Source organism: Schistocerca cancellata, chromosome 9 (genome assembly GCF_023864275.1).
Source record: "Schistocerca cancellata isolate TAMUIC-IGC-003103 chromosome 9, iqSchCanc2.1, whole genome shotgun sequence".
In the NCBI taxonomy this organism is placed as follows: domain Eukaryota; kingdom Metazoa; phylum Arthropoda; class Insecta; order Orthoptera; family Acrididae; genus Schistocerca; species Schistocerca cancellata.
The window spans coordinates 505,585,173-505,729,351 of record NC_064634.1 but is presented as its reverse complement, the minus strand read 5'-3'; the positions used below and the strand labels follow the sequence as shown (position 1 = coordinate 505,729,351).

The 144,179-nt window shown below is 43.9% G+C and overlaps 1 protein-coding gene and 1 pseudogene across 1 annotated transcript; one reads left to right on the top strand and one right to left on the bottom strand.

Annotated features, from left to right (window-relative positions):
- Positions 1-30,535: 30,535 nt before the first annotated feature.
- LOC126100774 (poly [ADP-ribose] polymerase tankyrase-1-like) lies at positions 30,536-119,336 on the bottom strand. The gene is made up of 4 exons (XM_049911394.1): positions 119,205-119,336; positions 60,331-60,907; positions 47,173-47,298; positions 30,536-31,394 (listed from the first exon to the last, which is right to left on the bottom strand). Exons 2-4 carry the CDS (start codon positions 60,894-60,896, stop codon positions 30,806-30,808), a joined length of 1,281 nt encoding a protein of 426 aa, XP_049767351.1. The 5' UTR covers positions 60,897-60,907; positions 119,205-119,336; the 3' UTR covers positions 30,536-30,805.
- On the top strand, positions 57,114-57,230 carry LOC126102469 (5S ribosomal RNA; annotated as a pseudogene).
- Positions 119,337-144,179: the final 24,843 nt, after the last annotated feature.

The following is a 144,179-nucleotide window of genomic DNA, read 5'->3' as shown; positions in this document are numbered from 1 at the left end:
TTTCGTTTAAAAAATTGTTTGTAGAATTTTCCTGTCATAACAACAAACTGATTACATCATATTTTGAAAACTATTAGGCACCGAAAATAGTTTTTTTCGTCGATTGCCAAGATATCAGCTTCGCAACAGATCTTTCCAAAGTTGCGCGTCGCACTGCGTTTTCTACATAAAATCTTCGCAAGATGGTTTTTTCTAACGCTCTGTCAGCATTTAGTTGGTAACTTGTTTTGTATTAGCTTGGTGCATAACTTGGTAGCATTTTTTGTATTGCATGTTGGTATTCCAGTTGCTACGCGTTTATTTGTTGATTGACATTTTTGTTTGTAGTTCAGTGTTGTTATTTGAGATTACATATTGAAATGTTGTAATTTGGAGTCAGTGGAGGTGTGGGCGCTAGAATTTGGAATGCCAAGTAGATAAATAGGAGCATTTCCCACATCTTCTTTTGTTTCCGTTCAGTAGAGGGGTGATAGCGGAGGAAGCCAGCAACATTTCGGTCGAGTATGGGGATAATGCCATTGGTCAGAGCACGGCAATAAAATAGTTTTCTCGTTTTAAAGAGGAATGTTTTGACATTAGTGGTCCTCCACGCCCAGGAAGACTTTTGTGTTCTGATGAAGATCGTTTAAACGCATTAATCCACGATTATCCACTAGCACATGTTATGAACTGTGATCATTCCAACATCGTGCGACATTTGCATGCAATGGGGAAGGGTCAGAAATCGGGTGTCTGGGTATCACTTGCTCCAAGGCAAAAACACAAAAAATCAGAGGGTGGCCATGTGAGTATCTCTGCTTGCTCGTCATCAAATTGTTCGTGTACAACACCGACCATTCCTATCTTGTGTCGATATTGCTCACGAGAAATGTTGTCTTTATGTCAGCATAAGGTAAAGGGAAAACGGTTGAGCACAAACGAAGCAGCAACTCGCCCTGCAAAGACTTTCTCTCATAGACAAAAGGTAAAGTTGTGCATCTGGTGGTGTATTACGAATTGCTTTCCGGATGAGTAACCATCACTATTGACATTCAATGTCAAAAATTAAGATGGCTTGCGGACGCAGTCCAAGAACAGCTACCAGAAGACTACGTGAACTGATGCAACTCCACGGTAACGCCTGCCCGCATTCTGCTAGAGTGACGAAAATCGCTATGTAGCAGTTGGGTGAGGAAGACATTCCGCACCCACATTACTCACCCTATCTCGTACCCCCATATTTTAACTTTTCCCGCTCACTATCCGACAACCTCCAACCCACTTCCATTCCGGTTGGAAACACGCTCCGCAGATGAGTCGAAGTGCTCTTTGCCTAAAAACGAAGTGATTTTTGCTGTCATGAAATCAAAAAGTTAGCCAGTGTTGGCAGACTGTTGTAAATAGTGGAGGAGAACACCCTACTGATGACAAAAGTCGTGGTTGTGTGTATCTGTTGTGTTTGTTAAACTTACGGAAAAACATTGTGAACTTATGCACCAATCAAATATTTAAGTCCTACATCTCCTACAAAATGTTCAAATGTGTGTGAAATCCAATGAGAACTGGTAAGGTCATCAGTCCCTAAGCTTACACACTACTTGACCTAAATTATCCTAAGGACGAACACACACACCCATGACTCGAACCTCAGCCGGGACCAGCCGCTCAGTCGATGATTGCTCGGCTAATCCCGCGCGCCTCCTACAAAATTCACCGTGGTATATACAGTACGTCCTCAGTGTCTCCCCTAGTACGAGTACGCCCATCACACATCGCAAGACTCGCGAAGCTACACGCTACACTGGATCTCCTGCTGAGACGGTTCACTGAGGTCTGGCAGACGAAACGAAGAAGTGGCAGCCGGCAGCGACAGCACAGGGCACCGCTGGTGCCGTGTAGGCCAGCCCGCCACCTGCCACAGCACGGCTGTTCTACATCAGACTGCAGTAACGTGGGAGCTGCCCTCTGATATCGCAACACACGTACGTCCTGTCTTTCTTTCCCTTCTTCTAGTTTGCCTCTCCCAAATGTTCGTCTCACTGTCGATTATGTGGGGAACCTCATCTATTCTTATCTCATCAGAACACTTAATTTTGGAACTACTGACGGCCTTGGGAGAGCCAGTCCTGACAAAACTCTACCATCTGGTGAGGAAGATGTATGAAACAGGCGAAATACCCTCAGACTTCAAGAAGAATGTAATAATTCCAATCCCAAAGAAAGCAGGAGTTGACAGATGTGAAAATTACCGAACAATCAGTTTAATAAGCCACAGCTGCAAAATACTAACACGAATTCTTTACAGACGAATGGAAAAACTAGTAGAAGCCGACCTCGGGGAAGATCAGTTTGGATTCCGTAGAAATACTGGAACACGTGAGGCAATACTGACCTTACGATTTATCTTAGAAGAAAGATTAAGGAAAGGCAAACCTACGTTTCTAGCATTTGTAGACTTAGAGAAAGCTTTTGACAACGTTGACTGGAGTACTCTCTTTCAAATTCTGAAGGTGGCAGGGGTAAACCACAGGGGGCGAAAGGCTATTTACAATTTGTACATAAACCAGATGGCAGTTATAAGAGTTGAGGGACATGAAAGGGAAGCAGTGGTTGGGAAGGGAGTAAGACAGGGTTGTAGCCTCTCCCCGATGTTATTCAATCTGTATATTGAGCAAGCAGTAAAGGAAACAAAAGAAAAACTCGGAATAAGTATTAAAATCCATGGAGAAGAAATAAAAACTTTGAGGTTGGCCGATGACATTCTAATTCTGTCAGAGACAGCAAAGGACGTGGAAGAGCAGTTGAACGGAATGGATGGTGTCTTGAAGGGAGGATATGAGATGAACATCAACAAAGGCAAAACGAGGATAATGGAATGTAGTCGAATTAAGTCGGGTGATGTTGAGGGTATTAGATTAGGAAATGAGACACTTAAAGTAGTAAAGGAGTTTTGCTATATGGGGAGCAAAATAACTGATGATGGTCGAAGTAGAGAGGATATAAAATGTAGACTGGCAATGGCAAGGAAAGCGTTTCTGAAGAAGAGAAATTTGTTAACATCGAGTATAGATTTAAGTGTCAGGAAGTCGTTTCTGAAAGTATTTGTATGGAGTGTAGCCATGTATGGAAGTGAATCATGGACGGTAAATAGTTTAGACAAGAAGAGAATAGAAGCTTTCGAAATGCGGTGCTACAGAAGAATGCTGAAGATTAGATGGGTAGTTCACATAACTAATGAGGAAGTATTGAATAGGATTGGGGAGAAGAGAAGATTGTGGCACAACGTGACCAGAAGAAGGGATCGGTTGGTAGGACATGTTCTCAGACATCAAGGGATCACCAATTTAGTATTGGAGGGCAGCGTGGAGGGTAAAAATCGTACGGGGAGACCAAGAGATGAATACACTAAGCAGATTCAGAAGGATGTAGGTTGCAGTAGGTACTGGGAGATGAAGAAGCTTCCACAGGATAGAGTAGCATGGAGAGCTGCATCAAACCAGTCTCAGGACTGAAGACCACAACAACAACTCTTTTTCTCGTCTCTTCCTGTTACTTATATGAATCATACGATCTTTAAAGACTGGTACTGAAACTTTATCGACTTAATTATTTCCTCATTTCATGACATACTTACTTCTTTTTTTGTTAGATGTTCATTGGCTTTAAAACTGCGCCTCATTCAGCCTTTTCGGTCTCATTTAGTAAGCGAAAAAGATTAGGACCAAGAAACCTTTTAAAAGAATAAATTTCACCGCGCGTGCAGGGCGTGGCTAATTAGCAATCGTACTCGTTTGTTTGCGACGCGAGGAAAATTCTTAGACGTGCATCAGATAGGTGACGGGTTGCCTCATAAAGACAATGGGCGCCTCCTGAAGTGTTTTGTTTACTGTCGTCATATCACACTTCTGAAGTGGTGACGTTCTCCAGAGAGCTCCTTAGTTGATAAGGAACCTCTGTTACGGACATATTGGGAATTTCTGAGTGTTTGGGATGGCGACACAGCACTTATTCTGAATAATATGCTCCCGGGTTTGTGCCAAATATAGCTCAGCTTTCGATACAGCTGGGTCATAAGATCATTATTCGAAGAGCGAAGATTTCTGCATCATGTCTACGCAGTTTCAGCAAATTAAAGATGGTAAGAAACTACTTAAAGTCGATCTTAGATAGAGAAGACTGTCAAATACTGCTATCTTGTTGATCGAGTTCGACACAGCTGCTAAATTTGACTTCGATGACACAACCAGTGAGTCTGCTAGAGCTCTCAGGCCTCTTGCAAATAGTCAGTCTTGCTACATGATTCTTGGTGTTGCCAATGATTACATTATTCTAGTAGGCGGCTTTCCCTTTCATTATTTCCTCCCTACTACTATTCTTCTCTCTGTTGCTCTCCTTACTACTGAATCCAAGCCACCCATTATAGCTAAATTTTTATCTCTTTTATGTATTGGAATAACTTCTTTATTTCGTCATATTTTCTGTCAATCGTTACTTCATCTGCGGATATGGTTGGCGTTTGAAGTCGTACTAACGTAGTACCTACTGACTTTGTGTCTCTCTTCGCTACGATAATGCTTTCATTACACTGCACCTAACAGTGTGTCGGCATTCCCAGTTTCTTATTCGTTGTACCTCCTGCCTTATCCCTATCCGATTTTGTTTTGATAACATTATTATGACATCATTAAAACTCCTGTTCTTCGCGCTGTCACATTACCCTATTTAAATTTTCTGGAACCTCTCCCAAATTAAAGGATCTACACTACTGGCCATTAAAACTGCTACACCACGAAGATGACGTGCTACGGACGCGAAATTTAACAGACAGGAAGAAGTTGCTGTGATATGCAAATGATTGGCTTTTCAGAGCATTCACACAAGGTTGGCGCCGGTGGCGACACGTACAACGTGCTGACATGAGGAAAGTTTCCAACCGATTTCTAATACACAAACAGCAGTTGACCGGCGTTGCTTGGTATAACGTTGTTGTGATGCCTCGTGTAAGGAGGAGAAATGCGCACCATCACGTTTCCGACTTTGATAAAGGTCGGATTGTAGCCTATCGCGATTGCGGTTTATCGTATCGCGACATTGCTGCTCGCGTTGGTCGACATCCAATGACTGTTAGCAGAATATGGAATCGGTGGGTTCAGGGGGGTAATACGGAACGCCGTGCTGGATCCCAATGGCCTCGTATCACTAGCAGTCGGCATGATAGGCATCTTATCCGCATGGCTGTAACGGATCGTGCAGCGACGTCTCGATCCCTGAGTCAACAGATAGGGACGTTTGCAAGACAACAACCATCTGCACGAACAGTTCGACGACGTTTGCAGCACCGTGGACTATCAGCTCGGAGACCATGGCTGCGGTTACACTTGACGCTGCATCACAGACAGGATCGCATGCGATGGTGTACTCGACGACGAACCTGGGTGCACGAATGGCAAAACGTCTTTTTTTCTCATGAATCCAGGTTCTGTGTACAGCATCATGACGGTCGCATCCGTGTTTGGCGACATCGCGGTGAACGCACATTGGAAGCGTGTATTCGTCATCGCCATACTGGCGTTTCACCAGGCGTGATCGTATGGGGTGCCATTTGTTACACGTCTTGGTCACCTCTTGTTCGTACTGACGGCACTTTGAACAGTGGACATTACATTTCAGATGTGTTCGACCCGTGGCTCTACCCTTCATTCGATGCCTGCGAAACCCTACATTTCAGCAGGATAATGCACGGCCGCATATTGCAGGTCCTGTACGGACCTTTCTGGATACAGAAAATGTTCGCCTGCTGCCCTGGCCAGCACATTCTCTAGATCTCTCCCCAATTGAAAACGTCTGGTCAATGGTGACCGAGCAACTGGCTCGTCACAATACGCCAGTCACTACTCGTGATGACTGTGGTATCGTGTTGAAGCTGCATGGGCAGCTGTACCTGTACACGCCATCCAAGCTCTGTTTGACTCAATGCCCATGCGTATCAAGGCCGTTATTACGGCCAGAGGTGGTTGTTCTGGTTACTGATGTCTCAGGATCTATGCACCCAAATTGCGTGAAAATGTAATCACACATCAGTTCAAGTATAATATATTTGTCCAATGAATACCCGTTTATCATCTGCATTTCTTCATGGTGAAGCAATTTTAATGGCCAGTAGTGTAACATCCAATGATCCAAATGGAGAGCTTCTTTACATCTGAAATATTTTCCAGCGAGGATGCCATCATCGTTCAACTGTATATTACGGCAGCATGTCCTTGCGAAAACAAGAACAAATACTGCGTGAGATGTTGAAGTGACTGGCACCCTGGGCTCACATTCTGGAGGTCGACGGTTACGTTCTGCATAAGGCCATCCCGATTTAGATTTTCCGTGATTTCCCTCAGTCGTTTCAGTCAACTACCGACGTGGTTTCTTCGAAAGACCACGGCTGATTTCCTCCCCCATCCCTGAAACACTCCGAGCTGGCGCTCCGCCTCTACTAACCTCGTTGTCGATGGAACTTTGAAGCATAACGTTCCTTCCTTCCTTCCCTCTTTCCTTCCTTTCGTTTTGAAAAAAAAAAAGAGTGTCACAACTGTAGCTTCCCTTTGCTTGTGGCCGTACGCAATACCAGCACAGGAAGATCGAGCAGAGTTCCAACGCCAGATCAGTAAACCATGCAGATAGTTTTCTCTCCAATTACCGGGAAGGCTGCTGCTACTTCAGGGATCAAGAGATAATCTGGCCTCTTCACGGGTATATCTGCGTTGGGGTTGCACATACAGAACAGTTATCAATATCGTTGCATCTGTATCGCAAATTTACGTAATATTTCTCAATAACTCTTCATTTCTATTAAAACTACCTCAATAATTACATAATTTTCTAAATGTAATTATAAAAAGTTGGAGAAAGTCAGTACCGCGGGGGACTTGGCAGGTCTGCCGAGGGAGCAGCATCACCTCATCACTTCGGTACGAGTCTGCTGCTGTGGTTCAGACAAAGGGACTTCCAGACGGGACTTACCGAAACGAGTGTGACATCTTCGCCCTACGAGGTTCTCACGACACTTTGCATCTCAAAAAAAAAAAAAAAAAAATTCAACCGTTTGTTCCAACGACTTGCAGGTGCGGGATCATCTGCAACTTGCTGAAGGTGTCGCGTTATGCCTCGGACGGTCGGCAGGCCTGGCATGGAAGAGCGAGTGCTGCAGCTTGTAGAAGGCGATGCTGAAACAAGTGTGCGAAAACCTGCGGTTTCTGGAGACGTAAGCTATTCTCTCGCGCAATCAGTTCTGCTACTCTTCCTGTATGACTTAACAGCGTGTGCAGGTTCTCATACTCCAAGCCCAGTGGGTTACGCCAGTGGGCAAATGGATTTCCAGTAGCTACCATTGAAGCAAGGATTCAGATTCGTCTCCTATCGATACGTTGGCAGGAATTGTGGGTGAAAGGCTTATATGGTAAACATAACGCGAGAAATTAACACATAGCGATTATCACCAACTTCTAGTCGACGAATTACATGTTTTTGATAACGTTACACTCTCAGATTGACAACCGTACTGCCATGTGTTACACAGACGTTTGATGATTGGGGTAGATTGTTTTGGATGTGCCAGTAGCAGCTTTCCCACCTATCCTTAATATCCTATGTTTCTGGCTACCGTTGAATACGTACGCGGCTTACACACCTGTCGACGGCAGGGACACGTTACAAAAGCCTGTTTCCGAAGCACGTGACCAAAGACGGAAGTAGACAGGTGTGTTCTCACGAGTTCGTCATTCTTTGACAAGGAAGGCTACGGGATATCGAAGAATGAGTAGTGACAGCATCCAACAGTTCTTGTAGTGTTTACAGAAAGATGGCTCCATAGGACAGAATCACTTGTACCTCGACATGTGTTTGTTTCCAGACATCTATACCTTTTCTTGGGGTTGAGGAGCGTCCCCTGCTCTAGCGGTATGGAACATCCTGCATACTCCTGGAGACTGAGGTCGGTTCGTCATGGAGGCGGCTCTGCACCTCTGTTTCCTGATCAACCCGCGAGGGAGGAATGGCTGTCTGTACACCTCGGTAGGCGGCCCATCCTGCCTCACGTCCTGTGGGACACGCGCGATGGAGGCAGCGGAGCAGTTCCACAGCTCTATACAGGCTCCGGGAATTTAACCAGGCTACGAGAGGACAACACCCCATTCTACCAAAGCTCCCCATTACAGTTATCTGAACCTGTCTTTGACATTTTCATTACAGCTCGGTGAGTGGCAGTGAGGGGGAGAGGTGATTCATCATTCTTCTGACTGATTTGTCGCAGCTCGACACGTCTTTCTCCCATGAGGAAACCTCACCATCTGAAAATTTGGCTTACACCTAACATCCTCAGTTGTTTGTTGGAAAAATTCCAGCTGACTTTGTCCTTTAATACACCGCCTGCTGTCTGCTTTTGACTAGCTGCCACATGACGTTAAATGTCCCAGACCGCTCCGTTCTCACGACAAGTAATCCGCAGTCTCATTTGAAAATCGCGGAAAAATCTGAAATTCACGTACGCTGTCGAGTTCTGAAGCTTTCGTTTAAAAAATACGTAGAATGTTCCTGTTGTAAAAACAAACTGATTATATCATATTCTGAAAACTATTTGACACCCAAAAAAGCCTTTTTTGTCCTTTGCAAAAATACCAGCTTCTCAACAGATCTTTCCAAATTTGTGCATCGCGTTGCGATTGCTACATAAAACCTTCGCTAGATGCTTTTTTCTAACGCTTTTTCAGCAATTTGCTGGTAACTTGCATTATATTAGCTTGCTACATAAGTTCGTAGAATTTTTTGTTTTGTATGTTTGTAGTGTGGTCGCTATGGGTTTATTTACTGATTGACGTTTTTATTTGTAGTTCAGTGTTGTTATTTTAGTTTACATATTGTAATTTTGTCATTTGGAGTCAGTTGAGGTGTGGACGTGAGAAAACGGAATGCCAAGTAGATTAATCCAGAATGATCCACTGGCATATGCGAGGAACTGCGATCATTCCAACATCGTGTGACATTTGCATGCAATGAGGAAGGTTCAAAAATTGTCTGGGTATCGATGGCATGCTCCAAGCCAAAATCACAAAAATCAGTGGATGGACATATGTGCATCTCTGCTTGCTCGTCATCAGATAATTCGTGAACGACACCGACCATTCGTATCCTGCATCGGTACTGGCGACGAGAAATGGTGTCTTTGTGCGAAGGAAAAGAAAGGAATGGTTGAGCAACACCCCGTGCAAAGACTTGCGCGCATGAAAAAGAGATAACCTTATGCATCGCCGGCCGCTGTAGCCGCGCGTTTCTAGCCGCTTCAGTCCGGAATAGCGCTGCTGCTACTGTCGCAGGTTCGAGTCCTGCCTCGGGCATGGGTGTGTTAAGTTGGTTAGGTTTAAGTAGTTCTAAGTTCTAGGTGACTGATGACCTAAGATGTTAAGTCTCATAATGCTTATAGCCATTTGTTATACATTGGTGGAACAGCTAGGTTTGGTGTACTACGAATTGCTTTCCGGTGGTGTAACCATCACTATTGACATTGACTGTCAACAACTGAGACGGCTTGCAGACGCAGTGCAAGAACAACGACCGGAAGACTGAGTGAAGTGATGCAGCTCCTCGATAACGCCTTCCCGCATTCTGCTAGAGTAGCAGTTGGGTTAGGAAGTCATTCCGCACCCACATTACTCACCCTATCTCGTGCCCCCATATTTTCACTTTTCCCGCTCACTATCTGCCAACCTCCAACCCACTTCCATTCCGGTTGGAAATACGCTCCGCAGATGAGTCGAAGAGTTCTTTGCCTAAAAACGAAGTGATTTTTGCTGTCAAAAAATCAGAAAATTAGCCAGCGTTGGCAGACTGTTGTAAACAGTGGAGGAGAACACACTATTGATGACAAAAGTCGTGGTTGTTTGTATCTGTTGTGTTTGTTAAACTTACGGAAAAACATTATGAACTTATGCACCAATCCAATATTTAAGTCCTACATCTCCTACAAAATGTTCAAATGTGTGTGAAATCCAACGGGAACTGCTAAGGTCATCAGTCCCTAAGCTTACGCACTACTTAACCTAAATTATCCTAAGGTCAATCACACACACCCATGCCCGAGGGAGGACTCGAACCTCAGCCGGGACCAGCCGCTCAGTCGATGATTGCTCGGCTAATCCCGCGCGCCTCCTACAAAATTCACCGTGGTATATACAGTACGTCCTCAGTGTCTCCCCTAGTACGAGTACGCCCATCACACATCGCAAGAGTCGCGAAGCTGAACGCTACACTGGACCTCCTGCTGAGACGGTTCACTGAGGTCTGGCAGACGAAACGAAGAAGTGGCAGCCGGCAGCGACAGCACAGGGCACCGCTGGTGTCGTGTAGGCCAGCCCGCCACCTGCCACAGCACGGCTGTTCTACATCAGACTGCAGTAACGTTGGAGCTGCCCTCTGATATCGTAACACACGTCCTGTCGTCCTTCCCTTCTCCTAGTTTGCCTCTCCCAAATGTTCGTCTCACTGTCGATTATGTGGGGAACCTCATCTTTTCTTACCTCATCAGAACACTTAATTTTCAACATCCCTGCATAACAGGACATCACAAATTCTACGATTCACTGATTTTCTGGTTTTCCTGCAATCCGTTATTATTTTCCATGCAGTGCTATGTACCAGATGTCGTACCCAGTTTTTATATTAAGTTTATCGTTAACCTAATTTCTACTCGTCTTCATTACGTTAGTCTTTCCTTGCTCTCTTATCCTTCCAAGAATCCTGTACATCACTATGTTCATTCGATACAGCAGCTACGGCTGCTGTTCCTCGCTACCACTAGAGAAAAAAAAATATCATTAGCGAATCTTGTAATCGATACCATTTTGCCCTGGAATTTAAACACACTGCTGATTCCCTATTTTATTTCCGTAATTGCTTCTTCGACATGTATGTTGAACATTTGGGCAGAAGGTCTACACACTTGGCTTACCCTCTTCGTTCTTGGTTTTCCATTTCTGCAGTCGAGAGACAAAGAAACTGGTACACCTGCCTATTAACGCGTAGGTCTCATGTGAGCACGACGTGGCATGGACTCGACTAATCCCTGAAGTAGTGCTGGAGGGAAATGACACCATGAATGCTGCGGGGCTGTCTATAAATTCGTAACAATACGAGAGGACGGGAATCTCCTCCGAACAGCACGTTGTAAGGCATCCCAGATATACCCAATAATGTTCATGTATGTGGAGTTTGGTGGTCAGCTGAAGTGTTTAAAACACACAACAGTATTCCTGGAGCCACTCTGTGGCAATTCTGGACTTCCGGAATATCGCATTACCCTGCTGGAATTGTCGAGTCCGTCGGAATGCACGATGGACATGAATGGATGCAGGTGATGCGACAAAATGCTTAGCTACGTCTCACCAATCACAATCGTATCTAGACGTATCAGGGGTCCCATATCACTCCAACTGCACACGCCCCACATCATTACAGAGTCTCCACCAGATTGAACATTCCCCAGCTAACATGCGGGGTCCATGGATTCATGAGGGTTGTCTCCATACCCGTACACGTCCATCCGCTCGATACAATTTGGAACGAGCTCGTCCGACCAAGCAACTTGTTTCCAGTCGTGGATAGTCCAATGTCGGTGTTCAGTGGTCCAGGCGATGCGTAAAGCTTTATGTCACGCAGTCATCAAGGCTGCACGAGCGGGCCTTCGGCTCCAAAAGCCCGTATCGATGACATTTCACTGAATGGTTCTCACCCTAAAACTTGATGGCCCATTACTGGAATCTGCAGCAGTTTGCGGAAGGGTTGCATTTCTGTTATGTTGAACGATTTTCTTCAGTCGTCGTTGGTCCCGTTCTTGCAGAACATTTTTTCCACCCGCAGCGATGTCGGAGGTTTGATGTTTAACCTGATTCCTAATATTCACGGTACTCTCCTGAAATCGTCGCCACGTGAAAATCTCCACTTCATCGCTACCTCGGAGGTGCCCTGTCGCATCGCTCGTACACCGACTATAACACCACGTTCAGACTCACTTAAATCTTGATAACCTGTCACTCTAGTAGCAGTAACCGATCAAAAACTGCGACAGACACTTGTTGCCTTATGCAGGCGTTGCCGATCGCAGCGCCGTATTCTGCCTGTTTACATGTAACTGTATTTGAATATGGATGCCTATACCAGTTTCTTTGCCGCTTCAATGTATTATTTCCTATTGGTTGTTCTACATACCGCATTCTATCCTCTTGAGCTAGGGATGACTGCTCTTCGTGTGAGAAGTGCACTATTTGCCAATGTTGAAAGCCTTTTCTGGATCGACTAATGGTAGGAATGGATGGTGCTTAGTCTTGCCTCCGCTACTATTTGCAACGTCGTAACTGCCTCTCTGCTAATTCAGATTTCCCCACCGCCTTATTACGTTCCTAACGGCGAGTTTCCGAATTCATGTGACGCCGGCTGCCAAGCCTCAAAAGCTTGCCACTGAAGTTGTAGTCGCTACACTTGATAGGTGCAAGTTAGAGTCACGTAGCAAAATACCAGCGAAGTCATTCTCTTATACCTTATACATCGACTCTCAGCAGTAGACCACGCCACCGTCTGACAATGTAGCTGATACTTTCTTACAAAACGTATATGTAGGTCGAGACAACCGCGTCCTATTACACTGTATTGTGAGACACACTTGATGGGACTTGGGTGTGGTGGGAAATTCAAGTCAGTGTCATTGCTGCCCCGCCTCAATCCTTCTCGTCCAGACGCACTCTCTGTCACTGCCTCACTCCACTACTACATCAGCCCCAACGGTCACTTCGGTCTAAGCGAGGCGATGGCAGCCTGTGGTGCCGTGGTCCGCTCAGGTGGCTTTGGCTATACCTGCTCTCCCTCCCTCCCTCCCTCCCTCCCTCCCTCGCTTCATCGAGGCTTCTGGCCGCGTCCGGGTCATTTCGAAACTTTGAGCTGTATTCTGCGCTGCTTATTACCTTACTATATCCTCGTGACCATTATGTAAATAATTCATTACGTTCCCCTCATGAAAATTTGGAAATTTATTATACTGTCATTAATTTATGCAAGCGTCCATTAAAAATCGACGTCTTGCACTTCATGTAGTCATTTAATATATTGTTTTCATTTGTTTTCTCTTACACTTTCTGGATGATTTATTTTGGTAATTAGCGGATAAGATCTCCTGTGACATGTGATCAGTGAGTAAGGCGTTTGTAGTTTCCTGTACGGCATTTACACTTTGATCATTTACAGCAAATTTGCATGTTTCACGGAATGCACATTGTAATCTACGAAATAATTTTCTGATTTCTCGACGGAAAAGTCTTAGGTTTAAAATACAACTGGTTTGTCAAACACTTGAGCATTTCTATAATGGTAGCTTGTCACGCCACAGCAAAAGTCCGTCTTGGAACAGGGTGAAGTTTGCATTTTTGGTTCAGAAATAATTTCACAAATCCTGGAGACACAATTATTCTCAGAATTCATCTTGGAATGTAGTAATGGTTTGGTTTCTTCCGTTGATATTGTGTCCATTGCCAGTGGGGCGAATACACAGTCCGTTCCACCATTCGTAGGGAGGGAGCGATACTGGTGCCATATAAGTTGATTTGTGATCTGATTGTGGACCTTGGACGAGATTTTGATCATGCCCTGAAATCGATGGGCGTTATCTTGCGACCTGAACATGGGTCATTCACGCCAAAGGCTTGTCGACGTTCAAGTGTTTTTTTTTTTTCTCGCTGTGGTTCGATTCGGGATATCGTCAGTGGAGCGATATGTTCTCACTATTGGGTTGGACTTTCGTTATCGCCAGTAGTGCGATGATGTTTGCCTTGTGGTGTTTCCATTGTGATTCGCCAGCCGTAGAGGTGTGTGTCACCAGCGAAGTATTGCGTTACATGGCGTGAGCACGTGGACTGCAAGTCACGCTAGTACGTTTCTAGATGAATAGGAAAGATGGCGAAATGGGGTTACACTAAAAAAGATAATTACAATCATTATGCTCTCTAATATAAATAAAACTTGAATTTTATATCTTTACAGTAGCTGTTATTTGATGATACCTGCCCTCCGATTTTTGAGGTATTTAAGTCAGTTACAGAGGGGAAAGGTGAATTCCTGCTAAAACGTGATCCATCGCGACAGCGCAGTAAGGAGTATACAGATCGTGGTGAGCGGTATTCGACACATACACTGCGCCAGATAGCCGCATCTGCGTCACCACCCAGTAAGTTGATATAAGGAAAGCATCAAAATGCTCATTAGTGTAAAGTAGAAATGGTATGTAGACTTAGTAATGTGTAGAATATAATTGGAAGTAGATTTTGCATGATGTGAGGCTGTGCCGGCTTTATCATTAGTTTATGCCATTTAGATAAGCAATTAATGATCAAAATCTATTAAAATCATAAAAGATCTTTAAACGATTGCAATTTCTTAGGGAACTTTAGTGTTACCCTTGAAACAGAAGAAAGCAGTGAGGCATGTTTCAGTTCGTTGCATTAATCATATTGTAAAATTTCAATTACAAACAGTTCATACTTTTGTAGCCCGCAGCTCGCGGTCTTGCGGTACCCGGCGGGGTCAGGGATTTTCCCTGCCTCGAGATGACCGGGTGTTGTGTTATCATCATGATTCATTGCCATTACGGTCGGAGGTAGGCAATGCCAAACCACCTCCACTAAGACCTTGCCTAGTCAGCGGAGCGGGTCTCCCGCATCGTCCCCTATGCTCCTCGGAGTATGGGACTTCATCTTCATCATACTTTTGTTACGATTTTTAATCTTTCTGCTTTTGCAATTAATCATTCTAAAAACACGGCACTCAAATACAGCGCTCAACCTGTACTAGCGACCAATTGGTGTGATGTCACCACATGGGCACACTAGCAGCTGATAGCATCGGGTGACAATTCTGCATCACCATCCCCACAACACCCCTACCCCTACCCCTACCCCAACCCACCTCCACCCAGGCGACAGGGCAGGCAGCCAGTTGATGTGACTATATTGGGGTGGCTCACAGGCGATGGACTCACGCAGTCCTGCCCATCCCTTTCACTCACAGCAACAGAGAGGTGAAGGAATTCCAGGCACTGCGATGCATCACCAGCGGAGCCTCACTTACAGCCTGCGGGCAGTAGAGGCCTGCCCCCTGATGTCGCGGAACCATTTGGGGCCACTGATGTTTGATGTCACAGTCTTTCGGGACCAGACCTGACTATAACACCGCTGCAGGGATGGTGAACCCCAAACCAAGCGCTAGAGTTGTCTGGACATTGGCCTCAACGCTGACAACGGCTGCTGGAGGACTTGTCAACTGCTGCATTATCTCTACTGTCAACTGTCCAGCTACCTACCTGATGATGTCAGACAGGAAACTGGTTCTGCCACAGGGGTAAGTAAAGGAGTAACCTCTTCTCTTAGTAGCACCAACTCACTTCCCATTAAGTGCCACATCCAAACCAATACACACATCATTGTAGTACTATGTTTATTTGTATGACTAATGTGAAGCTTATTTTTCAACTCCCTGAAAACTATTGAGAATAAAACAGTGGGAGACAAAAAATATGTACTTTCATTTTTATTTGTGTGTGACTTGCTGTATTTATTTTATTAGAGTAAATGTAATTTTTCTGTTCTTTCCCTACTGTGTTTATCGTGAGGGACATCACCATTTTCACATGTAATAAGATACAAGGTCACTCATCTAAAATTTAAGACTGACAAAAGATTAAGTAAGAAAATTACCCTAATATTCAAGCCACGTTTGAAATCGACTCATGTTTTATGTTGTCGTTCTCGTTTGTGTAAATTCTCACTATGTTTCACCTGTCTTAAATGTTGTTTATTTTCTGTTGACATCATTTACACTGTTGTGGTAAACGAACACAAAGACCCCTTACTACGAAATAAGGCCGAACGGAGTGGCCGAGCGGTTCTAGGCGCTACAGTCTAGAACCGCGCGACCGCTACGGTCGCAGGTTCGTATCCTGCTTCGGGCATGGATGTGTGTGGTGCCCTTAGGTTAGTTAGGTTTAAGTAGTTCTAAGTTCTAGGGGACTGATGACCTCAGCAGTTAAGTCTCATAGTGCTCAGAGCCATTTGAACAATATGAAATAAGAGTAATGAAATACGGTTAAGATATTACACACGTCACGTGAACATACACTCCACTTCCCTAGCTTTGATGAAGAATAGAATTTGTCATGTTATTTGTCCCTATGAAGGGTTGAATCACTGAGAATACTTCGGCAGGGGTGACAAAATCTCTGAGGCAGAGAATGCTCAGTGCTCAACGATATTGTATTGCAGTTAGTGAAACCAGACATCTCTGAGCTCAGCTTCAGTGTGAATTGGTTACTGAAATGGGTGCATTAACTTTTATCGTTCAGTCATGCTTAGACTCAAAGGAGTAAGTCAAAGATCTGAGGGTCCAAAGGTACAATTCTCACACCTAGCAAATCACGTAACTTTTGCAAGTATGCAGTAGTGTGCGTATGACACCAGGCTGAATGAGGTCAAGACAAGTGAAATACCCTGCTTAACCCACAGGAAAGGACAGGGCCAAAATAAGGGGCTGTCAGTTACACTCAAACATACGACTTTATTATTTGATCAAACATTACAAGAGCCCAAAAATAATTTTTTTAAACACACAGCTTTAATCGTTGGGACTTAATTACCGCATGAAAGCCTCCTTAAATTAAAATGGCTGAAGGCTAATAACATAAAACGCAAGCATAATCAGAAATTTAAAAAGCCTTATCTTAAAACAGTTCTTTAGTTAGGCTGAAGCAAACAAGTTAAATTCAAATTGGCTGAAGGCCGTAGACTTAAAAATTCTAAAAATTTGTAAAATGCCAAAGGGCTTACTTGTTCAAATGGCTCTGAGCACTATGGGACTTAACGTCTGAGGTCATCAGTCCCCTAGAACTTAGAACTACTTAAACCTAACCTAACCTAAGGACATCACACTCATCCATGCCTGAGGCAGGATTCGAACCTGCGTCCGTAGCAGTCACGCGGGGCTTACTTGAAACAGTGCTTTAAACTAGGCTGAGGCCTTAAGAGTAAAACAACTCTAATTTAAAACACAAAACCGGCTAGAAGCCATACAAGTACCAACAACGAGAACAAATTTAAAAAAATAAGGCAGTACAAGGGCGCCCAGGTGTTCGAGGGTCAGCCTGGAAATCAAACACTAACGCTCGCTTAGGTGAGACAGGCAGTCGGGCCAACCATTCACGATCCGACGACAACCCAACCGTCCGACAGTCAGCAGACCGACCGACAAGATAGCTTTCACTTTACCCAACAAGGGTACAACAGGGAGTTCGACGGAACAACGTAGAAGATATTGGCGACCACAACCAATCATACACGGAGCTGTCGAACTACACAACGTGCTGGACAGCAACAACACGATGAGGAAACTACAGGTCAAATAACCAAATACAGTGAATCTCCACCGGAGGGTGGCTAGAATTTTCCAACTTGAAAGCCACGTTGTTGCTCCTGGAGTATCCCAACAGCCGACAACGAACTCCAAGCGACACAATGTGAACGGCCTTGACTTGCTGGTAGGTTAAATCAAAACTCAACTTTCGTCTCCAGGCTCGGTGAGTCACGGATCTCGTAGCAATGGGAACAGCGCCACACTCTTCAACACTGCGTAGAGACCGCTAGCGAGCACCGGCCAAGCCAAGGCCCGCCTAGGATACCTCACTGCTCCACGCCAACCGACTGACTCCTCGCAGCCAGTACGCCGACAACATTTAAAATAACTTGTCAGTCAAAATCTTACAAACTATACACAGTTTCACAAGCAGTTGCACGAAGAACCCGACAATGCTAACGTCAGTGACTGTACAATAACAGGGACGAATCACGAGTCTGCACACACAGCCAACCCATAAGCGATCGCCGGCCAAACTTACGTCGTCCGGACAGACAACAAACCGACCACCAACCAAAGTCTTCCCCACTCCAATCATGTGTGTCGGTAACCGTCGGGCGAGTCATGGCAGTCTGAACCTCACTGCTGCCGCGCCCCGACTGAACTTGTGCCGTTTGCCAACTCAAACACTGTCAGGTCCGACCTAACACGCAACACACGACGAGCGGGAAGTAATAGCAGTGCAGCAAAGATAATACAGCAGGGCTTACATCGATGAGCGTTGCTGCTGCCACTCATGGGCAGGCAAAGCAGCAACTCAGTGACACCAGTATTTGAAATTAAACATAACAAGGTGACAGTACATAAAAAAAAACGCTAAATAATAGGTGGCACGAACACCAGCCACGCACGGCTCAGCAAGATTTGGTATTTTTCGTTTTTGTTGGCAAAGCTGTCACTGTCCGGCATGCTGTTCTCAAAAATCCAGTTAAAGTATCTTCTACTCCATGTCACACAAACCTCTTCACTGAAGTGCGACATGCCCCATGCAGAAATTATTGAGTGATGGGCTGGCAGTGAGATGTCGTACACCACTCTCTCACTTTAACAACATTGTCAGTCAGATTAATATTCATATTTTAGGGCACGATCTTGGTGTTCCCCAGCACTACATATAGTATGTGTGGTTAATTACTTTTTCTACTTGAGCATATTGTGAGGGGAAGGTTCTTGTAACCGCATGTATAACCAGGAGAGAGCTTTTAAGTGGGGGCCCTGATAATGGAGAAAGAAGAATTGAGGGCCGTAAATGTTGAGCACAGTGACCAACCTGTGTGAGTGATTCTGAGAAACTATGTTCAGTGGTTCTTACCTGCAGAGGGACTTTTGGCTGAAGCCCTCTCGTCATTCCACTCAGGGTCAGATAGAATGGCACTGGTTCACAAAACATTTTACCCGGTCCAGCACCAGTCTGTCACAGAAGATGGCCAGATGACAAAGTGGGTGGAGGAAGCCATTTAAGAGAGCTGCGAACTGAGCTTTTGTGAAAATGGTAGGAAGGTCACAAAACTCCATGCATGCAAAACTCTCAAGTTAGATGGGAAAAAAGTGGCTGGTTGAGAGGCAAAAAGATATATTTCATGGGCATTTCTGTCTGGGAAACTTAACAGCCTTCTTCCAGAAATTACAAACGGTTGGCAGGAAAGATTAGATCATCCCATAAGTGAGGGACTTTGACTACATCTAGGTAGATCTTTTTTGCCAAACCCTGGCAATTATTACAGTGAGAACAATGCCTCCCAAGTCTAAAACCTTTTCTCAGATGAGCGACATTTGGAGTCACTGATTGGCTGCTCTCTGGATATGGAAAGCAGAGTTTTCCTCTTCAAGCGTGGCAACCCCAGTAGAGTGTCTGCATTGGCTACCAGGCCAACAGAACACTCAAGAGGGGACCTTCAATGACTAGATGAGAGTTTGGTTTGTGGAATGTGGGGGCGGTTTATCTTTTGCCAATTCGGCTTCCACACCAAAGCCTGATGGAACATAGTGATTTTACAGGAAACTTCGTCTTCTCCACCAGGAGAGGACCATGGTGGGTGAGACTTGTGGCCTGTATCTTGTGGCAGAGTAAGAGCTAGAGGGAGTTTCCGACTGTGCCAAGATAGGAGCAGCATATCATCTTGCACCTATCGTGTGTCAACAGGGTGATCTTATTTGTTCCGAGTGGGCCATCTGGTGTTGGACAATTCCAGCATGCACCATTGTGCCTGTGGGTCAAATCAGTTTGGCAGGACCAGCAGATGCACCTAACAGTGAAATATGGCACGGTTTCAGGACTGATAGGGAATTTTCCAACGTTCTGATATTCAGAACGCAAGATCCCATGGTTTTGGATATTTTCATGGATGCATTAGGACATACAGCTGCTGCAGCAACTGATCCTCACCCACGGCACTGTTTCCTACTGTCGCCTCAACAAAGGTTAAAGGGTACAGAAATGCTGCACCGGCATGGATTTGTTATATATATACAGATACCTCTTCTCAGGTGAACAGTAGTTTGTGGTATAGTTGATTGTAGGTGATTCCATATGAACACAGTTGGGCCTTGCATCTATGGGAGCCAAGTCAGATTGCGTTGTAAAAGGGATTAATTCAGCGGAGAATTTGTACGGCTTACACTCAAATGTTTGTTTTGCCTATCGGTCACCATTCCGTAACTGATTTGTGTTTGTCAGCAGTTTTTGTAAAATTCATCAGCTAGTTCTCCAGAAAGTTGTAGTTTCTAAAGGTTTAATAAAGCTTGTAATTATTTTGTAAATTTAAATATACCACTGTTCTCATTCACACTCTTCTACTATTCACTGCTTTAAATTGCTGGTATACTCATACCACAACAGTAAAATAAAAATTCGGTATTATTAAAGTAATTGATTTGATTATTAATTTGACTTCATGCATAGGGCAACAAAAGTGCCATGAGTATATTCACCAATTCATATAGAAGACTTATGTGTCACATAGTTTGAAGGTTATTGACAAGATAAGACTTTTTTTACATTAAGATAATATTTAGCTTCACTCAGACATGTGTTTATGATTAAAGTGAGTGATGTCTTGCACCATAGCAGCGGCTGCTACACATCGTACAGCCCTGTTGCCCATCCCACCACCCAAGCCCAAGACTCCACATGTTAACATGACACGTCTGTCATGCGTCTCTCACACTTCAGGGCCTCTCCAGCACTCGCTACAGCTCTCATTCTCTCTCTTTCCCTCCCTCCCCCCCCCCCACGCCCCCTCCTGGTGATCTCCGTGGCCCACTTTCTGAAGTATCCCATGTGTGTGGAGGCGACATTTAAGCACTCGCCATACTGGTCGTTTCTCTACATGGGGGCGAACTTTGTAGCTGGCTCACTTCCTGTACTGCACTGCTGCCACAGGGCGTGTATTGCCTGACTGAATCGTGCAGCAGACTGCCGATTAATTTAATACTAGTATTTTCTATCGTAGAAGATCGACCAGTTGTGTTTATAATGTAAATTAACTTAGTCTGCATATGAATAAATTTCGATTAATCATATTTTTTAAAAAATCATAGTTCTTACCTGAACAATGCAGATTTTTATGTTTTACCTGAATGCTATGAGGAATTGAGTAAGGAAGGATGAACGTCTAGCATGAGAGAATGAAAGACATAAATGAAGGTTGGGTTGTGGCTGGCTCATGCTACGCTTTGAATTAAACCTTGATTGCTATTCTGTGTTTAGTCTCCCATAGTTATCACGATTATGTTATCCTCTTTCCGTGAGTGGCAGCAGCGGTGTGTATCGATACCCACACCTTGGACTGCCTTTGGCCTGATGCTTATAGTTTCCAGCTGCGCTGTGAGTGGTCAGTTGGTCAGTTGGCGTGGAGCAGCGAGGAGATCTGCACGTCGCGTGGCTTGGCCGGGCCCACTGGCGACCTCTACGCAGTGTCTGAGTGTGTGGTGCTGCTCCATTACTACGAGGTTCGTGGCTCACCAACCATAGACATGAAAGTTTAGTTTTGACTTAATGTGCCAGCAAGTCACGAATGTTCACATTGTGTCGTTTGGAATTCGTTGTCGGCTATTGGGATATTCCCACGAACAACAACGTGTTTTCAAGTTGGCAAATTTTAGCCACCCTCCGGTGGAGTTTAACTGTACTTGGTTATTTGAAGCGGAATCTTCTGTCTTGTTGCCATTAATGTTCCAGTTAGGTAGTTTAGTTTCCTCATCCCGTTGTCGCTGTCCAGCACGGTGTGTAGTTTGACAGCTCAATGTATAATTAGTTGTGAGCGCCAATACCTTCAACGTTGTTCCATTGAACTCTCTGGTGTGTGCTGGTCGGTTGAAGCGGAGGTTAGCGTGTCAGGGGGGCCGTTGACTGTGTGTCGGTTGGGTTGTCGTCGGATTGACAATTGTTAGGCCGACTGCCTCTCTCACCCAAGGGAGCGTTAGTGTTGGAATTCCACGTCGACCCTCGGAACTTCTGAGCGCCCTTGGATGTACTGCCTTTTCTTGTTTGTTCTTTTTTATCCTTTGTCGCTTCTAGTCGATTGTTAGATTAAGATTGTTTTGCCCTTAAGGCATCATATGGTTTGGGCCTTCAGCCGAATTTAAGAACTGTGTTATATTAAGCCTTTGGCATTTTTAACATTAATGTTATTGAGTCTTAAGTGTTGGATCTTCAGCCAAGTTTGAATTAAAGTTGTTTTGCTCTTAAAGTGTCAGACACTTTGGGCCTTCAGCCTAATTAAGGAACTGTTTAAAATTTTGCCTTTTAAATTTCTGATTTTGGTTGAGCTTTAAGGTTCCGAACAATACGTACATCAATGTCAATAACGCATTGCAAAAATGATCTTTGTGAATGATACAAGAGATCATCTCTAACTGTAGGGCGATAGTACGCAAATGGCGACCAGCTTTATTCCTAGTCTGTCTTACAGTGGACACATTTGATGTACTACGGAACAAATCAGCACAGCACCCAGTGTGTCCATTAAAAACAAACTGAATATGATAACGGATCCAGTGAGGAATCTAAAGCTGAGATGTTTGTAACGTTATAACAAATCAACACTTAGAGATAATTGAACTTTGTCTGGGAGCAAACATCTCTTCCAAAGAACAAAGTAAATTAAAGAAAATAAAATCAGTTATAACCAAACCATTATTTCACGATTACTTCTATGCAATAACGATCAAAAGACTATTGACAAATGATAAAAACTGCGAAGTATTCATTAAAATTTCAGATAATGAACCGTGTGGTTTGAGGCGCCGTTTCACGGGCTGCGCGGCCACTCCCGCCAGGGGTTCGAGTCCTCCCTCGGGTATGTGTTTGTGTGATGTTCTTAGTGCAAGTTACTTCAAGTTAGTTTAAGTAGTGAGTAAGTACAGGGGCCGATGACCTAAGCAGTGTGGTCCCTTAGGGATTCACACACATTTTTTTTCAGGTAATTAAGTCAAATTTCTTTTTTTAGTTTAGACTGCGATGTTTGTAGAAAACTTTCGCCACCTGACTATCTGAGTGATCAATATCGTTCACCAGTAGTTCAAATGGCTCTGAGCACTATGGGTCGCAGCATCTGAGGTCATCAGTCTCCTAGAACTTAGAACTACTTAAACCTAACTTAACTAAGGACATCACACACATCCATGCCCGAGGCAGCATTCGAACCTGCGACCGTAGCGGTCACGCGGTTCCAGACTGAAGCGCCTAGAACCGCTCGGCCACACCGGCCGGCAAACAATATCGTTCAGTTGTTAAACATGGAAAACTATTTACGTAATAATTAATGCAAGCGAGTCAGGCGGGAATGGCACAATAACACTGACTCGAGCTCAGGTTCAAAATCACAGTTAGCGACACGAAATAAATCTAATCCTGAAATAAGTAAAGCAAATTGCGCCAAGCACATGCACTTGGCTGCTAATTGTTTGGGACTCAGTTGCATAATAAATAGCTTCGCACAGCCTATCATAATGTTACTGTTAATATTTTTACCATTGTAATTTTTCTTAAATAAATTTTTTCTGTTAAGCAACTAGCTAGTAACTTTCATTAAGTAACTACTAATTAACTTTTGCATAACACTGTACATAGTTTGGTAGTGAGAGCAGAAATTATTTATTACACAAAGAAATTTAACATTATGATCTACAATTATCTATAAGAACTCACTAAAATCACTTTAAAAACCTGTAATAACATTTGGTGATTATTAAAAAGTAAATAGTTCACTGAACAACAAAGTCCATTATCTTTAAATATTAGTCTCAATTATTTTCTAAGTTTTGATAACTTTCACTCTCAGAAACACACTAAAATTCATGAGCTAATTTAATTTTGAAAATCTTTTTAGTACCAACATCGGCACTAGGTTTCAGTTTATAATGGCAGGATAGGGCCTTAATTGACAATTTTTGAGATTTGTGCACTTCTGGCACACTATTAACGATAAGTTGGTAATTAGTCACAAGATAAAATTTTATAGTTGGTCTGATCTTATTTCAGTGAGTGGCTGCTGGTGCTGCGAAAGGTAATCATCGTGGCAACAGATTCTTCTTGACGTCACTTTGCAATAAACAATATTAAGTGTTGTCATCCATTTCTAGATACGGGAACACTCAAAACTAAAATTAGTCTCACCCCTGAAAGTCACATTAGGCTATTTAGAGGTGAGACCGATGTCAACTTTGATAGTTCCCGTACCCAGCAACTAATGACAAAAGTTATATTTTTGATTTGAGAATTAGCGTGTTTTTCCAGGAATCTTCAATTGCGAGCCCAAAGTGTTCCTCTTTCATATTAATTCCTCTTGGTGACGTTTGCACTGTGCCTAGTTAACGCTGCAATTATGCCTGGCCATAACGTGCAGTTCTTCCAGTTTCTCGCGCTACATGCCGCTAGCAACCACTACGCCTGCGCGCTCCTGTCAGACTCCACTGCACAACAGCCAGCGCCAGACTCAACTGCACTGTGCACGACAATGTTCCCTACTTCAGATAAACTCTTTGACTGTCCAAGGTAGCAAATCGCCGTGACTAAACCAGCGTTTTTACTACATGATATTACAAATTGTTTTTTAGACATTGCGTGTAATTTCCATGAGAAAGTACATTCAAAAGAAAATATATACGAAATATTGGCAAAATATATTACAGAGGGCAATGACTCCATTACTCACAATTACAATTTTAATACTGCGAAGTTTTGTAATGTTAGACACTATGTTATTGTCTTTTTTTTTTTCAATAAAAAAAGTTCAGGTTAATGTGTTCATTTTTTTACCTCGATTAATTGTGAGCCACCATTCGAAAGAAATACAGTATCGTTCTAATGCTGGAGGTCACAATTTTTATTAACCGTAATGAACCCATACATTTTTCTGTTTTCATTTTCGATTTTGCAACTGTCTTTCGCAGCAGTTAAAGAACATCTGTCCTAATTCAATAGCAATTTCATGCATTACATCGATTTGGTTGTTCATTCAGTTTAATGCGAACAGCAGTCTAGATGTAAAAATACAAGGAGACGCAAATAAAAGTGGCGGGGGAACAGAGTCTCGGGGTACAAAGAAACAACAAAGAAAAGGAAATGCAGTACTAACATGACTTTAGCAGATGTTGAAAGTGACCATTCATCTCTTGGCGCTTCTGAGGCCTCGCCAGCAAGATGCTGAAGGCGGATGGAGGCTGGAGTTCTGGAATTGTTGCAGTCTCGTCCGAGATGTTCTTCTGCAGTTCATGAAGACAGTGAGGATTGTTGCGATACATCTACGACTTAAGGCCGCCCCCACACAAAGTAATCTCACACTGACAGATCACGTGACCTCCGTGGCCAGCTAAGGCCGCAATCAGACTGGTCTCTGCTAATAAGTCTACCAGGCGTGGAGGTTGTGCAGATGTGCTCCAAGCATCGGCCGACGGTATGGGCAGCTGCTCGACCAATAATTCAGTGCGCAGACACTGCACACCGAATACCAACCTTCGGATCATGCAACGTGTTTTCTGGACAATACGTGGATTCTTCCCTGCCCAGAACCTGAGAGTCGACGTAATCACTCAGGTAAAATCAGTCTCCATCAGGCATAAAGAACAGATCCATATCCCAGCCATTCTATGTGAACGACGACTCACAAAACTGGAGGCGCTCAGGAGCTTCTGCTGATTTTAATGCACGAAGAAACACTCGCTATGGATACATGTGCATGTCGAGGTGGAGTATACGTCAGCAGGATTGACTTGACATTTCGGCCTCTTACAACAGACGTCGGGTTGATTTTGTAGGACTGAAGCATTTTCTGGCGACCTGGCACGTTTAGAAATGTTTTTTTCACTTTGTCAGTACAGATCACGTGACCTCCGTGGCCAGCTAAGGCCGCAATCAGACTGGTCTCTGCTAATAAGTCTACCAGGCGTGGAGGTTGTGCAGATGTGCTCCAAGCATCGGCCGACGGTATGGGCAGCTGCTCGACCAATAATTCAGTGCGCAGACACTGCACACCGAATACCAACCTTCGGATCATGCAACGTGTTTTCTGGACGATACGTGGATTCTTCCCTGCCCAGAACCTGAGAGTCGACGTAATCACTCAGGTAAAATCAGTCTCCATCAGGCATAAAGAACAGATCCATATCCCAGCCATTCTATGTGAACGACGACTCACAAAACTGGAGTCCCATTTTAGGACTAAGCGTTGCTTTGCACATTCTGCTGGCACTTTGTCACCATTAAACTTCTCAGCACACAACTGACCACATCATTTCGACCTCGTTGTCCTGCAGTTTTCATAGTGCTGCACTGTGAGAACCATCATCCTCTTTTCAACGCTCCACTCACACTGACACAGCCCGCACTATGCTCTGAACAAGTGTGGATCACGAGACGGGCCTACACGAAGTGTGGATATCACAGGGTGTGGTTGTAAGTCTACATGCACGTCCTGTAGTACCAACTCGTCCGGGCCACTTTTGTTTGTCCCACCCTGTATAACTGTTCATAACGTGATGAACGACCATATGTGGTAGTCATTGTACCTCATCAATGGTAAAAAAAAGTGATGCACTCCACGTAAATCTGTGTCCGAAATTTAGGTCTCAGTACTGCTGTAATGAAATAATTAATTGATTTCTCTTGAATTCTTGATTCATGTGAAGTGCGTCCTCGATAAAGTGCCTTGAAAAAAAATTGTGTGTTAACGTGGGCAAATTAACTCTTCCCTTACGACAACACATTTTGTATGCCCTTGTATCGAGTATAGTACCCTCTGCTGTGAAACGTTTTCCATTACAAAATCCGCATTGTAAATTGATCAAACCACAATTGTTACTGGCAGAATTGTGTGGCATTCCCTTCAGTGGACATTTAAATGTATCATTCCATAAAACATCGTTTCAATGTCCACATTCCTATTACTTTCTCGACGCAAAAACTCCGTCTGTTTCGCTCTGCGTCTTTTGCTCTGACCAGTTAGTGTTTTTCTTCTAGGCATAGCCTAAAACAAATATGGTGTCCGTGTAATAAGGGAAGCTGCAAGTGATAGTCAAAATAATGAAATTAAAAATTAGGAACTTCAGATTTTCTGGTAATGGCGGCAAATGACCAGAGTGTTATTCTTGCAGAAAAATAAGCGAAATAACTACGCCAGTATACAACGTAATTTACAGACTTTGTTACAGCGATCTATTGATTTCCACTGTGATCATCATCATCATCATCATCATAATAATAATATTGGCAGCTGTCGAACTGTAGCTATCGGGTATGTGTGTGTTACTGCAGACGAACCGCGTAAATATGAAGGTCACTAGAATTAGATTTCACGATACATTGTTATTTTCGTAGGCCTTTTCTACCATAGCAGATGATCAGCACACAGGGCAGTAGTTGGTAGCACTTCATTTGTAGATCACGTATTGGAATTCAATGCATGATAGTGAAGTTATCACCTCAGTTGCGAATATGAGAGCATCTACTTCCCGAAACCACTCTTAACTACATACACACACGGGTTTTTCTTTGTGCACACCTATGGCAAAGTACCTTTCGAATTAAGTAAGTTTCATTTTCCTCCTTCCATAACTAATATTAAAAATCTATACTACAGTTTTCGTGTCCACTTATTAACATTGTGATGTATTTACCAGATGCTATCGAATAATAATTGCCCACCGTTCTATTTACAAGTTCATAACACCAGCGGTTTTTCAAAATAAGTAAATGGATGTAATTCTCTAAACTTTCACTTTTCTTAAAGTGAACTTTCCTGGCACCGTAATATACCGCTGTATATTTATAGCAGAAGTGTTGTAGCTATACTTATTGTCAGATGGTCTAAGGGACAGCTTGTACTAACCAGAATGCCTTAAGACAACACCTTAGCAGCATAGCTAATGTGAACATCAATTTTCAATGCACACGAATGTGCAAGAGTATGGCAGTGCCCTGAATGAGGAGTGTATCTGAGAGATTTATCTAGGAACTGTAAGTATTTTAAGGATTTATATGCATGTACACAATGCTGTTATCAGTTAGTGCATCAGATACACTACGTGAATAGAGCTTCATAAAAGAGCCCAGGCAGATAATATCTACACTTTCATCCTTCAAACACTGCTGTTCAAAATTTGTCTAGGTTCCCCATAGACCAAAATTGGACGCAAGTCTCAAATTGTCTTCACTTGATAGATAAATACTTCCATCTATATGGAAAATGACCATTCGTAACTGACACTTAATGCATTGTGGAAAGTCTTTTCGCGAGTTAGTTTCTTGAAGTGTTTCAATACCTCGTCATGAGATCATAGCTCTGTAAAAAGAAGAATTACAACATAAAACACTACAGACAGTTATATGCACAATGGTCAACCGTTAAACAAATACTTATTCCGTTTGACCAATAGAAAGCGTTCGGTTAATAAGTACCTGGTCATGCGAGGGCAGCAGCAATGTTCAGTGCCGCACTTTGACTCAGCTAGCAAGACATGGGCGCTGCATGCGGAAGACAGTTGCTCTCTAAACCACTAGGAAAATGCTCGGACATGTAGTTTCTTGAACAACACTGTGATCGAAGACTATTTAAACGGGAATAATCGTGAATGTCCGGTAAGGATCATTTTATTGGAAGTCGAAAACTGTGTTCTAGCTAGTCGTCAGACAAGTTCTTTCCTGATGCTAGATGGGTAAATCACTATGAAGTAAGGAACACAATTACACTGTCATTCTGTGAGAACAGCAGTGATAGTGGGACCGGCTTTAGTGCATTTTTTTAACCGTCAAGTAAATCCTTCGATATGGACAGTGGCTGTTTATCTTTGTCCTAAGATTCACTGAATTAAATAAACATTAACAGTTGTACAAAGAAATGTGCATTAGGAATGCTTACTGTTTAATATGACTTGCGGGCAGTATATCTAAGAAAAAGTAAGACATCTATTTTTTACTTCAGTTAGTGTCTCTAGACGTGAGATGTACAACAAACTTAAAGGAGACCAACAGTTAACATTGCGCAGTTCTTGGAGACGAATACTTCAATTAGTTATTGTACAGGTCTTCGTCGCTCTAAACCAGTTTGTGAAATCTGCAATAGTTTCACTTGGCACAGACCGCGACCCTGTCAATTACTTTTCTGTGATCAGATGCTGGAGTAACTGGTGTTTTGTTTTCACAAAAGGAAGCTTAAATCTCATAGGTTTAGTTTTTAAAAGGATGTGATGGAAAAATACCTCCAAATTTCTTTGTATTTGAAAACTCTTACAGCCTTTAAATACAGCAAATTTTATTACCACTGCACATCTTTATTCTTCACGTATGGAAATTTACTTTGCAACATAGTCACTCTGGAGAAGAACAGATTTCTGACATCGAGAAGGTAGTTTCTTGATACTGCCACTACAGAATGTTTGCTGACAAAGCCACAACCTGCACCTTTCCATTGATATCATTGTCAAAGTGAAGTCCTCAAAGGCGTTCCTTAAATTTTGGACACACATGGAAGCAGGATGGGGCCGAGTCGGAAATGTATGGAGGATGGTCAGAGACAGTGAAGTCGAGGTATTGGACAGTTGCAGGGATGCAGTGCTCTTGTGTGATATAGCATTGTTGAGCAGGAGAGGACGGTCCACGAGTGGACAGTTTTCTGAGAGTCTCTCAGTATCCTGAGATAGTTACGCTACACCAAGCCTTATCACATGCTACAGTTTAGTTGCGGCGAGCAGTAGCTTGTGTGAGCAGAGTGTAAAAGTCGGCTGAGTAGCGTGCATGACATGTAACACATCAATGAATCTAGAAAACAGAATAAAAATTTCTCGAGAATTAGTTTTCAGCTTGACGTCTTAGATATTTCTCATTGTCACTTTTGTTATGATTATATTTTCATACTTACAAGTAAGGGATGTGTTGATCCTACTGGATAATGTCCTCAGGAAAACACGAGTCACTCGAGATAACTACCGACCAAAAATCAATTTTAGAATCAGATGAACCAATGTAGTAACCAGTTTGTTCCGTTTTCTAATGTTTTGTTTTTAGAGATGAGGGAATGAACTGTGCAGCATTTGCAAACATTTTGTGTTCTACATATTTAAATACTGCATAGGAAATTGAGCCTACTTCGAATATATTGTTAATTCTTCAGTTAGAGTGTTTTATTGCAAAGAAAATTGTATATATTCGTAACAGTTTTTACAGAATGTGTCAGCAGTTAAGCCACGCCCTATCAGTGGTGCAAAGAAAGCGTTCTAGGATGAAGCACGTGGTATTTGCAAATAAACTGAGTATCTTTAATAACTGAGTGTCTTTAATCTGTTAACAGTTTCACCTGTATTGAGAACTGAACGTTGTGTTAGTTGCCAATAGCTCCTAATTCAACAGGTTTTTAATTTTTAACAGTCTTATTGTAAAACTTATTCTTAATTTCATTCAATTTACTAATTATTGGTTGTAGTAAAGCAATAATGTAACAGGTATATTGATGCAGTTGAGAAAATTTCTTCAACAGTGTATTTTTGAATTTGAGTCTACTATTTGTTCCTAGGTTCATGACCGTATTGAAACAATGTTTTCACATTTGAGAGAAGTTTAATCTTGCACTTTTTTATAATTTCAGAAAAATACAGCAAAAATCAAAGACGTGTTCCAAGATTTGAAATTAGAATAATATTACGTACTATACATCTTCTGAAGCGTTCACTAGAAGTGGCCAAAAAAGTCTGCCGAGGCACAACATTATCCTTGAGTGTGGGAGTACAGAAACAGTGAATAACTGCAAGTTTAGATTTATCACAGTCTATATTTTAATAATGAAGAAAACTCATGGAATGGAGTTCTTTTCGTTTTACTCCAAGGGTGTCTGTCAGACGGCTACCTTCACCTTAGCATGTCTATCAGCTGCTGGTGGTTGTTCTGCTTGGCGAGGTCCAGTGGGGTTTTTCCCTCGTTATTCCTGGCCCAGCGGTCGGCCCCAGCATCTAGCAGAGCCGAAGCCGCCTCTGCGTGTTCGCGCAGAGCCGCATTGTGCAGCGGCGTTCGTCCCCACTGATCCCTGGCGTTGTGGTAAGGAGTGTTCGCCAGCAGCAGACGCACCACAGCCACGTGGCCATGATATGCAGCCACAAGCAAGGGCGTGCTCTGCGTTTTGTTCCTGGCATCAGCCTCCGCCCCTGCCTCCAGCAGAAGCCGCACCACAGCCTCGTGGCCATTACATGCAGCCTTGTGCAGGGGCGTCTCCTGCCAGCCGCTGCTCCTGGCGTCCACGTCTGCTCCACCCTCCACCAGGCACTTCACTGCCTTCTCATGTCCCTTCTCTGCTGCCCAGTGCAGGGCGGTGTACCTGCGCTCGTCCTCATCCCTAGCTCCCACGTCCGCACCAGCTGCCAGCAGCGTCTGCAGCTCGGTGACTGCATCCTCCTTCGCTGCCTTAATCAGTCTGCTGTTCTTCTCCTTCTCAGGCAGGCTCCTGTGCAAGAAGGGCAAATTGTCTCATTTTTCGCCAAATACGTACTTCTGATTAAGAATACAGCCGAGGAACCTGATATTACACCAGTTCCAAAAAGCAGATCTGACCACTAACTAATCTGCAATTTTCACCACTGAAACAGATTGTAGTATAATAGTCCTCTACGTGCTGCAACCCCCTTTTTAATACACCCAAACGTGGCACTCAAACATAGTCATGTCCTCAGGTATTTAAATTTCCTGTCATAGCATTTCTTTTATTTGCAAATTTGTCAAAACATCCTCATCAACAGAGTCAGCTAATGCTTAACAGGGAACAATTTAATCGAAATACTTCAGTTACAGGAATAGCTGTAGATTACTTCTTTATCCATACACACAAACATATCTGTTGGCATATACACATGTACAAACTTACTTAGAAGAGTGTTTGTATGGTAACAAGCATATCCACAAGCAGTCTCATCCACTCCCATGTTCACATACATTCATGTACACACATACACAGAACCACACCACCAAACCTCCCCCTTACACACACTCACACATGTACAAAAACAAACATACTCTTAATTTCTTGTAGCTGTAATGTGTCTGAAGGCAACAGAAAATCCTGCAGTTTTTGGAAGTAAATTTATGATTGATGTGCTTGGTTGGATTACTATCTGTAGTAGAGGTCCTTAAAACTAGTCCTGACATTGCTCATGTATTTACTGATGAACACCTCATGTCCTTCGTGTGTGACAGCCTCATTACAATGATTTTAATTCACAATACCTACATTATGACTCTCTGAATTGCGTTCCATGTTGTCCGAGTTTCGAGTCCCCATCAGGCACGGTTTTGTGTGTTGTCATTGGCATAAGTTAGTTTCAGTTAGATTAAGTAGTGTTTCAACCTAGAGCCGATGACCTCAAGCATATAGGTCCCATAGGAACATACCACCTACCTGCGTTCTATGTCATCATGAATAAAATGTAGCATATTCTTTGTAGTCTAAAGCAACTGAGCAACAAATTCTTACTATTACACTTGCAAGTGAGATAGAATAGCTCACAAATGCAATATAAGATAAGCGGAGTGGACAGAATATGGGTAAATGTTGACGGAGAAGATTAAAGACCTTAAAGAGAGGGTCTGTATGTGGATTATGATATCCTAGTACATAATAGCGGGAGAGACAGCCCTAGAAAACACGCCCTTCTGGGCCTCTCCCAGTCTGTTGGGACAAAGAACATGAAACAGCCGCTAACAAGGGGAGAGAATCTATAGAAACCTACAAACGATAAGCCGCAGAGCAGAATTTTCTATACTTTAATCACATCGAAGCGAGAGTGCACCATCTATACAAAAATAAAAAAGGCCACATTTATGTAATAGCTTACCTACTCAATGCTCCATGACTATCATTTGGAATCTAGAGAGTAAGATGCATTAATACAGCAGTGGGATAACTACAGGCAATATCTAAAATCTTTTTTGAAAACATTTTATGCACCTTGACCCCAAGCGGATCAGATCAGGAAAAAGTGTAATGACGGTAAAGCGTCATACAGAACATCTTCTAAATGGGAATGTCTCCCTGTAGGAAAAGTCTCGAGCAGTAGTGTGCAGAAGGAATATGAGGCCAGGAACGAGTGACTGATTCATACAACCCATGATGGAGAAGGGATGAATTCGTTTATTGCACATACCAACCAAATCTAAGTCCCAGAAATGAAGACTGCTCAGATCTTACAAATACATAAAATGCCTCAGTGCTCTCCATTATAGACTTCCTTCATCCGTTCCTATGTCTCGTTAATACACGATAGCAAAATGATAGGGCAGAAAGGTAGATTAAGAATCGAAAAGCACTGTCCTTGGACAAACCAGTTTTAGAAAGTGTAATGGCCTAACTGAAACACTGGTATCATTACCACGAATATCCCAGTTGCGTTGCGTGACAATCAAGTATTTGATAGCAGTGTACACAGATACGACAACCGATTATAGTTCTATTATGCCGCTATTGATAAATGGGTTGAAGAATCACCACATCCCGCAGTCATTCATTCACAAGCTATAGCGATTGTGTTCCGATAGAACCCAGATTATACAAAACACTATGAAACAGTAGGACCAAGGAGAGAGAGCTAAAGATTATCAGAAGGCTCGATATTAGTTTAGTCTTTTTACATCAGACCAACATTCAGTGCTTCAATGAAGCGCAGGATGCAGATGGTTAATATATACTCGTATCAATAGTTTTCCTGTGTGTCAGCAGCAGATGCATAAACTGTTATAGTGTTCAATGAATGGCTGTGTGCGTATATTGAGACGTAGATTTAACGAAACAAGACTTCTAAGACTAGGGCTTCATATTCCTGGTCCCGAAGGTGCCAGGAAAATACCTCGCGCGGTGACAGAAGCTTGTTGAGAAGCACACTCAAGGATAATCATTAGCATATATACTGCACAAATAATACCTTACTGGGATTATGGATGCATCTGTTACAGTTCAGAATAGATTACAAAAACTGTGTGTTACCGTGAAGGTATCAGAGCATCTAAATCGACTCCAACTAACTCATGGCTAATGGAAGTAAATGTACTTCCGGCGCAGGTCTAATATTTCGTCACTGTTAAATTCTTCATCAGATTCCTCCTGGAACTTTTTTACATGTTAACTGAAAATTTGGTAACAGAGATGAAAGTGCTATGTAGGCATGTATTGAATAGAGAAGGAACTACTATCGTCAGAAGAATTTTACTTCGATGCTCCTCCTTCTGCAAATACGTGGCCACTTCGCAAAATTCAAGATGCTTTAGCACGCCATACTCTCACACCTTACTGAAGCTGAATATCAAGACGCACATTCGTTTCAGCCAAGATACACTGAGTGATAAGGTTTTAGCTAGCAAACTAGCATTTGGACGATCCTCATGACTGATCTGCGAGGATGGGTCGAAATAAACAGAGGGGGCAGAAAGTGCATTTGTAGATGGCAAGGCTAATCGCTGAGGCAAATTCAAGCTCCCTGAAGTTGGGTCCACACTCCCTGAAGAACTCAAAGCGATTTAAGACGGATTTAAATACGCAAGGGAAGTACAAGAAGAAAGAAATCAATTCTATCAGACTAACGTTCAGTAATGTTGCTGTTAAAATGCTACTACGCCAATGTACCGAAAATTATCTAGTATAACGAATTGTAGAAGCAACGCAGGTGATTTCCTGCATAAATAAGAAATTGGAAAATTTCCTATAGGATCAAACTATTGAGGTCATAGGTCCCTCGCCTTACACTTCTTAATGTAACACACACGAACTTAAACTAACTTTCTCTAAGGAAAAACACACACACACACACACACACACACACACACACACACACACACACACACACACACACACACACACACACACACCTATGCAGCGCAGTTAAGAAATAGGAGGACCATAATATTATGGCTCAAGATGTACAATAGAATAAAGATAAATGAAAAAGTAGGCAAGCTCGTCAGGAAAGCTCTTTACACCGCTGCATCGAAATACAATAAAGTGCCAGCTGACAATGTTCTTCACAGCATTAGAATTATAGTTAGTGCCAGATAAGAGTGAAAATCTACAACAGTTTGTGACATTGAAGAAAGTGGTAGCTAATCTCCCATCATGTACTAAGTACCAAAATGGTAGATGCAGTAGAAACTTTGCATTGAGGTGTCAAAAGATGTGGGATACCTCCTAATATTGTGTCCTTTTGCCCAGCACAGGGCAGCAGCTCGACGTGGCAAGGTCTCAACAGGTCGTTGAAAGGCTCCTGCACAAATATTGAACAATGCTGCCTCCACGGCCGTCAGTAACAGCAAAAAGTGTTGCCGGTATAGAATGTTGTGAACGAACTGGCATCTATGTCTCATAAATTATATATGGGACTCGTGTAGGATGCTCTAATACTCCAGAATGGGCCACAACTGTTCGTGATAGGTCAGAAGAACAGTGACATGGCACAATAGCATAAACACAAATTCCATCGTTTTCAGAGAACATGAAGTCCATGAATGGCTGCAGATGGTCTCCCAGTAGCCGGAAATAACCATTTCCCGCCAATGACCGGTTCAGTAGGATCAGAGACCCTAGTTCAGTCCATGTAAATACAGCTCACACCATTAAGTAGCCACCACCAGCTTGTACAGTGCCTTAATGACAATCTGTATCCATGGCTTCGTTGGGCCTGCACATCACTCTAATCCTACCATCACCTCTTACCAACTGATATCGGGACTCATCTGACCAGTTCCCGCATTTTCAGTCGTTTAGGGTCCAACCGATATGGTCGCAAGACCAGGAGAGGCATTGCAGGCGATGCCGCGCTGTTGCCAGAGCCACACACGTAGGTCGTCTGCTGTCATAGTGCATTAATGTCAAATTTCGCCGCAGTGTCGTAACAGATAGGTTCGTAGTACGTCCAACATTTCTGAAGTTATTTCAGGTAACGTTCCTTGTCTGTTAGCATTTACAACTCTAAGCAAACGCCTCTGCTCTCTAACTTTAAGAAAGGGCATCGGTCACAGTGTGGTCTCTGGTGAGAGATATCTGGCATTCTTCGCATTCTCTTGACACTATGGATGTCGAAATACTGGATTTCCGAAAACTAATGTCCTATTTGTCTAGCTCCAAAGACCCTTCCGCATTCAAAGTCTGTTAATTCGCCTCGTGCAACCATAATCACGTCGGAAACTTTTCCACATGAATCACCTGAGTACAAATAACAGCTTCACCAATGCACTGCCCTTTTATACCTTGTGTACGTGATAGTATTGGGACAAGTGGGGCATGAGGTCACTCTGCATTGTTGCTAGATGTATTCAAGATGGCAGCGATGATGTCATCCAAGATGTAGTCATGTAGACTTGCAACAGTGCATGATGTCATCCAAGATAGCAGCCATAACGTCATTCAAGACGCCGAGAAAGTGCCACGCCCCCCTTCCCCAAAAAAATTGCTGTAATTTCAAATTCCAACAGGATAATGCATGGCACCTCCATTATCTCTACTACGGAAAAAATCACTCTAAGATATACAACTTGGTCTACCTCAACTAATGTAAGTCATCCGACCACCACTTCCTCCTATGAACTGGCACCAAGTTTGAATTTTGGCGCTACACAAAGATCACTTGGGATTTCACTCTTAATCTGAGAACATGGCGTGAAAGAAAGTACACTTGTACTAACCTCAGTCGCCATCTCCTCCTAAGGATTCGTGGGATAGAAAGTCTTTATTATTTAAACTATTTCATGTAGGTGTGTTCGCCACTGGGTCAGGACCCAATTGACTTGGTACATTTCGTCGCCGCCGGAGGATGCTACCGTGATGTCAGGTGATGACGCAAGTACAGTTATGCATGATGGCGGCAAACTGTTCACCACGAGGTCTAGTACTCAGTACCACCAGCAGAAGACGCTGTCATCTGTTTCGTGACGTAAGCCAAGATAGCGGGGGTAAATGGCGGGAAAACGACTCTGGATACAAGTCTTTATTTTGCAGACAGTCTTTCCTACACAAGATCTATACTCCAACTGGCCTAGTGCACAATACTGCCACCAGAGGTTGCTATCATCCCTCATGTGACAATCCAAGATGGTGATCTGAAGAGGGGGGGGGGGGAATGGCGCGATGACAACTCAGAGTGCTGTCCTGCTGGGGAGAGTAAGGAAGGAGTGCACTCTATTTTGGAACGTTTTATTTACAAAGGTGCATTCGAGTTCTAAGGCCTCCGATTTTTTTCTAATTAACTACTCACCCAAAATCGATGAAACTGGCGTTACTTCTCGACGCAATCGCCCTGCAGACGTACACATTTTTCACAACGCTGACGGCATGATTCCATGGCAGCGGCGAAGGCTTCTTTAGGAGTCTGTTTCGACCACTGGAAAATCGCTGAGGCAATAGCAGCACGACTGGTGAATGTGCGGCCACGTAGTGTGTCTTTCATTGTTGGAAAAAGCCAAGTCACTAGGAGCCAGGTCAGGTGAGTAGGGAGCATGAGGGATCACTTCAAAGTTATCACGAAGAAACTGCTGCGTAACGTTAGCTCGATGTGCGGGTGCGTTGTCTTGGTGAAACAGCACACGGGCAGCCCTTCCCAGACGTTTTTGTTGCAGTGCAGGAAGGAATTTGTTCTTCAAAACATTTTCGTAGGATGCATCTGTTACCGTAGTGCCCTTTGGAATGCAACGGGTAAGGATTACGCCCTCGCTCTCCCAGATCATGGACACCATTTTTTCAGCACTGGCAGTTACCCGAAATTGTTTTGGTGGCGGTGAATCTGTGCACTTCCATTGAGCTGACTGGCGCTTTGTTTCTCGATTGAAAAATGGCATCCACGTCTCATCCATTGTCACAAGCGACGAAAAAAAATTCCCATTCATGCTGTCGTCGTGCGTCAACATTGCTTGGCAACATGTGTCACGGGCAGCCATGTGGTCGTCCATAAGCATTCGCGGCACCCACCTGGATGACACTTTTCGCATTTTCAGGTCGTCATGCAGGATTGTGTGCACAGAGCCCACAGAAATGCCACCTCTTGAGGCGATTTGTTCAACAGTCATTCGGCGATCCCAAAAAACAATTCTCTCCACTTTCTCGATCATGTCGTCAGACTGGCTTGTGCGAGCCTGAGGTGGTTTCGGGTTGTTGTCACACGATATTCTGCCTTCATTAAACTGTTGCACCCATGAACTCACTTTCGACACATCCATAACCCCATCACCACATGTCTCCTTCAACTGTCGATGAATTTCAATTGGTTTCACACCACGCAAATTCAGAAAACGAATGATTGCACGCTCTTCAAGTAAGGAAAACGTCGCCATTTGAAGTATTTAAAACAGTTCTCATTCTCGCCGCTGGCGGTAAAATTCCATCTGCCGTAGGGTGCTGCCATCTCTGGGACGTATTGACAATCAACGCGGCCTCATTTTAAAACAATGCGTATGTTTCTATCTCTTTCCGGTCTGGAGAAAAAAAATCGGAGGCCTTAGAACTTGAATGCACCTCGTACAGATGGAGTATATTTATCACACTTATATGAAATGCTGATTTGGTTGGGGTCAAAATACACAGTATGCAGATGCCCAAACAACTCCTAATTTTCCGAAATAATTTTAGTACACAATGGCAAACTGATCCTAAATAATGCAGTACACAGACGTGTAGACACGCTCAGTACTCGTAAACTGCCCAAATAACGCATAGTACAGCCTACAGACCTGTTCACAAAATAATGTAATCGGCACACTCAAGCACCCTCCGCACCCCCTGTCCAGTTTACTGTACAGACAGCCCCAACGAAGTGACTCGGGCGTCAGCCATCAAACCACACACAGCAGCCCTTGCACATGAGGCAGCGACATCCCTTTCATACTTTAGGCCTGAGAAATTCCTATCGAAATACATATTCACCTAGACGCCGAAGATGACACGATCGGACCGGCCAGCATTGCCTTTACGCTGGTGGTAGAATAGCACTGGCTGCTCTCCCCCTAGTGCTTGTAATGGACCATCTATGACGAGTTCAGCCATACGTACCTGCCCCAGCATGGCTCACACCACGTCTCCCGGCCGAATGTCGGGGTGTCCGCTCGCCATCTAACAATGTTCCCAGTGTTATTCTTATGTCGCATGGCTTTCTAAAAAAACATGAGAACAAACTCGACGTCTCAGGCATTGTATAGTGTCCCACGTAACCTTCGCTTTCTGGATGTCTCAGCTTGTATGCACGAAAATTCCTACTCTAACAGAACCTGTTTACGAATCTTCCCAAATTTCCACTTCATCACAAATGCCGCCCAAGACATACTAAGTACTAGTTCGCTATTCGGTCGTCTAGACGAGGACAAACTTAACTCCGATACATTCCTACACGCCAACAGGCCTCTGCATTCGGACGGCTGCTGTCGTTAATGGGAAATGAGAACCATTTCCACCACTGTCAATGCATACACAGAAACATTCCGGAAACCTGGTCACATATATCTTCTATCATTGTACTTAAAATAAAATGTTACGATCGCCGTCTCAATTGAACGGCATTCAATGATGAGCGAAGTATTGGAAATATACCCTGTTGACTGCTGTGGCTCTGGTAATATCTTTAACTTCCTTATGACTGTAAATACTCTTCCCTTTGCTATCACAGCATTCAAAGTCAAATCCATACCATCCCTACTATAGGGCATACTGAACGAAAATAAACGATGTGTGTGCCTGTCTCTTAGGTGGTTCTTGCGAGTCCTACCATTGTGTCATGGAAAGAGAGACGTAACCAATCAGATGTTAAAGAAAAAGCCTGATCCCAACAACTACTGCATGTTACTCTCACAAGCGCTCTTGGTTCTACAGGTTCACGCAGGTATCCACATTAAAAGCTATATGCGCTATACAAATCGTGGTAAGACATTACCTCTGAATGAGGTGGTTCTCTTTCTCCCGGACAAATACCGTGATGGTGATTGTAGGAATGTGTAAGCCTATAATGCAACCTCAGGATAAAATCAATGAACTTTGAGTATGTTAGAAATTATTTCCATCATTTCGTATGTCTTTCCATTCAAGCACATACATGCATAAGCTCACACCCATAAGTTAATCATATTTCAGGCACTCTCGTATCTCTAAAGGAGCCACCTTCATCAAACCTATCTGCTACAGTAAAATTACATTCTGGTTTTAGTCACACCCTAAACATCTTACAGCCACACTCATTTCTACAGCTTCTTGCACATGATTGCTCCAATTTAAGTCGGAAATGAGCAGAAGTTTGAGAAAGACATATGCAACACCTTCTGCACACCATGTAGAAAAAGAAAGACCTGAGTTACTGAAACAGGACCGTGTTTTGAGCATTCAGTGGAAATGCGTGCAATGTGCTACGTCCCCAAACTGGATACAAGTACTACAGATCCATGTCCATTCAAATCAATCAGCCAAACATGATGATATTATTCTCTATCCCCCAACAAAAAAAATTACGAACTATAAAAGCTCAGACGATTTAGAAATCGCCAAGTTGCTGATGCAGTTGCAATGATGCAGAATGCGGTATGCGTCCAGCGTGGAGAAATAGATTTCACAATACTTCCCCAGAATAGCGTAGCGTGCAGCCTTCCAAGCATTCCTAAGGGGCGTACCCAGTCCCTCACATCAAACCGCTACTGCTACTGCCTGACATGATCCTAATAAATATACAGGCACGGCAGAGACCACTTTCAAGTTTGATCACCTATACCCTAGACAAATGATTGAATGAGACACTCCCTCTGGTCTTGTTTAGTTGTTTCTAACAGTTTTCTAACACGATTTTGTACAACATCATACATTTAATTTTTTTCTGATATTTCGATACCTGTGTCAGGTTTTAAACTGACATTAACACGTACTGATCCACGGCCTGTCACACGAAACAAGACATCGCACTGTGTAAATTATTTTGCTACTCCAACTACCATAACACGCGACATATAGTGGATGATTTTAAATAAAAGACAGTTACAAGATAAGGAAACCAGAATAGTTTGGCTGCATTGTTGAGTGTCTCCAAACCTATGTCGGAAAGCTGTTGACAACCTCTGAATTTGAACTCATATGTCACAGTGATGGAATAGATGATGGATTTGCGTTCCATTTCGAGTGATTCCTGATTTTGCACTTGTGTACACGATCACTGTTTCGCTGCTACCAACCTCCAGAAGCTGTCACCCATCCACAAAACCCATTCCCAGCTCAAACAAGCTTTGTCAGTCGATCATTAAGTGGTAACCAACAGCACACCAATGCACAGATGGGATGGAAAGGACACCGCCGATGTACTGTAATATTAAGCAACACATTTGACAGCAGGAACAATTTTAGCAATTTTACTGTTAACTCCAACACCCGCCAATCATGTGACAGCATGTTTCCCCAATTTCAGTATCATAGCTAAACCACCCCTTCTCTACTTCCCGAGTATGATTGCGAACATGGATAGATGACTTCTCAGTACGCCCATTCACTGTTAATTCTCGAACACACAAATAATCAAAATATACCAGACTGCGCTCTACATATTTCTAAGACCTCGAGCATAGTACTTAATTTACGATCCATCTCTTTGAAAATGGAAGTCACAGAGCATTCTCGCTGTCTTAGGGTAAAGTTAGAGAGTGAAAGACCATCGTCACACTGTCATTCACCAGCCCACCATGCAGCACCGTTACCCAATTAATCTGCAACCGATCAGAGGAAGAAAACCTCTACACTCCATGTCTCGTGAATGAATTGTGCTTTCCGGGTCCTAACCCATCCAAGTGCACGAGATTTCTCGAGATGCGACCATGTCGTGGAGCTTAGCAGTCCTTATGTATTTATAGTAACAGATTTCGAAGGGCCGTGATGTAGTAGTAGATAGTTAAAAACAAGAAACGATTCATTTTTATAGTCGATTGAGTTCCAGACAGATGGATTTCGAGACATTTTTACGTAAATCATCCAAGCTCTCAACTAGGATCGGTACGTGCAAGGTATTGGTAAGAGAGAGAACATAAACACACGCACTCTTAAGGCTACAAAGTTCTGCACTTAAAACGGGCCTATGATAGATCAGTCGTATGGAATGTAGCGTTGATACTCGATTGTGAGAAATATATTTCAAGCGCATGACATACACCCTTCTTCCAGATTTCTCTACGATGAACTATCTTATCGAACCATAAAACGAAAAACGCATCAGGGATTCCATGCGACGGAGGGTAGATGCATGTATCCTCGCTAACGGGGGACATTTTGAACATTTCCTGTAACAAAGTGTTTGAAGTCACGCTGGTACGTTCTGTTGCTGTGTTTCCATTCCATGATTAATGTGATTTGAAGAGAAGTAATAAAATGAGCTCTAACATGGAAAGTAAGCGTTTCCAGACACATGTCCACATAACATATTTTCTTTCTTTGTGTGTGAGGAATGTTTCCTGAAAGTTTGGCCGGGAGTCATTCCAATCCCGGGAACGGAAAGACTTACCTTAGGGGGGGGGGGGGGGGGGGAAGGACAGGTATACACAGGCGCACACACACCCATAGCCATCCGCACATACAGTCACAAGCAGACATTTGTAAACGCAAAGAGTTTGGGCAGAGATGTCAGTCAAGGCCGAAGTCCAGAGGCAAAGATGTTGTTGAAATACAGGTGAGGTATGAGCGGCGGAAACTTGAAATTAGTGGAGGTTGAGGCCTGGCGGATAACAAGAAGAGAGGATATACTGAAGGGCAAGTTCCCATCTCCGGAGTTCTGACTGGTTGGTGTTAGTGGGAAGTATCCAGATAACCCTGACGGTGTAACACTGTGCCAAGATGTGCTGGCCGTGCACCAAGCCATGTTTAGCCACAGGGTGATCCTCATTACCAACAAACACTGTCTGCCTGTGTCCATTCATGCGAATGGACAGTTTGTTTCTGGTCATTCCACATAGAAAGCTTCACAGTGTAGGCAGGTCAGTTGGTAAATCACGTGGGTGCTTTCACACGTGGCTCTGCCTTTGATCGTGTGTCGTAAGAATAACACACAGGTGTTACGCTGGGAGAGGCGGCGTGAGCCATGCTGGGGCAGGTATGTATGGCTGAACACGTCACGCATGGTCCGTTACAATTGCTATGGGGTAGAGCAGCCTGTGTTATTCTATCATCAGTGGTAAAACAATGCTGGCCTGAGGTGTCTGGACTATGGGGACTGCTCCTGAGTTCAGTGATACCGGTATAACGGAGACTGCAGCTGTGTGAGAGCGATGGCTCACGCTGGCTTGCGTTCTGCGACGGCGTCGATCGCATTTGCGCGTGGCACAGTTTGGAGTGCCACCATAGGCATGTAGGTGAACATGTATTTCGATAGGTATTTCTCAAACAACAAGTATGAAATGGATGTTGCTGCTTCATGCTTAAGGGCAGCTGTGCGTGGTTTGACGGCTGACGGCAGGGTCACTTCGTTGGGGCTGCCTGTGCGCTCTACTGGACAGGGGGTGGCGGAGGGTGCTTGCATGCGGTAATTGCATTATTTTGTGAGCAGGTCTGTAGGCTGTGAAATGCGTTATTTGGGCAGTTTACGAGTACTGAGCATACCTACACATCCGTGTACTGCTTTATTTAGGAGCATTTTGCCACTGTGTACTGAAATTATTTGGGTAAATTAGGGAGTTGTTTGCGTGTCTGCAGTCTGTGTTTTGTGGTCCCAAGTAAAATCAGGATGAGTGCTTTGTGTCACTGTGATAAATATACTCCATCCCTAAATAAAATGTTCCAAAATAAATTGAGTACACTCCTTCCTCACTCTCCCCAGCAGCCACTTTCCCCCTCCAGAGCATCATCTTGGTTTATGTCACATGAGAGATGAAAGCACCCTCTTGTGGCAGTATGGCGGGACGGGGTGGTCGAGCGGTTCTAGGCGATACAGTATGGAAGCGCGCGACCGCTACGGTCGCAGGTTCGAATCCTGCCTCGGACATGGATGTGTGTGATGTCCTTAGAACTAATTAAACCTAACTAACCTAAGTTCTAGGAGACTTATGACCTCACACTTTAAGCCCCATAGTGCTCAGAGCCATTTGAACCATTTGTGGCAGTATGTGCACTAGTTCAGTTGGACTCTAAGTCTCGTGGTAAAAAGACTGTCTGCAAAATAAAGACTTGTGTCCGGAGTCGTTTTCCCGCCATTTACACTCACCATCTTGAGTAACATTACGAAAATTAACGACAGAGTCCTCTGCTGGTGGTACTCAGTACTAGCGGTCATGGTGAACACACTGTTTGCCGCCATCATGGATAATTGTACTTACATCATCACCTGACATAACGGTTGCATCCTCTGGCGGCGGCGAAATGTACTTAGTTGGGCTTTGGACTCAGTGGCCAACACACCTGCATGAAATTGTTTACATAATAAAGGCAAGTAATTTTTTCCCCACGAATCCCTAGGAGGAGGTGGCAACTGAGGTTCGTACAAGTGTACTTTCTCTCACGCCATTTTCTCAGATTAACAGCGAAATCCCAAGTGATTTTTGTTTACCGCCTAAATTCAAACTTGGCGCCAGTTCATCTGAGGAAGTAGCGGTCAGATGACTTAGGTTAGTAGAGGTAGACCAAGTGGCCTATCTTCACGCCATTTTCTTTGCTTAGTAGAGATAACGGAGGTGTGGCATTTATCCTGTTCGAATTTGAACTTACAGCCTTTTTTCTGGGTGAGGGGGGGGGGGGGGGGCGTGGCCCTATCCTACGCAAATTCAAACTTCCCGCCATTTTGGATGACGTCATGCACTGTTGCCAAGTGCACACAACGCCATCTTAGGTGACGTCTTCTCCGCATTACGTCTGGGAACAATGCAGATTGAGCAGTGCCCCTTGTCCCAACACTCGTGATACTACCGCCATCTGTTTATGTGCATGTCGCTATCCCATGACCTTTGTCACCTCACTTTATAGTAACATTGGCACTACTTTGTTTCAGTCATGGGACACTCCGCCAAATCTCTACTACCTGAACATGGTCAAATTATCTTCATGTGAATGCGGAAGTGAAGAAGGTGGTTATCACATTTTCCTCAGGTGCCACGAAAGGTATCAAGAATTTGAGAAACAATTACGGTATCTGAGGTTCTCTGTCTACAAACATTAAGATCCTTCTAGCAACAGAAGGCACAGAAATGTATAGCCCTCTACAGTTTTGTAACAGAGGGTCAAATAAGAATATAGGAAAAGAAATATAACATATTTAGTGTATTATAAGATAAGAAATTCTCTTTTCCTATATTCGATCATTGAGTTAAATCCAGTTTAATAAGATGTAACAGGTTAGTGTTGTTCGTTGTCGTCTGAGGATGGTTGCATGGTTCGCTCCTGAAAGCCATTAATAAATCCAAACGAATTGTATTCCATACGTGTGTCCTGATCTGAAATTGGAATACATGGACAGAATAAAACGTTCTGTTTGCGAAACACTACTGAGGAAATTGATAGAAGCGGATTTGAAGGTGCACCCAAGACGATTCTGTTGCATGTTCCAAGGCAAAAACATAAAACGCAGTGGCTGGCCATATGTGCACCTCTGCTTGCCCGTTATCCATTGGCTCGCGAACAACACTGACCATTCCTATCCTGTATCATTACTTGGGTGGTGTACTAGGACTGCTTGTCCGAGGTGTAACCGCCACTGTTGACATATATTGTCAGCAACTGAGACGTCTTGCAGACGCAGTCCGAGAGCAACGGCCAGGACGACTGTGTAAAGTGATACCGCTCCACGATGACGCTAGCCCGCTTTTTGCTAGACTGTCAAACGCACCTGATCTCGCGCACCCAGATTTTCACCTTCTGCGCTCTCTATGGAGAAATCTTGAAGGAACTTGTTTGCTGGATGAACATGCGCGCGGAATGTGGCTCAACGAGTTCTTAGAGTCATATCCACGCGATCGAAAGGTTGCTCCAGTGTTGACAGACTGTCGTACGTAGTGAAGGAGAACAGGTTAGTGATGACTAAAGCCTCTGTTGTGTTGTGTTTAATTAACATACGGAAAAAGGCTACGAAATTATTCACCAACACAATAGAAGAGAGAATGGAAGTTTGAGCCAAGCGTGGTCGTCTGTTGAGGAGAGCGATACACGCATTCCAAGCCCAGCAGGGCTTAAGCTTTCAGGGCTCAGTAGTCTCGGAAAAGTCACTTAAACCTACATACACAGAATCTAAGCACTCCATATCCTTATTCTGCTGCATTTTATTTTTGTTTCCTTTTTCCTGCTTACGATTCCTTCAACATGTCTGTTTCAGTATCACCAAAGAATTATTTTCTACATTTTTTATTGACATAAAACGGAAGTGTATAGGAGTTTCAACGCATCAGCACCTTCTGTCTCACCTATTTATGGTGTCACCGCCAGACGGCACACTTGCTAGGTGGTAGCCTTTAAATCGGCCGCGGTCCGTTAGTGTACGTCGGACCCGCGTGTCGCCACTATCAGGGATTGCAGACCGTGCGCAGCCACACGGCAGGTCTAGCGAGACTTCCTAGCACTCATCCCAGTTGTACAGCCGACTTTGCTAGCGATGGTTCACTGACAAATTTCGCTCTCATTTGCCGAGACGATAGTTAGCATAGCCTTCAGTTACTTCATTTGCTACGACCTAGCAAGGCGCCATTACCAGTTGCTATTGATGCTGTAAAACATGTACCATCAAGAGCGATGTTCAACAATTATGGATTGAAGTTAAGTATTCCAGCAACTACGTATGTTATTTGCTAGTCTCATTTCCTTGTCCTGTTCAAGACCTCAAGCCAGCCTGCGTGAGCTTAAACGCGTGCCTTTCGGCTTCCTTATAGTGGGTTGGCTGTCTTGCCAATCCACAACACTATTTGCTAAATGATTCATTATCAGAGAGCCATCATCACTGAGAGAAGAAATTGCATCCAATGCATCAGTATATTCAGTACCTATGAAAAAGGATTTTGTTTTATTGGATCGTTCCCTTATAACTGCAGTGAACGATATCTTGAGTCATGAACTAAATACAACTCAATCTGTGAACCCAGAGGGGGATGTAAGGGATCCCTTTCATCCAAGCCTACTCGCCACCAGAATTTATAAAAGGAATAAATTCTCTTGATAACTATAGCCTCTGTGCTACCAAATATGCACTACAGCGTTATTCAATTTCCTTGCACCCAACCCTTGGTTGATGCCCCTACAGTCGCAGTGTGTAGTGTGTAGTGGCGGAACTCACCGCAGGCGAGAGACGGCAGAGTCATCTGGCGGAGGAGCGGTGCGGCTGGCCGTGGGCGGCGCAGCAGTGGCAGGGGTGCGGCTGCGGTCTCCCTGCGGCCCAATGCCGTCTGCAGAGGCCGGCGCGCTACGACAGAGAGGCAGGGTGTGGGGGTTCGTCATCACACAAACTGAACACACACTGCCAATGACAATAGTAGGTCTGCTACGATGATTACCTTACCCTCGATCTAACCAGTATACACACTGCTTCTCCTGAGTTCCTCACACCTGTAGCTTAGCATAACAAACAACAAAAGATAGTACAAAGGAAACGTAGATAGGAAGACTTCGGTTTTGCTTGAGTAATATGAGAATAGAATACACAACAAGAATCACACGGAATTTGCAAAAGCAATAACCTTTGAATGTACTTATCGTCGTATTGTTTTAATCAGATGTTTGTGGTAGCTCGTGTGTTACGGACCAGGCTGTAGGAGGTTCACATGATAGTGAGGCGACAAGCACCCTCCGAACAGAGTGGTGAAGGCAACTGAGGTAAACAAAGTCGAGTATAATGACTTTTCTGGAGACGAGAAATCTACTCTGTAGGAATCAGCATGGGTTTCGAAAAAGACGGTCATGTGAAACCCAGCTCGCGCTATTCGTCCACGAGACTCACAGGGCCATAGACACGGGTTCACAGGTAGATGCCGTGTTTCTTGACTTCCGCAAGGCGTTCGATACAGTTCCCCACAGTCGTTTAATGAACAAAGTAAGAGCATATGGACTATCAGACCAATTGTGTGATTGGATTGAAGAGTTCCTAGATAACAGGACGCAGCATGTCATTCTCAATGGAGAGAAGTCTTCCGAAGTAAGAGTGATTTCAGGTGTGCCGCAGGGGAGTGTCATAGGACCGTTGCTATTCACAATATACATAAATGACCTGGTGGATGACATCGGAAGTTCACTGAGGCTTTTTGCAGATGCTTTTTTTTGTGGTTTTAGGGCGCAAAACTTCTATGGTCATTAGCGCCCAGCCCGTGACTTAAGACAGTAAAAAACCGAAATTGAAAACCAGCAGCAATGGGAACAAACTCATAAAATTGGACAAACTAAAAGTAGAAAGAATGCTTAAAAATCCACTACAGACAGGGGGTGAGTGTCCCCAAAAAAAAACTTCAAATGACTGACGTCATTTCACTGTCACTAATAAACTGCAGAACGCGGTCGGCTGAGCGCGTGTCATCTGCTAAAATCGACGATAGATCAGGCGATAGCTGTAGACGGGAGCGTAACGGATTAAAATAGGGGCATTCAATTAAAAGGTGTCTGACCGTCCACGGCTGAGAGCAGTGGGGACAGAGTGGAGGAGGATTACCACTTAAAAGATGTCTATGGCTAAAAAGACAGTGCCCTATCCGGAGTCTAGCTAAAATTACCTCCTCCCGACGACGCGTTCGGGAGGAAGAGGTCCAAGCGCAAGGAAGGGCTTTCACTTCCCGCAATTTATTACGGGGAAGTGTTGACCAATGCGCATGCCATAAATGAGCAACTTGGCGACATAAACCGCTCCGTAGATCGGTGAAGGGAAGCGACTGAATAGCTGGCCGAGGAAGAGAGACTGCAGCCTTGGCCGCCATATCGGCCGCCTCATTCCCACAGATACCAGCGTGTCCCGGGAGCCAGAGGAACGCCACCGAGACGCCCCCCAGGTGGAGCAAGCGCAGACAGTCCTGAATCCGGTGGACCAGAGGGTGCACAGGGTAAAGAGCTTGGAGACTGAGGAGAGAGCTGAGGGAATCGGAGCAGATAACGTACTGTATCCGCTGATGGCGGCGGATGTAGTGGACAGCGTGGAGAACAGCGTAAAGCTCCGCAGTATAAACCGAACACTGGTCGGGAAGTCGAAAGCGATTTGGGGTGTCGCCAACAATATAGGCACTCCCTACACCTAAGGATGTTTTCGAGCCGTCGGTGTAAATAAATGTGGCGTCCGTCATTTGTGCACATAGAGCAGCAAATGCCCGACGATAAACAAGTGTAGGGGTACCATCCTTGGGAAATCGACAAACGTCACGGAGCAGGCAGATCCGGGGACGGAGCCAAGGCGGTGCTGTACCCCAAGTTGTCAAGAAGGTTTTCGGAAAGCGGCAGGAAAGAGAATGGAGCAATTGACGGAAGCGGACTCCCGGGGGTAGTAGGGAGGAGGAGCGGCCTGCATACCCTACATCAAAGGAGGCGTCGAAAAAAAAAGGTCATGGGCTGGATTAGCAGGCATGGAAGACAGATGGCTAGCATAACGACTCAGGAGGACTGCTCGCCGATTGGACAGCGGAGGTTCAGCAGTCTCAGCATAAAGGCTTTCCAAAGGGCTAGTGTAAAAAGCTCCAGACACTAAACGTAATCCACGGTGGTGGATAGAGTCGAGACGCCGAAGAATAGACGGCCGAGCAGAGGAGTAGACTATGCTTCCGTAATCCAATTTTGAGCGCACTAAGGCGCGATAGAGGCGGAGAAGGACCACGCGGTCCGCTCCCCAGGAGGTACCATTCAGGACACGGAGGGTGTTAAGCGATCGCAGACAGCGAGCCGAAAGATAGGAAACGTGGGAGGACCAGCACAGTTTTCTGTCAAACATAAGACCCAAGAATTTAGCGACGTCTGAAAACGGAAGGTTGACAGGACCTAGATGTAAGGAGGGCGGAAGAAACTCCTTCCGTCGCCAAAAATTGACACAAACGGCCTTACTGGGTGAGAAACGGAAGCCGGTTTCGATGCTCCACGAGTGGAGGCGATCAAGACATCCTTGAAGACGTCGTTCAAGAAGGCTGGTCCGTTGAGAGCTGTAGTAGATCGCAAAATCGTCCACAAAGAGGGAGCCCGAGACATCAGGAAGGAGACAATCCATAATTGGATTTATGGCGATGGCAAACAGTACAACACTCAGCACGGATCCCTGGGGTACCCCGTTTTCTTGGGAGAAAGTACGGGAGAGAGTAGTGTTCACCCGCACCCTAAAAGTGCGCTCTGCCATAAATTCGCGAAGAAAAAGGGGCAGCCGGCCTCGAAAGCCCCAAGAGAACAGTGTGCGAAGGATGCCTGTCCTCCAACAGGTATCGTATGCTCTCTCCAGATCAAAAAATATTGCTACCGTTTGGCGTTTCCGGAGAAAATTGTTCATGATATAAGTGGAGAGAGCAACAAGATGGTCAACTGCAGAACGATGCTTCCGAAATCCGCATTGGGCTGGTGTTAAAAGACTGCGGGATTCCAGCCACCAAGCTAAACGGTAATTCATCATACGCTCCAAAACCTTACAGACACTACTCGTGAGAGAAATGGGGCGATAGCTAGAGGGGAGATGTTTGTCCTTTCCAGGTTTCGGAACGGGAACGACAATAGCTTCCCGCCACCGTTTAGGAAAGGTACTGTCGGTCCAAATTCGATTATAAAGGCGAAGGAGGTAACGCAGACTAGGGGTTGGTAAATGCAGCAACATTTGGACATGGATACCATCCGGTCCTGGGGCGGAGGAGCGAGAAGATGAGAGGGCATGTTGGAGTTCCCGCATGGAGAAAACAGTATTGTAGCTTTCGTGATTTTGGGAGGAGAAAGCAAGAGGTCGCACTTCCGCTGCACGTTTCTTCGGGAGAAACGCTGGCGGGTAATTTGAAGAGCTCGAAATCTCAGCAAAGTGCTGACCCAACGAGTTAGAAATTGCGACGGGGTCCACTAAGGTATCATGCGCGACAGTGAGCCCAGAAACCGGGGAGAAACTAGGCGCGCCTGAGAACCGTCGAAGCCGACTCCAAACTTCCGAGGAGGGAGTGAAGGTGTTAAATGAGCTAATAAAGAATTTCCAGCTTGCCTTCTTGCTATCGCGGATGACGCGACGGCATCGCGCACGGAGCTGCTTATAGCGGATACAGTTGGCCAAAGTAGGATGGTGACGGAAAATGCGAAGAGCACGTCGCCGCTCACGTATTGCGTCACGGCATGCCTCGTTCCACCAAGGAACTGGGGGGCGCCGGGGCAATTCGGAGGTGCGTGGTATTGAACGTTCCGCAGCTGTAAGAATAACGTCGGTAATGTGTGTGACCTCATCGTCGACGCTGGGATAGCGACGGTCATCGAATGTCGCGAGAGACGAAAAAAGTGTCCAATCGGCTTGGGCAAACTTCCAGCGTCGCGGGCGCATATATGGCAGTTGAGGCTGCAGTCTGAGGACACATGGAAAGTGGTCACTCGAGTGTGTATCATCAAGGGCGAACCATTCGAAGCGCCGAGCTAGCGGAACAGTACCGACCGCAAGGTCCAAATGAGATAAGGTTGTCGTGGAGGCAGACAAAAATGTGGGGACCCCAGTGTTGAGGCAAACTAGTTCCGCTTGGTGGAAGACGTCTAGCAATACGGAGCCACGTGGACAAGGGTGTGGAGATCCCCAAAGCGGGTGGTGGGCATTGAAGTCCCCAACCAGCAAATAGGGGGGTGGAAGCTGACCAAGAAGATGAAGGAGATCAGCTCGTGCCATTGGTGTGGACGATGGAATGTATACAGTACAAAGAGAGAACGTGTATCCGGAAAGTGAAAGACGGACGGCGACAGCTTGGAAGGAAGTGTTTAAGGGGATTGGGTGATAATGGAGAGTATCACGGAGAAGAATCATGAGTCCTCCATGGGCTGGAGAGCCTTCAACAGAGGGGAGATCATATCTGACAGACTGAAAATGAGGGAGAACAAAGCGGTCATGGGGACGCAGCTTTGTTTCCTGAAGACAGAAGATGACCGGCGAGTAGGAGCGTAAGAGGACCGACAATTCATCCCGATTGGCTCGAATGCCGTGGATATTCCAGTGGATAATGGACATGGGGTGGAAAGAGAATGGAGGAATGTGACCAAAGTTGCTGTCAACTCAAAGACTGCTCGGAGCTAGCAACCGACAGCATGGAATGGCATTCAGCCGAAGGCAGAAGATCCTGATCCATAGGTTGGTCAGGAGCAGTCCCTGCCACCAGCGATCGGCCGGTTGACCGGCCACCAGCAGTGCGCCTCGGCGACACAGAAGATGGCCGAGGGCGATTTCCGCCAGGTGGTGCTGTAGAGGGGGCACGCCTTGGCGGAGAAGGAGAGGAACTGGGTTTCTTTGTAGCCTTCTTGGAAGAATGTTGTTTAGATGAAGGAGGAACCGATGGTTGTGAAGTTGCGGTACGTAAAAACTCTTCACGAGTATGCTCTTTTTTCGAAGACTTGGCGTCCGACTTTTGGGCTCGAGATGTAGCAGAACCCGACGAAGGGTGAGCCATAGAGTGGGTAGGCGAAAGTGGTGAGGTTGAACGAGCGATCTTTGCGCTGGCCGATCTGACGACCGTGGTACTAAAGGTGAGGTCGCAAGTCTGCGTGGCCGCCTCCTTTGTTGGCCGAGGAGAAGCAAGGACAGTGCTGTATTTTCCTGTCTGAGGCACGGTGGGCTTGCGACTGGCGAATAATTTTCGAGCAGCAAAGGTCGACACCTTTTCCTTCACCCTTATTTCCTGGATGAGCTTCTCGTCCTTAAAAACGGGGCAATCTCGAGAGGAAGCAGCGTGGTCACCCATACAGTTGATGCAGCGAGGGGATGGAGGTGGACAAGCACCCTCATGGGCATCCTTGCCACACGTAACACATTTGGCTGGATTTTAACAGGACTGGCTGGTGTGATTGAACCGCTGACATCGATAGCAACGCGTAGTGTTTGGGACGTAAGGGCGAACGGAAATTATCTCATAGCCTGCTTTGATTTTCGATGGGAGTTGAACTGTGTCAAATGTCAAGAAGACAGTGCGGGTTGGAATGATGTTCGTGTCAACCCGTTTCATTACTCTATGAACTGCCGTTACGCCCTTGTCAGACAGATAGTGCTGAATTTCTTCGTCAGACAATCCATCGAGGGAGCGTGTATAAACGACTCCACGCGAGGAATTCAAGGTACGGTGCGGTTCCACCCGGACAGGGAAGGTGTGGAGCAGAGAAGTACGCAGCAATTTTTGTGCCTGGAGGGCACTGTGCGTTTCTAACAACAGGGTGCCATTCCGTAATCTGGAACAAGACTTTACAGGACCTGCTATTGCGTCGACTCCTTTCTGAATAATGAAAGGGTTGACCGTGGAGAAGTCGTGACCTTCATCAGACCGAGAAACAACAAGGAACTGTGACAACGATGGAAGAATCGTCTGTGGCTGAGACTCAGTATACTTACGTTTGTGAGCAGACTTAGTGGAAGGTGAGGAAACCATTGCGGAAGAATCCCCCATGATTACCGGCGTCTCCGATGGCGCGCTCCTCCCTTGTGGGGGCCCTCTCTGAGGGCACTCCCGCCTTAGGTGATTGTTCACACCTCAGGTCACACCTCCCGACAAACGGACGGAGGGACCAATCGGCATTTTCGGAAGGTATCAGCTCGGGTAATCACCCCTCCCTGGGCCTGGCCGTTACCAGGGGGTACGTACGTGTCCTACCTGTCTACCCGGGGCGGGGAATTACGCGTTACCCCGTCACCGGCTACGCACGAAGGGCGTGGGTCGGCCTTCAGACACGCACAGGGAGGAAGAAAGAGAAAGGGAAAGGAAGGAAGAGAGGTCTCAAACGCCGCAGCGGAGAAAAGAGAAAGAGAAGAGGTAAGGAAAAGAGAAGGACAAAGGAAGGAAGAAGACAGAAGGACAAAGGAAGGAAGAAGACAGAAGGACAAAGGAAGGAAGAAGACAGAAGGACAAAGGAAGGAAGAAGACAGAAGGACAAAGGAAGGAAGAAGACAGAAGGACAAAGGAAGGAAGAAGACAGAAGGACAAAGGAAGGAAGAAGACAGAAGGACAAAGGAAGGAAGAAGACATAAAAGCAAGGAAGGCAAGGAATGCAGTACATTTACGAGCGTCCGTCTCCGGACGTAGGCACAAACCATACTCCCAGATGGGGAGAAAGAGAAGGAAAGAGCCAGAGCCCGGAAAGGAAGGAAGGCCACATTAGCTCGGGGTCCCGTGCTCGCTACGCACGTATCCACAAAAGAGTTGTGGACCCCCTGGGGGGGCAGATGATGCTGTGGTGTATCGAGAGGTTGTAACAATGGAAAATTGTACTGAAATGCAGGAGGATCTGCAGCGAATTGACGCATGGTGCAGGGAATGGCAATTGAATCTCAATGTAGACAAGTGTAATGTGCTGCGAATACACAGAAAGATAGATCCTTTATCATTTAGCTACAAAATAGCAGGTCAGCAACTGGAAGCAGTTAATACCATAAATTATCTGGGAGTACGCATTAGGAGTGATTTAAAATGGAATCATCATATAAAGTTGATTGTCGGTAAAGCAGATGCCAGACTGAGATTCATTGGAAGAATCCTAAGGAAATGCAATCAGAAAACAAAGGAAGTAGGTTACAGTACGCTTGTTCGCCCACTGCTTGAACACTGCCTAGCAGTGTGGGATCCGTACCAGATAGGGTTGATACAAGACATAGAGAAGATCCAATGGAGAGCAGCGCGCTTCGTTACAGGATCATTTAGTAATCGCGAAAGCGTTACGGAGATGATGAACTCCAGTGGAAGACTCTGCAGGAGAGACGCTCAGTAGCTCGGTACGGGCTTTTGTCTAAGTTTCGAGAACATACCTTCACCGAGGAGTCAAGCAGTATATTGCTCCCTCCTACGTATATCTCGCGAAGACACCATGAGTATAAAATCAGAGAGATTAGAGCCCACACAGAGGCATACTGACAATCCTTTCCACGAACAATACGAGACTGGAATAGAAGGGAGAACCGATAGAGGTACTGAAGGTACCCTCCGCCACACACCGTCAGGTGGCTTGCGGAGTGTAGATGTAGATGTAGAAAGTGAACAGAATTTACCAAACCATTGTTTCCCATTCGTGTAATCAAAAAGTATCAAGTGCGCCTGCTTTTTCACTCAAGAATCGATGCATTTGATTCTGTGTTTTGTTTTGTAACAATTGATATTAATGTCACTCGTTACAACATCGTTGCAAATGTGTTGTACAAAACAAATGTTATGGCTAGACACTGACGTATCTGACAAATAAGCTACGTGTATGGTAAAAGCTACCTGTTTAAATTTCCTGTGGGGTCGACTGTGGTGCCTCACCAAACCATCGGAAAGTTTGATTTCGGTTGCCACCCTGGAATCCCACTATTAAGATGGGTCATTTCAGTTTGTGTTTCCATCGAACTACCGTAACTCTCGCAGTGACCACTACATGGCTACCAGCAGAATACAAACCACAACCACTGTAATAAGGTATAATGTCTATGACGTGATAGTGGTAGGTGCACGTGCCACATTTTTCATAATGTGTGTGTGTGTGTGTGTGTGTGTGTGTGTGTGTGTGTGTGTGTGTGTGTGTGTGTACGCGCGAGTGTATACCTGTCCTTTTTCCTTTTTTCCTCCTAAGGTACGTCTTTCCGCTCCTGGGATTGGAATGACTTCTTACCCTCTCCCTTAAAACCCACATCCTTCCCTCTTTCCTGATGAAGCAACCGTTTGTTGCTAAAGCTTGAATTTTGCGTGTATGTTTGTGTGTCTATCAACCTGCCAGCGCTTTCGTTTGCTAAATCACATCATCTTTGTCTTTAAATATATTTTTACCACGTGGAATTTTCCTTCCATTTATATATATGATGTTTGGTATCATATAACAGCTCTTTAAAAGAGCTTTCCAATGAAGTACATTTTATTGTTCTAGCTTAATTAGAACTAGAGTTAAAGAAAACAGTGTTGTGAGAGTCAAAAATTTGTCATTTTTTCAACATTTGAAAGTCCATTACTCGGTAAATTTTTATCAGAAAAATATGAAAAATTAATTTGTGGTACCATTTATGAATACTATAGGCATACTTAATTTCATTTAAATCCAAGAGGGTAAGGTAGAAAACGATGGTTTCATTTGTTGATTTGACGTGGAATGACCCTAACTATACGTATTTTTTGGCGTAGATTCGGTATATGCAATAAATATGGGGGATTCATATTTCAAAATGAAACTTGAGGCCACTCATGCAGGCGGCGTATACACATATAATGTTGTACCACACTATGTACACACACCAGTGTGTCTGAACTAACACATCGAAAACCTTCCCCATTTACACATCATGAAGCCCATTGGAGACATGCTAGTTTCATAACTACGAAGTTGTGTGGGAAATTTATATCATAAGCAAGTGGACAATGAAGATGCAGTTGTACATTACACCTGATGCAATAAAGAAGATTTTGGTTAGTAATTACAACACTGCTCCTATTTCAGTTATCAAGACTATTTCAAAACTTTACTTTGAATAACGCAGACAGAACTAGAGTTAAAGCTAATAAGTTAGTGTTACGATACTTTTTAAAGTGTTTAACAGGTGAGTTTGAGTCTGAAATATTTCTCATTCAATTGAGTTTTGTAAACCAGTCAGGCTGCTTAGGCGACATTATATCAAATACAAGAGTTATATCAAATACAAAAGTTTCAGTTTATTAAGCAGCTCATTAACTATGGTATAAATATTTATACCATTTGAGAATTACGTTGTCCTAGGTTTGTGCAGAGTATTTGTAATATGAGACAGTATGTAACAAGTAATATCTGCATCTGAACATTTCATCAGTGTTGAATTTGTTTGGATACAGTTCAGTATAACAACAGATGACATAGGGAAGATCGCAGTAGAACTAAACACAGAAGAATTCTTTGTGTGACATTTAGTAACACTAAGAAGTTCAAGCAACACGCGAACATTCGAGCAGAGATCTGTTGACTATTCCTGAAAGAAGCAACACAGTATTTTGATCAATAGAACCTCCTCCCAGTGTGTGTAGTAGACGGGAGTGTACTTAGCTACTGCATGTATCCTCAGGAAAAACTAAACAGAAACACGAGGGAAACGTGAATAAGGGATACGATGCTGCTGTTTTGGTCTTAGGCAACAGCCTTGCCGCAGTGGATACACCGGTTCCCGTGAGATCACTGAAGTTAAGCGCTGTCGGGCGTGGCCGGCACTTGGATGGGTGACCATCCAGCCGCCATGTGCTGTTGCCATTTTTCGGGGTGCACTCAGCCTCGTGATACCAATTGAGGAGCTACCCAACCGTATAGTAGCGGCTCTGGTCACAGAAAACGATCATAACGACCGGGAGAGCGGTGTGCTGACCACACACCCCTCCGATCTGCATTCTCTTGAGGATGACACGGCGGTCGAGTGGTCCCGATGGGCCACTTGTGGCCTGAAGACAGTACTTTTATTATTGTTTTGGTCTTAGGACTGGCTTACTGTAGCGTGAGGAGGGTCCGGAATATAGAGGGAGTAAGCCTTCCACCACATCTGCTTATGTAAACTTCTTTACTCGAGTAGTCTCTTCGTGCTTTGAATGGGAACCACGCACTTCTTAGGGCCTAGAGTACTGCCTAAAATTTATACCTAACTCAAGTACTTCGACTGGGGAAAGTAAGGGAACTGTGTTATGGAAACTATGGTTGTATTACATACATCTACCAAGGAAGCTAATGAGGAATAAGCAACATCCAACTTTGTAGTAGTGATGGAGTACTGGTTACACTGGCCATTATCTTTACTACATCTAACTTACTCTGTCGTAACATCAGAAATGATAACGTACTTGCTTCCCTGCTTGAGCCATGCTACAGCCTGCTACAGAGTAGCTAGTATAGGGGCAACATACTTGCTCCTCACCATCTTCCCTGTATGTAGCATGACACTATCTGTATGTACCCCCTTGCCCGCAGCATCAGAGACAAACAACAATGCAGAGTCTTTTGCATAAACAGGTTAACAGTAACCCTGTACAGGAGACAGAAAAAGGCCAGCACACTTCAGTGACCTGGCTGCAAACTGTAAACATCACTGTGTCTTCTAGTGTCTTGAACAACACATAGTTGTATTCACGACTACAATGGTTCCTGCTCTGCCCACAGTCAATGCACCTTTTATTTAGAGCATTGATACCGGAATCTAAATGCCTGGTTGTTCCATACATTGAATGTAATGGAACTGATGACTGCAGGTAATGGCAAAGCAGTTTGTAAAGCTATTAAATATTTGTCTATTCTTTGATTTTAATTACCTAGCTTACCTTTTATTAAACGAAGTTCAGTTATAGTATTAAATGAAGCTGATACATGAAGTTTAGGAAAACTTTAAGACATGTACCCTTGTAGACACGAAATTACAGCATCAAGAAGTGTGTCATAAACGAAAGCTTGACCTGAAAGATCATGTCAGTTCAGATTTCAGGCCAGTCCAATAAGAATGGCGCTAGTAGCGCCACTATAAGGATGAAAATCCGGTTTGCTTTAAATGCGTACTGTAACGATCGTCAGCGTTAGTTACCTTCAAGATTGGACAGAGCGAGTTGACTGGGACAAGGATGCCATCATCGAACTGCATCTGCAGTAACAACCTGAGCAGCAGTCGGCACCACAGTGACGCAACGAAATGTTAGAAATCGTTTACATCAAGGAACAGCTCTGAGCCAGGCACACTGTAGCGTGCATTCCACTGACCCCAAACCACCGTCATTTGAGATTTCAGTGGGGTGATGAAAGAGTTCATTAGAGAGAAGGGTGGAGGTCTGTCGCATTTTCTGATGGAAGCTGGTTCTGCCTCGGTGGCAGTGATGGGTGGAAGTTTGTTAGGAAGACGTCAATTGAGGCCCCGCAACCAACCTGTCTGCATGCTACGAGCATTGGACCTACGACCGGAGCTATGATCATGGGTGCAATTTGCTATGAGAGCAGGAGCACTGTCATCATTATCCCATGCACCCTGACTGCAAATGCGCGTCAGGGAATGGCAATTGAATCTCAATGTAGACAAGTGTAATGTGCTGCGAATACACAGAAAGATAGATCCTTTATCATTTAGCTACAAAATAGCAGGTCAGCAACTGGAAGCAGTTAATACCATAAATTATCTGGGAGTACGCATTAGGAGTGATTTAAAATGGAATGATCATATAATGTTGATCGCCGGTAAAGCAGATGCCAGACAGATTCATTGGAAGAATCTTAAGAAAATGCAATCCGAAAACAAAGGAAGTAGGTTACAGTACGCTTGTTCGCCCACTGCTTGAATACTGCTCAGCAGTGTGGGATCCGTACCAGATAGGGTTGATAGAAGATATAGAGAAGATCCAACTGAGAGCAGCGCGCTTCGTTACAGGATCATTTACTAATCGTGAAAGCAATACGGAGATGATAGATAAACTCCAGTGGAAGACTCTGCAGGAGAGACGCTCAGTAGCTCGGTACAGGCTTTTGTCAAAGTTTCGAGATCATACCTTCACCGAAGAGTCAAGCAGTATATTACTCCCTCCTACGTATATCTCGCGAAGAGACCATGAGGATAAAATCAGAGAGATTAGAGCCCACACAGAGGCATACCGACAATCCTTTCCACGAACAATACGAGACTGGAATAGAAGGGAGAACCGATAGAGGTACTCAAGGTACCCTCCGCCACACACCGTCAGGTGGCTTCCGGAGTATGGATGTAGATATAAATGTAGTCTGGTGAATCGACCTGTTGTGCTGCTATTCATGAACAGCGTTGCAGGAGATGTTGAACAAGATAAAGCTCGGCCAGTAACAGCCGTTGTAATACATCGTACTCTGCTGAGTGTCGACATGTTGCCTTGATATGCTCGATGGCCGTATCCACCTCCAGTCGGGCACTTATTGGTCATCATTAGATGCCAACTCCAGTGTGATCCACAAACAGCGCTATCTGTCCCTGTATTGACGAACCAAGTGCACCAGGCAACGTACTCCATCACACATATTGACATCTGGTAATTGTACAACACAATGCATTAACGTCAGCATGTTTGCATTTGACATTTTGGCGGTTACACTGCTTATTAATGGGCCAGCATGTCTCATTTTCAATGGAAAATCTGGCTCTTACATTAACCTGTCCTCTTAATCAGTTACGTGTGTTACGTAGACAACTGTGTTCCCAAAATTACATTGCTCTACATTAATTACTTTTTGATTTTGTGATTTTTCCTGTATGGTGTGTCTATGCTCTAAAATACTCTTATACTAAGTATAATTATTAGCTCGCAAACACAAAAATATATGGAAATGTGCAACACAGGTAGGTGGCTTGTAACATGCATACCTGGCTTCTGCTGGAAGATCCGCCAGCAGCTGACCCAGTGTGACCACATCTTCAGGCTGAGTGCGCACTGCGTCAGCCCAGCCCTGTGTGGTCATAACCTGGGTGACGTTGGCCTTGATGAAGTTAACGGCGGCCTCCCTGAGGCTGGTGCAGGAGTGCCTGATCGCCAGAACAGCTGAGGCCGCCGCAGTCTCGACGGACAGCTGAGTGGCCACGAGCTGCTCGCACCGAGCCTTCAGGGCCGACACGCCGTATTTATCAGCGGCTGCCAGCAGCTGGGGGGCCAGGCTGGGCAGCTGAGGGGCCTGGAGGGTGTAGAGGTAGGCGACCAGCTGGCGGAGCACCGGGCCCTCCACGTCCGGGACTGCGACCTCACCGGTGCTGGCTTCCAGCGTGTCGTGGCGAAACATGCCACCAAACACGGGACTTCTATCGGCCAACACGGCCCTGTGCACCACGAGACGGGTGCCGCCCGCCACCAGTGTGACAACTGCGCCGTCCCCTGCGTCCAGAAGGGCGCCCAGGTCCACGGCTGTGGTCTCCATAACCTCCTGGGTGGGTTCCATTGAGGATGACTCTGGAACATGGCGACACTCAGCAGGCATTTCTCCTCGCACATCAGTCTCTATTCTTGTACGAGCCACAGGCAGAACAGTGTCAAGCAAAAGTTGGTAAATGTTTTGATATCTGGACACTTAGCCTCCATGTCTTGAATAGGCCTCTCAACCCTCTGCCTTTCGAAAATCGCCCATATGGAGAACCGAATATAAACCAAAAATGCAGAGACAACAGTGCAGTGTGGAAGGTCTGGCCATAATCTGAATTAGTTTAGAATAACAAATGCAGTTAGTGTCTCGGATGCTAATATACATTTAAACAGAGCAGTCAATGTACAGCCACTGCAAAAAAGCAGCACTGATGTTCACGCCACAGACAAGTTTATCCAAATTTTGCAGATGGCGCACGTTAAGGCGATCCCAATATTTGTCAGGTAGCCACAGGTTTTTAAAATTCACTGATGTTTCACCCCATAGAGATAGCACAGCAGGTGATAAGGCACTACCATAGAACCTCAGGGGAAACAATGAGAAACAAGGCTGAGTTTCCATCGAACAGTCAAATGACAATATAAAGAACTGTTACACCTAACAAGAGCAGAAAAATGCGAGCTATATTTCAAGAACCAAATGGTAGCAGACATCTTGTGTTTCACATACAAACTTTCAACAAACACGGTTCCATTACCAACTGTATTATCGACTTTGAGACGATCTAGAGGTATGATGACGATGGACCAGAGGACATTAGGACTCTGTTGCCGGAAGACATGACAGTATCTTCGCTGTGAACTACTCCAGCAGCATGTGAATAATGATGTTTTGATTATATTTGGCCAGCAGCACATAGGCCTGGGCAGTAATAAAATTAAAAAAGAAAAGCTACGGAGGTTGAGGTAATTGTAACGTAAGTATTGCATCAGCTAGTGGACCAGATTTTACCGAATCTTACAGCGTCATCCGCTAATTACCTTTGCAAGTATGAGCATGCAGGATCTGCAAAACTTCATGTAAAACTACAGATAAGACAAAGATCCAAAACAACTTTGCCCTAAAAATATTGAGGAAGTTCACGTAACGTCCATTACTAGGGGTGGTTTTTTTTTTTGTGGTTTTAGGGCGCACAACTTCAGTGGTCATTAGCGCCCTGACTACTCTAAGAATGCACCGCGAGGCACAAGTTGACAACAACAACTAAAAGGGAAAACACGATAAAAGACAGACTGACAGGCATAGGATTAAAAAACAGCATCATCAAATGTCCTTACCGAGGTGTGTCAAATTGATAAAACGAAGAACACGAGCAGCTGCTCGTGGGTCATCCGCTAAAATGGCATCGAAAGTATTTGGCAGGTTAAGATCGAGGCGGAGTGTGTTAAGATCTGGACAGGACATTAAAATGTGTCTAACCGTCAGCAAGTGCCCACATGGGCAGAACGGCGCCGGCGCAGCCGTCAGCAGATGGCGATGGCTGAACCGGCAGTGTCCAATTCTTAACCGGGCTAAAACGACCTCCTCCCGCCGAGAAGGGCGTGAGGAGGACGTCCAAGCCACGGGAAGAGGTTTTAAGGCCCGAAGCTTTTTGGTTGTAAGGGCAGCCCTATCGGCATGCCACAGCGATAAAATGCGCCGACATATGACCCTGCTAAAATCGGACGAAGGGACAACAAGAAGCTGTCCGAGGCTGGAGGACCGCAGCCTTGGCCGCGGCATCTGCAGCTTCGTTCCCAGGGATACCGACATGGCCAGGAACCCACATAAAGCTAACCGGAGAACCGACGTCCACCAGCTGCTGAAGAGAGCGTTGGATCCGGTGTACGAAAGGGTGAACCGGGTACGGATCACTGAGGCTCTGGATGGCGCTCAGGGAATCTGAGCAGATGACATAAGCAGAATGTCGGTGGCGGCAGATGTAAAGAACAGCCTGGTAGAGGGCAAAGAGCTCAGCTGTGAAGACCGAACAATGGCCATGGAGCCGGTAGTTGAAACTTTGTGCCCCGACAATAAAGGAACACCCGACCCCGTCATTGGTCTTGGAGCCATCTGTATAAATGAAAGTCATGTGGATGATCTTCGAACGAAGTTCCAAAAAACGGGAGTGGTAGACCGAACCGGGGATGACCTCTTTTGGGAGCGAGCTGAGGGCAAGTTGAACGCGGACCTGAGCCTGGAGCCAAGGTGGCGTGCGGCTCTCGCCCACTCGAAAGGTTGCAGGGAGTGAAAAATTAAGGTGTTGAAGGAGGCGACGAAAGCGAACTCCAGGGGGTAGCAGGGCAGAGACATACAACCCGTATTGACGGTCAAGAGAGTCGTCAAAAAAGGAACGATAAGACGGATGGTCGGGCATTGACAGTAGCCGACAGGCATACCGATAAAGCAGTATATCGCGATGGTAGGTGAGTGGCAATTCGCCAGCGTCAGCATGAAGACTCTCTACGGGACTGGTATTAAATGCTCCGATCGCAAGTCGTAAACCCCGATGTTGTATGGAGTTGAGGCGGCGTAAGATGGATGGCCGTGCAGAGGAGTATACGAAGCTCCCATAATCCAGCTTGGAGCGGACGATCGACCGATATAGACGAAGTAGGACGGTTCGATCCGCTCCCCACGACATACCACTGAGAACACGGAGGACATTTAAAAAACGGGTACAACGGGCGGCCAAATATGACATGTGGAGACCAGCTAAGTTTCCTGTCAAAAGTAAGGCCTAAAAATTTGGTTGTCTCCACGATTGGGAGAGCAACGGGACCGAGTCGTAAGGACGGTGGGAGAAACTCTTTGTAGCGCCAGAAGTTAATACAGACCGTCTTCTCGGCAGAAAAACGGAAGCCATTGGCGACACTCCAGGAGTAAAGACGGTCAAGAGAACGCTGAAGACAGCGCTCCAGGACACGTGTACACGGCGCGCTGCAATAGATGGTAAAATCGTCCACGAAAAGGGAGCCTGATACATCAGCTGGGAGGCAATCCATTAGTGGATTGATCGCGATGGCGAAGAGAGCGACGCTCAAAACTGAGCCCTGTGGCACCCCATTCTCCTGGCGAAAGGTGTCTGACAGGACAGAACCCACACGTACCCTGAACTGTCGATCCATTAAAAAGGAACGAATAAAAAGAGGGAGGCGACCGCGAAGGCCCCATGTATGCATGGTGCGGAGAATGCCCGCCCTCCAACAGGTGTCGTAAGCCTTCTCCAAATCAAAGAACACAGCCGCGGTCGGGCGCTTCCGCAAGATGTTATTCATAATGAAGGTCGACAAGGTAACCAGATGGTCCACACCAGAGCGGCGCCTACGAAATCCACATTGTACATTGGTAAGTAGGCGTCGAGACTCGAGCAGCCAAACCAAACGAGAGTTAACCATTCGCTCCATCACTTTACAGACACAGCTGGTAAGCGATATGGGTCGATAACTGGAAGGCAAGTGCTTGTTCTTCCCCGGCCTAGGAATTGGGACAACAATAGACTCGCGCCAGCATGCGGGAACATGTCCCTCAATCCAGATGCGATTGTATGTACGAAGAAGAAAACCTTTACCCGCAGGAGAAAGGTTCTTCAGCATCTGAATATGAATAGAATCTGGCCCTGGAGCGGAGGACCGTGATCGGCCAAGTGCGTTTTCGAGTTCCCGCATGGTGAATGGGGCATTATAACTTTCACAATTCGAGGAGCGGAAGTCAGGTGGCCTAGCCGCCTCTGCCTGTTTGCGGGGGAGGAAGGCAGGGTAGTAATGAGCGGAGCTCGAAACCTCTGCGAAAAAGCGGCCGAAGGCATTGGAGACATCCTCAGGGGCCACAAGGACGTCATTCGCGACCGTCAAGCCAGAAACTGGTTAGTGGACCTTAGTGCCAGATAGCCGGCGCAGGCTACCCCAGACAACAGAAGGAGTAAAACTGTTTAAGGTGCTTGTGAAAGCAGCCCAGCTGGCTTTCTTGCTTTCTTTGATAATACGACGACACTGAGCACGTAATCGTTTATAATTGATACAATTCGCCACTGTAGGGTGGCGTTTAAATGTGCGTAAAGCACGTCGACGAGCACGTAAAGCGTCTCTACATGCTGCGGTCCACCAGGGGACCGGTACGCGACGTGGAGAAGGAGGGTGAGGGATGGAATATTCAGCAGCAGCGAGAATGACTTCCGTGAGGTGTGCGACCTGACGATCGCAGCTTGTGAAGGTTTGATCCTGAAAGGTCGCCCTGGAAGAGAAGAGCCCCCAGTCTGTCTTGGAGATTGTCCAATTAGAGAAGCACGGAGAGGGGGTATGCTGCAGGAGATGGATAACACACGGGAAGTGGTCGCTCGAATATGTATCAGAAAGTGCATACCACTCAAACCGGCGTGCAAGTTGGGGAGTACATATAGAGAGGTCTAAATGGGAATAGGTGTGAGATGTGTCCGAAAGAAAAGTAGGGGCGCCAGTATTGAGGCAGACAAGATCGAGCTGGTTGGAAAGGTCTGCTAACAAGGAGCCCCTCGGGCAGGATGCTGGAGAGCCCCAAAGGGGATGGTGGGTATTTAAGTCTCCAGTTAAAAATGGTGCAGGTAGCTGAGCAATAAGTTTCATCACGTCTGCCCTGGTAACGGCAGATGACGATGGAGTGTAAACGGTACAAAAGGAAAACGTAAAAGTGGGGAGAGTAATGCGGATGGCAACTGCCTGCAGGCCGGTGTGCAACGTGATGGGATCGTAGTAAATATCATCCCGGACCAGCAACATAACCCCTCCATGAGCTGGGATACCTACCACAGGGGGTAGGTCAAAACGCACAGAGGTGTAGTGTGCCAAGGCAATTTGATCGCATGGGCGTAGCTTCGTTTCCTGGAGGGCTACGACGAGCGGACGGTGCAAGCGGAGCAGCAACGTCCTCTCGGTTGGAGCGAATGCTGCGAATATTCCAGTGAGTAAGTGCCATCGTAAGAAAAGGAAGATGATAGAAGGGGTCACCTTGAAGGCCGCTTAGGGCCTGGCTTCGAGCGAGCACTGCCGCCGCTATCAGTAGGCGGACAGTCATCGTCCATTGGATCTATAGGGTCATCGGCCATCTCGGGAGGATGGCCGGGAGGGGGAGCTTCCTCCGCCGGTGAACGGCCACATGTACGGCTACCAGCGGTGCGGCCAGGCGAAACGGATGACGGCCTGGGGCGGCAACCGCTGGGTGGCGCAGGAGAAGAAATGCGCCGTGGCGGAGAAGGAGAACTGTGCTTCCTATGCGCCTTTTTGGAAGGACGTTTGGTGGAAGTACCGGTCGAAGGCTGGGAGGTCGAGGTACGGAGGAAGTCTGCACGGGATGGTTCCTTCTTGAAGGCCCGTGCATCTGACTTCGGGGTCTTGGTCTTAGCAGAAGCTGAGGAAGGGGCTGGTGTCTGTGGGGTGATGGGAGGAAGAGGAGACGTCGACCGCGCGATCTTAGCACTGGCCGAACGGACGACCGTGGTGCTGAAGGTCAGATCGCATGTCTGGGTTGCTACCTCCCGGGTAGTCCGAGGAGAGGCGAGGACAGTACTGTATTTCCCCGCTGGGAGCAGCGTGGGCTTCCTACTAGCCAATAGCTTGCGAGCAGCCGAGGTGGACACTTTCTCTTTGACCCGAATTTCTTGGATACAGCGTTCTTCCTTATAGACAGGACAGTCGCGGGAGGATGCGGCATTGTCACCCTGACAGTTCACACAACGAGGAGACGGAGGTGGACAGTCACCCTCATGGGCATCCCTGCCACAGGTGACACATTTAGCCGCATTGGAACAAGACTGTCGAGTGTGATTGAAACGCTGACACTGGTAGCAGCGCGTAGGTGTCGGGACATAGGGGCGAACAGAAATAACCTCGTAGCCCGCCTTGATGCGCGATGGCAGCTTAACACTATCGAAGGTCAAGAAAAGTGTCCGGGTCGGTACAAGGTCATTGTTGCCCTTTTTCATGACCCTATGGACAGCCGTCACGCCCTGCTCAGCGAGGAAAGATTGAAGCTCCTCGTCAGTCAATCCGTCGAGGGAGCTACACCACGAGACGAATTCAAAGTTCGGTGGGCCTCCACCCGGACAGGGAACGTATATAGGAGTGTGGCCCGAAGCAGTTTTTGTGCCTGAAAGGCACTCTCAGTTTCTAGTAATAAGGTACCGTTACGCAACCTGGTACAAGATTTGACAGATCCGGCTATGGCATCTACGCCCTTCTGAATAACGAAAGGGTTGACAGAGGAAAAATCCTTTCCGTCCTCAGATCGAGAAACTACGAGGAACTGTGGGGCAGGCGGTAGTACTTGTGTCACTGTTGGAAGAGGAAAAAGAAGAGAGAGGGAGAAAGAGGACAGACTGTCTCAAACGCCGAGGCGGAGACCAGAGAAGGCAAGGAGAAGAAGGCAATGAGAAGGCAAGGAGAAGAAGTCAAGGAAAAGAGTAAGGAAGACAGTGAGGTGGAGAAGAACAAAGAAAGGAACCAACCAAAGGAAGGAAGAAACGAGAAGTGAAAAACCAAAAAGACCACAATTATAGGTCGTGGAACCGTCCGTCTCCGGACGCAGGCGCTAACTACCCCCGTGAGGGGGATGGACTCCTTTTAGTCGCCTCTTACGACAGGCAGGAATACCTCGGGCCTATTCTAATCCCCGGACCCGCAGGGGGAGTAGGGGTGGGTGATGGGTAAAGGAGGAACTTTGTGTCCTTCCTAAAAAATTATAGCTGCAACATGCTTTTGAAGAGGCAATTATATGTAATTAGGGTCCAAAACGTGAAAATACCATTCAAGACATTGTTAGCAATATCAAAACAACCTTCGATATGTATACTACTTACTGTAACCAACAGAGGGTTTCTTTCAACGTTGTTGACTTTTACTCTACACGTAATTTTGAAGACTTATGGTAAGTAAGGCCCATAACATGGATATACTGATTACAACTTTCATTGGGGAAAGTGACATTACTGCTGTTACTTCAATTTTCATGTTAACTGAATTGAAATATTAAAAACATATATGTAATCTGATATAATTGATTAACAACAACAAATACTTTTTCGAAATTATAAAATGTAGAGAAACTGACTGGCTTACAACACGTGCTACAGACAGGCATAAAGTACCCCCATCCCTGCCCACCTTGATATTGTGAGGTGTAACTCTTACAGCACAATTCGTTTGGTAAATGCTCAGCCAGAGTACTGGGAAACGCTCTGTGCCACCAACTGAGCCATCGTAGACAGATAAAAGCCATGAACTCCTGTATAATCGTCTCATGAAAGGGAAATACACTGAGGGTGCAGTAAGTCACGCAATGCATAATGCGAATACCTCAGACGAGAACATTATAGGCATAATGATTGATAATGCTGTGGATATCGGTAATTTATGGTTGCCTACCCAGTTCAAAAGACTGAAGTGGATGGTCTGTCTCAATTGTCTCTGCAACATTCTAAGAGATTACTCCAGAGACAGGCAGGTGAAACTGGAATGCGTCGAATGTAAATTGTGAGAACGTTACCAAAAACTGCCCACAGGTTTCTGTTGTCATTAATGAACACGCTTCAAAGCATACCAAACACTAGAGGCTTTAAGACGATGTACTAAATAATCTCATAAAATCTACCAGTGCAAGAGGAAATTAGTAGGGAAATTCTTGCAAGACTAAGTAATTGGTGCATGGGAAACAATAGCAGCACAAAAAATGTTTGTGTGTTTGTGAATATTATCAAGACTATAAAAGCAAACAATCAGAATAAATGACCAACCAGTGGAAAGTGATGAATCTTAAACATCCCTCATTATAAATACAAGTATCAAGGAGAGCACCTAGTAATCGTGTATCAGAGAGGTACTAATATCCTCAAAAGAACAGCAATGAAACAAGCTCATATCACTTACAAAATTCTGGCTGCTTTCGTACGACTACGTGTATCACATCTTTACCACTGTAAACTTGCAGAGACAATGTAAGTGCACACGTAAACACGAATTTGATAGTAATTTCATGAGTTTTAGTGGAAATAAAAAGTCAATAGGACCTTAAACATTTTGGTTCATGAAGGTAGAACCCGGACCGCCCGATGTGTATCATAAACTTACAGGAAACTATTTGAGTAGTTTTGCGGCGTTTCTCTGGTAAGTATTGGCTGATATTTTCCTTAAAGCTGCTTTGCACCACCTAGACAGTACCTGCTACGACAGAACTAAGGAACGAGCAGCAGCCTGTCGAGGAATGTAGACTGAACTGTGAGAATGTGATAGCAATAAGAAGGAAAAACGAACTTCGCCCCGCCGCAAAACTTATTACCGTGGGTGCCGGAAGGTACAAGCCAGGTATCAGCCATTGCCTGTACTCTGTGTCGGACTGTGTTCATTTGATAACTGGATTCAATTAGTCTGTGTGTCGTACCGTTGCAAAGTCGGAAGATGAATTATCTACTCGAAGTACAACGGGGCACTTAGTATGTGAAGAAACCGCTCAAGAGTGAACAGGACTCACCGTAGAGTGAGGGAGGGGCGTCTCCAGTCAAGTAATGCTCGTCGCTGCAGACAACACAGAGGGCGTACCGGCAGCTGCTGGAGTCGCAGTGTGCTCAGCGACACAGCCCGGCCTTCATTATTCGTCTGCAGGAAGCTGCGTGACGTCACCGTGCCTTGGACAAGCTCCTCGCGTTACCGTAATGATGTGGCGCGTATCAGCGTGCGGTTTATCTCTAGCGTCTGTCACCAGGTGTAACAACCTCAACTTCAGCAGGCTTATACAATCCGTCTGTCTACTCCCACGCGGACATTGCACTGAATGCAAAATGTCAGAATACTGTGATGCTGATTAGGACTTGACGCTGTATGGCAGAAAATATTGTCCCAATCTCAGATTGAAAAACACCACACTTTTGACTTCTTTCTATTGTGTCACTGTTTGCACAATGAGTGCGGTTGTATTTCGTATGTTCGTTGTTCAGTTGTTTCTTCCTAGAGTGAATAATCAGATGTGGGAACTGATGGACTGAGAAGTACACTTTTTCATGTTCCATGCCGTGAAAAACACCTACCGCAAGGTCTTTGCTTTCGATAATGTTGGAGGAGGTAGTACAGAATAAAACATGGAAAAAGTCCACTAAACATGGGCTGTGAATGCTTACTTTAAGAGCATGTTCATTGGAAGAGATGTGTCTCGCATTGTCGAAGATTAGGTGCTCATAGCTATTAAGGTATGCATTTTAGAGACAATGTTTACTACACTTTTTTGTTGTGGAATATTTATTCCACTAACAGCGAAGTCATGAAAATTTTCGCTTACAACTTCCGGCTCGTTCATTTCCGGACTGCGATCCCATACCTGAGACTAATATTTTTTCCCTTCCCCAGCAGCTCTGGAAGTCCTTAAAATCATCGCACAGTCATCCTGTAAAAGGAAACGAAAAGTACAGTCTGGCAATATTTATTATCCTTGGCACGCGCATGCACACATGCAATGTGTTTCCGTATAGACAACATTGACTCTTCGAATACGATAATATGGTGCTACAGTTATAGGCTGTGCTGTTGTTGGGTGTTCGATTATCAGTGTGCCTGTCTCTATTGCTCTGTCAGCGAAAGCTGAAACATTGCTCTGTCAGCAAAAGCTGAAACATTGCTCTGTCAGCAAAAGCTGAAACATTGCTCTGTCAGCAAAAGCTGAAACATTGCTCTGTCAGCAAAAGCTGAAACATTGCTCTGTCAGCAAAAGCTGAAACATTGCTCTGTCAGCAAAAGCTGAAACATTGCTCTGTCAGCAAAAGCTGAAACATTGCTCTGTCAGCAAAAGCTGAAACATTGCTCTGTCAGCAAAAGCTGAAACATTGCTCTGTCAGCAAAAGCTGAAACATTGCTCTGTCAGCAAAAGCTGAAACATTGCTCTGTCAGCAAAAGCTGAAACATTGCTCTGTCAGCAAAAGCTGAAACATTGCTCTGTCAGCAAAAGCTGAAACATTGCTCTGTCAGCAAAAGCTGAAACATTGCTCTGTCAGCAAAAGCTGAAACATTGCTCTGTCAGCAAAAGCTGAAACATTGCTCTGTCAGCAAAAGCTGAAACATTGCTCTGTCAGCAAAAGCTGAAACATTGCTCTGTCAGCAAAAGCTGAAACATTGCTCTGTCAGCAAAAGCTGAAACATTGCTCTGTCAGCAAAAGCTGAAACATTGCTCTGTCAGCAAAAGCTGAAACATTGCTCTGTCAGCAAAAGCTGAAACATTGCTCTGTCAGCAAAAGCTGAAACATTGCTCTGTCAGCAAAAGCTGAAACATTGCTCTGTCAGCAAAAGCTGAAACATTGCTCTGTCAGCAAAAGCTGAAACATTGCTCTGTCAGCAAAAGCTGAAACATTGCTCTGTCAGCAAAAGCTGAAACATTGCTCTGTCAGCAAAAGCTGAAACATTGCTCTGTCAGCAAAAGCTGAAACATTGCTCTGTCAGCAAAAGCTGAAACATTGCTCTGTCAGCAAAAGCTGAAACATTGCTCTGTCAGCAAAAGCTGAAACATTGCTCTGTCAGCAAAAGCTGAAACATTGCTCTGTCAGCAAAAGCTGAAACATTGCTCTGTCAGCAAAAGCTGAAACATTGCTCTGTCAGCAAAAGCTGAAACATTGCTCTGTCAGCAAAAGCTGAAACATTGCTCTGTCAGCAAAAGCTGAAACATTGCTCTGTCAGCAAAAGCTGAAACATTGCTCTGTCAGCGAAAGCTGAAACATTGCTCTGTCAGCGAAAGCTGAAACATTGCTCTGTCAGCGAAAGCTGAAACATTGCTCTGTCAGCGAAAGCTGAAACATTGCTCTGTCAGCGAAAGCTGAAACATTGCTCTGTCAGCGAAAGCTGAAACATTGCTCTGTCAGCGAAAGCTGAAACATTGCTCTGTCAGCGAAAGCTGAAACATTGCTCTGTCAGCGAAAGCTGAAACATTGCTCTGTCAGCGAAAGCTGAAACATTGCTCTGTCAGCGAAAGCTGGAACATTGCTCTGTCAGCGAAAGCTGAAACATTGCTCTGTCAGCGAAAGCTGAAACATTGCTCTGTCAGCGAAAGCTGAAACATTGCTCTGTCAGCGAAAGCTGAAACATTGCTCTGTCAGCGAAAGCTGAAACATTGCTCTGTCAGCGAAAGCTGAAACATTGCTCTGTCAGCGAAAGCTGAAACATTGCTCTGTCAGCGAAAGCTGAAACATTGCTCTGTCAGCGAAAGCTGAAACATTGCTCTGTCAGCGAAAGCTGAAACATTGCTCTGTCAGCGAAAGCTGAAACATTGCTCTGTCAGCGAAAGCTGAAACATTGCTCTGTCAGCGAAAGCTGAAACATTGCTCTGTCAGCGAAAGCTGAAACATTGCTCTGTCAGCGAAAGCTGAAACATTGCTCTGTCAGCGAAAGCTGAAACATTGCTCTGTCAGCGAAAGCTGAAACATTGCTCTGTCAGCGAAAGCTGAAACATTGCTCTGTCAGCGAAAGCTGAAACATTGCTCTGTCAGCGAAAGCTGAAACATTGCTCTGTCAGCGAAAGCTGAAACATTGCTCTGTCAGCGAAAGCTGAAACATTGCTCTGTCAGCGAAAGCTGAAACATTGCTCTGTCAGCGAAAGCTGAAACATTGCTCTGTCAGCGAAAGCTGAAACATTGCTCTGTCAGCGAAAGCTGAAACATTGCTCTGTCAGCGAAAGCTGAAACATTGCTCTGTCAGCGAAAGCTGAAACATTGCTCTGTCAGCGAAAGCTGAAACATTGCTCTGTCAGCGAAAGCTGAAACATTGCTCTGTCAGCGAAAGCTGAAACATTGCTCTGTCAGCGAAAGCTGAAACATTGCTCTGTCAGCGAAAGCTGAAACATTGCTCTGTCAGCGAAAGCTGAAACATTGCTCTGTCAGCGAAAGCTGAAACATTGCTCTGTCAGCGAAAGCTGAAACATTGCTCTGTCAGCGAAAGCTGAAACATTGCTCTGTCAGCGAAAGCTGAAACATTGCTCTGTCAGCGAAAGCTGAAACATTGCTCTGTCAGCGAAAGCTGAAACATTGCTCTGTCAGCGAAAGCTGAAACATTGCTCTGTCAGCGAAAGCTGAAACATTGCTCTGTCAGCGAAAGCTGAAACATTGCTCTGTCAGCGAAAGCTGAAACATTGCTCTGTCAGCGAAAGCTGAAACATTGCTCTGTCAGCGAAAGCTGAAACATTGCTCTGTCAGCGAAAGCTGAAACATTGCTCTGTCAGCGAAAGCTGAAACATTGCTCTGTCAGCGAAAGCTGAAACATTGCTCTGTCAGCGAAAGCTGAAACATTGCTCTGTCAGCGAAAGCTGAAACATTGCTCTGTCAGCGAAAGCTGAAACATTGCTCTGTCAGCGAAAGCTGAAACATTGCTCTGTCAGCGAAAGCTGAAACATTGCTCTGTCAGCGAAAGCTGAAACATTGCTCTGTCAGCGAAAGCTGAAACATTGCTCTGTCAGCGAAAGCTGAAACATTGCTCTGTCAGCGAAAGCTGAAACATTGCTCTGTCAGCGAAAGCTGAAACATTGCTCTGTCAGCGAAAGCTGAAACATTGCTCTGTCAGCGAAAGCTGAAACATTGCTCTGTCAGCGAAAGCTGAAACATTGCTCTGTCAGCGAAAGCTGAAACATTGCTCTGTCAGCGAAAGCTGAAACATTGCTCTGTCAGCGAAAGCTGAAACATTGCTCTGTCAGCGAAAGCTGAAACATTGCTCTGTCAGCGAAAGCTGAAACATTGCTCTGTCAGCGAAAGCTGAAACATTGCTCTGTCAGCGAAAGCTGAAACATTGCTCTGTCAGCGAAAGCTGAAACATTGCTCTGTCAGCGAAAGCTGAAACATTGCTCTGTCGGCGAAAGCTGAAACATTGCTCTGTCGGCGAAAGCTGAAACATTGCTCTGTCGGCGAAAGCTGAAACATTGCTCTGTCGGCGAAAGCTGAAACATTGCTCTGTCGGCGAAAGCTGAAACATTGCTCTGTCGGCGAAAGCTGAAACATTGCTCTGTCGGCGAAAGCTGAAACATTGCTCTGTCGGCGAAAGCTGAAACATTGCTCTGTCGGCGAAAGCTTAAACATTGCTCTGTCGGCGAAAGCTTAAACATTGCTCTGTCGGCGAAAGCTTAAACATTGCTCTGTCGGCGAAAGCTTAAACATTGCTCTGTCGGCGAAAGCTTAAACATTGCTCTGTCGGCGAAAGCTGAAACATTGCTCTGTCGGCGAAAGCTGAAACATTGCTCTGTCGGCGAAAGCTGAAACATTGCTCTGTCGGCGAAAGCTGAAACATTGCTCTGTCAGCGAAAGCTGAAACATTGCTCTGTCAGCGAAAGCTGAAACATTGCTCTGTCAGCGAAAGCTGAAACATTGTTCTGTCAGCGAAAGCTGAAACATTGCTCTGTCAGCGAAAGCTGAAACATTGTTCTGTCAGCGAAAGCTGAAACATTGTTCTGTCAGCGAAAGCTGAAACATTGTTCTGTCAGCGAAAGCTGAAACATTGTTCTGTCAGCGAAAGCTGAAACATTGTTCTGTCAGCGAAAGCTGAAACATTGTTCTGTCAGCGAAAGCTGAAACATTGTTCTGTCAGCGAAAGCTGAAACATTGTTCTGTCAGCGAAAGCTGAAACATTGTTCTGTCAGCGAAAGCTGAAACATTGTTCTGTCAGTGAAAGCTGAAACAACGGTCGCATTGTCCATGTGGGTACTCGTCGTCTTCTCGATTCCCGGTATGTGCGGTAGATCTACGATCCTGCATGGCCAAGCAAGCAGTGACTCCTCTCATGGACGCTAACGGCGTGAGGCTACTGAGATCGTGCACAGCATTGAGTACGCACATCCTGGATGCACTGCTTCCGTATTCGCCTGACAGTCGTGGGATCCTGACCGTCAGACTCGCAATTTTGGATGGGGCAGCAATAGCAGCCACAAATGCCGCAGGCACAGCTGAAGACTGGCAATCTCGAGCCGCACAGACATAGCCGCCACTGAAGGAGCTGCAGCGTACGGGGAAGCAACCATTTTGAGGGGGAGGAGGGGGGGGGGTGAGTGCTATGGTGTGGGGCGGTACCAGCTGAAGGGAACTGAGTGGGAGTTCCATGTTCATGCTGCCTGTCCCTGGGTTGAGGAGTGGTCGGTACTAGTCTTATTTACCAAATTTATTTAACTTCTCCCTTCTCCTACTTAACACTAAGTAAAATGTTTTAGTTTCACCACACCACAAACACTATTATTCTCTCTCTCTCTCTCTCTCTCTCTCTCTCTCTCTCTCTCTCTCTCTCTCTCTCTCTCTCTCTCTCTCGTTTGTGATACAGTTTTGAATGCTGCGGCGAGCTGTTGGGATCAAAACTGTGCGCCCCTGAACCCCTGGTGTGCCCCAAACTCTGGAGCAGGCATCCAGAACATGGCGCCCTTTAACACCTGCAGCGATCACTCTAAGGGCTCGTTGGTGGAGCCAAAAACACTGTAGCAGGTCTCCAGAACAGGGCTTAACTGCAGTGCCGTGTGTGGCATTCCACATAGATGTTATACATTTTTGCAGACCTTTTCCAAGAAACTCAATTCCTTTTCTGTTCTACTCCGGTTTAATTTCGTGTGATCTTCATAGCAATTTATAGTATTTTTGCAATTAGAGTATCTTCAAATATACTTTAGCTTCTCATGCTAACAGCCCCTGCTCCCGAAATTTAGCAACTGGATAGAACGAGATTTTTCTCTTAATAGTAGATACTACGATTGCCTTGCTATATATTAACATAGAGCTTTCTTTTTGCGAACAGAGAGAAAAGTAAAGAACGAAGTTATTCCACATCTGCTTAAAGTCATAACAAGGTTACACTACTCGTTCCTGTACACCGTAACTTGGCCTCAGAATGCAATTTACCCTAAGCCGTTTAGCGTGCTCAGAATTAGTATCCAGTTCTACAGTACTAAGGAGCTCATGAGGTGATTTTGGTTGCTATCGATTTTTCTCGGTCTGGTTCTTCATTTCGGAAACTGTCTTGGCTATGCACATGTTTGAGAAGATAGATTGTACGACTTTCTCGTAACAGCGTTGCTACAGTGAGGTACATGCAGTACCCAATTACTTTTCCTACTGTGAGAATATCTACTATATCTGTTAATCTGTGTCTGCCATTTGCAACGTATCTTGTGGGATGGAAGGGGATGATCTTCCATTCGAGTGATATGTCGACAATGCAGTCAGAACCTCAGGCAGGGATTTCTTTTCTTCGACGAATTTCTTTTCCTCTGAATTCAGAATTCCGCGGGTCTCGGCCTTGCTGCCCCGTTCTCCACCACCACTCCCAGTTCGTACGCCGGATGCGGCCGCGACTCCTGTAGGCGCTGTCCCTTCAGCTCCTCGCACTTTCAAACTCTGCGAGACAGCGCCCATTCTCATGAATTCACCCCTGACGGGTCCTTATGCACGCAGAATGCACCATCCTGTGATACTTCAACATGTGGGGAACTCCGATAACAGGTGTTTGCATATCAGCTTCTCTCGTATTTGGTGGGCTGATTGCCAGGTGCGCCGTTTGTAGATAAATCCATCCAAACCAGAGAGCACAAAATGTGTGTTACTTTTTCTACAGACATTTTTTCTGTAAATAACTGTTTAATTTACAATCTGTGCTTCGGTAGCACTGGGTAAGGAAACAAAGTTGGTTTACATGGTGTTTTGTCTGCTGATTTCAAATCTATTAAGTTTTTTTCTATTGGACAGATTCTTTTTAAACACATACATTTAAATTCGTCAAAATTTTATATTTATTTGGTGCCAAAAAAACTACATTTTCTGTATAGTGCCTAGAATGTACATTGTTGTACACCTTGTTTATCACTTACAAAAAATTGTTCAAATGGCTCTGAGCACTATGTGACTTAACTTCTGAGGTCATCAGTCGCCTAGAACTTAGAACTAATTAAACCTAACTGAACTAAGGACATCACACACATCCATGCTCGAGGCAGGCTCCGAACCTGCGACCGGAGCGGTCGCTCGGCTCCAGACTGTAACGCCTAAAACCGTACGGCCACTCCGGCCGGCTATCACTTGCACGTCAAGGTTGGAGAGGAAGAAGTCTAAACGTGTTTGGAAGAAAGAGTTTTAAAGTCGTGCTACAACCAAGTTTCCTGTATTTCTCAATGAGCTGACTAAGGAGTTCTGATAGTTATCAGCATTATGGTATCTCAGGAAGTTTTTTTACAACGCTTTGGGAGGATATCCATTCGGCTGTCTCAGCTTCACTCAAACTTTGTTCGAACGCAGGGTCATTCATTAATATGAAATGATAATCGACACCCTACCTGCAAACAGGCGGCGATATACATCACTGGGGACACGTTGAAAATGTGTGCCCTAACTGGGATTCGAACCCGGGATCTCCTGGTTACGTGGCAAGCGCTCTATCCATCGGAGCCACCGAGGGCACAGAAGATATGTGCGCCCATAGAAACTTATCCCTTGCTCGCTCTCCGTGAGAGTCACTCTGGCAACATGTCCACACTACGACATTCGCAGTGCGCCTAATTCTCATTACTCGTGGCAGATTAATCTACCAAGTCCCGTACGAGTTGGGGCATAGCGTGTGCGTTCGCACAAGGTCAATCGCCGGGTAGCCATACTTTAACTATATATGAAGAAAGTATCTGTTCCCGGAAGGATAGATACCATTGATGACCGTGCAGCTTCTATATAATGAAATGATAAATGGACACCCTAGCTGCAAACCGGCGTTCATATACATCACTGGGGAAATGTTGATTAATTTGCCGCGAGTAATGAGTGTGATGGGCAAACATCTATTAGGCGCACTACGAATGTAGTGGTGTGGACATGGGGAAGTGCTTCTCACGCGGAGCGTGCAAGATGTAAGTCCCTGCAGGCGCATTATCCCCGTGCTCTTGGTGGCTCAGATGGATAGAGCGCTTGCCATGTAAGCAGGAGATCCCGGGTTCGAATCGCGGTCGGGGCACATATTTTCAACATACCCCCAATGATGTATATCAACGCCTGTTTGCAGTTAGCGTCTCGATTAAATTATTATTTCATTCTAGACAAGCTGCACAGTCATCAATGGTATCTGTTCTTTCGGGAACAGACACTACCTTCATACCATTATTTGTGAACCAATAAAAATGTCTCCTTGATCTTGGTGTCACTGATCCTAGGGAATTTGGTTTTGAAGAACTCAGAACCTTTGACCTTTGCCAGACCCAACCATCACTTAAGGAAATTCTTGATCTAGCCCACCTTTATGTGCACTTTTGGAAGATAAATATTCTACAATTTCACAAGTGGTTGATTAACTATAATTTTCGTCCCAACAGCGAAAATTTCTTTCTGTATGGCCGTTGTTCCCGAAGGTAGTTTTTTTTTCTGTCCTTGCTGTCCCACTCACAAAGGAAACAGAACTTCGCACATCGCGGTTGTAGCCCAAGAAGCAGGTCTATCACCACATGTATGCCATTCATTGTTGTGACATTGTATACTGTTCAGCAATGCAGCATATGTAAGAGGGATCGAAGGACATTGGTTGACACTGTGCAGAAGGGCTTCTTTGAAATAAATCTTAGAAGAGTCAATGAAAAGTCGCTATTCATTGGGATTGCGCGGATTCGCAATGACTTCAAATAATCTCTCTACATCATTACAACACACTAAGGTATCTTGCTCGGAGAGAAACTTTTGTTGAATTTTACAAAAATCTTACCCTTGCATTTTTATCTACAACATTCCATCCTTTCAACCTCGGAGCCACAATCTCACCTTGTTTTTTCGATAAGTCAGCATCACGAACCAGATCGTTTAATTCATAATGTTCCGTAAACATGTTTGTGTTGGAAAAAATGGATACTGTCTTTCAGTACCAGAATGTAGCCGAGTCTTACAACATTCATTGCCCTTAATCTCATCAATAACTGTAATCCATGTTTCTGGTCTTTGAGGAATGGGCAGGTTTGATTTATACTGTGAGGCACATGCGTTCTAGCTGAAGCAACATCCGAATACTGGGCTGTGTGCCTTGGCCTCGATGTTACTCCAGAGAACTGTGTAATCCAGAAGTAGCAGTCTGTTATGTGGTTCTGTGGTTCTCTCCAAACCATGGAAATGCACAATCTCATGTGATGAGATCCAGTTTCCAATCATCCACTTAAAAGCGTCACTCATGAAGCACAACATACGTATGGGATCTAGGATGTACCCTGATCTTTTTTTGTAGCCAAAATAGAAACCGTATGGTTTTTTTTCTCGGTGGGGTTATATTTCTCTCCACAGATATAACGAAAAGAGTTTGGGTGATTAACACACGTGCGGGGCATTGTTAGTATGCACGCACATTATATACAATCACAAAACAATAAAATATTACGAAATTGTTAATCGCAGTTGTCAACAAAACCTGACATGTCAATCATAGGTTTCTGATTTCACTAATAAACGCCTCTAGTTAAATATTTTTCTAACAGTAAGATAGTTCAGTATAGCAGTACATGAAAATAACAAACAAATGCATGTGTCTCGTAATAAATAATTTAGCTTCAAGCAACAGAAACAAATGTTGGTATGCAATAATAAATAATGTAGCTTAAAATATGTTCACATAATGATGGTAATTGCAGCGCAATAGTGCGAATCTACTGCATATTCAGAATTAGTGGAGTAAATGCGTTGCAAAAAACTGTAGCCCAAAGAGTATTTGTGACACGCAGTAATTAATGAAAATTTCTCATTTAGCAAAAATCACTTTCTCATTGAACTTTTAATTAATGGGTATGTTATCGCAGACTTATGACACAGGAGTTTCACGAAGAAATGTATTGCTTCCGTTAACATGGATTACAACTTTAAATTTTTTTCCTTGAAAAGTTCGAGAAATAAAATTCAAAATGCCGAATTTCAGAAATTGTTGTACTTTCCCGTGTTATAAATTTCCTTACAACGTCGGAAACGCAGGCTACGATGTACAGATATAATTTTTTTTTTTTTTTTTTTTGTTGTGGTTTTAGGGCGCAAAACTTCTATGGTCATTAGCGCCCAGCCCGTGACTTAAGACAGTAAAAAACCGAAATTGAAAACCAGCAGCAATGGGAACAAACTCATAAAATTGGACAAACTAAAAGTAGAAAGAATGCTTAAAAATCCACTACAGACAGGGGGTGAGTGTCCCCAAAAAAAACTTCAAATGACTGACGTCATTTCACTGTCACTAATAAACTGCAGAACGCGGTCGGCTGAGCGCGTGTCATCTGCTAAAATCGACGATAGATCAGGCGATAGCTGTAGACGGGAGCGTAACGGATTATAATAGGGGCATTCAATTAAAAGGTGTCTGACCGTCCACGGCTGAGAGCAGTGGGGACAGAGTGGAGGAGGATTACCACTTAAAAGATGTCTATGGCTAAAAAGACAGTGCCCTATCCGGAGTCTAGCTAAAATTACCTCCTCCCGACGACGCGTTCGGGAGGAAGAGGTCCAAGCGCAAGGAAGGGCTTTCACTTCCCGCAATTTATTACAGGGAAGTGCCGACCAATGCGCATGCCATAAATGAGCAACTTGGCGACATAAACCGCTCCGTAGATCGGTGAAGGGAAGCGACCGAATAGCTGGCCGAGGAAGAGAGACTGCGGCCTTGGCCGCTATATCAGCCGCCTCATTCCCACAGATACCAGCGTGTCCCGGGAGCCAGAGGAACGCCACCGAGACGCCCCTCAGGTGGAGCAAGCGCAGACAGTCCTGAATCCGGTGGACCAGAGGGTGCACAGGGTAAAGAGCTTGGAGACTGAGGAGAGAGCTGAGAGAATCTGAGCAGATTACGTACTGTATCCGCTGATGGCGGCGGATGTAGTGGACAGCCTGGAGAACAGCGTAAAGCTCCGCAGTATAAACCGAACACTGGTCGGGAAGCCGAAATTGATTTGGGGTGTCGCCAACAATATAAGCACTCCCTACACCTAACGATGTTTTCGAGCCGTCGGTGTAAATAAATGTGGCCTCCGTCATTGCTGCACATAGAGCAGCAAATGCCCGACGATAAACAAGTGTAGGGGTACCATCCTTGGGAAATTGACAAAGGTCACGGAGCAGGCAGATCCGGGGACGGAGCCAAGGCGGTGCTGTACCCCAAGTTGTCCAGAAGGTTTTAGGAAAGCGGAAGGAAAGAGAATGGAGCAGTTGACGGAAGCGGACTCCCGGGGGTAGTAGGGAGGAGGGGCGGCCTGCATACCCTACATCAAAGGAGGCGTCGAAAAAAAGGTCGTGGGCTGGATTAGCAGGCATGGAAGACAGACGGCTAGCATAACGACTCAGGAGGACTGCTCGCCGATTGGACAGCGGAGGTTCAGCAGTCTCAGCATAAAGGCTTTCCACAGGGCTAGTGTAAAAAGCTCCAGACACTAAACGTAATCCACGGTGGTGGATAGAGTCGAGACGCCGAAGAATAGACGGCCGAGCAGAGGAGTAGACTATGCTTCCATAATCCAATTTCGAGCGCACTAAGGCGCGATAGAGGCGGAGAAGGACCACTCGGTCCGCTCCCCAGGAGGTACCATTCAGGACACGGAGGGTGTTAAGCGATCGCAGACAGCGAGCCGAAAGATAGGAAACGTGGGAGGACCAGCACAGTTTTCTGTCAAACATAAGACCCAAGAATTTAGCGACGTCTGAAAACGGAAGGTTGACAGGACCTAGATGTAAGGAGGGCGGAAGAAACTCCTTACGTCGCCAAAAATTGACACAAACGGTCTTACTGGGTGAGAAACGGAAGCCAGTTTCGATGCTCCACGAGTGGAGGCGATCGAGACATCCTTCAAGACGTCGTTCAAGAAGGCTGGTCCGTTGAGAGCTGTAGTAGATCGCAAAATCGTCCACCAAGAGGGAGCCCGAGACATCAGGAGGGAGACAATCCATTATTGGATTTATGGCGATGGCAAATAGTACAACACTCAGCACAGATCCCTGGGGTACCCCGTTTTCTTGGGAGAAAGTACGGGAGAGAGTAGTGTTCACCCGCACCCTAAAAGTGCGCTCTGCCATAAATTCGCGAAGAAAAAGGGGCAGCCGGCCTCGAAAGCCCCAAGAGAACAGTGTGCGAAGGATGCCTGTCCTCCAACAGGTATCGTATGCTCTCTCCAGATCAAAAAATATTGCTACCGTTTGGCGTTTCCGGAGAAAATTGTTCATGATATAAGTGGAGAGAGCAACAAGATGGTCAACTGCAGAACGATGCTTCCGAAATCCGCATTGGGCTGGTGTTAAAAGACTGCGGGATTCCAGCCACCAAGCTAAACGGTAATTCACCATACGCTCCAAAACCTTAAAGACACTACTCGTGAGAGAAATGGGGCGATAGCTAGAGGGGAGATGTTTGTCCTTTCGAGGTTTCGGAACGGGAACGACAATAGCTTCCCGCCACCGTTTAGGAAAGGTACTGTCGGTCCAAATTCGATTATAAAGGCGAAGGAGGTAACGCAGACTAGGGGTTGGTAAATGCAGCAACATTTGGACATGGATACCATCCGGTCCTGGGGCGGAGGAGCGAGAAGATGAGAGGGCATGTTGGAGTTCCCGCATGGAGAAAACAGTATTGTAGCTTTCGTGATTTTGGGAGGAGAAAGCAAGAGGTCGCACTTCCGCTGCACGTTTCTTCGGGAGAAACGCTGGCGGGTAATTTGAAGAGCTCGAAATCTCAGCAAAGTGCTGACCCAACGAGTTAGAAATTGCGACGGGGTCCACTAAGGTATCATGCGCGACAGTGAGCCCAGAAACCGGGGAGAAACTAGGCGCGCCTGAGAACCGTCGAAGCCGACTCCAAACTTCCGAGGAGGGAGTGAAGGTGTTAAATGAGCTAATAAAGAATTTTCAGCTTGCCTTCTTGCTATCGCGGATGACGCGACGGCATCGCGCACGGAGCTGCTTATAGCGGATACAGTTGGCCAAAGTAGGATGGTGACGGAAAATGCGAAGAGCACGTCGCCGCTCACGTATTGCGTCACGGCATGCCTCGTTCCACCAAGGAACTGGGGGGCGCCGGGGCAATTCGGAGGTGCGTGGTATTGAACGTTCCGCAGCTGTAAGGATAACGTCGGTAATGTGTGTGACCTCATCGTCGACGCTGGGAAAGCGACGGTCATCGAATGTCGCGAGAGACGAAAAAAGTGTCCAATCGGCTTGGGCAAACTTCCAGCGTCGCGGGCGCATATATGGCAGTTGAGGCTGCAGTCTGAGGACACATGGAAAGTGGTCACTCGAGTGTGTATCATCAAGGGCGAACCATTCGAAGCGCCGAGCTAGCGGAACAGTACCGACCGCAAGGTCCAAATGAGATAAGGTTGTCGTGGAGGCAGACAAAAATGTGGGGACCCCAGTGTTGAGGCAAACTAGATCCGCTTGGTGGAAGACGTCTAGCAATACGGAGCCACGTGGACAAGGGTGTGGAGATCCCCAAAGCGGGTGGTGGGCATTGAAGTCCCCAACCAGCAAATAGGGGGGTGGAAGCTGACCAAGAAGATGAAGGAGATCAGCTCGTGCCATTGGTGTGGACGATGGAATGTATACAGTACAAAGAGAGAACGTGTATCCGGAAAGTGAAAGACGGACGGCGACAGCTTGGAAGGAAGTGTTTAAGGGGATTGGGTGATAATGGAGAGTATCACGGAGAAGAATCATGAGTCCTCCATGGGCTGGAGAGCCTTCAACAGAGGGGAGATCATATCGGACAGACTGAAAATGAGGGAGAACAAAGCGGTCATGGGGACGCAGCTTTGTTTCCTGAAGACAGAAGATGACCGGCGAGTAGGAGCGTAAGAGGACCGACAATTCATCCCGATTGGCTCGAATGCCGCGGATATTCCAGTGGATAATGGACATGGGGTGAAAAGAGAATGGAGGAATGTGACCAAAGTTGCTGTCAACTCAAAGACTGCTCGGAGATAGCAACCGACAGCATGGAATGGCATTCAGCCGAAGGCAGAAGATCCTGATCCATAGGTTGGTCAGGAGCAGTCCCTGCCACCAGCGATCGCCCGGTTGACCGGCCACCAGCAGTGCGCCTCGGCGACACAGAAGATGGCCGAGGGCGATTTCCGCCAGGTGGTGCTGTAGAGGGGGCACGCCTTGGCGGAGAAGGAGAGGAACTGGGTTTCTTTGTAGCCTTCTTGGAAGAATGTTGTTTAGATGAAGGAGGAACCGATGGTTGTGAAGCTGCGGTACGTAAAAACTCTTCACGAGTATGCTCTTTTTTCGAAGACTTGGCGTCCGACTTTTGGGCTCGAGATGTAGCAGAACCCGACGAAGGGTGAGCCATAGAGTGGGCAGGCGAAAGTGGTGAGGTTGAACGAGCGATCTTTGCGCTGGCCGATCTGACGACCGTGGTACTGAAGGTGAGGTCGCAAGTCTGCGTGGCCGCCTCCTTTGTTGGCCGAGGAGAAGCAAGGACAGTGCTGTATTTTCCTGTCTGAGGCACGGTGGGCTTGCGACTGGCGAATAATTTTCGAGCAGCAAAGGTCGACACCTTTTCCTTCACCCTTATTTCCTGGATGAGCTTCTCATCCTTAAAAACGGGGCAATCTCGAGAGGAAGCAGCGTGGTCACCCATACAGTTGATGCAGCGAGGGGATGGAGGTGGACAAGCACCCTCATGGGCATCCTTGCCACACGTAACACATTTGGCTGGATTGGAACAGGACTGGCTGGTGTGATTGAACCGCTGACATCGATAGCAACGCGTAGGGTTTGGGACGTAAGGGCGAACGGAAATTACCTCATAGCCTGCTTTGATTTTCGATGGGAGTTGAACTGTGTCAATTGTCAAGAAGACAGTGCGGGTTGGAATGATGTTCGTGTCAACCCGTTTCATTACTCTATGAACTGCCGTTACGCCCTTGTCAGACAGATAGTGCTGAATTTCTTCGTCAGACAATCCATCGAGGGAGCGTGTATAAACGACTCCACGCGAGGAATTCAAGGTACGGTGCGGTTCCACCCGGACAGGGAAGGTGTGGAGCAGAGAAGTACGCAGCAATTTTTGTGCCTGGAGGGCACTGTGTGTTTCTAACAACAGGGTGCCATTCCGTAATCTGGAACAAGACTTTACAGGACCTGCTATTGCGTCGACTCCTTTCTGAATAATGAAAGGGTTGACCGTGGAGAAGTCGTGACCTTCATCAGACCGAGAAACAACAAGGAACTGTGGCAACGATGGAAGAATCGTCTGTGGCTGAGACTCAGTATACTTACGTTTGTGAGCAGACTTAGTGGAAGGTGAGGAAACCATTGCGGAAGAATCCCCCATGATTACCGGCGTCTCCGATGGCGCGCTCCTCCCTTGTGGGGGCCCTCTCTGAGGGCACTCCCGCCTTAGGTGATTGTTCACACCTCAGGTCACACCTCCCGACAAACGGACGGAGGGACCAATCGGCATTTTCGGAAGGTATCAGCTCGGGTAATCACCCCTCCCTGGGCCTGGCCGTTACCAGGGGGTACGTACGTGTCCTACCTGTCTACCCGGGGCGGGGAATTACGCGTTACCCCGTCACCGGCTACGCACGAAGGGCGTGGGTCGGCCTTCAGACACGCACAGGGAGGAAGAAAGAGAAAGGGAAAGGAAGGAAGAGAGGTCTCAAACGCCGCAGCGGAGAAAAGAGAAAGAGAAGAGGTAAGGAAAAGAGAAGGACAAAGGAAGGAAGAAGACAGAGAAGGACAAAGGAAGGAAGAAGACAGAGAAGGACAAAGGAAGGAAGAAGACAGAGAAGGACAAAGGAAGGAAGAAGACAGAGAAGGACAAAGGAAGGAAGAAGACAGAGAAGGACAAAGGAAGGAAGAAGACAGAGAAGGACAAAGGAAGGAAGAAGACAGAGAAGGACAAAGGAAGGAAGAAGACAGAGAAGGACAAAGGAAGGAAGAAGACAGAGAAGGACAAAGGAAGGAAGAAGACAGAGAAGGACAAAGGAAGGAAGAAGACAGAGAAGGACAAAGGAAGGAAGAAGACAGAGAAGGACAAAGGAAGGAAGAAGACAGAGAAGGACAAAGGAAGGAAGAAGACAGAGAAGGACAAAGGAAGGAAGAAGACAGAGAAGGACAAAGGAAGGAAGAAGACAGAGAAGGACAAAGGAAGGAAGAAGACAGAGAAGGACAAAGGAAGGAAGAAGACAGAGAAGGACAAAGGAAGGAAGAAGACAGAGAAGGACAAAGGAAGGAAGAAGACAGAGAAGGACAAAGGAAGGAAGAAGACAGAGAAGGACAAAGGAAGGAAGAAGACAGAGAAGGACAAAGGAAGGAAGACGACATAAAAGCAAGGAAGGCAAGGAATGCAGTACATTTACGAGCGTCCGTCTCCGGACGTAGGCACAAACCATACTCCCAGATGGGGAGAAAGAGAAGGAAAGAGCCAGAGGTGAGGGGAGGAGGGGCGAAGATAGGGATGGGGAAGGATGCGGTATGGGAAGGTATGCAGCCCGGAAAGGAAGGAAGGCCACATTAGCTCGGGGTCCCATGCTCGCTACGCACGTATCCACAAAAGAGTTGTGGACCCCCTGGGGGGAGATATAAACTCTGTGTGTCACGGGGCTTCACCTCCCAAAGGTCGGAACCAGTGAGTGAAACGGCAGCTTCCGCTCTGCCTGTTGGTCAGACAGCTGTGGGACGGTGGCTGCCCTCCACCTCAGCTGTTGTCTGGCTCCAGACTGAGGGAACGGACTCTGCCGGCGCCGCCTCAACCCACCGAAGAGGTTGGACTCTGACCAGTGCTGGCAGCCAGAGGCACTCGGGCGTCCAGAGGACCTCCCGAGGACAGCGTGCGGGATGCAGGGACTGGAGACATCCCGGATGAAAGCTTTCGGGCGGGTTCCAGCAGTCGGCACACACTTTACAGTCAGCCATTAACTTCATCAGTCTTGCATGTGCTCCTCACTTACAGTATGTGTCGGGCAGTCTGCAGTTTATCAGCCGCTCCTGTCACTAAAGTATTCATAATAATGTCCAGGAGGAGTTTGTTTTGGGATCTAGTGTAGCGGAAAAATGGTTCAAATTGCTCTGAGCACTACGGGACTTAACTTCTGAGGTCATCAGGCCCCTAGAACTTAGAACTACTTAAACCTAACTAACCTAAGGACATCAAACATCCATGCCCGAGGCAGGATTCGAACATGCGACCGTAGCGGTCGCGCGGTTCGAGACTGTAGCGCCTAGAACCGCTCGGCCACTACGGCCGGCTACGACGAGACGACGCAAACACTGACACGTAAAATTTTCCAAAAAGACGTGCTCAAGTACACGAAGTATTTTCGTAGGATGCTGGCAACATTTAGACATTGCTACAATTTGTTACATAAATAATTTTAGATTATTATGTAAATAATATACGCTTTATAACAAACAGAAAACCTGACTATTTTACATACTGCTATCGTTACTCAGAAGTGATCATTACGTAGATTCTACAAAACAAGGAAACTGGTCCTCCTTCGACTTTGTTTTTAATGAAACCATATGCTTCACATCTCCGTGATTACCTTCTGCCTGCTGGTGGCAGAAGTGATAACTATCATGTGTTTGTGAAACACGGTCGCTTGTCATTGAGGGATGCCCAGTTTGAGTCTTATTGTCTCCAAACCTTCCCTTGTTACACTTTTTCCCGTTTCTTCCAGTTACTTATAGGAAATAGCTAGAACTGAAACCTTAACAACTTAATTATTTCCTCATTCTATGACAAACACTTTTTTGTTAGATTTTCATTTGCTTTAAAACTGCGCCTCATTCACCCTTTTCGGTCTCCTTTAGTAAGCGCAAGAGCTTTGGACCAACAAACCTTTCCAAAGTACAAGTTTTATCGCGAGTTCAGGGTGTGGCTAGTCAGCACTCTTACTCCTGTCTTTGACGTGCTCCAGATACGTGATGGATTGACTGATGAAGACAATGGGCGCCTCCTGACGTGTTTTGTTTACTGTTGTCATATCACACCTGCGAAGTGATGACTGTCTCCTGATACCGCCTCAGTTGATAAGGAACCTCTGTTACAGACATCTTCACAATTTCAGAGTGTCTGCGACGGCGACACAGTACTTATTTAGAATAATATGCGCCAGGTTTTGTGCCAAATGTAGCACTGATTTTGGCTTTATAACTCTAGTAGAAACAACAGGTGAAGAATGCTGAAGCAGATCCCTACTTGAATGTTTGGAGGTTCATTTTTGCCGCGTAAGGGTGTGTGTGGAAGGTGTATGAAATCTTATGGGACTTAACTGCTAAGGTCATCAGTCCCTAAACTTACACACTACTTAACCTGAATTACCCTAAGGACAAACACACACACCCATGCCCGAGGGAGGACTAACCTCCGCCTAGACCTGCCGCACAGTCCATGACTGTAGCGCCATAGACCGCTCGGCTAATCCCGCGCGGCTCCGCGTAAGGGTCATGAGATGTTTATCCGAAGAGCGAAGACTGCTGCTTGATGTCGACGCAGTTTCAGCAAATTAAGGATGGTAAGAAACTACTTAGAGTTGACCTTAGGTAGAGATCTTCAGCTACCTCGCTGACGGAATACGACGCAGCTGCTAAATTTGACTTCAGTGACAACCAGTGAGTCTGCCAGTGTTCCCAGACCTCTTCCAGATAGTCTTACTACATGATTCTGGAACTAGGTGTTGGCAATGATTAAATTAATCTAGCAGGCGGCTTCCCCTTCATTACGTTCTCCCAGCCTGTGTTCTCCTACTATTTTCCTCTCTGTTGCTTTCCCTACTGCTAAATCCAAGCCAGCCACTATAGCTACATTTTTATATCTTATATATTGGAATAATTTCTTTATCCCGTCATATTTTGTATCAATCTCTTCTCCATCTGCGGAGATGGTTGGCGTATAAAGTCGTACTAATGTGGTACCTGTTGGCTTCGTGTGTCTATTCGCTACGATAATACTTTCATTACGCTGTTCGTAAAAGGGTGTCCGCATTCCCAGTTTCTTATTCGTTATTATTCATGCCTTATCCCTATCTGATTTTGTTTTGTTAACATTGTTACTACGTCATCAAAACTGTTCTTCACGCTGTTGCATTTCTCTATTTAAATTATCCAGCACCTCTCCAAAATTGAAGTATCTATAGGGTGTATACGACCCGGGTCAACCGGGAGATCCTGGAAAAACCCGGGAATTTTTTCATCCGCGAGAAAACCTGGAAAAACCCGGGATATTTTTAGAATTCAGGAGATTTTTCATTGTTTTAATTTTCAATTAATTTTTTAAAATTTCGACTGGTAAAAACCGATACTCTACCAAAGGATATTAGTGAATCCCGGTACTGCGGAATAATACTCATACTTCAACAAGAAAACAAACGAGAGAAAAAAACGAATATAACTTAAATTGCAAAGGAAATGCAGCATATACAAGAACGACACACATTGCTCATGCAAGCGTCTGCCAACAGCAAAATGTGTCAAACGCTTTAGGAAGACTATGCAAAGCTTCGTAACAACAAATTGCATCCGATGAGCGTGAAGTCTGAACTGTTTACATTACATTCGTTTTAGCAGTTACGAGCGGGCTCATGCGCATACGCAGCTGAGTCGCGTTTGAACAGTAGATTCTCCCGCTTCTGGCTACAGGAATGTGGCTCTTGGCCGTGAAAGCAGTCGCAGCAAGCAGCTAAATGCTACCGGGAAAGGGGGGTGCCAAATTCATATTCTTGAGGAAAACAAACTTTTTTCACAAAACGCCTAGCATCCAGCGCACGTTGGTCTATCGATTATGCATATGATTTTGAAACGCATCCCTGTAGGTTTTTGAACATTTTTGAACACGTTTTAAGTTCATTTCTGAATGAATCATAAGTTTATTTCTGAATGTGTGTATAGTGTACGTTATGTCTGTCAGGAGAATCCTCGTCGCATTTAGAAATAAACTTTCCGCAGACGAAAGGGGACGGGGCTATACGAGCTGAGCGGAGTAAAGCCGAACGGATGAATGCCAATCGCTATCAGATTATGTGGTTTCTTGGATTTGCGAATGATCAGCGTTGTTATAATATAGCGAAATCCATAGATTCAGACTACCAGAATGGAAATAAACTACAAACAGGAATAACAGTTGAGAAAGATTACGTATTATCTTCTCGGTGTATCCAAGAAAATGAAATTTTGACAAAATTTTTGGCCAAATCGCCACACTAGTAAGGGCCAGTTATACAGTCCCCGGCTAGCATCCGCTTAAGCTCTATTCTGGAAGTAACGCGGAAAACGTGTTGTGCGAACATGAAACAACGCCTAACCGGAGAATAGCGGGGTAACTAAACTGGTGACTCTGGCAGGGTTAGTGAAGTTACTCGGCGAACAAATTTTGACAATGGCAGTAATAGCTACAGAATTGGTGATGACAAGATTGTTAGAATGAGGAAGGATAAGAAGCGGGGACATCACAAGTTATGGAAGAATAAGACGATTCCAAATTTATGTAGAAATATCGTAATACTACTTTTCGATCTCATGCTTGAGAAACTGGTGCGTGTCAATGAAATGTGGAACTATTTCCTAACAAAGCTTTTTGCTTGCAGTAGGCCTAATAGGCATTTGATATTGGTACTTACTGAATTATATTCTGTCTTGTTATAAAATGACCATAGAATAAAGGCCTGTTTTGATTTATCTAGCAGACAGTGACAAAATAGATATAATCAGATCGAGAGACCACACCAGCCTTGGGTATTATTTGTATTGACAGCTTTTTCAGTATTAGATAACGGCATTTCGATTTTTCATGTAGCAAAACGTTTGACTAACTTTGGCGAGGTAATAGACTCTTTCGCGGAAAGGAAAGCACACCATGTAAAGCTGTGGCAATACTAGACAGAAAAATATGCTAGGAGCTAAGGATTGAAGAAACGTGTACTTTCTTGCTTTTCTCTTGTCTTTATTAGTTCTATGTATCCTGTATTTAATTTTATGTCACACAGAACAGCAAGTTATTAGATAATAGGCAATAAAGAGAGCAAATTTTCTGAAGTGTTCTTGTTCTCCCGATTACAAATAATCCCATTCGCTAGTAATTGCGAGGTTTTTTTTTTAATAAAAAAAAAGTGGCAAGCTGTCAAACGGGCCGACTGGGAGCAGGAGAGGCACCACAGGACATTTCAGTTTCCACTGTCTTGTGTAGGCTTGATGGCATCCATTACAAAATATACGTTTCAATTCCACAGAGCGAAATACATGACGTGCGATAGAAGAATGATGTATGAAGAGGCACTGCCCTTTGGCAAATAACATGCCTTACATTTCTTGGAACTCATATGTTTCAGACTTTTCAAAAGGATGTGCGCTACAAGATGAACATATTGTTGAAAATCGATTTTTTTTTTAGTGTTGACCCGGTTAGCAAATATCGTAGATCCGGGGCTGATGCGCACAGCAGTTGGAGTTATACTGGGTACGCTCCACGTGACCCGTGTTTACATTTAGTGATTTTGCCGTTTCCCCTTCGTTTACTGTCACGGATATCAGTGGCCGCGAGCTATCAAGTGAATTTAAATATATCCACATAATTACCGAAAGCTAAAATATGTTTCAAATTTTATTTCCACCTTTATGAAAGTCAAGCATTAGTCGCCTTGCAGGGCAATTAAGTTATTTTTAACTGTTTGCTAAAGAATTTTGAGTTTCGTTAACGTTTTCCGCAGAGGCATTCAATGTATTGGAAATGAAATGTTTAATTCCACAGTATTAGCTAGTTTCAACTGTTGGCTGCATTTCAAGTTCACGTTTTTATCATCTAGCACGTATGATATTACGCCATAATAAAAAACAAAACATGATATAATACCGTACTGGTGCTCAATAAAATTTACGTCCTGAAAACCACACTGAAAAGCTTAATATCAGTCTGGAACCGCGCGACCGCTATGGACGCAGGTTCGAATCCTGCCTCGGGCATGGATGTGTGTGATGTAATTAGATTCGTTAGGTTTAAGTAGTTCTAAGTTCTAGGGGACTGGTGACCTCAGAAACTAAGTCCCATAGTGCTCAGAGCCATTTGTACCTTAATATCAAGTCGAGGTCTACATTGGGAATCTGGACATACGAATGAGCACTTTAAATATGCACATTTTACTATTGTCCATGAAATTCCGATGCCCTTGGAGTACCCTCTGATGTCTTGTTTATTGTGTGATATGTCTTACACGTATGTTCATGCGTCACGGTAGCTGCGCCAGCGCGGTGTCACCTGTTATCTGCTCTCTGTGGCAACTGCTGAAAAGAACCTATTTCTAACAGGCTGAGGGGAAAATAATGCAAATGGTGATTTGAAAGCGTTACTTTAAAAGTAAATATCCCTTTGCGTAAGTTGAACTATGTGCGACAATGTACCATGAATTTCTTAAATCATAGAGCGTTTGACTCATTTAAAAATCGACTTTTTGATGACGAGCCATGTAGAAGAATTTCGAACCCTGAAGATCAAGTATTTGTCATTATTAAAAATTTTACTGGGATATTTGTGTGATAATTCTTAAAGTGTATTATATGTGGAAGATATGCTTTTCTTGTAGCAACACTATGTATATTAATTTAAACTATTAACTTTCCCTGTTTGTGTGTTCGTGCTACCTAAAGGTACGTTTACACTGGGATACATGTATCGCGACATGTATGAGCGACATGTCAATTTGACATGTCGCGATACATCACCTCATACTAAAATTCACGGAACTTATATGCGGACCCTCGAGCTCATACATGTCGCGTATACATTTTGTATATCGCTTTTTGGCCATATACGCGACATGTATGAGCGACATTTGAACTCGCGCATGCGCAGTACTATCATTTCCTGTCGTCTTGTCGCCTGCCGCTTATTTTGATGATTAGCGCATGCGTAGTACCAGGCTCTTTGGCGGCTGTTTGAGTTTTGGAGGTGCCGACTATCGTTTCGACGTTAATGTATCTGCATAGAACATCAAAAAGTGCCATATGCAACATTATTCTTCGTGTTTGTGAGGCCATTGTGCAAGTTTTATTCCAAGAAGTGAAGGTAAAAGTTATATATATATATCAGAGTATTAATACATTCTATAATTTTTTCATGCATCTGGCACGTATATCAATTTTTTGCTATTATTCCGGCGGCCTCGCGTGATAATGTTGACAACGGATGCCGACAATCGTGTGTGAGACGTTGGCATTAGCAATCGCGCGACAATGCAAATGTTTTGCAATGAAATCTTCGTTTCAAGAGGAATCCCCAGTGGCCAAAAAACTGAGTGTTACTGCCAACTGATCCTCTGGTGGAATCGCTTCCCGAAAGTTTGTGTTGGTTTTGGACACAAGAGGAGCCACAAGTGATAACAAACCGCGGAAATCCTCCATACTCATCCTAACATAATTTCTAAAATATGCGCCATCCTTTAGCGTTAATTGGCGAGAAACTCTGCCACCATCTACGCTTCCTCCGCCTTTTCTTCCTATCATCTTCCAAAAGAGCAAATGTACCAGCACATAAAAATGTGAAATCTTCCAAATCGTCGTCGAAAGCTATCGCACAGTGATACATATCAACCAGTGTAAACGCACGCTCATACATGTATGAGGTTGATAATTGTGAACTCATACAAGTAGCGATACATGTCGCAAAGTCGCATATACATGTATCTCATACATGTGCCGATACAAATGCCAGTGTAAACGCACCTTAACAGTGATGTTGCTGTTGGCTGACTACACCACGTGTCCTATGCTCTGAATATCCGCTGTCACCAGCTGGCGAGATTCCGTGACATGTGCTATGACTGGCATACAAAAGCGCATCGCAATCTCGATTTCAATGATTCGGAAAGTAACATGCGATGTTTGATGGAATTCCAAGGTATTCTTTCGTAAATACGCAGCGTACATGTTGCTGCACATTAAAGACATTTCCAAAACATGTATTTTTCCTGATTTTCGTCGTATAAAGTGCCGGGAAATTCTACGCCCGTGTATAAAATTGTAAGCATTCAAAGGATTGCTAAGTTTCGCAGTTCCGAGGGAAAATATACAGTCACTTAACACGGAAAAAAATGTGGTTTCACCCGGGAGGAAGTATCTTTTACCGGGAAATCCGGGAAAATCCAGGATTTTTTTTCCTTGCCCGCATATACACGCTGATGATCCAATGATCCGAACGGAGGGCTTTTTTATATCTGAAATATTTTCATGAGAGAATGCCATCATCGTTTAACTGTACAGGACGCCGGCATGCCCTTGTGAAAACAAGAAAAAACACTGCGCAAGATGGTCGGGAGGTCCACGATTGCGGTCTAGATAAGGCCGTTCTGAAGTGATTTCCCTCGATCGTTCCAGACAACTGCCGACATGGTTCCTTCCAAAGACCACGGCCGATTACCTCCCTCATCCCTAAAATACTCAGAGTTGCCGCTCGGCCTGTAATGACCTCGTTGTCGTCGGGATGTTGAAACAGAACCTACCTTCCTTCCATCCTTTCAATCACTGATTAAAAAGAGTGTCAACTGTAGCTTCCCCTTGCTTGTGGCCGTTCGTAGTACCAGCACAGGAAAATCATGGTGAGTTGAGTTCCAAGGCCATGTCAGTCAACCATACAGGTAGTTGTCCCTCCAACTAACGAGAAAGCTGCTGTCCCATTTCAGGGATTACGAGTTAATCTGGCCTTTTATCAGATTAAGCTCCGTTTTGGTTGCACAGACAGGACGGCTATATGTATCGTTATTTCTCAATAAGTCTTCAGTTTCGTTAAACCTGCATCACATACACATTTTCTGGTGGTGGTGGTGGTGGTGGTGGTGGTGGTGGTGGTTAGTGTTTAACGTCCCGTCGACAACGAGGTCATTAGGGACGGAGCACAAGCTCGGGTTAGGGAAAGATTGGGAAGGAAATCGGCCGTGCCCTTTCAAAGGAACCATCCCGGCATTTGCCTGAAACGATTTAGGGAAATCACGGAAAACCTAAATCAGGATGGCCGGAGACGGGATTGAACCGTCGTCCTCCCGAATGCGAGTCCAGTGTTACACATTTTCTAAACATATTTATAGAATATTGAAGAAAGTCTGTTTCGGTGGGGGGGGGGGGCCTTGGCAGTTCTGTCAAGGGAGCAGCACCATCTCGATCACTTCGGTATGAGTCTGCTGCTGTGGTTTATCCAACAGGAGTAACCGACACGAGCGTAACATCTTCACCTGACGAGGTTCCCACCGCCACGTTTCACCTCAGAAACAATATTCAACCGTTTGTTTGAACGATTTGCAGATGCGGGTTTATCTACAACTTTATCAAAGTGTCGCGTTATGCCTCGCACGGTTCGCAGGCCTGACATGGAGGAGCGAATGCTGCAGCATGTACAGGACCATCCTGAACAAGTGTGCAAAGACCTGCGGTTGCTGGAGACGTAAGCCACGTCCTTCGCGAGACTCTACTCTTCCTGTACGACTTCTATCTTGCGCAGGTCCTCATAGCCCAAGCGCAGTGAGTTACGCCAGTGGGCAAATGGATTTCCAGTAGCTTCCATTGAAGCAAGGCATCAGTATTAGTACGAATACGTTGGGAGGAACTGTCGGTGAAAGACTTCTACCGTCATATGCATTTTTTTTTATTTGAGCTTTTCCTCATTACAGAGGCTTACCTCCAACATAATTTACTTGGAAATTACAATACAAACATTCGTCGTACATGCCTGTACCACTGTAATTTTTTCTTATCCATTACGTCATACGTCATATGCATAATGTGAGAAATTAATGGATAGTGATTATCGCCAATTTCTAATCGATTAATTACACGTATTTGTAACGTCACACTCGCAGATTGACAACCTTACTGCCGTGCGTAAACCAGACGTTCGATTATTGGTAGATTGTTTTGGATCGTCCAGTAGCAGGTCTCCAACGCGTCCTTAATCTCCTACGTTACTGGTTACCTTTAATACGCACGTGTCTTCCACAGCTGTCGACAGCGAGCACACGTTGCAAAAGCCTGTTTCGGAAGCACGGAAGTAGGCAGGTGTGTTCTCACGAGTTCGTCATTTTTTGACAAGGACGGCTAAGGGATATGCAAGAGTGAGTGGTGAAAACATTGATCAGCTCTTGTACTGTTTACAAAAAGGTGATTCCAAAGAACAGAATCACTTGTACCTCGACATCTGTACGTTTCGAGACATCTATTTGTAATCCTTTTTTGTGGGAGGCTTGAGGAGCGCTACCTCACCTAGCAATCTTGTTGTGGGACTTCCTGCTTACTCCTGGAGACAGAGGTCCATCCATTGCGGAGGCGGCTCTTCACCTCTGTTTCCTGCTCGCGCACCGGTCAAGGAGGAATGGCTGGCTGTCTGCACACCTCGGTAGGGGGCCCATTCTGTCTCACGTCCCATGGGGCAGGCGCGATGGAGGCAGCGGAGCAGTTCCAGAGCCTACAATCAAGCTGCGAGGAGACAGCTACCCTCCCCGCCAAAGGAGACAGCTACCCTCCCCGCCAAAGGAGACAGCTACCCTCCCCGCCAAAGGAGACAGCTACCCTCCCCGCCAAAGGAGACAGCTACCCTCCCCGCCAAAGGAGACAGCTACCCTCCCCGCCAAAGGAGACAGCTACCCTCCCCGCCAAAGGAGACAGCTACCCTCCCCGCCAAAGGAGACAGCTACCCTCCCCGCCAAAGGAGACAGCTACCCTCCCCGCCAAAGGAGACAGCTACCCTCCCCGCCAAAGGAGACAGCTACCCTCCCCGCCAAAGGAGACAGCTACCCTCCCCGCCAAAGGAGACAGCTACCCTCCCCGCCAAAGGAGACAGCTACCCTCCCCGCCAAAGGAGACAGCTACCCTCCCCGCCAAAGGAGACAGCTACCCTCCCCGCCAAAGGAGACAGCTACCCTCCCCGCCAAAGGAGACAGCTACCCTCCCCGCCAAAGGAGACAGCTACCCTCCCCGCCAAAGGAGACAGCTACCCTCCCCGCCAAAGGAGACAGCTACCCTCCCCGCCAAAGGAGACAGCTACCCTCCCCGCCAAAGGAGACAGCTACCCTCCCCGCCAAAGGAGACAGCTACCCTCCCCGCCAAAGGAGACAGCTACCCTCCCCGCCAAAGGAGACAGCTACCCTCCCCGCCAAAGGAGACAGCTACCCTCCCCGCCAAAGGAGACAGCTACCCTCCCCGCCAAAGGAGACAGCTACCCTCCCCGCCAAAGGAGACAGCTACCCTCCCCGCCAAAGGAGACAGCTACCCTCCCCGCCAAAGGAGACAGCTACCCTCCCCGCCAAAGGAGACAGCTACCCTCCCCGCCAAAGGAGACAGCTACCCTCCCCGCCAAAGGAGACAGCTACCCTCCCCGCCAAAGGAGACAGCTACCCTCCCCGCCAAAGGAGACAGCTACCCTCCCCGCCAAAGGAGACAGCTACCCTCCCCGCCAAAGGAGACAGCTACCCTCCCCGCCAAAGGAGACAGCTACCCTCCCCGCCAAAGGAGACAGCTACCCTCCCCGCCAAAGGAGACAGCTACCCTCCCCGCCAAAGGAGACAGCTACCCTCCCCGCCAAAGGAGACAGCTACCCTCCCCGCCAAAGGAGACAGCTACCCTCCCCGCCAAAGGAGACAGCTACCCTCCCCGCCAAAGGAGACAGCTACCCTCCCCGCCAAAGGAGACAGCTACCCTTCCTACCAAAGAACTCCATTTCAGTTACCTGAACATCTCTGACATTTTAATTGCACCTGAGCGAGTGGTGGTGAGGTGGAGAGAAAATTCATCTATCTTCTGACTGATTTGTCACGGCTCGCCACGACTTTCTCCCATGTGGAAACCTCACCATCTCAAAATCTCTCTTACGCCGAACATCCTCAATTGTCTGTTGAAAAAATTCTAATCTCCATCTCTGCAGCTGGCTTCATCCTTTAATGTACCGTCCGCCGTCTGACGTTAAATGTCCCAAACTCCACTGTTCTCACGACAAATAGTCCGCTGTCTCCTTTGAAAATTGCGAAAAAATTTGAAATTCACGTATGCTGTCGAGTTCTGAAGCTTTCTTTAGAAAAATTATTTGTAGACTTTTCCTGTCAAAGAAACTGATTACATCATACTCTGAAAACTATTAGACACCCGTAAATACTTTTTTTCGTCGATTGCCAAAATATCACCTTCACAACAAATCTTTGTAAAGTTGCGCATCGCACTGCGTTTGCTACATAAAATCTTCGCAAGATGGTTTTCTAATGCTTTGTCAGCATTTAATTGGTAACTTGTTTGATACTAGGTTGGTGCGTAACTTCGTAAATTTTTTCTATTGCATCTCGTTATTCCCGTTGCTAGGCGTTTATTTATTGATTGACTTTTTTTTGTAGTTTAGTGTTATTTGAGTTTTCATAATGAAATTTTGTAAGTTGGAGTCAGTGGAGGTTAGGTTAGTGTTGTTTAACGTCCCGTCGACAACGAGGTCATTAGAGACAGAGCGCAAGCTCGGGTTAGGGAAGGATGGGGAAGGAAATCAGCCGTGCCCTTTCAAAGGAACCATCCCAGCATTTGCCTGAAACGATTTAGGGAAATCACGGAAAACCTAAATCAGGACGGCTGGAGACGGGATTGAACCGTCGTCCTCCCGAATTCAGTGGAGGTGTGGGCGCTAAAAAATGGAATGCCAAGTAGATAAATCGGAGCATTTCCCCACACATTCTTCTGTTCCAGCTCAGTAGAGGGGTGATAGCGGAGGAAGCCTGGAACATTTGCGACGTGTATAGGGGTAATTCTATTGGACAGAGCACGACAATAAAATAGTTTTCTCGTTTTAAAGAGGAATGTTTTGACATTAGTGATCCTCCACGCTCAGGAAGACGTGTTTTCTGATGATCGTTTAAACGCATTAATCCTGGATGATCCACTGGCGTATGTTATGAACTGTGATAATTCCAACACTGTGCGACATTTGCATGCAATGGGGAAGGGTCAGGAATCGAGTGTCTGGGTATCTCTTGCTCCAAGCCAAAAGCACAAAAAAAAATCAGAGGGTGGCCATGTGTGCATCTCTGCTTGCTCGTCAACAAATTGTTTGTGTACAACACCCACCATTCCTATCTCGTGTCGTTACTGGTGACGAGAAACGGCCTTTTTATGCTAACATCAGGAAAAGGGAAGAATGGTTGAACCTAAACAAAGCAGCAACTCCCCCTGCAAAGACTTTCTCTCATACACAAAAGGTGAAGTTATGCATCTGGTGGTGTATTACGAATTGCTTTCCAGATCAGTAACCATCACTATTGACATTTACTGTCAAAAATTAAGATGGCTTGCGGACGCAGTCCAAGAACAGCTACCAGAAGACTGCGTGACTGATGCAACTCCACGGTAACGCCTGCCCGCATTCTGCTAGAGTGACGAAAATCGCTATGTAGCAGTTGGGTGAGGAAGTCATTCACCTGATCTCGTACCCCCATATTTTCACTTTTCCCGTTCACTATCTGACAACATCCAACCCACTTCCATTCCGGTTGGAAATACGCTCCGCAGATGAGTCGAACAGTTCTTTGCCTAAAAACGAAGTGATTTTTGCTGTCACGAAATCAAAAAGTTACCCAGCGTTGGCAGACTTGTAAAGAGTGAAGGAGAACATACTATTGATGACAAAAGTCGTGGTTGTGGGTATCTCTTGTGTTTGTTAAACTTACGGAAAAACATTATGAACTTACGCACCAATCCAATATTTAGGTCCTATATCTCTTACAAAATTCACCATGGTATATACAGAAAGTCCTCAGTGTCTCCCCTAGTACGAGTACGCCCATCACACATCGAAAGACTCGCGAAGCTGAACGCTACACTGGACCTCCTGCTGAGACGGTTCACTGAGGTCTGGCAGACGAAACGAAGAAGTGGCAGCCGGCAGCGACAGCACAGGGCACCGCTGGTGCCGTGTAGGCCAGCCCGCCACCTGCCACAGCACGGCTGTTCTACATCAGACTGCAGTAACGTGGGAGCTGCCCCCTGATATCGTAACACGTTCCGTCGACCTTCCCCTCTTCTACTCTCTCTTCCAAATATTCGTTTCATTGTCGATTTTGTGGAGAGCCACATCTTTTATTACCTCATCAGTACATTTAATTTCAACATCCCTAAGTAACACAACATTACGATTCACAGCTTTTCTGGATTTCCTGCAGTCCATTATTCTTTTCCATGTAGTGCTATGTACTAGACGTCGTCCCAATTTTTATATTTAGTTCATCAAAATTTTAATTTCTGCTCGTCTTCATTACTTTAGTCTTCCTTTGCTTTCTTATCCTTCCATGAATCCTTTGCATCACTATGTACATTTGAGCCATCAGCTATTTCAGTTGTATCTGTCGCTATGAAAACAATATCATTAGTGAATCTTGTAATCGATACCATTCTGCCCTGAAATTTAAACCCACTGCTGATTATTTTATTTCCATAATTGCTTCGTCAATATGTAAGTTAACATTTGAGGACACAATCTCCATCCTTGGCTTACCCTCTTCGTTCTTGGTTTCCCATTTCTACACTCAAGAGCCGAAGAAACTGGTACACTTGCCTACTGTCGCGTAGGGCCCACGCGAGCACGACGTGGCATGGACCTGACCAATCTCTGAAGTAGTGCTGTAGGGAACTGACACCATGAACGCTGCAGGGCTGTCCATAAATCGGTAAGAGCACGAGCGGGTGGGAGATCTCTTCTGAACAGCATGTTGCGAGGCATCCCAGGTATGGTCAATAATGTTCATGTGTAGGGAGTTTGGTGGACAGTGGAGGTGATTACATTCAGCGGAGTGTTTCTGGAGCCACTCTGTAGCAATTCTGGACGTGTGGGTCTTCACATTGTCCTAGCTGGAATTTCCCAAGTGCATCGGAATGCGCAATGGACATGAATGGGTCTAGGTGATCAGACAGGATACTTACGCACGTGTCACCTATCTGAGTCGTATCCAGATGTATCAGGGATCCCATATCACTCCCACAAGACTCAAACCGTGACAGAGGCTCCTCCAGCTTGAACAGTCCCCTGCTGACATGCAGGGTCCATCGATTTATGAGGCTGTCTCCACACTCCATCCGCTGCATACAATTTCAAACGAGATTCATCCGATCAGGCAACATGTTTTCAGTCGTCAACAGTCCAATGTCGGTGTTGACGGGTCCAGGCGAGGCGTATAGTTTTGTGTAGTACAGTCATCAAGTGGACCTCCGAAAACCCTTCTCTATCATGTTCCGTTAAACGGTTCGCACGCTGACACTTGTTGATGACCCAGCATTGAAATTGCAGCAATTTGCGGAATGGTTGCACTTCGCGTTGAACGATTCTCTTCCCGTCGTTGGTCCCGTTCTTGCAGGATCTTTTTCCGGCCGCAGAGATGTCTGAGATTTGATGTTTTACCAGATTCCTGATATTCACGATACACTCGTAAAATGGAGATGCTGTGTCCCATCGCTCGTGCGCCGATAACACCACACTCAAACTCAAATCTTGATAACCTGCCATTGTAGCAGCAGTAACGGATCTAACAACTGCGTCAGACACTTGTCTTATATAAGGATTGCCGATCGCAGCGCTGTATTCGGCCTGTTTACATATTTCCGTATTTCAATGCGGATGCCTATACCAGGATATTTGGAGCTTCAACGTATCGTCTCCTATGGGTTTTTGTACATCTCATTTTATCCGTCTTGCGCTAGAGATGACAACTATTATTGTGAGAAATGCACTATTTTGCATTGTTGAACGCTTTTTCTTCGTCGACAAAGGGTAGGGAGGTGTGTTGGTTAGTCTTGCCTCCACTACCATCCGCAAAGTCTGAACTGCCTCTCAGTTAGTTCAGAGCTCCACCACCTTATTGCGTTTCTAACAGCGAGTTTCCAAATTCATTTGACACCTCCTGCCAAGTCCGCTCGATGCGGACACTAAACGCCGGAACAGTACTCCATAATATGTCGTAGGCAGTCTCCGTAACAGGCATACACCACTTTCCCACAATCTGTCCACCGCATCCAACTCCCCATTTGCTTGTTAGTAGACACCCGTCCGCCCCCCGTAGCTGAGTGGTCGGCGCGACGGACTGTCAATCCTAAGGGCCCGCGTTCGGTTCCCGGCTGGGTGGGAGATTTTCTCCGCTCAGGGACTGGGTGTTGTGTTATCATTTCATCCTCATCCCCATCGACGCGCAAGTCGCCGAGGTCGCGTCAAATCGAAAGACTTGCACCGGGCGAGCGGTCTACCCGACGAGAGGCTCTAGTCACACGCAACTTTTTTTTATTCTCAGACGTTCTGTCTGGTCAAAAATGGACAGTGACGCGGACCTTGATCAAGCGTGACTTCCTTTTAACTGTACGGTATATGTTATATTGCATTTAGGAACTTTCGGGTGATTGAACATGTATCAATAATTACAGATTTTTGTAGTTGTATATATATGTTTGGATGTAGCTGTATTGCATTGATGTACTGGTGGATATTGTGAGGTATGACTCCTGTAGTTGATAGTATAATTGGTATAATGTCGACTTTATCGTGATGCCACATGTCCTTTACTTCCTCAGCCAGTTGGATGTATTTTTCAATTTTTTCTCCTGTTTTCTTCTGTATATTTGTTGTGTTGGGTATGGATATTTCAATTAGTTGTGTTAATTTCTTCTTTTTATTGGCGAGTATGATGTCAGGTTTGTTATGTGGTGGTGTTTTATCTGTTGTAATCGTTTTGTTCCAGTATAATATGTATTCATCATTCTCCAGTACATTTTGTGGTGTGTACTTGTATGTGGGAACGTGTTTTATTAGTTTATGTTTTGTGGCAAGTTGTTGATGTATTATTTTTGCTACATTGTCACGTCTTCTGGGATATTCTGTATTTGCTAGTATTGTACATCCGATTGTGTTGTGATCTACTCTTTCTATTTGTTGTTTGCAAAGTCTGCATTTATCTGTTGTGGTATTGGGATCTTTAATAATATGCTTGCTGTAATATCTGGTGTTTATTGTTTGATCCTGTATTGCAATCATGAATCTTCCGTCTCACTGTATATATTGGCTTTTCTTAGCCATGTGTTGGATGCGTCGTTATCTATGTGTGGCTGTGTTAGATGATACGGGTGCTTGCCATGTAGTGTTTTCTTTTTCCAATTTACTTTCTTTGTATCTGTTGATGTTATGTGATCTAAAGGGTTGTAGAAGTGGTTATGAAATTGCAATGGTGTATTATTATTATTATTATTATTATTATTATTATTTTATTATTATTATTATTATTTTATTATTATTATTATTATTTTATTATTATTATTATTTTATTATTATTAGTAGTAGTAGACACCCAAGTATTTTTACGGTGTGAGAGGCTCCAAAAACGTGCCACTGAAGTTTTAATCGCAGCAGTTTATAGGTACTATTATTGCGTTAGTGTCGCATAGCAAAGTAGCAGAAAAGTCATTCTGGTATACCTTTTACTTTCCAAGATCGACTCTCTGCAGTAGACAACGGCCTCGTCTCAGGATGTAGCTGATACTTTCTTACAAAACGTCTATGTAAGTCGAGATAATCGGATTCTACTAAACTTAATTGTGAGGCACACTTGATGGGACTTTGGTTTCTATTGAGCTTTCACTACACATTATAATGTAGCGAGTATTATCACTCAAGTGCCCCTTTGAGATCAAAGTAATATGCACAGATTGTACGAGCATGTCCTGGTTAAGGTCAATCGAATGCTATGATGTGGTATGCCTTTACGAAATCCAGGAGCGTGGATTTTCTGTTTCGTCAGGGTCTAGAACTTATGTGACACACAGTGTACTCCTATTCCATTAGGCCATCCGAATTTAGATTTTCCTCCATTTCCCAACATCGGTTATGGCTCGTAACTTTCGTGTTGGCTCTGAAAGCGACTGAGGCACTCATCGCAATATAAGAAATCAATTTACACGAAAGCGGAGATATATCCGATGAGGAGAACACCGCCAGTTCGTTTCCCCCTTTCAAGCTTGTCCTACGACTCAAGCGATCTCAGAGGTGACGGGACATTTGCACCCAACTGTTCCTTTCCTCACGGCACGAGTCCTGTCATTAAGAAATCTGAGGGACTTTGGAGTTTACAGTTCTCTACAGATGCAGACTCCCCGACACTTGGTCTCGTGGCCTCCTGCTCCACCACCCCCTACATTTATGTACTCCTGTGTCTGCTGACCTCCGATTTACGTAGTTTTGTAAGTGGTGCAATGCGACCCTCACTCCTCTGTAAGCACGCAGGTGGCGCAGTATGTCGACAGATGTCATAAGAGTGGAATTACGATAAGGCGTTTCACGTATCAGTTTATCGCTTGCTTGCAGTGTTTACTGAGGCGCAAAATGGAATCCCAGTGACATTTGAGAGAAGATTTAACGAAAAAGGATAGGGCAGCTTTTCTTACAAGTAATGAACAATTTTTGTTTTTGTTGGACGCCATGGAAGCTATAACGAAGCTATAACGAAGAATCTAGGATTTAAGCATGTAACTGTTTAATGAATATCTAAACATCGATAAGCGTTGCAATGAATGCAAGTTATATTACGTTTTACGTACTTCGTGGATGCTATATATGGCTCAATATGGTGACACTAAGAACGTCCAAGCTATGATACACTTCATGTGTCGCGTTCTGAAGCATATGTGGTGTTACTGTTACGATCACATTCAGAATAAGCGTTTTTAGTTAAGGGGCTCCGGAAAGGCTCAAAATCATGAAAAGTTAAATTTTTACTTTTTTGCGTTTTCTGAATCTGCAGACTATTACCTTTTACTAGATATATAATTTATTCAATTCCGAAGACTACAACTATTTTTAAATTTTTTTTTGAATGTGTTCTACATGGGCGTGACCCACTGTGGCGCTGTTAAACTGCTGTCAAATGGTGTTGTTATTAACGTCCGTGTTCATCAGGTACATTTTAGTGATGTGAGATAAAGTATGTGTTGTGGCTAACTTATTTTCAGAGACTTAGCAGCACCTGAACTGTTGAAAAAGTGTATTCACGAAAAAACTCAAAACCCCAATGAAAGTGTAAATAGTGTTATATGGTCGAGAATCCCCAAGACTGTATTTGTTGGAATAGAAACACTTCACTTTGGTGTGTATGATGCTGTTGCGACTTTCAATGATGGCAACATTGTAAGGTGCAAGGTATTTAGAAATATGGGAATGAAGATAGGTTCTAACATGGTACGAGCGATGCTTGCTTTAGACAAGGAACGCCTTCGGGCTGCATACAGGGCTGTAAAGAGTCTAGAAATACAAGCAAGAGTAAACAGGAGGAGGAACAAGAGGAAGCTGGAGGAGGAGTTTGCAGAGGATGAACATAATCCATCCTATGGACCTGGAATGCACTAAAAAGTTAATCCAATCTTTGTCGCTCGATTCCCAAAACTTATTTTCTCATACTAATTACATGGTTTCTAAGGATCTTCCAAACACATTTGTTTAAAACTTAAGTAAATGTTACACAGTACCTTCTGCATAATTTAACACAGCCTTTTTCCAAAAAAACTGTACATTTTTGAATATATAAATAAAACATTGCAAATAAATGTTGTGAATTTTCATTACAATTGAAAAAAATCATCTTTAATAACTGAACTAAAATTTTCTAAAATCCCTGTGTTAAGTTGTAGCCCATATTCCAATAAATAATCTGTAAAAAGTTCAACTTCCTACCTCAAATACTTTGTGAGGAAAGATGTAATTTATAAGCGTTATTTTAATATTGCAAGTATAGGGCGTTCCGGAGCCCCTTAAGAAATTGTTTTTGGCTAATGATGCACATACGCAAGCTCTTTCACGTACCCCAATAAAAAAAGTCCGTGGATGTATGGTTGGAAGACGAAGGTGGCCAACCTGAGGGCTCTGCGTCTTTCGTGTCCAGAGCGACCGACCCAACCGTCTGGAATGATCTTTGCTACGTGTACTAACGTGTTCGGTGTCGCTTTGTTGTGTGCAGGGTGGTGAAAACTGTTGGCGTTCGAGTACCTGTCAGTTTACATAGATTTCCTGTACACTGACTGACAAGCCGACCTACTGCCTTTCGTTCAACTCAACAACCCAAGAACGGAAACTTTCCATCCCTCTCCGACTCGACAGCGAATTTAATGTTAGCATAGACACCGTTCATGTGGTCGACGAAATGCAGTGCATTTTCACCATCAGGTCATATCGAGAAAGACGTACCGTTGGAAGCAAGATCGTTGCAACCTGGCAGAATTCGGAGCTTGCTCCTTACATTGCTCGATGATGAAGTTCGCGACCGCCGGTGACACTAAGAATCCCATGGTTGTGCCACCCGTCATCTACATCCGCATCCACATGGCAACTCTGCAAATCAGAGAGTCTTCATCTAACGACCTTGTTATTCCACTCTCTAACTGCGCGTGGAAAAAACGAACACCTCTATAGCTTATCACTATGTAGATCAGTCTCAACAAAACATTTTCACTTTGGCAGGAAAAGGTTGGTGCTTGAAATTTCGTGAAAAGTTTCCGCCGCGATGAAATACGACTTTTTTCATTATTTCCACCTTAAATCCTGTATTATATTCGTGAAACTCTCTCTCCTATTTCTCAATAATACAAAACCGGTTGCTCTTCTTTGAACTTGCTCGATGTTCACCGTTAATCCTATCTGGTAAAGATCTCACACCGTGCAGCAGAAGTCCAAAAGAGGACAGAATCGTAGTGTAGGCAGTCGCTTTAGTGTATCTGTTCATCTAAGCGTTCTGCCAAATAAAACGCTGTCTTAGATTCGCTCTTCCCCTCAATATTTCCTATGTGTTCTTTCCAATTTAAGATGTTCGGAATTGTAATTCCTATATATTTAGTTGCATTTACAGCCTTTTGATTTAACTGATTTATCGTGTAACCAAAGTTTAATGGATTCACTAGACGATAAACGGCAGCATCATCTGCAAACGTTCTAAGGTGATTGCTCAGATTGTCTCCTAAATTGTTTATAAAGATAAAGAATAGCTGAAGGCCTATACCACTACTTTGAGGAACGCCAGAAATCACTTTTGTTTCACTCTATAATTTTCTGTCAATAACTACGAACTGTGATATCTCTGACAGGAAATCACGGGCCCAGTGTGATATTTCTTAAGCACGCAATTTGACTAAAAGCTGCTTGTGAGATACGGTGTCAAAAGCCTTCTGGAATTCTAGAAATTGAAATGCCTTGTCGATAGCGCTCAGCACTTCGTGTGAGTAAGGAGCTAGTTGTGTCTCACAAGAACGATGTTTTCTAAATCAGTGTTGAAGTGTCAAAAAAATTTTCAAATGTGTGCAAAATCTTATGGGACTTAACTGCTAAGGTCATCAGTCCCTAAGCTTACGCACTACTTAACCTAAATTATACTAAGGACAAACACACACACCCATGCCCGAGGGAGGACTCGAACCTCCGCCGGGACTAGCCGCACAGGTCTAAGTGTCAATAGGCCGATGTCTTCGAGATAATTCATAATGTTCGAACACAATATATGTTTCAAAATCCAACTGCATATCGACGTTATTGACATTGGCTTGTTAGTTGTTTAGGCCCATTGCCTTTCTTGAATACTGGCGTGACCTGTGCATCTTTCCAGTCCTTGGGCACCGATCTCTCTTTGAGCGATCGGTTGTATATGATGGTTGACTATGGAGCTATAGGATCAACGTACTCTGAAAGGAACATAAATACTGGGGATCTTGCGATCTTTTAAATTTGGCATGCTGTTTTCGTTCTTTCTACAACAGTGCTGTTACGAGTACTACGGGGGATCAGCTCGGTCCTTTCTTAATTTATTTGGTATAAATCTGCTGTTCATACTGTATCTTTGAATTTAAGCCACATATGTTCTACACCTACACTGTTAATTAGGAAGTAATGGAGTTAGTCTCTGAGGAAAATTTTTATCTGCTTTTTTTTATATAGTTTTCGTTTATTTTTGATGGATTTGGCAGTTACGGCACTCCATTTCGCTACGACGATCCAGTGTTCTCTAATTCTCGTATCCATTTTGATGCTCGTTGTTAGCCGATAATTTGTTGCCAAGAGGTTAAGCGATTTGGCTCATGAACTAACTGGTCGAAATAATTTTCAAAGAATCCGTTTAGCACAGGTTCGGATGATTTATGCGTACCTTTGGATTTAAACATGTGTTTTGGCGAACATATTAAGAGTAAATTGAAGCCACCACCAACTATAATCGTATCAGTCGGGTACGTGTTTGAAATTAGACCCACGTTTTTTCTGAACCTTTCATCAATTTTATCATCTGAGTTGGGAGGTCGATAAAAGGATCCAGGTAATTTATTCCGGCTGACGTCTACACATACTAACTCACAGGAACTATCTGCTTTAATTTCGCAAGATAAACTACTCACAGCAACGAGCACGCCACCACCAACTGTATTTAGCCTATCCTTTCTGAACACCGTTAGGTCTTTCGCAAAAATTTCGCTTGAACTCATCTGCAGCTTCACCAGCTTTCAGTGGCTATAATGATTTGAACATCAGAGCTTTCTATTAGCGCTTGGAGTTTTGGTAGTGTCCCAACAGAGCTACGACAATTTACAACTGCTACACCGATGGTTCCTAAATCTTTGTTTTCCCGTCTTAGACCTGCATCCTTTCAGACTGAAGCCCTTTTTGTGTTTCCCAGAGACCCCCTAAACCAAAAACCCTAATTCACTCCACGCAGTCCCCGCTATAATGTGTAGCCGCCTCCTGCGTGTAATGGACTTCTGACCTATTCAACGGAACCCGAAGCCAAGGAATCTGCGGGCTACACGGTCACAGAACCGTCCGAGCCTCTGATTCAGACCCTCCACGGCTCTGTACCAGAGGTCGGCAATCGGTCCTGTCGACTATGCAGCGGGCTGTGCGCTCTGCTTTCACCTCACAAAGCGAAACTAGCAGCCCTTACCACTTCCGGCAGTCCCTCGATACCAGAAAGGTTCTCTTCCGAACTAACGCGACGTACATCATAGGTACCAACATTAGCCACCACCTCCAGTTGGCTGTACCCTGTGCTCTCCATTGCATCCGGACTGTACCGTTTGCACAGGGAATGAACACTGTGTTTCTTCTTCTCCTTGGCTCCCATGTTCCTAAGAGGCCCCATAACGGGCCTAACACTGGAGCTCCCACCTACCAACAATCCCACACTCTGCCCAGATCTTTCAACCCAAGAGGTTTCCTCAAACAAGACAAGCGACTGCATCTCGCTGAGGGACATGGTCAGCCACAGGTAGCACCTGGAGCCTGATTGTCAGACTGACGATTGAGGCCTTTTGTTCGGCCCTCTGAGAAGTCTTTCGCAGCCTACCACGCCCTGAGGCGACCTCCTACTCGACCGCAGATGAGGGGTCAACCTGAATGCGAGCAGTAACTGAGATGGGGACTGGCGCGATCCGATGGCCGGACTCGTGGGTCATGCTGGGCGTCAGGGGAATCCCCTCAGCCGGTGGACAACACGGATGTGCGTCCAGGGCAGGCTCAGGCTGTGAAACAGAACAACACAGCCTGGTGCTCAGACCGAAGTGCTACCACCTCAGCTCGTATCAGCGCACAGCAAACACCGTCACCACCCATGCTAAAGACCGAGGGAAACTACACCACACAAACAAACGACCATCGATACTCTCTGTGCAACTCTACAGTACACACTGACGATACCGCAACAACAGTGTCTAGTAAATTACATCCACACGGGCCGGCCGAGGTGGCCGAGCGGCTCCAGGCGCTACAGTCTGGAACCGCGCGACCACTTCAGTCGCAGGTTAGAATCCTGCCTCGGGCATGGACGTGAGTGATGTCCTTAGGTTAGTTAGGTTGAAGTAGCTCCAAGTTCTAGGGGACTGATGACCTCAGAAGTTAGGTCCCATAGTGCTCAGACCCATTTTGAACATTAACACGCAGCGATTCCGAAACTACTCTGTCAAAGCGCACAACAGACTAAATAATTCGCTCCTGGTTAGCTGCCTGTCTCATAATATTAGTTGCGGTACATAAGGTACGTCGCCGTTAAGGCATAGCGGAACAGCTTCACGAACCCAGGTGCGAACTGTTGGGACAGAAGATCGAGCGCGTCTTGTACCTGCAGTCACACAAAAAGTGACAATGTCCAGATTAACCATTACGTCATTTTGGCCTGTCTATTTTCTTTAACGCCTCAACGAATGCTTGCGAGTAACAACATGGTGTTCCTAGTGTTCCAGTTTGCGTGCGAATAACCCTGCCACATGTTTTGTCCATCTCAAGGTGGGAGGCAGGATGTTCCTCTCAGCCCATAGTCAGATCAGTTCACCCACTCACCGGCCGCCACAAACGTTTTTATGGGTCACTTTGAGGAAGAAGCTCTGAACTCTGCAAGGTTGCGACCATCTTGACGACACCTACTTCGAATATACAGGGTGATTCAAAAAGAATACCACAACTTTAGGAATTTAAAACTCTGCAACGACAAAAGGCAGAGCTAAGCACTATCTGTCTGCGAATTAAGGGAGCTATTCAGTTTCATTTAGTTGTACATTTGTTCGCTTGAGGCGCTGTTGACTAGGCGTCAGCGTCAGTTGATGCTAAGATGGCGACCGCTCAACAGAAAGCTTTTTGTGTTATTGAGTACGGCAGAAGTGAATCGACGACAGTTGTTCAACGTGCATTTCGAACGAAGTATGGTGTTAAACCTCCTGATAGGTGGTGTATTAAACGTTGGTATAAACAGTTTACAGAGAATGGGCGTTTGTGCAAAGGGAAAAGTTCTGGACGGCCGAGAACGAGTGATGAAAATGTAGCACGCATCCAGCAAGCATTTGTTCGCAGCCCAGGAAAATCGACTCGCAGAGCTAGCAGAGAGCTGCAAATTCCACAATCAACTGTATGGAGAGTCCTACGAAAAAGGTTAGTTATGAAACCTGAACTACCCGAGGCGATGGATCGGCCGCCAGGCAGCCCGTGACAGAGCACTTCATCACTGGCCTCCAAGAAGCCCTGATCTTACCCCCTGCGATTTTTTCTTATGGGGGTATGTTAAGGATATGGTGTTTCGGCCACCTCTCCCAGCCACCATTGATGATTTGAAATGAGAAATAACAGCAGCTATCCAAACTGTTACGCCTGATATGCTACAGAGAGTGTGGAACGAGTTGGAGTATCGGCTTGATATTGCTCGAGTGTCTGGAGGGTGCCATATTGAACATCTCTGAACTTGTTTTTGAGTGAAAAAAAAACCTTTTTAAATACTCTTTGTAATTATGTGTAACAGAAGGTTATATTATGTTTCTTTCATTAAATACACATTTTTAAAGTTGTGGTATTCTTTTTGAATGACCCTGTATGATATTGCAGTGCCTGTGTTATACCGAATTACGACGCAGTGTTCCTTAGGACATGTAAGCATGCGTCCATGTCGGAAGGAACAGATGCTGCGGCACTACAGCCGTTATGAAATACACTCAATGTATTCGTAGTTACAAATTTCGACAGCTATCAGCTGTATAATGGAATGTAGACAATGAAAACTTGTGCCGGAACGGGACTCGAACCCAGTTTCCCCGTTTATCGGAGGAGCGGTCGCCTTACCATTTGGCTATCCGTGTACGACTCACGGCCACACCCAAACTTCCATATGGCGTCATCCGTGTGTCCACAACCTGTATTTATGTACAAAGAAACTTTGAATCGTATTTCAGAATAAGTCAGGCACTGCAGTATCGTATTTATCCGCCGAAAGCGTCCAAGCGAGATTCAATCGAAATGTCTCTCCTGTACAGGAATGTACATAATGGATGTACGAGTGAAGGTTGTAGACAGATGGTTGACGACATACGCGTGTTTGGATCTGGCCGTGCTGGGATAGCCAAGTGGTAAGGCGACCGCTCCCCGATAAGCGGGAAAACCGGGCCTGAGTGCCGTTCCGGCAAAAGTTTTCATTGTCTTCATTCTGTCATACAGGGTGGTCCATTGATAGTGACCAAGCCAAATATCTCACGAAATAAGCATCAAACGAAAAACTACAAAGAACGAAACTTTTCTAGCTTGAAGGGGGAAACCAGATGGCGCTATGATTGGCCCGCTAGATGGCGCTGCCGTAGGTCAAACGGATATCAACTGCGTTTTTTTAAAATAGGAACACCCATTTTTATTACATATTCGTGTAGTACGTAAAGGAATATGAATGTTTTAGTTGGACCACTTTTTTCGCTTAATGATAATGGCGCTGTAATAGATGAACACGGTCAAGATCTTGTAGGTGTATACGGAGATCGGACGTAGCATTATTAATTGTTAAGCAAAAATATACAGACGGAAAATGAGCATTTTGTGCGCCGTGTACCAATATGAACTAATAAGAATTCATTTGCAGGCATAGCCCAGATTATTTTGCTTGTCCGAGTGCCGAAAAATTGATCTCATAATTATTGTGATCGCTTCTCAGTTTTGGTTATTGATAACTTGATACCAGTGTCCGAGTTTAATTTGTACAGCACTGAAGATGATCACTATATGATCGAAAATCGATTCTGCTGTCAATAAAACATCAATATTACGGCCAACGCTGACCTTCCTTTTAATTTAACATATATGGTCGTTCTGCACACAGCGCTCCATGGAGTCACCAATCAATTTCAATATATCTAAAAGGGCCACATTTCACACTTTATTATTCCATTAATATTTTTTTATTATATTATAAAGTGGCGACAAGTCACAGGCACGATACGTAGTGGGCAAAACAGTATTGTTAACACAATGAATATACATGTATGTTGATGACATGACGGAGACGATGTAATACTGAAAAAAAATACTAACAGAAAGTAAATAATAAATAAATTAGGAGGAAGAAGACAATACCAAGAGTGGACAACAAAGTACAATAGAGGAAGTACCAGCTGCAAGACAACAATCACGTAGGACGGCGCAATACTTGTAGAAAATGCGTTCCCAGCGGACCTATTAAAAGATCCTAAGGCCGAGAACCTAAAGCTACAGAGGTTAACGCTATTGCAATCAAGTAGAGGATGACATTTCTTCATCAGTACGAAAAAATATTAAGAACAAGAATTGAGATTACAATCACAAATGGATGTACATGCATTTTGTGGCGCGAGAAGTAGCGCGGAAGTAAAATCTAAATAGAGGAAATATTTGGTAATTGCAGAGGCGTAAGGATTTCTATAATGGAGTGTCAAAACAATAAGGAAATGTCATTCCAGAGTCAAAATGCCAATGTAGTAGACTTGCATTTGCAAAACCCAAGAATGAGTGGTTTAGAACCGTTAAGCGGCGATTATTGGGATGCTGGGAGCGACATTCCATTGTTGCATTCGACACCCGTGTATACAGAACATTACAAGCAAAACGTTGATTACAATAGACGAAATTAATGGTACAGACGCAGATGCTGACAAGCGTAGGCCGGAAGTGAATAGGGGAAGATATGCAAGCCTTATTTGGAGCCTTAACAGAAACCATACAAACAGGCATGAACGCAATGAAATTAAATATAAATTCAAAATGCCGGGTTTAGAAACTAACATGAACACAATTCAAAGATGTCGAGTTTAGACACAACAGAAACAGACATGGCCACTGTCCGAGATCGGGGAGGTAAATGCAAACGTGACACACATTTCAGACGAGGTAAAAAATTTGCCTGGCTACTAAGTTCACACAGCAGATTTCGCAAATCTCCAGAGGTGGACAGGAAAATTAACCAACAAGTACAAACTTCAGTTCATGATGCGAGTGAGAAATTAAAAGGCATACTGGAAGAAAAATTTGAAACACGAACACGCACGTATGGACAGGAGCTATCCAGAATCAGAGAAACTCATAATTTACAGGTAATGCAAAAGAATACGCAGGTTAACATAGACAATGTAGAATCAGAAGTAGCGAAGCTGCATTGTTTCTGTGACGTTTTGTCAGAAAATGCAGAGAAAACCACAGTGGAGATAGGATTACGTAAGTTAGAACACAACAAGTACTCATTGTGCAACTTTACGAAACGGTAAAAAGTAAGGCAAAGGATGAAAACACAAAGTTCGCGGAAAAGTGCGTACGCGAACAGCGTACTTATGTTGAAGCGGTAAAGAAAGTAATTGGGGACAAGGAGGAGGAAATTCTAAAACGCGTAGAACATATCAGAAAGGTAGAACAAAGGTTAAGGGACGAAATAGTTAGCAAACAAAGTACGAGGATATCATCGCCAGGGGCGGTGAGGCGTGACCGCGTGCCGACGTGCGACGCGAGCAACGGGCAAAACTTGTGGAACAGATATGCCATCACCGCAGGTAAATGCTGTTCCGCCATGCTGGCCAGCGTTGTTAATGGACGAGAGTTTAATAAAACATCGACAGTTTCCTGTATTCTCAAATAAAAAAAAGCGAACGCACCTGGTATTGCGTGTCCGATGCTTTAGAGATGTACTGCCTAGAACTTGGACAGAAGATCAAATACGAGGTTGACACCCTTTTATACTGGTCAACAGCTATCCAGGAGAGTTAAAACGAGAGGTATCATATCATCCAAAATTCGGGGGCTAAGAAACTATTTTGAAACATACCTAAACAGGACACAATCCTGGAATAATCCGATATCTCATGTCGATGTATTTAAAATCTTAAAGAACAAGTTGCCTGCAAATGTTAGGGAAAAATTAGTAACCATTCCCGAATATGATCGAGTACTTTCTGTCAGCGCTCGACTCAATAGATTATTTCATAATGATGGACAAGCCATTCATAGTTATCATAACGGTAATGAACACAACCCAAACGGGAACAACAACTACGGTAACGTCAATGGCTTTGGAAACTATAATGGTCGTGTGCTTATGAATGAATGGCATCCGTATGCACCGCCGCGCCACAATGTAAATCCGTGGCACAGGGTGATCGAAGGTACGAAAATAAATATCAGCCCCATAGGTACGGCAAAGGCACAGACAGGAGAAATTATAGAGAAAACTGACACCAGGCGACAAGGAAATGCAAATTACCAGGATCGGAATATGCAACACAGGGATCCGAGAGAGAACTTGCAGGCCGTACAGTCGAAATGAAACAACCGGGACACGAAGTGGCGAGTACGCTAACGTACAGTGAACATGTAAGTGACGGCAGAAAATGAATCCATACCTTTACCGCCCCCACGAAATAGTACTCGAGCCTGACTAGAGGAAGAAGCTAATGAACTGTCAGTGTGCCACAGTACTAATATGAGCGACAAACACTTAACAGGAACGGAAAGGAGGAATTTGACACAAACAAACCTACACATACACCACAACCTGTGTGCTACTTGATAGGAAATATAAAAAAAAATTGTAAAACAAAAGGCATGTATCCACATGAAGATTTGCGGAAATTTATTAAATGAAAATTCAAGTCTCATTCTTTCCTTATCTGTTGAATCAATAAAACGCAAAAAGGTAGGTTTGTCGCTCTTTGACGAATAAACCGACTGGCGCTCGGTTCCTCTCCAGCTAGGGGGTACAATATTTATATTCTCGGTACTCTCCCCCTCTTCTACTGCCCTCTTTAGCCTATTAAGGAATGTTCAGTTTTCTTCTATTTAACATGCAGAGAACGACATGCAACCTAGTGAATAGAAATTTTCCTTGTATTTTGATATTTTACTTTCTTAAATCTTAAATATCTATAGAAGCAAAGGAAACCTTTTGATACTTCTTAAGGAAACACGGAATATACAACAAGAACTAAAAAAGTTATACACAATACTGAACGAGCTAAAACCATTTGATGACGTAGTTTTACTACTTCAGGCTAAAAAAAAACAAACAAGGCTGATGGAAAAAAAAGGAATGCACAGCCGCGAGATTTAAGCGGAAGGGCACTTATGCAGTTTAAGGGGTACATGCGCTGATCACGAAAGAAAAGTACCTATTTTTGGAGGAAACGCCTATTTCTGAAGATATAAACATATACATGTACGGAAGCCAAACAAATTTTTATTTCAAAAATTATTTGTTAGTCATATCTGATGCGCTCAACTGTCTCAAATTTATCAAAAATGATGTATTGCATGTGTGTACACGGAATTTCAAAAACTTTTTGCAAACAAGATGGAATTGATAAGAAAATTCTCAAAAAATCACATTTGTTTACTTTGCACGGATATACATTAAAGCTCGAATCACAGATTATATAAAAACAGCTAGGCCTACCTCAAGTTAATTTGCAGCATTAGGATAGATTTTTAGAACATGCTCAATGAAATTGTGGAATGGATTTTCCTCAAAACGTTGACGCCAGAAAAATTCCGTCATGTAGTTATTCAGCATAGCACGGTGAGTTCCGAAACGCCTTTTATTATTTTCTTTAGCTTTTTGCCAGACTGACTCCACGTGATTTTTGGTTGCGTTTGTAAAGGGATCGACAAAATAAAGTGAATGATTAACACTTCAAAAATAGGTATTTTTCTCGTGATCAGCGCATGTACCTCCTGCGTAAGTGCTAGTGGGAGGCATGAGCGATAAAGTTTACTGAGACGCGCTGCCGCGCTTATAGCGGAGCGTACTTGTAACAATTATATACGAAGCGGCTAACAGCTGGTCGTAGGGGACAAGTATGCAAAAGCAAGGTTGTGTTCAGTGTCCCCTGTAAGATTCGCGCCAAGACATGCTGCGCACCGCGACGGAAACCATTCTAGAATTGAAGCGGGCCGACATCTTCGACGCGCAGCCATCTGGACAAAACAGAAGCGACACGAAATGGAGTGCCTATCAGCTGATTACTCTAACGTAAATCAGTTACACAAAACTAAGAGAGAGACATGTATTCCCGAGTTGGAGACTATACTGTAAAGAGCACTAATGTTAAGAGCATATCATTAAGTTCGGCATACGTAGTTTTATGGAAAGGAGCCGATTGACGCAAGTAAACTACAAGGAGCGTAGAATACGCTAAATTTTTTTTACACTTAAAACAGGCTATTGAATGTACATAGTAAGAAATAAGTATGAGTATTCGAAGTAGAAGAGAATATACACAGTAAATATACACCCGTCCGACTATATACAACAGAATTAAGACAAGCTTAAAAGAGAAGTAACAACATGTACACTTAAAAGCACGCGATTAGTACAGAACGTAAGAAATAAGCGACTTACATAAGCGCGGAAGTACGCGACGGTAAGGTTCAAATGGCTCTGAGCACTGTGGGACTTTAACATCTGAGGTCATCAGTACCCTAGAACTTAGAATTACTTAAACCTAACTAACCTAAGGAAATTACACACATCCATGCCCGAGACAGGATTCGAACCTCCGACCGTAGCAGTCGCGCGGTTCCGGACTGAAGCGCCTAGAACCGCTCGGCCACCGCAGCCAGCTGCGACGATAAGAAAGGTAGAATGAGATACGCATAGAAAAATGCGTGTAACAGACGTAAACTATAAAATAACATATCGTACAAGGTTTGGCGAGAGGAGTAGTTATGCACTTTTAGAACTACACTTCTTTACAGACAATGAGTAGCGAGCTTTATGTACAGGGAGAGCACATACCCACAAATTTGCTGTTTCAGAACTCACTTATGTTAGTTGCTATTAATTACATGCTACCTTATAGGAAAACCGTAAGCAGCAAAATAAAACTGTAAATATGGATCGTACAACACGCTGGAGATAAGCTACGTAAATACGAAAATCAGCCAATACGCACACAACGTAATTACATGAACTTAAAATAACTGAGGAAAGTAGGCCCAACTGTATGTTAAAAAAAAGCAACATGGAGAAATAAATGAATTTCGCATCTGGATAATACTTGGAAGTAGAGAGTGAAAGATTTTAGATTCAATTGGAGGCATTAATTAGTTAATCTACGTTTGTGGCGACATATCGTACATGGAGTGAAACTAGGAAGAGAATGAAGGTGTATTAGATTGATATGAGTTTGTTTATATTTGCGGGAAGAAATAAATAGAGCGGTGGTTCCAGTGTGAGAACCCCACAGGTAATACATGGGTATAAATAGAGATTTATGTGGAAGATTTTTTAATGAATAACACACACGTTTCCTTCAAAAATGGGTACTTTTCTCGTGATCAGCGCATGTACCTCTTAACTGCATAAGTGTGTAATTATGTGGGTATACGGTGATGAATATGAAGATTATTACTACAGGGCACCTAGGAAATGGACACGAAGGCGACATAAAGTATATATATATATATATATATATATATATATATATATATATATATATATATATATATATAGTTTTAAGTCTTGGAATTTATGGATGTATGAGTGTGGAAAGCGAAGTATGATGCATGAACGGTAAGTAATTATGGAAACGAACATGTTTAAGAAGCAGTGTAGGGTAAAGATGAAACAGTGAAGTCAATACTAACAAAGTTACATAGTACCTATAACGTATACCACAACACCGTGATTTGACACACACACACACACACACACACACACACACACACACACACACACACACACACTGTAAGGTACCTTAGTGTGAAAAATATTTCTTTAGCGACCAACTGTTATAGCTTGAGCAACTATAAGGTGAATATAAATGAAAATATGATATACAATTCGTACGAGGAATGTACACAAAATCCATGGAAACAATATTTTCTGCACTGAGTTCCTGACACGCGCAGAAGCAAAAGAAGTACATTTAACATAAGCACCTTCTTCTATAACGGGAATGAATTATGAGTGGAATTACACATGACAAAAGACAGTAAAATTACCGGTCACAAGTTACGAAGTTAAACTCTTCTATGTCGTCGCATCAATAGGGCAGAATTACGGCTTAAAATATGTGTACACGGAGGTGAAATATTACGACGATTAACAAGCAGTGATGAAGTCAGGATTGTCAAGGGATAAAACATCCCACACACTCGCTCACAAACGAGCATTTGTAAATATTGCACATAGTATGAAGTTTACCAAATGCCAAGAATAGAATAAGTACACTAACGACGCACTACAAGTAGTAATTCTAGAAGTAGCTTGATCTCTGAAGCTGACACTAGCAAATCCTCTTTTTCCGTGTAGTGAGAGCTCATATATAAAATGTGAATGTGAAATGGACAGTTATTTGCCTACTTCATTATTGTCAATGTTTATGTCTATGCAAAATGTATGTACTATTGTCAAATTTATGTGAAATTTTATTCTTGAAGAACCGTTTATGTATGTATGTAAAGTGCAACGCGACGGACGTGTAAAATTCTCGCACGTGTGAAGTGATACAAAAATAGTAAGCCCTGATAATAGTGAAAATAACGGCCGAGCCGTGATAAGAGTAAATGCTACAATGTATCGAAGTGAAAACGAACCACAATGCACAACTGAAGATAATTGCGAGTCGTGCAGTGCGGTCCTTACCTTCGATGCCACTGGCCGAAAACCTCGTCCAGATGCGAGATGATGTATTTGTGTCCTTCAGGTCGACCGTTGGAGCTGAATCCGTCGTATACCGTCTACGGAGCGGAGACCTACAACACCTTCTTAAGCACAGAGCGACTTCACAGTTTATGCGCGGGCTGAGCTGCTGCTCACGTGGCGCTTGCGTCACTGCGACTGGCCCGGTAAACAATCAACTGCTGCCAGCCACAAGCGCAGCGAACAGTGACATAGCATGTATCGAAGGACACCTTCCCAGAATTTCCAATGAACCAAAAGCCAATGAGAAAAACAATAAAAAAACTGAAAGTGCAATTTAAGAAATGTGAAACTTTTCCCCTGTTCATACAGCTTAACAAGTGTAACGAGAAATAACAGACTAAGACGCTGGCATAACATGGACGTGCAATTATTTAATAGGAATATATGTGAAATTGTGAATGTGTTTATGTGTATGTATTTGCAATGGAAAAAGAAATGAGGCTTTGTAAATATACTTGTAGTGTTGTTGTTGTGGTCTTCAGTCCTGAGACTGGTTTGTTGCAGCTCTCCAAAAGCTTCTATTCTCTTTTTGTCCAAACTGTTTATCGGCCATGTTGCACTTCCATACATGGCTACACTCCGTATAAATACTTTCAGAAACGACTTCCTGACTTAAATCAATACTCGATGTTAACAAATTTCTCTTCTTCAGAAACGCTTTCCTTGCCATTGCCAGTGTACATTTAATATCCTCTCTACTTGACCATCATCAGTTATTTTGCCCCCCAAATAGCAAAACTCCTTTAGTACTTTAAAGTGTCTCATTTCCTAATCTAATTCCCTCAGCTTCACCCGACTTAATTCGACTACATTCCATTATCCTCGTTTTGCCTTTGTTGATGTTCATTTTGTATCCTCCTTTCAAGACACTGTTCATTCCGTTCAACTGCTCTTCCAAGTCCTTTGCTGTCTCTGACAGAATTACAATGTCATCGGCGAACCTCAAAGTTTTTTATTTCTTCTCCATTCATTGCAATACCTACTCCGATTTTTTCTTCTGTTTCCTTTACAGCTTGCTCAATATACAGATTGAAAAACATCGGGGAGAGGCTACAACCCTGTCTCACTTCCTTCCCAACCGCTGCTTCTCTTTCACGTCCCTCGACTCTTATAACTGCCATCTGGTTTCTGTACAAATTGTAAATAGCCTTTCGCTCCCTATATTCCAGTCAACATTATCAGAAGCTTTCTCTAAGTCTGCAAATGCTAGAAACGTACATTTGCCTTTCCTTAATCTATCTTCTAAGATATGTCGTAGGGTCAGTATACTTGTAGTAGCATAAGGGTATTAAAAACTCCATTGACTTGCACCAAGTGACCAAAATAAGCCCCAATGTAAATAAGGCTACTGTATACTTATTTCCGACAGTATACATTAGCGGGCATTTGTGATAAACCTTTTGCATTTCTTATTTTTATATTTTCGTTTTCTTTAAAGGCAAAGAGAAAAGGTGAAGAGGTAGCCTCGCTTAGAACCCATGCCTATCGTCATGTATTTTTGATTTTCAAATGATAAAACATAAGATGTTTTCCGGTTCCTCAGTACGAGAAGAGGATTCGCGCTAGTGGAAGAAGGAAGACGCAAGTATCTTGGCGCGTAATCGAGTCAGTCATTCAGCCGATATGAATAATTGAAAAGTATGTATTTTCTATGTGTATCGAACAGAAGAATATGATATTGTTTTACTATCTTAAAGTTTGTCTGAGTTATTATTTCGAGTAGTACTATAACCTGAAGAACTGAAGCCTACCCGTGGACTTCAGAAAATTACGAAGATCCGATTGTAAAAGTAACGATGAACACGGTCAAGATCTTGTAGGTCGATACGGAGATCGGACGTAGCATTATTAATTGGTAAGCAAAAATATAGAGAAGGAAAAAGAGCATTTTGTGCGCGGTGTACCAATATGAACTAATAAGAATTCATTTGCAGGCATAGCCCAGCTTATTGTGCTTGTCCGAGTGCCGAAAAATTAATGTGATTAATTTCAATATATCTAAAAGGGCCACATTTCACATTTTGTTTTTTATTATTGCATTAGTACTTTTTATTATACTATAACTCTGGGGTGGAACAGTCGAATCTCACTGACGATTGCAGATAAAATATTTTTAACTAACTACAGCAACTGGGTAGGATCAGAGATAACGAAAATACAGGTGATAATCGAATAGTGAGTGTTATTCAGGATCTTGTTTTATCTGTGGGAGTGTAAATTTGAGCGCGAGAGCGGATGATGAAATAATGTGCGCCTTAAGTCCACTGCTTAAATCGCTCTGACAGTGAGAAATATTTCGGATAGAACGAATTAAAACATTTATGTTGAGAAGCATGACTGACTATAATTGTCAACTTCGTTTGCAATTAACAAAGAGACCTCAATCCAGGTACACCCTTATATTTCGTAAATCGAGAAAATGAACTAACGTGGCTCGTTACAGTTATAATATGAATTGCAGTGATCGGAAAGAGAAAGGAAGCATGGGAGGCAATGGTAAGCGGAGATGTGTAGTAGTCCAAGAAAATTCTGCGTGGGTAGTTATTCTAATACAAAGATCATTGGAACAAATTTATTCGCCAGTAAATTATTTGCAAACTACGTAACAAATAACACATAATGCTATCCTAATTTGTCTACGTATTGTAGAGAGTTATGTAACTAGCATTTGTTTCCTTGCCTCAGCGCAGTTTTTGTTTGTTGAGGGCGGAGCTCGTCTCACATACGATCTCTCGGCTTGTCTGTCAGCAATTATCTCTTCCCTTGCTTCGCACACAGCTCACCTTGTCACCTTGTCTGCTGCAAGAAATACCCAAAGTTGATTCCGTTCAAAACACCATTTCCTTTATTTTACTCATTAAAAACTACTGCTGCCCCTAGGTACTTGCTGAAACCACCGTGGCTATCCATTAACTTCGTGTCTGAGTCAGAAGTAGTCTCTTCGCTGGAAGTCACCACTTCCTGAGCAGGCTGTTTTTTGAAAAGAGGATTATAGTCCGTGAATGGGATAATCTATATGCACGCGTCTCTGCTCCATTGTCTTTTTCACTAGCATTTTTCCCTGCTGTGATTCTATATCCTCGCAATGCGTCGGCTTTTCGATCGAATTCTTTCCTTTTCTCAACACCACTCGCTTCCTCTCGTTGCTTGCATTCTCTGTTGACGTCATTTACGATAGCACTATTCGTTATCGGCACTTCCACCCCTAATTCCGCTTGCTGAAATCGAACCCTATCAGCTTCTCTGCTAGTCGCCTCCTCTCCCCCACTAGCGAATGTTTCTTCTTTCTTTTCCGCTATTCGTATCACATCAATCCCTGTGTATTTTCGGTTGCAATACAGCTTTCCATGAGAACAACACTTGGTGCTGAAGCGAGAAAGAGTGATCGGACGCCATTCGACGGGAAGTATTTGTTGCAGTTGACAGAAATATTGACTCTATTGGGGACGAAGTTGATTGTGACAGTAACGTTACCTGGTTGCATACAAGTCATGGGATAGCTATATGCACATATGCGGATGGTTGTAGTATCGCACGCACAAGGTATAGAAGGACAGTGCATTGGCGGAGCTAGAGGTCACGTATTTCATGCGGAAAAGTTTCCGACCTTATTATGACCGCACGACGGGAATTAACCCACTCTAAACGCGGAATGGTAGATGGAGCTAGACGCATGGGCCATCCATTTCGGAATTCGTTGGGGAATTCCATTTTGTGCAATCCAAAATGTCAAGAATGTGCCGAGAATACTGCATTTCAGGCAATACCTCTCACAACTCAACGACCAAGAGCAGCTGCGTTTGCGTAGAGTTGTCAGTACTAACAGACAACCAACACGGATTAAAATAACAGCCGAAGTCAATATGGGACGTACGACGATCGTATTCGTTAGGACAGTGCGCTTAATTTTGGCATTAATGGGTTATCGCAGCAGACAGCTGACGCGAGTGCCTGTGGTAACAGCCCGACATCGCCTGCAGCGCCTCTACTAGACTCGTGACCGTATCGGTTAGACTCTAGGCGACTGCCAAACTATGGCCTGGTCTGATGAGTCCTGATCTGAGTTGGTAAAAGCTCACTGTGAGTTTAGAGTGTGGGGCAGAACCCGAGGAAGCTATGGACCCAAGTTGTCAACAAGGTACGTGTGCAAACCGGTGGTGGCTTCATAATGGCTGTATTTAATTGAATGTAGTGGGTTCTCTGGATGTGTTCGGCTACTGGGAGATCATTAGCAGCCATTCGTGGACGTCATGTTCCAAACAACAACGGAATCTGGCCACCCAGATCGTCCGACATGAATCCCGTCGAACATTTATGGCATGTAAGAGCTCAGTTCGTGCACAAAATCCTGCAGCGGCAGCACTTTCCTAATTATGGATTCCTATAGAGGCAAAATGGCTCACTATTTCCGCTGAGGACTTCAACGATTTGTTGCGTCTATGCAGCGTCGAGTTGGTGCATTACGGCGGGCAAAATGAGGACAGACACGATGTTAGGAGATATTCCATGACTTTTGCCACCTCAGTGTGTAGACCTAACAGATCTGTGTGACAAGTTAATTACTGGATCCAGAATGAGATTTTTACTCTGCAGCGGAGTGTGCGCTGACATGAAACTCCCTGGCAGATTAAAACTGTGTGCCGGACCGAGGCTCGAACTCGGGACCTTTGCCTTTCTCGGGCAAGTGCTCTAATCTGCCAGGAAGTTTCATATCAGCGCACACTCCACTGCAGAGTGAAAATCTCATTCTGGAAACATCCCCTAGGCTGTGGTTAAGCCATGTCCCCGCAATATCCTTTCTTTCAGGAGTGCTAGTCCTACATGGTTCGCAGGAGAGCTTCTGTAAAGTTTGGAAGGTAGGAGACGAGGTACTGTCGGAAGTAAATCTGTGAGGACGGGGCGTGAGTCATGCTTGGGTAACTCACTTGGGAGAGCACTTGCCCGCGAAAGGTAAAGGTCCCGAGTCCGAGTCTCGGTCCGGCACACAGTTTTAATCTGCCAGGAAGTTTTAATTCCTGGATGTTTCTACTGGCCTCCCGATTCCGCTGTTACGCAATCATCAATTGAAGCCTACGGTCGGTAGCCCGTAAATACCCATACCACGCAATACTCGTTGGAGGCGACTTTAACCTGCCGACTGTAGACTGAGGCGTCTATGAATTCATTGCAGGGAATACAGACAGACAACCTTGCGAAATATTTTTGAATATGCTTTCCGAAAATTGTCTTGAGCATCTAGTTCGGCAGCCCAGACGCAATGGCAATATTTAGACGTTGTACCTTGTAATATTAGTAATTTTCGCCTCACAAACATTAATATAAACTCAATAGTAAACGCCTGATGGCCTAAAGTTAACAAACAATTGTAAAGTAAAAGAAATGAACTATCGCGAAGCAGCGACAGAATCTATTATTCTTTATCTTTACCGTTCTTGCGCGGTGCCAGGAAATCTCTGTGTATTAGTATCGATTAATGATATAAAAAAGAATTCTGTTGTTTCAAGACAAATGACGCATTGGGCGCCTCACTTCGACCATAGATACTAGTAGACTGGCCTTGCTGTGCAGAAGCTATAGGGCTGGTGTGGCTCCAACATAAACCACGTGACTGTTGGCAAAACGTGGCGGGATTTCAAATCAGCGGTCTGCCATCCTATGTTTGTGTCGTATTTTACCCACATTTCTTAATTGACTGTCAAACGCTTCCATTTTTATTTGCGAAAAATTATGGCAGAACTACATTTGACATGGAGTTGTTCACAGTACCATTTATAAAATCTAACAAATACATCGAACGCCCTCTGGTGGGCAGCGGGACGAAATTACTATAAACTATCAATTAAAGTAAAATGTCGTAAAAATTATTTTAAACACTAAGAGTGGGCTCGTGTCAAAACTTTAAATATTGGATTAGCCGCGTTTTGAGCTCTAGTCACTTTATAAAAGAAAATGGGATATGGGAATTATGTCAACTATAGGTGCCAAAATTGTCGGCTTTAGGAGCAGGTACATTTTAGAGTACCAATTTTAGGTGCACTTCAAAGGTTCAGTTCCTACTATTTTTACAAAAGTTTAAACTATCAGTTTAAAAAAAATGATATTTTTTAGATGAAAGGTGAGACTTTGAAGTTTCAGAAAATAATTTTGGAGCCTACATTTATTTAATAGTATTAGAAGGTAGAAAAAAATTCTCTTCAAGTGTCGACTATAGGTGCTCTTACCTTATTATAATCTCACTTGTGTATACAAAAAGGCGCGTATGTGCCGATGGCTTAAAGTTTTTCCGTTTCAGGGCCTGTATCGAAAGCTACCTTCGGTTTTCATCCTTAGGGAACCTATGAGTAGGAACGAGAAACAGTTATATTTACTTCTGTAATCGAATTATCACAGGTAGTTTCCAAAATTTAATATGAGTCTGATTTTACAGGCATAACTTTCAACACTTTAATTTACGTGATACTCTGTTTCAAGTGTATAAAACATATAAAAGTCACTTCAGCAGATTTCAATAAACGCATCTGCACTGTCATAGAAACACACGTGAAATGTAATGCCATTTTCCCCGACAAAACGCTGAGTACAGCCATAAGCGCAACACGAAACAACCATGTTTTGCCAACATTCACGTGACTTTAGCCCAGAGATGTTGGAGCCACGAAAATGACGTCAGGGCCAGTCTATTATATTTATGGTCGAAGGCGCCTCACCTTTCACTGTTTGTATTCCATGAAAGGCGGACGCGGACTTGCTGCGTTCCGCATCGGTATTTTACATTTTGTGTGAAAATATTCAGTAAATATGCTAATTGTTATTTTTCCAATCAGAACACATGTAGTTTCTTGTAACTGATTACGAACAGACAGCATCAAGAGGACATTTTGACTGTTATGTGTAAAGTATTTAACCACAATAGTCATCTATTGTAATTTAATATGAAAAGGTGCGTAGCATTAAAAAAACGTGTGTTAAAGATAAGTGTGCTTATTTTAGTAGATTAACCTTGATGATTTCCATTTCCTCATTTACTTGAATGTTAATTATTTTGTGTTAGTTCATCACCAGAAATTACGATCACGCTGATGGGCCGAACGCAACATGAGGCAGAAGGAAAATTATCGTTTTCCTATTATTTCTGAATCAGCTCTTTTTTTTAATTGTGTACTGTTGCATTTCTTATAAAGTCTATAAATTTGGTCCCTTAGTGTTGTTCCGGGTATGACTACATCGCGACTATAAAAATGGAGAGAAATGATAATGTTTCTTCCGAACGATCTCAACTAAATCAGTCTGCTGCTCATGTTCAAAATAATCCAACCAGGTATCGTATGGGGCCTCCCGGCCAACAATGCCAAACGATCATTTGATTTCATTTAAGGTATTTAATGCTCAACGTATGTTATTATAATAGGGTAATCAATCCCTGATTCTGTTGCCAAGTGGCCCACCAAAATATTCATTTTTTCGACATTTTTCAAAAAATATAATAAAACAATTCTTTTTCCTTTGCCCCCCCCCCCCCCCCCCCCACCAAGAGCACTTGGCGCTCGAACATGGACTTGATGAAAAATCATCTTATGAATGTGTTAAAAAAATTCTGTGCTTGTTCTAATAATTGTTTAATTTTGTCATGTGGATATAATTCAATCGAGAAAGTGAAATGGGACAAACCTTTAATAAATTCAGGAGAACGTCTTAACATAAGGCTAAATTACGCCAGCCGTACAGCCATCAAGACAGCCATAGTAAGTGAAATTATCATACACAGTAGCCAAGTTTTGTAGTGACGTAGCATCTTTCAAGTTGATCACAAATGTAAACCTGTCTTTCCTCGCCTAAAAACAGCTTTCTTTCAATTTCTCCATAGTCCATTCTTCTGTAGTTAAATTCAGTGAAAGTGTACCATTGTTGTCAGTGCATCAAAAAATTTTTACAATATGGCGGATAACTACGCTCAAAACTGGTAAAACGTGCGATATTTCATTTGTTTGTAATTAGTAGGAACCATCTTGTCTTCTTGGCGTACGTCAATGTTAGTTGTTACCTAGAGTTAAAATTTCATATTAGGTCCCAGCAAGCCATGCACGTTACCGACAAACGACTGACGGCAGTGACAAATAACATCTGTAGCATTTTGGCGTTTGATAAACAGTTCATGAACATGGCTGACAGTAAACAGCGGACACAAACAAAAGCAGACGACAACGGTGATGCGAAAGGGCCTCATTATCCATTACGATCACGCACGGTAGGTACACGAGCGGAGGAAGAAACAGCCCCGACCGAAGTCTTAGAAGCTGCAAACTATTCCCGCATTTGAAAAAAATTACCTACCCGCAATGATTGAGGCAATAATGGAACATAAGTTCGAAAGTCAAAAACAGGAAAGATTAGATGAAAACTGCCGCGAAGGAAAAAAGATAAGGCCGAAAGACAGCATAATAAAGATGAGGCCCTCACAAATCTGTGCAGTTCAGTAAAAGCAGACATAAATTCAGTAAAAACAGATCTGCAAACGGAGAGAAATGACCTAAATGCACGGTTAAATTCGATGAAGGCCGAACTAAAGGCAGATATAACAGCTGATTTAAATATTCTGCTGGGTAATGTCCAAAACCAAATCAGTAGCCAGATCACGACCATGAGGTTAGAAACTGACACACAAGTAGAGTCAAAAATAGAGGACATTTCAAAACGGTTAGATGAAAGAATCGAAGCAGCGAAGGGAGAGATAAATTCAAAAGTGATGGAATATCATCAACTAGCTGTGACCTTAAAAGAAGATTATAATGCAATCTCTCATGAGGTCAAGGGAGTTAAAATCGCAGTAGAAACGATCGAGAATTTTGCTGATGATCTTTCCAAACAGATTGAGACTCTTATTACAGAGGATCAAGTAAAGAATACTGTTAAGGCACATGCCGAAGCATTGTCCGACCACTACTGGATTAAAAACAAAGACGGAATCAAAGAAAACAAGGTCAAGAACGAACTCAGGGAAACTGTCAAAAATGTAACCTTTGAAATATTGGCAGCCCCTGGAAAAACAGGACACACGCTCATGTCAGAACTAGGCCAGTTAAGACAAACGTAGTTCAAGATTTACCTGAATGGCGTCAACAGATAGTTGATGAAGATCGTACACTAAAATGTCAAGTCGAAAATTCACCATATCCCGCGTCAGTAGAGTGGAATAACTCACCACCATGTGATGAAAAGCAGCAGGTAAATTACCGTTTACCACTTGATAACGCGCAGGTTCGAATCCTGCCTCGGGCATGGATGTGTGTCATGTCCTTAGGTTAGTTAGGTTTACGTAGTTCTAAGTTCTAGGGGACTGATGATCTCAGAAGTTAAGTCCCATAGTGCTCAGAGCCATTTTTGAACTTGATATCGCTCAAACCCATAGTTCTATAGAAGCACAATTTGGGAGTACCAGCCCACCCACTTTTGTCAGTTTGATGCAGGAGTAAAGCGTGATCAAACATCGTGTTCTTCCGACCTTTCACCCGCAGAAAAGAGAAATTTATCCTATAGCATTTCTCTGAAATTTTTCAGTAATTTTTCCAAATAGCTGGAGTTACCGACAGCGAATTCAATTCGTTACTGGATTTACCGTAGGCGATGCTGCCTTATGGGGAACCGAAATGGTCGACTCTTGTAAAAGTTACAAAGAGTTTGAACAGATGTTTTTAGCTAAATTCTGGACTTCTGGTGTGCAGCAGCGCCTGGAAAAGGAGGTTTACAACGCTGAAGTATTTAACAGTAAGCGCAGTAGTCGGAGCAGATATTTTGAAAAGTATTTAGCGAAAATCAAGTTCTGGGATTCGCCGATCATCGCCAAAGACGTTATTATGATTCTAAAAACAAAGCTACCGATTGCGATCAGAGAAAATCTAGTAAACGTGTCTGAGTACGATACGGACACCTTCCTATCTGTGTTAGACTCATTAGATCTGATTTTCGAGGACGCCAAAGTTGATGTTGGCAACGCCCACTTCAGTGCAGGCGGCCAGCACAATACGGAGTACGCAGGCAGCGATGGTGGCCGAGCGAAAGCGCGTCACAGCGACGGCCAGTACCAACCCCACAACGGTTTCAAAAATAAGCACGATACGTACTCCAACAGTAAATACAAAAATAAGTACAACAACAGCCAGAGATACAATCCAATATATAATTCGTCACTACATCAGTACGCAAATGCACAGTATTAGAGATGGGCAAACTGTAACACGTAAATGTTTCGAAACAAATGAAACAGTACAATATAATGTTTCGATACGGTGTTTCGAAACAGTGAAACAGTTTGTGTTTTGTAATCTAATAAACCTACACATTTTATCATCTTGAATGTCTACTGTATAAGTATGTCCACATAAACACAAATGAGGTGCGAGAGCGCTAATCATATCGCAGAAAGTATGAAACTATCACTTAGGCGTCTTGGCTGTTTCGTATTTCCTGCAGCAAATGCGCTGCTTTTGTTTCATGTGACTTTCATACTTTTCAATTGGCTGAGGAAAGCCTTCGCTGAAGACAGAAGAACCACCACGAACGGAACTGGAGGTTCTTCATTAGTATGGCTAATATACCCATCCTGCAAATTTCCATGCACAGAAGGGGAATCATTGTGGATAATAGACACAGTGACTATAGACTCACAAATAACGCCAAATAATTTGAATAAATAACAAAATATAACAGAAAAAAATTTTTGTGTTTCAAGGTGTTTCGAACCGTTACTATAAATTTACGATGCTTCCAGTTTACCATTACACTATCAGTGATATGTCAAACAGATTGCTTGCAATTATAGCTACATCAAATTTATGTACATGTCTAATAACTGTAGCTCTACGCCTTTTTTTATTTAAAATGTTGTAGTCTTACTTGCGTTTTTTAATATGATTACTGTACATGAACAGAGAAGCGTATGTTATAAAAAAAGTGTAATTTAACTGAATGATTTTCACATATTTATTATTTTGAATGTGAATAGTATGCGTTGTTTTATTGTTTGGTTAGTGTTTATAAAGCAGATGTAACGCCATTTCGGAATAGGAGAGTCAGCTAGAAACGAAGCTTTATTTTCGGATATCTTAAGCTTCATGCTATTGCTTGTCTAAAGATTTCGACACTCTTGAAAGTGTTTCATGAAGTGGTATGTTGTGTTTCAGTACCTGTGCCGAGCCCGAATCTCGTCCGACACAGAGCGGAATGAAACATCACTGTTTCGATACAATTACTCCGTTCCAGGCGCAGGTGGACTGAAACAGTCTTATTTTGAAACAACGATACAGTTTCTGTGTCTGGCTCGAGATCCGAGACAGGGGCGGAATGAAACACCACTGTTTCGAAACAGTGAACCATATCCGTTCCGAAACACTGAAACAGTTCCAGGTATCGATACACTGTATCGAAACATACAGTAGAAACAGTGGCCAAGTCTGCACAGTATAATACACAGTCCCAGCAATATTGAAACACGCAACCGACCAACGGTAATTATCAAAACGATCAGTCTTACGATTCAAATCGCCAGTGGAAAGGAAATAAATGGCATAATCAAGGTGGAGACAACGTACACCTTTCAGTAACGGTTACGATCAACACAAGCCACAGCAAAATACTTCTCAGCCACAAAATATACACTTCACGCAACAAGCGAACGGACCTACGGGACGTCTGAAGCTGGCTCTGAGCACTATGGGACTTAACATCTATGGTCATCAGTCCCCTAGAACTTAGAACTACTTAAACCTAACTAACCCAAGGACAACACACAACACCCAGCCATCACGAGGCAGAGAAAATCCCTGACCCCGCCGGGAATCGAACCTGGGAACCCGGGCGTGGGAAGCGAGAACGCTACCGCACGACCACGAGATGCGGGCTACGTCTGAAGCCTAAACGCCCGCACAATACGCAAATTTATTATGCGCAGGCGAATACGCCAGGAAAACAAGATCATTTCCACCCGAGTTCGTACCACAAAACCAACACCAGTTCGAGACGGAAGAAACTTTTATAAATCAGCAGGAAAGTAAGCGTCGAGCGGAAAATTAAAAGCAGCACCTTTGAGCCTCCTAGAGGATGCTGCAGGTTTGAATGGGGGCACCCTGTCCATTAGCCCACACGAAATTAAAGCAATTAGGTATGACAAAGAGACAAATTTACGGGATGATCTAGTAGCAGACACTGAGACGAAAGACAATGATAACGCATGGGACGAACAAGTTCGAGCTTCCATAAGAGTATCAATTGCCAACATACCAGTAACAGCCGTCGTAGATACAGCAGCTAATATAAATGTCTTATCTTTATGTTTATTTAAGCAAATATCCTCTGTATGCAAAGTTTTATCAGTTCCAAGTCAAGGTTGCATCGTTTCGGGAGCAATTGGCCCACTAACACAATGTGTAAATCTTCAGACTCAGCTTCAAATCCAGATAGAGTCTATTTCAGTAACATGCATTTCTCTTATTGTTAAAGACATATCAGTGCCATATATCCTGAGTATGGAATTCTTGAGGCAGCCGAAAGCTAAAATTGACATCGAGTGTGGAATCTGTACTCTAGAAGCAGGTCAGCAACAAGTAACAGTTAATTTGTTAAGAAGTAAGGTGAAGACAAACTTTGGTGTGCTTCAAATAGCAGTACGACCATGGACTAAAAGACAACAGTACAGTCGGACAAGAGACATGAAAGTGTTAATGACGATGAGTATAAAGACCTAATTCCCGGTCAGAATGAATTATACGTTAAAGCTAGTGAGTGCACTGAATTATCCAAACAACAGAAGAATGGGCTTTACAATTTGTTAACAGAATACGTTCAAGTATTTTCCAAGAAACCTGGACTAATAAAAGGCTTTGAATATTGAATGATGTCTTACCCCATTCAACCTACTGCAGAACAAGCTATTCCATTCCATATGCGAGACCCTAAGCTGTCAAGTGCGAGATCAGGAAAATGTTACGCTGTCTAGCGTTAAAAGGTTTTTTGTGGCTTTTCACATTTAACCAAATATAACATTGATGATGATAATTCATGGCAATGTTTGCCGACAAGATAAAGAATGCAACCTTTTAACACTAGATTGCGTACTCACGGCAGTTCTCCTTGGCCGTTTCTTGGTACGACTTGGAAAAAGAGAAAAATTAATGAATGATCGACGATGCGTCGGTTCTCGTTTGTGTTTAGGAGACGTACGGATTGACTGCGTGAAAATAGTTTCTCAAATGACCTCTTAACCCAGATTGCTTTCACGCAATCATACTCTTCAATGAAATTACCTAAGGGACCTATTTGAATAATAAAAAAAAATTGGAAATGAATGCAAAACAGTGAAATTTTGTAAAAAAAGTTGTCAGATCGTAAATTGAACACGTTAATGGTCTCCCAAATACAATCGACACACCGCGATAAAGAGCGAACCTGTAACAAAGTTCATTTAAACATAAACATTATTTGTGGTTAATTTAAAGAAAAGAATAAGCATAGATTTTCTGTACAGTGGAGGAAAAGTATATTCTCAAAGAAGAAAGGCGTTAAACTATAAACATTACCAAATTTACAATGAATACAAAACTTACATTTTTATGTTTTTTCCCATACATGGAGCAGTCCAACAATCGCTGCTTTTGTATGTGTGATGTTTTGTAAAAATTAAATGTCCTGGCGTGCGCGTAAGTATTTTTTATCGTCACAAAGTTTACAAAAGCGTTTTTGTTTTCTTGGTGATAACGTGGTTTTTCACACCAAAAGAAATATAACTTTTAGCGGTGCTACACAACACGTCTTAACAAGTCGGCAACCAAACATCAAAGGTAATGAAGTACATGTTAACATATCGGCGACCAGAAGTACAACCAACTATAAAGACTCTAGAATTTTCCTAACAAATGATAAATTGTTCTTTCTTCTGTTTCGCAGCTTCTTGCTATCAAGCGCTGCGGCAATGATTTTAAATATCTGCGCCCAGCGAGTCATAGTGTTTAAAAGTACCTTTTAAACGCTGGCCGCGCATCTTGGTATAGGCGCACGTTATAAACAGATTTCATTTCTTTACTCTCGCGTTGTCATGCTTAGTATCGTTACAAACTACAGCTCGATGGCTGTCCTTTTCTAATATGCAAAATGTCTGAAATCCAATAATATCACATTGCTTCCCGCGTGAGGAGCGATGACTCCGTCAGGATCATCGCGACTCACGTGTAGTCGTGATATTATTGTTTTCGTGAAACAAGTTAGTATTACTTGCAAAAATTCTTTACAATAGATTTTACACACTACATCAGGTAAAGTGGTTAACATACAGAGTATCAGGTAAGTATATTCGTACGACTGAAATTGATAGTAATTTGTCCATAGGGTAACTGCATGACAATTGAACTGTGCTCTTTCTAATGTATTGTACAAGGATAACAAATGTTCATTTCCCGGTAAAAGATAATGAAATTAAGACAAAGATACACATACATAGCTACATTATACATGGCATAATAAATATAAAAAAAAAAAACAAAGAAATAAATTACTTGACTTCGCAGGAAGTCTGGGTGCTGTGTGCACTCGTGGAAAAAATATGTTACAAAAAATTGACATTCTTGTTTTACAGTGACATACTACAGGAATATTTTTGTCGTTTTTCGTCGAAGATTTCTTGCAGTAAATACGTAGCACCTTACTTATTTGTGGCTTTTATGACCTGCAAAAAAAAAAAAATGTTTCACTACACTTGGGTAGGTATGAGTTGCACTGGGAGTGGTAGAACTTCGGGTATAAATGATAGCACTGCACTTGAGTGGGGAAATTGATTACACTTTCACAGTGGAGGAAAAGTAGGGCATCACTTTCACTGTGGAAGTTGGAGTAGTTGTCGGGGTGTGATGTTGCGTTGGAAATACGTCGTGGGTCAGGAACTGGAAGATTGGTTCTGCAACATGTTGAGCCGTATGGTGGCGGTCTCTATTTCACTTGACACTTGTCCGTGCTTCCATTTATGTTTTCGTACATGAAAAATACAGAAAAAAAATCTGTATTAGAATGTGCTTACTTACTAATAACTTAGTCTAAAAGAAAAATGGGTTAGGTAAGGATAACAATTGTTTATGTACATAAGGTCTCATTCTCTTAGGAATGCTTGGTTCTCATATTTATCTATTTTCCTGGTTTTATTTGGTTCGACACGTTTTCGTCATTACTCGGCCTGGTCAGTGAATTCGGTAGCAATTGTGAAAATCGAGCTTAAGACTCTTCCGATTAGTGTCTTTATAATTTCACAAGGTACATGAGTGCTTAATTCATTGCTTTATCATATTTTATTTTGAATGCATTTCAAACACATTTGGCATCCGCGCTCGTTGTGCAAAGAAAAATTGATTGTTGAGCGCTCAGGGTACACAGTGTTACGTCCGTTGGTCACAATCACGTGATAATAACTTGACAGTTCCACAAAGCTAGCAGCAGTATTCTGCGAGAAGCAGAGCGTTTGGTGTCTACTAGCCGTGGTGTGAGTTTTTACACAGTTCTTCATCGACTGGATTACGGAAGCAGCCAGATGCGGCGACTCCCGCAGCTGTTTCGAAGAATGTGTCCGTGGAAAGGCGTACAGTACCGTTTGTGGTAAGTACAACACTTATTCACTTTCACTCTTCGGCTTTCTACATCGTGGTTTCGTGGTACAAGTACTTATAACATTACTTCACACGCGGTATTTCACACGTGTCCTTGGAGTTATCATCTTTTCAGTTCACACGTTATTGTTAATTCGTGTTCACATTTATTTGGTCGTCATGTTAAGGTTCACACGCACCACTTTTATACGTGTCCATTAATTACTTGTCTATAGTCGGTTCACACGCAGCAGCATATACGTGTCCATTTATTACTGACTGCATTATTACTATAAAGTACAGTTAACATTTGGTATACATATCATGTCTAAAAATTATTTACAAAGAAATATTTAGTCTCTGTGACTACAAGGCCTGACGAAAAGCGTGTCTCTTGTTCGTAGTTTGTGCTTCCAAGACTTTAGGTTTACACTTTGTTCGAAATCTTGTTATTCTTTTCTTTTTACAATAGTTACTCTTTTCGCAAGTTCAGCTCTTTTATTTTCTCTCTATTACGTCGTTAGTTTGAAGACATAGTCAATGTGGCTTCCTTTACGTGATGAACAGTTCGTGTTCAAACTACCATTGGGAAATTGGGAAGCTTGGTGTTCCCTGTCGTGCAATTGCACATAAAAAATCTTAATTGAACTCGCAATTTGCGAAGAATAAGCATAGCCCGTCGACAACCAATGTGTCACGACTATCCATTCGTATGCCTGTATGTATCAATCATGCAACCAGCTCGTAAAATTTACTTCTCTACTGGATAAAGTAGGATGGTAAGGATACTGGTTAGAGGAAAACACAAAAGGCTTTTATGGAGTGAAGAGTTTTGAAGGCAGAGTGTTAATGACGTATGATATGATGAGCTTCACATTAATTATTATCACCTTAGTTTTTCATAACAAATAGTATAATTAAATCGATACAGTAGTTTCAGTGTCGTCTGATCCAGCTCTCTAAACAATTTTCTATGCATATCTAAAATTACTTAAACCATGCATTAGCAGTGAACTGTGTCTGTTAACTATCTTCTGTTCCATGTATCGTAAAAATTGGTTTTCTAAAAAAAAAATCGTCGTATCTCGAGGACCTGAAATAGATATTTCTAGTACTAAATTAGTTTATTTATAATTTATCTTTGTAAGTATTTCAGCTGCACTGTGCCGTAAAATTGTTATGAGAGTATACGGTTTTCTGCGTATTATAATAAAATAATTGAGTTGCGCACTTCTTTCGTGCTACCTGGATCGTTATTGACTTACTTGATTCTTATATGCTAAGCTGCTGCTTTTTTTGCCTGCTGCGTTTCATAGGTGGTCTCATAAAATTTGTTGTCACACACTCCTTATGCATAACATTTACCTCATTAGAGTAAGCGACCTTGACAATTTTTATTTATTTATTTATTTATTTATTTATTTTTTTACCTACGAGCAATCATTCTGGTCTGAATGATCATTTTAATTTATTTCATTCAAGAGGAGAGAGCTTTGCTATACTTAAAACTAGTGGTAGCAGGTGGCACTTAGCACGTCCCTACTATAATATATGTCAGCTCTTTCGGCTGTGGCCGTTCATGGCTCAATTAACTTAAAACTAACTTACATCTAAGGCAAATCTTGCTCTCCTACAATAAATGTGTTTTACTTAAGGTGCTCATATAAATTACTCATCTTGTTGTGGCAGGTCGACAGGGTGTTAGTCCTGTGCACTACTCTTACATACGTTGGTACTTCACACATAGTATGACAACTTATAGTGTGTGTGTATATTTTCTTTTAGCAGCTTAACTTAACAGATATTTTCAATGGTTGACTGGGTATTTCTTCAAGTCTGCGTGATGAAACAATCCTTTTATTCGTCCAGATACAGGGTCAGCTAATAGATAGCAACCAATGTGCGGCTTTCTTAAGATAATATATGGTCCTTCATACAAGTGCTGCCACTTGCGATTCTTACGATGAATCAAAGATGGTTTGAAGTGGGTCTTTAATAGCACTCGTTCATTTATACGATACGATAAGACTTTGCTAATGTGTTTGTCATGCGCCTTTTTTTCTTAGGTTAGCACAAGTTGTTAAAGATATGAGAGCTTATTGGTTTCGCAGCTTCCCCGTAGAGGCCTAAAGAAGCTGCTAATGGTTTTCCGACTGGGGTGGAGCTGAAATGTCAGTTATTTTTACTTGACTAGTATTTTGCGACCTACCAGGTCGAAAATTTGCGTTCGTATCCCATACGACTTGTGCATCTGTTGATTGCGTGTTATTTGACATCGCGTTTGGTGTTTGGTTCGCCTGTGTGTAAAAAATAGTCGGATTTCCTTGGCTATTATAACCGGCGGTGTCAGGAAAAGCATCCGACGAATTGTCCTGACTATTGTTCCTGAACTGTTGGTTGGGTTGGTGAGAAAATGTCGCATTTTTCGGCTGTGAAAAATTTATTTGCTGAGAGGGAGTGAAGTGACTCGGCTGACTGTACTGTGGTGGATTGTTATAATTGTTCCATTTCTTTCCCTTGTGACGATTTCCATTATTCGTCTTGTTGTTCTGGTACTGGTAATTACCGTTATGATTTATCGGTGAATTACCGTATTGTTGCTGTGTGTTTTGATAAATCGGATTGTATCTATTCTGGTGTGGATGTTTGTTATATTGTTTTCCATTACGGCGGTTGAAACTGTTATGATTGCCGTAAGGCTGAGCGTTTGGTTGTCCCGTGTTATGTTGGTACGACATTCCATTGACGCAATTTGTTATGTGCTGCTGCGGAGCGGGCGGTCCATTATTATAATTATTCCGCGCGCTCGCACGCACATCCTCATAGATCATATCCAAATTGTCAAGAACAGAAAGGAAGGCTTCTAGGTCTTCTTCACTCACATTAACTAGTTTTTCTCTTACTGACACAGGAAGTTTTGACTTTAAGATCATGATTACATCTTTGGTTGAAATGGGCGTGTCCCAATACTGGATTTTACGTAGATATTTTTCAAAATAACGTCTCAAACCTCCTCCTTTGGTGTTGAAAGGTTCGGCGTTGTAAACCTCTTTTCGGAGTCTTTGTTGTATACCTGAACTCCAGAATTTATTCAAAAAATGCTTTTCAAAATCTGCATAGGTGTGACATTTGTCTATTATTTCTGTACCCCAAATTGATCCTTCACCGTGTACATAGCCTAAGATGAACTGTATCCGCTGCCTGTCGTTCCATGATTCCGGAAAAGCACCTGTGAATGATTTTAGAAATACCATGGGATGTATATTTCGTTTTTCAGGTATAAATGGCTGAAAAACTCTGTGTTTTAGCACACTCTCGTCTCGCATTAGTTCAACGAGTGTTAGTTGATCGGCATGACTACGTGACGTAGAAGTTTCGCCACGCGTATTATTTACTGTTGGTGAGAATTGTACCTGACATTCGGGATATTGACGATTATCGTGTTCTGGCGGTAGCGAATACTCACTTTGATTGTCACCTTGCAATTCCGTAACTTGTCGTCTCAGTTGATCTATATCATTGCTTAGCTGACGTTTCCATTCCGGAAGATCGTGGCTAAATGCTCGTCTGATTTCACCTAATTCACTGGTTAAAGTGTCACCAGAAGTACCGGGAGCGGTTAAGATTTCTGCTGTAGCAGATTTAACCGTACCCTTTAGTTCAGCGTGTACCTTGCTGACAATGTACTGTTCTTTGGATTGCATCCACTCTTCAAATTCCCTGTTAAGTATATAACTTATACCGGTGATGACATCTGCGATCTTTTTGTCAATATTGACATCGGATATTTGCTGAGCAAGGTCTTCGACTCGCTCGCCAACGTGGTTGACACTTTCTGTCAATTGGCTTACTCTCTTTGAAACATCACTGTAATGTTTCAGTCACTCGCAGTTGATTTACACACATCTATTTGGGCCTGCATATCTATGAACTTGCTACCAATATTGGTCTCGGCGGATTCCACCATCGAAAGAACACTATCAATTTTTGCGTGTACGCTTGCGTTTAGCTCGCTTGCGTAAGCAGTGGTAATGGCTTTAATTTTTTCCTCCATGATGTCATTCGAATTTTTGATTTGTGCTTGGATGTCCTCTATCCTTGATTCTAAACTGCTGAACCTGCTGTCACTTTGATTTGCTAACTGACTGATTTGCGTTCCAAGATTGTCACTTTGGTTTGTTAACTGACTGATTTGCGTTCCAAGATTGTCACTTTGGTTTGTTAACTGACTGATTTGCGTTCCAAGATTATCACTTTGGTTTGTTAACTGACTGATTTGCGTTCCAAGATTACCCATGTTTGCTTCAAAACTGGTTTTCATATCAGCAAACAATTTTAGTATATCTGACAGCGAGCATTCACGTGACTGCGACGCGGTCTGTGGCGCCGACAGCTCACGTGTCGCTTCGTCGTCTGTTGTTCCCTCACTACGAGATTCAGGTTTGTTTACACCCGCGCGCGGTCTAAGTTGCCTTGGTTGCTCATCAGCCATCGTAAATTTAAAGTAGTTACACTGCACGAGCTAGAAAAGATATTTTTTTTTTTAAATTATGATTTTCACTTGTCAGGTGCGCCAAGGATTTCGCGTCCTGATTTCTCAGATATTGCTTGCGCGTTATAAACATTTGAAACTCTGACACACGAAAATGCCAATATGGCAACGGGAGTGACAAAATAAATGAAAAACACTTATGCAGCACTGAAACTGGCACAGATAGCGGCCATTGTGATTCACTCAAATGCACAACAATGGAAATTCTTGCTAACTATTTCTAACTATTGTAAGCGAAATGATGAAATAGAGGCGGATCTAATAGCAAAAGGAAACAGAAATTTGGAAATTAAATTGCTTGAGGAAAAGGAAAAAAAAAAACGTAGAGAGTGAATGTCACGAGCCGACTGAATGCTCGGTACGCAAAGCTTCAAACGTAATGAAAAATCGTACTCACATTAGTTGTCTTGCGCGCTGCTATTTATTGCTGTTGTGGATTCTTGCTGCAATTTTCTGCATATGCGTCCTTTTTTTATCACTGGTTTTGGCTTCCAATTTTCTCCAGATGGTAGCATGAAAATAAAAAGAACAAATTAGTTTTTTAGTCGAGTCCCTGTTCGGGCGCCACATCTAGCGTTAAAAGGTTTTTTGTGGCTTTTCACATTTAACCAAATATAACATTGATGATGATAATTCATGGCAATGTTTGCCGACAAGATAAAGAATGCAACCTTTTAACACTAGATTGCGTACTCACGGCAGTTCTCCTTGGCCGTTTCTTGGTACGACTTGGAAAAAGAGAAAAATTAATGAATGATCGACGATGCGTCGGTTCTCGTTTGTGTTTAGGAGACGTACGGATTGATTGCGTGAAAATAGTTTCTCAAATGACCTCTTAACCCGGATTGCTTTCACGCAATCAGACTCTTCAATGAAATTACCTAAGGGACCTATTTGAATAATAAAAAAAAATTGGAAATGAATGCAAAACAGTGAAATTTTGTAAAAAAAGTTGTCAGACCGTAAATTGAACACGTTAATGGTCTCCCAAATACAATCGACACACCGCGATAAAGAGCGAACCTGTAACAAAGTTCATTTAAACATAAACATTATTTGCGGTTAATTTAAAGAAAAGAATAAGCATAGATTTTCTGTACAGTGGAGGAAAAGTATATTCTCAAAGAAGAAAGGCGTTAAACTATAAACATTACCAAATTTACAATGAATACAAAACTTACATTTTTATGTTTTTCCCATACATGGAGCAGTCCAACAATCGCTGCTTTTGTATGTGTGATGTTTTGTAAAAATTAAATGTCCTGGCGTGCGCGTAAGTATTTTTTATCGTCACAAAGTTTACAAAAGCGTTTTTGTTTTCTTGGTGATAACGTGGTTTTTCACACCAAAAGAAATATAACTTTTAGCGGTGCTACACAACACGTCTTAACAAGTCGGCAACCAAACATCAAAGGTAATGAAGTACATGTTAACATATCGGCGACCAGAAGTACAACCAACTATAAAGACTCTAGAATTTTCCTAACAAATGATAAATTGTTCTTTCTTCTGTTTCGCAGCTTCTTGCTATCAAGCGCTGCGGCAATGATTTTAAATATCTGCGCCCAGCGAGTCATAGTGTTTAAAAGTACCTTTTAAACGCTGGCCGCGCATCTTGGTATAGGCACACGTTATAAACAGATTTCATTTCTTTACTCTCGCGTTGTCATGCTTAGTATCGTTACAAACTACAGCTCGATGGCTGTCCTTTTCTAATATGCAAAATGTCTGAAATCCAATAATATCACAGCTGGAATGTGATAGACGTATCTCATTCACCTTATTCGAGTCCTTTATTGTCTGTACTAAAATCAGATCGTCGCGTAAGGCTAGTCTTAGATGCAAGATTAATCAATAAAATTATAGTACCCTTAAGAACGATACCTGAGGCTTTTGAAGAGCATCTGCAGAAATTTCATGGAGTTAAGTATTTGAGCACCCTTGAAAACCAATTACTGGCAAGTAAAACTTGGACAGGAGTCTAGGAAGTGCACTGCGTTTATATTTGCAGGTAGATCTTATCATTTCAAAGTTGTACCGTTTGGACTAAATGTGAGTTCCGGATTTTTTCTTTCAGCCCTTGACTATGTACTAGGTCCTGAAATTTTAGACGAGGTAACAGTCTATGTGGATGACGTTGTTGTAGCACCGAAAAATTGGGAAGATCATGTGGTCCTTCTGCAAAAGGTATTTGAACGATTCAGAGAGTATGGTGTTACAGCAGATCTTAAGAAATCCAAGTTTGGAAAAAGTGAAATTAAATTTTTAGGACACATCATCACCCCTGAACGAATTAAACCTGACCCAGAAAAATTGTCTGCTATAAAAAAAACTTTTCAACCCCTTTTAGAAAAAGGTAACTGAGAGTACTTATCGGACTTACGTCATTCTTCAGACGTTTTGTGTCCAATCAAGTATTGAACAATCCCGCTCTTCACATCCTTTTGAAAAAGGATTGACATTCGAATTGGACACCGGAATGCCAAGGCTGATTTCAGAAAATTAAAGACAGTTTGGTTAACAGTAACATTCTACATCATCCTCAGATGGATAAGGAATTTTGCATTACTGCAGACGCTTCCTTTCTGGGTATCGGCGCTTGTCTTTTCCAGATTCAATTAGTAGATTGACAGGAGCAAATCCAAGTGATTATCTTTGCGAGTCGAGTGTTACCTGAGTATGAAAAGTCTTATTCGGTTACGGAGTTGAAGGCACTCATCGTTGTATGGGCTTTTAGGCGATTTAACCATTATATTTATGGAAGAAAAATTACAGTCTACTCAGACCATCAAGCCTTATCATTTCTCCTTACATGCAAGTTGCGGCATTCCCGTCTTACTCGATGGTGCTTATTCCTACAGGAATATAACTTTGCCATTGTATATATAAAACGCAAAGATAATGTTATAGCAGACGCATTTTCTCGCTCACCTGAGGGTTTACCAGAACCCAGCGGACTGATGGAACAAATGTCTGATTATAAAATATTGTTAATGAAAGATCCAATTCACAGAAAGTATTTTCTTCATTTGTGTAGGCAGATTCAGAATCTTCAAAATACAGATCCAAAATGGGAAAAGGTTAAACAAATTCTTCACGAAAATCCAGCACACAAGTTGTCAAAGTTTTATAAAGCTCATAACCAAGTGCTATTTCATAAGACGTCAGAGTCATTTGAGCGGCCGTGTGTTTGCATCCCTTGAAATTTCATTGAACATCTTCTGTGGTACACTCACATTTCATGGGGTCACTACGGACCAGAGAAATGTAAAAGGAAAATCTCGACTTACTGTTATGTTCCGAATCTACACCAGAGAATCCATAAATTATTGAGAAACTGTCATCTGCCAAAAGGCAAAATCCTTAAACATTTCCACTTCAATCCCACTAAATCCAATAATTGCTGAAAGGCCAAGCCAGGTTCTTAGTATTGATTTGGCAGGTCCACTACCCACCGGTAGGGGAGGCGCTAAATACTTAGTAGCAACCCTGGACAATTTTTCTAAGCACATAAGACTGTACGCAGTGAAATCTTCTTCTGCAAATCCGATAATTCGTCGCACAGAAAATGATTATTTCACACGATTCGGGGTTCCTGAGTCAATCTTGTCCGATAATGCTTCAAATTTCACATCACGCCCGTGGCGTGCATTTCTTGCTCGCCATGGAATCAAACAAATTTTGATATCCCGGTATCGCCCGCAATCGAATCCGACAGTTAGAATCTTAAAAGACTTTAACAGATTTATAAAGAAGTACATTCAGAATAAGCAATCTTAGTGGGTAGACTTCGTAACACCTTTCGAACAGATTTTAAACCACCTTCCTCATCTGTCGACCAGATTCACGCCACATGAGTTAATTTCAAGATCAAAAGAAAGGAATGAGTGGATCGACCCCTTCCAAAGTTAGAAGACAACGAATTGGACCTAGACGCAAAAATCAGGCAAGCTCTCATATCATTGACAACGTATGCTAACCTCCAAAAAAGGCATTTGATAAGAAGGTAAACAGAGTTATCGATTTCAAAGAAGGAGAAAAGGTATTAGTCAGGCCTCACTTTAAACCACCCCTGTTGTTAAAGAAGAATCGTAAGTGGAAACATATTTATGAAGGTCCCTTTGTGATAAAGAGGAAGCCACACATTTGTAGGTACTTGTTATCTGACCCTGCCACGAATAAAATTAAAGGATTGTTCCACCATCATGATTTAAGAAAATTTTGTAAAAATGTTCAAATGTGTGTGAAATTTTATGGGACTTAACTGCTAAGGTCATCAGTCCCTTAGCTTACACACTACTTAACCTAAATTATCCTAAGGACAAACACACACACTCATGCCCGAGGGAGGACTCGAATCTCCGCCGGGACCAGCCGCACAGTCCATGGCTGCAGCGCCCTAGACCGCTCGGCTAATCCCGCGTGGCAGAAAATTTTATAACGCCAGGAATTAAGTTAATTTAAGCTGTAAGAGAATTCTAAGGTATTGCAGACCAGGATTAATCAATGAGTGACAAGAAATGAACTGAACTGACTACAGATGTTAACCGGTGCTAAAAGGAAACCTTATGTATTAAAACAACGTGTCTGGAAAATACAATACAGAATAAGTTGTAGACAAGTATTTATATGAATAATCGTTCTGTAAACAGGAATACATGTCCTAGAGGTGATTTCCAATTTTAGTTATAAGTTAGTATCTAAGAAAAATGATGAACTCTAGAGGTACTAATTAGCCTTGAGGTA

Coding starts and splice junctions, on each gene's coding strand:
- LOC126100774 (XM_049911394.1), bottom strand. CDS start 60,896: ATGGAACCCACCCAGGAGGTTATGGAGACCACAGCCGTGGACCTGGGC. Junction 47,299..60,330: donor GATCTTCCAGCAGAAGCCAG/GTATGCATGTTA, acceptor TCTCTGTCGTAG/CGCGCCGGCCTCTGCAGACG. Junction 31,395..47,172: donor TCTGCCGTCTCTCGCCTGCG/GTGAGTTCCGCC, acceptor CTTCTTGCACAG/GAGCCTGCCTGAGAAGGAGA.